This window comes from Arvicola amphibius, chromosome 12, assembly GCF_903992535.2.
Source record: "Arvicola amphibius chromosome 12, mArvAmp1.2, whole genome shotgun sequence".
NCBI classification, from domain to species: Eukaryota; Metazoa; Chordata; class Mammalia; order Rodentia; family Cricetidae; genus Arvicola; species Arvicola amphibius.
Genome location: NC_052058.2, coordinates 51,964,491 through 52,108,669, shown reverse-complemented (window position 1 = coordinate 52,108,669; position 144,179 = coordinate 51,964,491). Strand labels below are relative to the sequence as shown.

Genomic DNA, 144,179 nt, shown 5'->3' with positions numbered 1-144,179 from the left:
ATGAGGTGTCATTCGTATCCAAATCAGGCTTTAGCTGACCAGCTGCCATGGGAAGAGGTAACACAGGGTTGTTCTTTAAGACCTGAGATTGAAGTGGTGAAGTGCTGTCTAATGATGGCATGATTAATACATCCAATCTCCTGATCAAAATGGGGTCCCAAGCTTCCTCTACGGCACCTTATAGCTGTCCATCACCACAACAACACATTTTCCAACCATGCTGTTGTGTGATAAAGCTTTTCCTCTGGAAGATGCTACACCACACATCAGCTCACCTCAGAGAGGGAACCCACAACAGAATAAAGTACAGATACCATCAAAGTCCAACTTGGTCAACAAGTGAGTTTTATTGGGGGTTATTTACAGGAGTATGGGTCAGGGGTTCCTTATAGGAGCAGAGAATAATGCAATGACAGCTGCATCACCAAAGCCCACTCCAGCATGGGTGGACAGCTCACAAAGCTGGGAACAAGAAGCACACTGCCGGGAGGTAGCTCGACAGGGTGGACAGTGCCCCTTCCAATGTAACTATTTTGAGTTGTTTACCTTCCTGCTTAAGGAGGGTCCCCTGTAGGACAGAATATTTCAGTCTTGAGGGAAACTGTTATGACAAACATGTGTTATTCGTGGTGTGAGTAATTCTGAATGTCTGCTTCTTTATCATACTCTGAGCTCCAACGCTACAGAAACTCTCTCTTCCAATCAATGAAGAGACACTAGCATGCTTTTATAATGGGAGTTTCCCACAAGTTTCCCAGGGGTGTGAGATAAGTGGCTTAGCTCTTGTGTCTCTTAAGTAGATGAACCAATACCTACATTCACTTGTGTCTTCTGATTTCAGTGAACCTAAATCCTAGAGGGAGATGCTACAGCGTCCATGTAATCTTTTAGTGCCCCTGATTTAAAAGGGATCTTTCAGCATGCCAAGGTTACATACTGAAGGTACATTTTTAGTTAAAAGCAAGAGCAATTACTCAAAGGGGGAAATTAATATAATGTCTAACCCAGAGGAGGTGGCCAGGAAGATGACAGGAGGAAAAGGTATTGGAATCTGGGGCATAAGAACAAGATGTCACCCAGTAAAGTTAACAGAAACAAATACCCAAGTCAGAAGAGTTAGCAAGTGAAAACTCCAAAGCAAGAGTCAGATTGGCTTGTCTGAGGAGCCAGATGGAAAGATGAATACACTGGAGTTGGTTTTAACCCAAGAGTGGAGATGTAGTCAGCATCCTGGGCCTGTACATCTTGTTGGTCAGATGGGCCTTGGCTTTAAGACTCACAGAACCCATGACAGAGTTTAAATACAAGTGTGACGTGGCTCCGCTCTTGCTTTGGAAAACATCATTCTGTTCCCACAAAGAACTGATAGGGCTGGGGGGAGGGAAAGAGAGACTTTAGTTTGTAGGTTGAATTGAGGCAAGGGAAGTATAAATTACTACAGGATCAGATGAGAGAGAGAGAGAGAGAGTATCGAGAGAGAGAGAGAGAGAGACAGAGACAGAGACAGAGACAGAGACAGAGACAGAGACAGGACAGCAAGAGAGGAGCATGTGACTTCATATCTACTGGGTCATCGTGCAGACAGACTGACTGGTGTGTCTCACAGTAGATACCGTGCTGAAGGGTGTATGTGAAGATCTGCTTTGAGTGTGGCCTTAGATGTATTAGAAGGTTCTAGATAGAAATTGGTGACTCAACAAACTGGGCAGTTAGAGAAGAGTTTAATGGTTGGTTATTTCCATGTATGTCAGCTGTCTGTTCGCTCTGTAATCAAAGGAAGTGAAAAGTGCTAACAAAAGCTGGTCTGCTAGGACATGGGGAAGGGATGGATGGCTGCTCAGTTCCATAGCGGGACTCCAGGAAGCAGATCACCACTGATCATGAAAATATGGAGGGGAAACAGTCAGAGAAATAAATAGTCTAGCCCTGGTCCTCTTTCAAGTGATTCTCGTTAGCTGAACCTTTTGAAAATGGGGAAATTGCTGATGCTTTACAATGGGCCTGGCGTCCCCACTGTTGCAGAGCAAAGGAAAGGGTTGAAGATGGGGAACACTAAAGCATTCTGTGTGGCAGAATATAGTTACTTATTAATATACTTATTTAATAACTGCATTCTCAAGTGAAATGAGGGCAATTAATATGATTTGGTTAACATATTAAGTTGATGGCATTGTCATTAATACAGCAAAGCAAGACAAGAGCTAGAGGTGGTGGTGAATCTTTATAATCCCAGACAGTGGGAGGCTCAGGCAGGATGACTGAAAAGCTGAAGTCAACCCGGGCTACAAAGTGAGACCCTGTCTCAAACAAAGCAAAGAAAATTTGAAAGGAAGACAAAAAATAAAGCTGCGGTAAACAGGCTCACAGCCTGGAGGGGCAGCGAGAGGCTAGAAGTCACTGGAATGAGCCTTCTGTGGTAAAATTCAGAGTTTTAGCCATAAAGCCCAAAGTCAGAGCACCCAGCCAGTCCTTTACGGTTTGAATGATTGAAAGAAGGCATTTCAAGAATGAGGTGTATGTGGTGGGAACCAGTACATTTGGACAGGCCGACAACCACTGTGCAAACTGAGCACATTCGCTCAACCGCACATCTCAGTATCTGTAATACAGTGGTGCTCGTACCAGCCGCTCCAGACAGACAGAAACCAGGACTCCTCAAGCCAGCCCTGAAGAGAGTCGTTTCCAAAGCCAACCTGTGAGGGATTCAAATTCTTGAGCCATTTTTATTACCTATGTGGCCTTGGACCAGTTACTTCCTACCGTCCTTTCCACAGCCCTTCATCTGTGAACGGAAGATGTCTACAAGACGACAATATGCATGGGATCGCGCAAGTTCAAATTACATGACATACACAGCACTATTCGGCACTGCATGGATATTACTTTAGACCGATTCTCAATGAAAAGCTAGTGAAAACAATCTGGAGTTATCTAAGTGTAGAATGCACGTGCAGGCACCTGCATTCAAGTATAATCTCTGCCTAATATGACTACCTACGTTCCATCTTCGCCGTGCATGGAGACTTCAGGTCCCGTTGTTCTCATCTGCGAAAGGAGGCTAATTAAGTGGTCGGTGTATAGACAGCAATGCACACCATGTCCCAGCACACGTTGGACATTAAATGGATGATAATTTTCTCTTTTTCTTTCTTCTCTTTGCTGGCTGCCTTCTTTACTCTCTTTATTGTGTGTGTGTGTGTGTGTGTGTTATGTGTTGGGGGGGCGTTATCCCTCTATAATAGAAAGCAAATTGAACGATAAAGAAAGGAATGTATTTTTGTTATCCATCCTTCCATTTAAATACATTTACTGTTCAATTGCTAAGCATTGTCCTGGGTCTGCAGCTCCTCTGCCCAAGGTAATATTCATTTTCAACAATCCTCTCTAATCAAAATAAGCGCTTACAGCACCCAGAACGGTTGGTAAAGAACAAACACTGGGAACCAGCAGTTCTAACTTGGGCATCCATTCATCTTGGAGTTTGTGCTGAAAAACCAAGCTTGAGGGGTCTGCTTGCCTAGGCCTGTTCTTTGTTTCCTGAACTGTTTCAAGGGACTGAGATGGCTCCAGATGATGCCACGTTCATTCCAGCTGCTGCCCTTTCTTTCTTCTCTAACAGGACCATGCCCTCTGGCCCTCTCCATCACTCACCCTCCATCTACGCCTTCTTTCCACCCTCACTCCGTGGCTGTTAACCACTGACACACAACATGCTGGTTTCTGACGGGATGGCGTAAGCCGAGTTTTTTACCTTCAAAGTATTCTCAGTCTCCAGGGTGATCTTTTAAAGGGAGGATGGCAATCCATTCACCTCAGACTCATCTTTTACATTTTCCTATCCAGTCCACAGCGGTCTCTGTTGCTTCCTTTTGTGGTGAGAACAGGATTAGAAGCCGAGATGCCAGTGCTGCTACACCTGCTGATTGCTGCTGGAATGTCATTCCTTCCAGGCCCTACAGCTTCAGAGCAAAAGTAAGACCTCAAACCATACATAAGCCCTCTTCTGAGAAACCCCACTACCATCTGCACCCATGTTAAGGGGACAGGTCCTAGCGTCTCTCCAGCTCTAATTCACTCCACATGGATCAGGCTCGCCTCCTCTCCTTGGTGGACTCAACCTTAATAGAGAGAAAAGCCGCTTGCATCTCCTGTCTCTCACTTGTTCAGTCCTCAGCCGCACCTGTGGCAAAATCAGAAGTGCTATCCTCACTCTATCCATTTCTAAAGTTACTTTTCTTAACATCTCTCACATCCTTGTTTACTATTGTGGATTGCTACCCACACCATCCATAAACAAAGATGAATTCCTTATCACAATGAGCTTTACTCTGACTACACCATTTGACCTCCAAAAACATTATTTCATGAAATCTCACTTTGTATTACTCAGTTCTCTTATTTTTAACCTTTTTTGTGCATGTACATAATCTGTCTATGTATGTGTGTGTGATGCAGAATCATATGTGTGAGCATTCATGTGTGTGTGTGTGAATATGTGCCGTGATGTGTATACAGAGGTCAAAAGACAGCTTTGGGTGTCCACTCTGTCCTTCCATCTCGCTTGAGCATGGTCTCTGTTGTTCACCTGTGCTGGTCTCTGCATCCGTATTGTGATGTCATGCAGAGCACTTTTCTCAGCCGAAAGCATCCCCTGTGCACCACGGCTTCATTGTTCTCCTCTTCACACCCACAATGAACACCTGTGACCACTGATCCTTTACCTACTCCTAGAGTTTCCTTGTCTCCAGAATTTAATATAATTGGAATCATACATTATGTGGCTTTTGGAAAATACAATATTGGAAGAATCTACTTCTGGGCTTTCTGCTTTCCATTTTACCAGTTTATGCCTATTTTTCTGCCTGTACTGTGCTGTTTGGATTTTTCCAGCAGGAAGGGTTGAGCCCAGGCTGACCCTTGCCTCACCACCTGTTGGCAAGTGCTCTACGGCCTGAGCCACACCTTTGTCCTCCTTTTAAATTCCGAGACAGGAGCTCCCCACCTAGCCCAGTTGGTCCAGAACTTGCAATCCTCCTACGTCAGTCTCTTTGGATATCTGGAATTACAGGTACGCGAGCCACACTTGCCGTAGAACTGACTCGTACTAGGTCCAGTTAAAACAACCTCTGAAAAGCAAGCCAGATCACAAGTGTTCTGCTCCGGGAACTGTCACACTGTGTGTGAACACCCATGTGACCAGCTCTCAGTCCAGCAGTACTAGGACCCCAGATGCTTCTTTGCGCCTCCGTCTGCCATGTCAACCCTCCAAGATTGCCCACGCACTTCACTTCCAGGACCATATGCCAGTTTTTGCCTTTAAAATGGAATCATACTTTGTTTCTGCATTTAGCTTCTTTCCTTCAACATTATGTTCTTAGGAGTCTCCGTACACACAGAACACAGATGACCCTGGATCTCCCGAACGGGAGCTTAGCACCACAACACTGGGTGTTTTCCCAGCTCTCAGCTTTGAGAATAGCACTGCTACAGCTCTGCCAAGCGTGCCTTTTAGCACGAGCGTGTGCATTTCATTTGAGTATACAGAACAGACGACGTTGGCAAGTCATGCACACGTGTATGTGTCACTTCGGTAGTTGCTGCAAACAGAGATTAGGAGAAGTGACTGAACGCAGTCACCTTCAGTGCTCCGTGTGGGTTGGGAATGAGGATTTAGGAAAGCTCCAGGATGACTCTCAAGTTCTGCCACGTTTGAGAGCCACTCTTTTAAGATTTTCCCAGAAAGGCCCATTGGTTGATCTAGAACCACCCCATCCCTGGTCTTATATGGCTTCTCATAGAACTTCTGAAATCCTTATCATCGTTTATTGGTCTTTACAGGTATGGGACCACTGAGCTATTTAAACCTGTTATGCATGCAGGCACACACACACACACACACCACCAAAGGTAATATTAAATGACACTTGCCCTATCACATGGGCTTCCCCTGAAACCTTTATTGACTTGGGGGTACACATGCAATGTAAATTCTCTTCTAAGATAAATGTTCTTGGTAAAGATGTCCTTGGATGCCCTGAGGTTTGTCAGCAGGGACAGACTGGCCCTCAGACAGATTCTGGTAGGGACGAATTTGTTTGTATTATAGTTTAAAAGGACACAGATAGAGGAGTGGATAAGCAATCATTGATCTTTTGAAAGCAGCATTAGTCCGAGCTCTCTGTGGCTTAGCAACTGGCTCTTGCACACGTGAGAGGAGCATCACATGCAGCCTGAGTCCCCTGAGGCTGAAGAGACACAGCTCACAGACCGGAGATGGAAGGTCAGATGCCGCTCAAATGCCATGCAATGAAATTCTATTAAGATGGTTGCATTTCTAGGAAGCACATTCTTGTTCTGTCACAGTTGGCTTCTCTGAAGTAAAGAAAGCAGAGAGGGGAACTCGCCTCTAGCAAGAGGAGAAAGAGAACAGAACAGAAGCCCCCACCTCTAAGCCGCTTCTTCCGAAGCTGTTTGAGGGGGCAACCAAAATTGTTTATTATAGGGAGAAGTGGATATCTGAGCTGGAAAACAGTGCATGTACTGGATGGAATTTTGTAGGATTCCAGAGTACAGCACTAGGGCAAAGCTTCATTATGTCAGTGCAAAAACACACACATGCATTTACATGTGCACGAGCAAATCAAAAGAGAACAGCCTCTTTTGTCCATGTTAGCACCAGCCCACAATGTCCAAAATCATCCTCAGCCTGACCTCATCGCTGCTCCCTCCTGCATTTCTCTTACCCCTCTACCCACTGTGGCATCTTGTCAGCTCTTCATTTTAAGCCTAGGCAAGCTCTAGAGGGTAGTGATTTTGTGCCATTTTTACACCATTCCCCCCAGGAAGAATGCCTTTCTTCTTTCCTCTCATCGCTCCTTTTTAATTATTCAAGCTTTCCTTTTGAAAGCCGGATAAAGCGCTCCCTCCTCCTGGAAGTCTTTACGGTTTCCTGTTTTCTTTTTGGCTCATATTCCTTCATACTTCTAGTTTGTATTTATGTCTTTCTGCCTCGGTTTAGTTAGCATGTTTATATGTTGTTTCATTTATTGTAAGTTAGCTTTTTAGAAGCCAGATTCTGTCTTGTTTGTTTAACATATTTTTCATAGACCTGGACAATGAAATGTTTTGAAAATGGCCAATATTTTCTAACTTGAGTTATCCAAGAATAAACTCAATGGTTTGTGGTCCTATATCAAATATTCTTGTGGATTCCTTGGAGGGAGGGAGGAAAGAGAGAAAGAGAGGGAGAGAGAGAAAGAGAGAGAGAGAGAGAGAGAGAGAGAGAGAGAGAGAGAGAGAGAAATTTAGGCTTTAAAAATGATTTTTCTCAGTTACTCTCATATTCTTGTGCTTGTGACCAGGGATTTCAGCTATGCAACAGGCCCCCTGTAACACACACACACACACACTCATGCACGCACACACAGACAATACAGCAAGACACACATAAGACACACGCAGAGAGAGATACACACACACATACACACTCACATGCTCGCATACACGCGCACACACACACACACACACACACACACACACACACACACACTGATCTCAGCATAGCCCATCACCAAAATCAGCTAGTGACTGAGTGTCAATTTCTGCCTTTTAAAAGAATTGGTTTCATATATGGATGCCCATGGAGAGAGGTGAAGAATTACCAAGGCTGCACAAAGCATGATGGGAAGTGATTGAGGCAATTCGGCTTCCTCACAGCCGGGGAACACAGAGACGAGAATTGATCAAATGTGTTTTAATGGGCTTTAGATTGCTTTTGTCTTGATTAATTCCTGGAGGAAATGGGTTTCCATTTCTAGAAAATAATTATTTTCTCTGCAGCAGCTGCTACAAGCCAGTAACTCACACGTGCAAGGAGTGTCACGTGGGGGGTGACTGGTGCCTCCTTCACTAGCCCCCACAGTCTCAGGTGAGAGGACCGACACCCAAGGATCCCGTGGCCCAAATGCATTCCATTTTAATCCTGAGGAGGCTTCCATGGTAGACAGAAAATTTCCATTGCAGCAGGAAAGGTAATGACAAGAGAGAATTACAGAGGCTGGAGTAATAGTTCCTTGGCTTACTTCCTGGAAGGCATGCCTTAGTGTCTGCTTCTCTTGCACACGAGAAAGATGCTCACAAATGGGTTTCTGTGGGGTCTGTTCATATGCTGAACATCTTCTCATCTGTTGACTGTTGGATTTACATATGCATACTTCCCTTTGTGTTTCTGAATTAAAACTATTATTCATATTATTTTCCCTCCATGAAACCCTCTGGCTTGATTTAATATACAGACATATATGGATTTAAAATATATATACATACATGTTTATGTATTTTATGCAAATGTGTGTGCCTGAGTGTATATGCACATACCACGTGTCTACAGGAGCCAATAGAGATCAGAAGAGGACATCAGAGTCTCTGGAGCTGGAGTTGCAGGCAGTTGTGAGCCACCATATGGATGCTGAAAACTAAAACCAGTTTCTCTACAAGAGTCATAAGCTCTTTTAACCACTAAGCCATCTCCCCAGTGCAATGCCCCTGACACACACACACGATTCTTTTTTTTTTTTTTTTTTTTTTTTTTTTTTTTTTTTTTTTTTTTTTTTTTTTTTTGGTTTTTCGAGACAGAGACAGGGTTTCCCTGTAGTTTCTAGAGCCTGTCCTGGAACTAGCTCTTGTAGACCAGGCTGGCCTCGAACTCAGAGATCCGCCTGCCTCTGCCTCCCGAGTGCTGGGATTAAAGGCATGCGCCACCACCGCCCGGCCACACACGATTCTTAAAGCACTACAAAGTGAACACTGCACCCTGGTATTGCACTGGGCAGATGGAGTAAATCTATATTCTATTTGATTTCTCCAAAACTTTATTAGTCTGCTTAATCCCTAAGAGAAACTGACTGACTGAAGTCCATGCTTCCCAAATTTGAGTGCACCTTGGAATCTGCTGGTGGCTTCCAACCTTATAGTTTTCCATTTAGCAAGCCTCATGTGGGGTATGAAAATTTCTCAAAGGTCCCAAAGGATGCTGTTGTTACTGGAGCGGGCTTTGAGCCCTTGATTCAGGAAGGTTTTGCTGCAGCCCTTAAGTAGCCACGTAGATCTTCCTCCCCTCTGTTGTTCATTTCATGAGCTCTGTAATTCTGAGAATGGTTTTAAATCTTCATTCCTCATCCGGGTGCTGCTTCCCTATACATTTTGGGGCAGGTGGTTTGGACCCTACCCCATCTCACACCAAACTAATCCTATGCTGATTTTTGCACGGTCTCCCAAACACACATAATACTGTTTCCATTGTGTCTAGTGCAGTTCTCCCTTGCTGGAATGTTCCTTCCCACCTATGAAATTGCTTTTGCATCTTTAAAAATTCCAATCACTCCCCTGTCTTTCTGAACCGTTTTGGCCTCCCTCTTCCTCCTCCTCCTGGACCCCATTCCTGTGTAGATGACATTCAGTCAGATGATTTGTCTTCCAGCCATCATAGAAGAGTATCTGTCTCCATCTCTGCCCACCACATATTCTGAATTATTTTATGTCAATCTTTTTACTCCTTTTGCCAAATGTCAGCTCTTTGGAGGAAGAAATGATGTCTTATTGATTTTTGGGGGGAGTAACAACCATCAAGTATCAATATTAATGAACATATAGTGTTTGATAATGTCTGAGGTTTGATACATAGCTTACTCTGCCCTCTTGAAATAAGACAAGAAATATCAGCAAAGGAGACACAATGATTCATGGGCAAGAATATGGAAAAGCAAGTTCATAAGATTAGGGAAAATTCTTTTAAAAACTCCCTGAGAATAATGCCAGTACTTATAGCTATCATATTTATGGCAAAAATTTATAAAGTAGTGGTAACTGTTAATAAAAAACATACTACTTTGGGGTACATTGTGATATCAGGGCATGTTATAAATGGTCTTTAAGGTAGATATGACACTTCGTGAAGTATATCTGTTTTGCTTCAAAGTCACCTTCCTTACAGCACTGATAGAATTCCCAATTATGTGATTGTTGGAATGAGGCTTGTTAAGTGCTTCAACAGAGCGCCTTGTCTTGACTTCCCGAAGCCCATGGAAAGGTGGCACTAAAATAAAATAAAGATGGATAACCTGTAGAGTCATGCAAGATGGGAGACAGGAAAGGGCAATTTGTCTCTTTCCTAGGGCTCTTCAAACACACGTTTAGTGAGATTTAAAAAGAGCATCACCCTCTCTTTGGGAAATGTAGAGCCTCCAAGTATCCTTTTAGTCTGGACAATACCAAAGATGTAAACACATTTAATGAGAAAGAATCTCAAAAATTCCCCTCCACTTGAGGACTGACCCAAGCAGAGAGACTCTAACTTTCTACTCTGGTCCTTGAAGAAAATTGAGCCTCCACGTCAAGCAGCCACTTCACTCGGTGGAGATAACCCAGGATGAGATGGAAGTGGGAGGGAATGGCTGGAGTAGAGCAGGGCTACTAGGCAAACTCCTACACCCAAGCTTGGATCTGCCTCTTCAGTGGCTTCTTAGGACTAAAGCAAGGTTATGGTCTAAAGCTCCCACTGTGACATGACCCTTTATCGCATACACTTTAGCTTACAATTGCATCTACGGAAAAAGACCTTGAGAGCAGACGTTAGACAATAGACTGGAGAGCAGGAAGCATTATGTAAGGAAACAGCTGCGGGAAAGACTCTGGCAGACAGAGAAAAAGGCTCTAAACTCTCTTGGGGCTCAGAACACACCTGTGCCTTCCTCCGGTGTTCTCTAACCCAACTGGAAGACTGGCGAGGATGACTTCATCTTGCCTATTTGATCCAAAGGTACCTATCTGTATCCACAGGCTGGAGAGATAGCTCAGATATCAAAAGTTCACGACCAGGTACCTCCTTTTCTCCTACAATGGGGGGAGATGTTTTATACATTACCCATTTCCTTTCTGACACCCATGTCAACCAAAAAATTCTATAACTTTACCATCCTTCAAGAGGGGGAATGGTAGGAAAGAATAAGGATGTGCCAGTTTCTTTTGATGTGTGTCTATGAGAACAGGTAGATTCACTTGGGTATTCGAATGGAGAAGTAGGTTACCTCTCATTTGGTCCTCCTAATATTGTAGATGTTTTCATGGAAGTATCTAAATAATGGCTGCATTATCCAGGAAACTTCATAAACTCCCTCCTGTGAGAACTTTCCATTAGGCATTAATGTCTATTGGCTTAGGAGATTTCAAACCAGAGTGGCTTTCTAGAAAAGGGTGAGGACTGCACTCTGTTTCCCGTGGACGGTTGTTTCCAAAGTCTTTGCTTTCCTCTTGTTCTCTCCATCTCCGGTGTGGATGACCCTGGAGATACTAAAGGGTGAAAGGGGGCGTGGTATCATTTTCCACTTAGAAGACCTAGAGAATACTGAGCTTTGGCAAACAGCCTCACGAAAGTGTCCCAAATTAGGGGATATTATTGTATCAAGGACTCCGCTGCCCCCAAATATTCCCTATAAAAGCAGAAAACTAATCTTAATCTCTTGTTTTATATCCCTTGGGCACTGGGTTGAGGTTATTTTAAAACTGCTATTTCTAAGTGGCTTTAGCAACCTGTCATTTGCCTTCCTGTTCCTTCCGTTTACTCTTGAGTTTTTTCAAAATATCCCCAAATTCTTGGTGCCTTATTGTTATACTACCCTTGCCCAATGGACTCATCAAAGCTGGGCACAATGGCAGCATCTCTGCAGATGCTCTACTCCATGCTTGCACATAGGAGATGGCATAGCTCAGGATCTTACCACTAATCATGGCAGCTCAAATTAACTGACATTTGAAGCCCCCTTCAAGAATTCAAGAGGTAGTTCAAGATGGCTGTAACTAGGAGCTGCACCCGGGGACCACGCCTGAGCTCTCTGTGCTCAGTGATCAGCTCAGTGGGTACAGATCTGTTGTAAAGGAATAGAAAGGATGGCAGAAGGAAACAAGGCAGGTTAAACGCTGAACCGTTCTCTTCCTTCTCCATTTTTATAAATCAATGAGATCCTTCCAAACAGGGAGACTTTAAAACTTAAGCTTCTGTATGTGGAGCAAAGAACTGAGATACATCTGAAATATCAATGGTTACCAGGGACACCATTCCCAATGCCAGCAGGACCTCTGTGGAAGCTCATTGTCACAGGGATGGTGCTGGTGTAAATTCAGGGGAGGGAAAGGAGCTGGAGAAGTCCTTCTCTGCTAACAGCTAAAGAACATTCTCTTTTCTTTGCCTGAGGCAAGCCAGGAGCATCCGGATCCCTCCCTCCTGCTGCAAGCCTGTTTGTCTCTGACTCACAGGATGATTACCTTTCATTATCCGCTCAGTTTCCATCTCTTGAGGCTGCTGGCTTTAGGTTTACCTCAAGCCTCAGCTCTTATTAAGGGTTTTTGACTAATGCGCAGCGGCACTGAATCATGGGAGATTTTCACACATTCATAATTACTCTTCTGATGTAGGACACATCCACTGTTATCTCCGGATAAGAGGAGTAGAGAGGACAATGTCATTTCGCTCCTTTCTTCTAAGAGATGGAGCAATTTGTAACCTAGATTTTGGAGTATCCTAAGTTCCCTTGAGGCTAAAGAGAGAAGCACAGCCTTGAAAGGCTGAGATGAAGATCAAATGAGATGAAGACAGATATCATATCTGTCTCCAGGGGCCCTCTCTTCCTGTACCTGAGAACAGAAATGCAGGGAAGGATGGGGTTTTTCCACTGGGCTACACCTAGTGATGTGTGTGTGTGTGTGTGTGTGTGTGTGTGTGTACTTTATATGTGTGTGTGTGCATATGTGCGAGCATGTGCATGAATGTGTGTGTGTGTGTGTGTGTGTGTGTGTGTAAAGAACTACAGATATTTGAGTTTATATGAATCTTCTTAGGCTATGACTGAAATTATTGTCGATCAATCATTTTGGTTTTTAATCTGACTTAGATCCATGTTAAGAAGTTGTCTAGCTCTATGTGAGTGTTAACCATGAACCCCAAACATTGGGAAAGAGTAGAACTCTGTTTCTAGAAGTTTTCTTTTTCTTTTTGTGGAAGTGGTAACAATAGAAAGTTAAAAATTTCCCCCTAGACCATAATCAGCTGGGAATGGAAAACAGAAAATAATCTATCCTGATCAATGATCGAGAAGGCCAATGGTGGTATGTATCTACAGCATTCAGCAAGCCTCGCCCACATTGACTGACTGTTTTCCAAATATCTAAATGCAACTGGAAATTTTAGTATATGTAAATGGACATCATGAGTGTGTGGGAAATTCGTATGCTCTTAATAACGTCTACTCAAATGCATGGAAATGTTCGCATTTGAAAATACGGAGGGAAATTACAGCAAAGACAAAGGTGGAAATAAGAGAAAGAGGAGGTGATATGGACTATTTCTGAATTTTTTTGATTTATAAAAATGAGCAAAACTGCACCTGCTGGTGCACACCTGTGATCCCAGCACAGTAGGAGATGAGGCAGGAGGATCCATTGATTAGAAGAGAAAGAGATCATATGGCCAGACAGTAAGCCAGAGGGTAAAGGGGAGCCAGGCCGGTTCTTTACATCAAACAACTCAGTCTTTACCAAAACCAACTCATTCCACGAAACCAACATTAATCCCTTCTGAACACTATGCACCTAATAGCCCAACCACCTTCAGCTAGGCTCTGCCATTTAAAAGGTCCCACCTCAACTTAGTTACCACCACCTGGGGACCAAGTTTCCAGTACGTGAAATCCTGGGAACCACACTGTACCCAAATGGCAATTCTGTCTCTGGCCCTCTCCACTTTCCTGTGAGTGGCTGTAGGCATGCAGAGCAACACACCGGTTGCCGCTCCCTGTCTATTTGGTGTGATGACAAACTTCTTTCCTGTATAACATGTGCTCTGTCAAGGGTGCTAATCAAAACATGTTGATATCAGGATCCTACACAATCTTGTTCAACTGACTATAGAATGGGGATGTGTAATTTTATGGGGATAAATACGAATGGCTTGAACTAAAGAGCACATACTCAGGACTTCCATGTACAGTGAGTAGATCCATTGCTGGGATGAAGTAACAGACTGCAGACAACTAGCTATTTCTACCAGCGATCACCCTCAGCCCTCCCTCCCCAAACCAAACTTGTTCGGTGTCCGGTAAAGCTAATTTGAGCCGAGTTGCTATGGGAACTGAGAAAGGAGCTCCTGGAAATGAAATCATAATTGCTGTCATCTGAAAGGGCAGCAGCTTGCTCCTCCAGTGTGTCCCCATATGTCTACACTAGGCGAGTGTTAGCAAATGGGCGTCAAAAGTCATTTGCACGCAAATTGCTAAGAGGATAACCAGCCGTGTTGGGTGGTGTTCAGCTGAGCTGATTTGTCAAAGGAAAAAAATAGCATTGTTGTTTTTTGAAGTAAGATTCTTTTTGCAAGGTCTAGTTTAGTTGCCTGGGATCGAATCTAAATGTTGTTTCTCACTAGACACAAATCTTAGTGCCCATGAAGGGAAAAAAAAAAATCAAGCCACAAATTCACAGATGTTCAGAAGACAGATTCTGAAACTTGACGGTCACTTGGCGATCACTGGAAATTCCCCCAGGGCTTTGGAAGAGATGGTTAGAGTAGGGCTGGTGATCTCATAATTTCAAGATTCAAAAGCACAATTGAATCAGAATCATTGGCTTGAAACACGTCCTTGGGGGATCAGCAGGTCTTTTGCTACTCAAAGGTATGAGCCGCATATCTGCGGGACTGATGCAGCCTGGGAGCTTGTTATATATAGACTCTCAGCCCCAGCACCAGACTTGCTGAATGAGAACCTACATTTCATTTAATAGGGTTTTCAAATGCTCCATCTGTGCACTGAATTTGAGAAGCAAGGGACAAGAGAAACATCTTAATTTGATAGAAAAGATGACTCAAGTCCAGAGAAGAGAAGTAACTTACCTAAAATACTGATAAAGCTCAGTAATAGAACCCAAAGCTCTACTGTGTCTGAGAGTTGGATTTTTTCCATCAACCCATGGGGCTTCTCAGAGTCAGATTTTCCCCGTCATCCCACGGAGCTTCTCAGAAGGAAGAATTTAAAAGGGTATTCTAAATTTTATGGGAGATTTTCTTGTTTTATGGCACTCCCCAAAACTTCTTTTTCTGACCTCAAATTGTTCTTGGAATTTTGGGGTCCCTTTATGGTTGCCAGGAGATGCAGGGGAAACTGGGGTCCTCCCTTGTGGTTCTTAGTCTTATTAGTAAATAAATCCAAGGACACATGCAAATGAAAGCTCAAAGACAATATTATTAGCTTTTAAAGGAAAAGCCCCCAAAGTAGGCAACCTGTAAATCTCACCAGCTGTCTGAAGAAAGAGAATGGAGATGAGAAGGGGAAAGCCATTTAAGCTGGCACGGAGATGGCATGGCAGACAAGCAGCTTCAAGGTGGGGATGGAGGCTACGCAGAAAGAGGGAAAGTCAAAGCGTCACACAAGGCCTGCTTAGGTTTTGGCCAGGTTGCAGGAAACAGAGAGTGGAGACAGATAGACAGAGAGATGGGGCGGGGAGGGAGGATGTAGACAAGGGCTGTGCCTATCTGATTCAGGTCTCGGAAAGAGGGGTAGGTTTAGTGAACCTGAGGGTGGCTCCCAGGGACTACACTGAGGGGGACAGGAATTCCGGGAAGGAAAAGGATAGTAGCTTATTAAAGGAGAAACTATTCCACTTAACTCTTCAACACGGCTTAGGGTGGGACACCTTCCGAGGGTTTGTCCCTCGCCCAGGGGGTTGAGCTGGCCTAACTGGAATGTAAGAACTCCACCAGCGCAGGTGATTCTGCTCTCTTGACCAGTGCTTCCTTTGCGAGCCCTTATTGCTGCTCTATGCGCTAACAAAATTTGCATGAGTTGCTGACCTTGTTCCAATCAGAACGCCAGACTTCATGTCCATTTGGTGGGTTCCCTATCAGTCTATGAAGTGTCTGGTGAGCGTTCTTTTGAAAACTAAAATATCAAAGGATCTTGGTCCCATCTAACCTCTCCTTGAAGATTAGTGAGTGGCCAGTCCCTACATCAGTGCTACGTACTCCACAACGACATGCTTTTTTAGTTTTGAAAAGCTAGAAGAAAGGCTTTTTCTGGTAGTCAGAAATGTAAAAACTGGGGACAAACAGGGAGTTTAGGGAGGGGCCAGATTATTCACACCGTCTCTGAAATCACAGAGCCGAGCTCTGCATAGGCAGGAGCAGACTGGTCTTCAGGTTTTCCCACACCATCATTTGGTGTGGGTGAATGTGGGTTGTGACTGCTCTCGCCTTTTTCTTAGCCTCTTCCACCTCATCCCAAAGTAATCTGCTTACATCCACTTCCAGGTGCTAGAGATGCCTGCGAAGATATAGTTACTCTCCAAGTCTGGCAAGAGCTTGCCCTTGCCATTCCTCCTTTCTCCATCCCTCTTCCCTCACATCTCTGCCATCACTAGACAACCCAGCCAAACATCACACCAGTCCTTAAAACATGTCATCAGTTCCTAGGTTTTTACTAACCATGGGGTTCTGATCCCTACAATGACAAATCACCCCCACACTTAGCAGTTTTTCACAAGGGCACTTTTATTGTGTCTCACAATTTTTTTGAATAGACCAGGTCTCCAGCTGGGCACCCTCTGCTCTGCATACAAACTGCTGGGGCTCTAGTCCTTGATTGATTGGGACTATTCAAGATAATGCAGTCACATGTCTTAGCAGGAAGACATTGAGGTAAAGCTAATCTTAGTGCGCTCTCTCTCTCTCTCTCTCTCTCGCTCTCTTCCTTTTCTTCTTCCTCTCTTCCTCCCTCCTCCTCTTCCTCTTCCTCTCCCCCTCATCATCCCTTCCAGATGTTCTAAAACAAGATTGCCTTTTGACATGACAGTTTAAGGCTCTCATAATAATAAAATGAAGGTTCTTCCCCCCACACACATACACACGGACACTTTCTTAAAGCATAAATACAATTCTGATCTGGAACAGTGTCACTTTGAACATAATGTATTTGTTAAAATGAGCCAGAGACTGCCCAGAGACCGTCAGTCACAGGATTCTCAAAAAGACCTCTGGGAATAGCCAGTTCCTTCATTTTTCTAATTGTTTCCTATTGCTTGATTCAAAGCTGGGGAGAGTTTATAAGTGGGTTTCAAGAAAGTCTCTTGAATACAGAAATTGTGCTTTTGCATCTGTTTGAGTTTTTATGCAGAGGGACACTTTCCTGGGGAAAAGACCCCCAGATTTCCTTACATTATCTGAGGGATCTGTCGCCCAGAGAATTCTGCATCACAAAAATGAGTCACGGCATATTCTCTATACCATCTGCTCAGTTGCTATGTGTGGCTGTGGGGCTTCGGAAGACATATGGGGTTCATAGTGCGTCTCATTAGCTGGATTTGGAAACTTAAGACTCAAGCAAGAGCCTCAGCTCTGTATACTGCAAGACTCTCTAGTTTTTAAGCACAGTCTTTTAAATAATAAATGCTCTCCATAAGGAATGTAGGCTGATTTCTTCTGAAGTACTTACCTGGGTTCTGATGTAATAAAACGAAGGCATAGCCGTGATTAAACTTCTTCCTATAGCATATTGTGTCGCTCTTCAGTCATCATCGATCTGACTTGATATCTAATTTAATTGGAGTCTGCTAGGTCAGTGGAATGGATGCCAGAATAATATTATTTTACAATAAGAAATCTGAAATTTAAATAATTTATTTCAATAATTTAGAGATATTTCAAGTAAAAACTAGGGCTCAAATCAAATTCTCCTGGTTTGGGCTCCCCAGGGCTTTATAATGAGGAGAAGGAAACACAGCGAGGTGAGGCGAACAGCTAAAGGGATGAGACTAAGGATGCAAGCCCGAAGGCTAGAGGAGCAGGGCAGTGGTCCAGAGCCGAAGGCTAGAGGTGCAGGGCAGTGGTCCAGAGCCGAAGGCTAGAGGAGCAGGGCAGTGGTCCAGAGCCGAAGGCTAGAGGTGCAGGGCAGTGGTCCAGAGCCGAAGGCTAGAGGAGCAGGGCAGTGGTCCAGAGCCGAAGGCTAGAGGTGCAGTGCAGTGGTCCAGAGCCGAAGGCTAGAGGAGCAGGGCAGTGGTCCAGAGCCGAAGGCTAGAGGTGCAGGGCAGTGGTCCAGAGCCGAAGGCTAGAGGTGCAGGGCAGTGGTCCAGAGCCCGCTGGTCATGCTCAAAACCCTGGATTTGACCTCTGGTACCCAGGAAACAAAGCAAAAGATTCTAAGCTGTACCATGTATCAGGATTTAGTTGTGGCTGTTTCTGAACCACAAACTGTAGCTCCCACTCTTGTAACTTTCAGTTTCTAATGCAGCGAATAGCCTGCTCTAGGGACTCTGTCAGTCGTATATGCTAATAGAAACTTCTCTAAGCTCACCATTCTCACTTTTCTAATAATCAGTGATAACCAAGACACTGCAGTTGCTCTGTTCTAACCTTTAGTTTTACCCTCAAAACAGAACCCATCCTAAACCCCTATTGTACACACACACACACACACACACACACACACACACACACCTTAAATGAAGGAAAGGATCAAAGCAGTCAGACTTGCCATCAGTCTCCTCTTACCCATTGTCATTAAAGACATTAGATCAAAGACTTAACTAAGGAAAGGTCAGGAAAGAACAAGCTGAGTGCAGATGTAGCCCATTGGGGAGAGTGCTCACCTAGAGTGGATTCAGCTCTGTGTTAGATTCTGCACAAAACAACCTTGGTGGCACATGCCTGTAAGCATGGTTCTGGGGAGATGAAGACAAAAGGATCAGAACTTTAAAATCACCCCTGGACACTTAGTGAGGTCGAGGTCAGCCTGGGCTACAGGAGACACTGTCTCAGGGGAAAAGAAGAAGTGAATAACATGGATCTTCTAGAGTGGGAAAATGAGTAGATGTGTCCTCCACTTGCCTCTAATCAAGAATAAAAAGCTGACTGCCTCAGAATTTGAGAGTGATACTCAGATCAGATTCTCTGTATCTTAATAATGATGTAACAGAATATATCAAGAGCTAATTTTCTCCAAAACTTCCTCCAAACATGCTTCCTTACCTAGACATCATTTCACTATTAATTTTGCAGAGATGAATTCTCTCTACATGTTCAATGGCCATTTTTTGTTGTTTTCTTTTTTTTTTTTTTTTTTTTTTTTTTTGGTTTTTCGAGACAGGGTTTCTCTGTAGCTTTGGAGCCTGGAACTAGCTCTTGTAGACCAGGCTGGTCTCGAACTCACAGAGATCCGCCTGCCTCTGCTCCCGAGTGCTGGGATTAAAGGCGTGCGCCACCACCGCCCGGCTTTTGTTGTGTTCTTTTACTGCTCATCCAGAACTAGGGCTTGTGCAATCCTTACCTTTGAATTCACAAATTTCATGAAAGGCTTCTTCGGAGCTGGAAGACAGAGACTTTATTAATGAAAAAAAAAAAGGAAGTAAAATGGGCTTAGTGACATGATATCACAGAACTTTCTATTTCAGTCTTGAGGTTATCTGCAGTATTCAAGGTGTGCTTTGGTGGCAATTATTGTATCTGGACCCTTGAAAGGCCCAGCCTCCTATGAGATTTTTTTTCGAAAGTATTTATCATTTGCATTGGGAAAGGTTAATGTATTTCTTTCAAATACAACCTCCTGTTTATGCAAGAGCACGTCTGTCCTATTAGCCCCACCAGAGCTCTGGCCCAAGCTTGTACTTGGAAAACGGTGGTCTCAGGTAGACATGGTTCCAGAAAATACTTTGTAAGCTGCCAAAGAAAAGAGGCAATTAAATGGACCTATCCATCTGCAACACCTGTGAATCATGACAATTCCCAGCATGGCAAGATATAAATAATAGTCCAAGAAGAGGCACTCACAAGTTTGTGGCAACCATCAACATCTGATTGCACTTAAGGCCCACTCGACAGGACAGAATTATGCCTGTACTGGAAACCTACCCAGCTTCCTGGAGCTAGTGAAGTCATGGACCTCAAATAGGAATCTCCTACCGCCACGTTGCGTGACCAGCGTAATTCCTTATTACACTTGAAATCTTATCTTTAGAGCACAGGCAGGTGTAGCCACCACCCTCATCAAAGCAACTTTTCTACAGCAAATAGAGACCACCACAGAAAACCACAAGACTACTTCTAACCACCCCGTCAGCCTTCCTCACAGGTTGCTACTAAAGTTCAAGGGCAGAGAGTGGGGACAGGGTAAGCAAGGATATACTTTTGAAGGATCACACTTAGCCTTTAGTAAAAAAACAATGTCTCCCACTATCTATCAGCGGACTCTAGTAAAAATTTAAGTCCTGATGAGGAGCAGAAGGAGGGAGAACAAGAGAAAGAAAGTCAGGAACATGAGGGGTGCATTCACCCATGGAGACGGTGGGACAGAACTAATGGGAGTTCACCAACTCCAGTTGGAATGGGACTGATGGAACATGAGACTAAACCAGACTCTCTGAATGTGGCCGACGGTGGAGGAGGACTGAGAAGCCAAGGACAAAGGTGCTGGGCTTTTATTCTTCTGCATGGACGGGCTCTGTGGGAGCCTTGTCAGCTTGGTTGATCACCTTCCTGGACCTGGGGGGAATTGGGAGGACCTTGGTCTTAACATAGAGTAGGCAACCCCAATGGCTCCTTGGCCTGGAGAGGGAGGGAGGGGGAGGTTGGGTGGAGGAGAGGGGAGGGGAGGGAAGTGGAAGGAGGAGGGGAGGAGATGGAAATTTTTAAATATAAAAAAATAAACCATAAAAAAAAGAAACATTACCTCCAAAAAAAAAAAAAAAGAATGTGAGTGTGTTAGTGTGGCTCTGAGACCCACTCACTTGACAAAGTAGGAAATGACAGTTCAGGGGTGTCCAACGTTTTGACACTGAGATAAGATATTGTCATCAACAAATATTTTTGACTGTATTTATAGCTACCCTGGGGTGAATGCAGGTCTTAGCTTGGACAAACCTAGTGATCATTTTATACCTAAAATAACTGATCCAAAGTAGAGTCCTTGGTGCTTTGACTCCTAGTTCCATGCTGAATCCACCTCTCTATGCCTCTCTCTTTCTGGCTGGACAACCTATTACTGGAGAGTGCTACCCATATGTTCAAGTGTGTAGGACCATTCGCTGGATCATGGGAAACCTGTCAGTGGTCATGCCTTCAAAAGAAAAGTGATTCCCACTCTCTAAGCAACTACCAAATGCTAATAGCTCTCCAGTAATAGGTTGGGCCTGGAGGTTGTCTACCCTAGCTACACTTCAAGTTTCGGTGGCTTGATCCTGCACAGGTCTCATGCAGGTAAACATAGAAAACCAGGCTGTGAGTTTGTTAGAGCCATAGCCATGCAGTGTTTAGAAGACAACATTTCCTAGCTCAGCCGCTTCCCCATCCTCTGGCTCTTGCATTCTCTTTACCCCTTCTTCCACAAAGTCCCAGAGCCTTAGGAGTGTGGGAGGGTATTGATACAGCTGTTTTGTTTAGGAATGAGCCCTTAGGCTTCTATTCTCAGCATTTTGTCCAGTTATTCTCTCCATTGACTGTTGCCCATTCTCTGACCATAGTGGAGAGCAGCCAGGGTCTATGTATTCACAGAAAAGTATTTAGAGCACAACTTGACAGCATGACAGTTTATCAAAGTAACAGTAGCAGGCTCTACCCTGTAGGGTGAAAAACATATTTGGATAGTTTTTCCCCAATAAGGGCAAAAATCAAGATTGAGTTTTCATAAAATACTTGAAATTGCTTAGAGAAAGATGTCATGTCAATAGATTTTGTATATTTTAGTTTAAACTAGAACTTGTGTAGGAAAACCCAGAGTCTACATTTTCTCTGGGTATTTTAATCTCCAAGGCTTCCTGAGTGTGTGGGGGAATTGTCTGCTTCCAGGCTCAGTGATGTCAGTTATCATTACCATGGTAACAACAAGGGCAATAAGTTGGGTCACAGCAGCTAAAAGAAAGGTGAAATCTATTTGGAAATTATTGAAGTCCATAGCCTTTAAGATTGAAATCTATTGCTCCTTAAAACCCCACCACAATACCTGAGGATAATCTGAAATCAGATTAAATCAAGATATATCACCAAAAGAATGTAGGATAAAAAACTCCTAAAGGAATGCAAATACAAAATTGAGATACATTATCTTTCTGGTACATTTGCTCTTAGGTGAGTCACCAGGACATAATACCTCCAAAGCTAAAAAAGACAAAGACTGATTTTTATTCACTCAATGAATAAACCTGATTTAAATGGGTCTCAAACCTCCATTTTTATTTAAAAAAATAAAAGCAGCTATATTCATTTGAATGTAAAAACATTGGCCTATTGTGTTTTCTTTCTGTGACTTTATGAATTTCATAATTATTAAATATTAAATTTGGAAGACATTTTCTAACATGACATTATAGATTTAACAAAACTATAGTGTTAGTATGATATGACCATGGTCCTCACATTCACAAAGACCTGGGAGAGATAAGAATTCAAATATATTGATTCATAATTTTCTGTCTTTTCTATTGTACCGGAGTACTTTTGTGAAGAATCACGCTGTGTTTCAACAAAACTCTTGTAGCCGTTGGTGGAGGGAAAGTGTTCCAGCATCACCTCCAGCTGTCCCACATCCAGGAAAGCTAAGGAGTGACAAGCGAGTGATGAGTGGGTGCTGGCACGTCTCAGAAGCCTCTGCCATGGCTTTTGACCGGAGGGAATCTGCCATTCTTGGCTTCTCCCACTCGATGATCTGCTTACACTCCGAGATTTTTTTTTAATGCATCTTCTAACTCCTGTTGCATGGGGACTCTTTGTGCAACCCATTTCCCTTCGCTAAAGCCTTTCTAAATGTTTCCTCTCTTTTAACAACTCCTTTTCAAACAACTTGTCAAAGAGAAATACCAGCGGAAGAAAGTTCTGCCAGCTGGAGATGTGGCTCAGTGGTAGAGTAAACTTGCTTAGTACATACGAAACCATGGATTTACCCCCCAGCACCACAGCTGAGTGGACGAGATGGGTCCCTCTGATCAGCAGTAGCTGTGGCCTCACACTCTTTGCAGGTTTCTCCGCTGCAGAGTCCCAGTGATGCATATATACTCTGGAAACAAGAGGGCTCTGAGGGAATAGAAGAGCCCTAGAAACTTCCTTCTTGATGTTGTCTAAATCTTAAACCTCAGTTTAGTTGACAGATCCACCAGGGGCTCTCTGGAAGCTTCCATTCCTCCCAAGATTAACTGAATGGAATGAGAATCGAAGCAAGCAAAGAATGGGTCCTTCATGCCCCGTCTTCTCTGGCCTGAGTTCAGAGTGTGTTCGCTTTTGGCATATTTCCATCTAGGACTGATTCCAACTTCTCTGGCCTTCCTGCCCACAGTCCTGTGTTTGTTAGTCCATTGCCACCACCCCTCCCGTCTTTCCATCCCATAACCATTGGACTCTTCTTCATCCAGGCTGATTTTTCATGCATCTCGCCTTGGCTAAAGCACTGACATTTTTCTCCACCAGTTTGATCAAATCTCATTTCCTCAGGACACACCCCTCCTCATACCTCTTCTCGCCCCTCTCCTCTCAACTCAAACTTGTCAACTGCTCTTCCTTCCCACTTGACACACGGTTATTCACATCTATGTTCTTGGTCCCCCTTCCAGCAGGAGCATGTCCCCCTCGTGCCCACTCCCTGGTCTTAACCACTCTCTTAGCTGTGTACTCTCATCTTCCCTGAGGGGAGGTTCTATACTGCTCCTGGACCCAGACACATTCAGATCAAGGTGGATGACATTCGGCAGTCGTTTTCCACCCCTCCATCCTCCACCAAATACAAGCAGCTGGCTCAAATCTTGGCCAGTAGGATCTGCCTAGATCCTGCATCTTCACACCCGCTCCACTGACTGTATCTTAGAGCTGACCTCCTGCCTTGGTCCTTGCTCTTAGCATCTAACTCAGCTATCCTGCTGACAAAGTGAGCCTCCCTCATGCTCCCCGCTTCATGAACTTCAGCCAATAGCTGGGGCTCTGTGGACTATGGACTAATCTCCAGGGCAACCCCAGCCTACAGACTCCCACCTATCTCAGTAGACTAAAAGTTATTTGATTCTCACACTAATTAGCTTCCCTCCATTGTGTTTACTTATTTCACATCTATTTTGTGTGTTCTGAAATTTTCACTTGTTTGATCATTATCTTATTAGTTCACATACCTATTTGTCTACATGGGGGTTTTATTGTATCTTCTTTTCCAACATTATTTGGTTTAAACTTCACAATAACTCTAGTCAGAATGTATTTCTCTTTCCGTTTTTCATATGAAGAAATTGAGTCTTAAAGAGATTAGTACCCAAAGTCTTAAAGAGATAAGTACCATTGTATTTCACATAGCTTGAAATACAATGATCTTTCCAAACTTGACCTAAAATTCACCTCTTGTAGAAGACTTCCCACTTAATCCTTGAATTTTTGACTCATAGGCTCAGTTTATGCAGCAGTCTCAGATATACAGGCTTTTGTTCCTCCACTCTGCGTCTCAACACCTGAAGACCCTCAAGGATAAGTATTTTTTTAAAAAGAGAATTGTGCTGCTACTTCACAGCATAGGGAAGAGATGTCCTAGAAGATGGTGCTAACTGGCTCATCCTACCTTCATGTGCCCTAAGCATGAGTGAGAGGCAGCATGATACACTCTGAAGAAACTTGGATGAACTTTCCAGATGGCTTTTCTCATCTGTGATTCAAGCTTCATTATTAAACGGGCACAGTAATGCTCAAATCCCTGTCGCCTCACGCTGACAGAGGGTACCCCAGCAGAACAACGCCCACCACTGTTGACTTATCACAGTTTGTGGGAGGACAGTGCTGCATGGCTCATGACAAGGGACATGGTTGACCCTCATCACAAAGCTTTACAGTAATCAGACATAAGGAAGAGGAACGGACTCTATAGCAATCTGTAACAATGAAGCCTGCCTGCACTTCACTCACTGAGAGAGGACAGGATTATTTTTCAAGCCCAGACTGCCACAGTCTCTCATACCACACAACTACCTCCTGCAAACTCCAGACCGAAGAGGCAGGCGGGCGTAAGGCATTCGATTTCTTAGGCCAGAGAGATGGCTCAGCAGGGAAAGGTGCTTGCTGCCTAACCTGACCAGCCCAAGTTTACCCCTTAGGACCCACATGGGAGAAGAAGAGAGCCAACACCCAATAGTTGCCCTCTGATCTCCACATGTATGCCCACACACATGCACGAACAAACACACACACACAAACACACACGGATCTACAATATAAATTAAGTAATAAATATAATAAATAAATAAATGTAGTTTTAAAAAGTTTATGTTTCTATTTCTAAAGATAGACACTTACCTTCACATTCCCTAACTGACAATACCTCTTTGAGAAGCCCCAACTGTACCTCAGCCTAATGCCTCTTGGCGGAGCAGCTGCAATATTTTGCAGCCCCTTAAAGGATTTTTGTTGTACCAAATGTGTCTTTCCATTTTCCTTCTTTTCCTCGAGGCATAGGAATTACACAGACACTAGATGAGTGCCTGTGGGCATCGGTGATCTACAATAATTCAAACACACAATGATAAGGTTTAATTTTAGACTCTCCCAGGGTAGGATATATTCCAGGAGCCCAAAGTGTTTCCAGTCTGGTTTCTGGGTCCAAAGCTTCCTGCTAATTAGCGAGGTTGGCTTAAAGGTCGCCCACAGCAGCCACCCTCTTCCTCTAGAATGGCAAAAGAATGGAAGTAGAGAAAATCATTCCAGTCATAGTTTTCATTTGGCCTAACAATCTTCTATAGGTCTCTCTGGCTGGTCCATAACAAGGTGTCGCATTTGCTGACATTGCCAGAGACAAAGAAAACCTGATTCTTAATTGCAAAATGAAGTGTTGGTTCCCTGCGAAGGGGCAGGCAGGATATTTACAACAAAATGTTCTCTTTACCTTCATCTCTGTCTCCAGAATTCTATTTCTGGTCCTCATGACCTTTGTAAAAAGGTTTCTCCACGGAACCAAGGACAGCAGTGACTTCCGTGTCATGCTACAATCATAAGCCAGACAATAAGACTGGCAGCATCTGTAGTCACACAGAAAAAAAAAAACAATATAAACGAACTGCTTGCATCTAGAGAATGTCTTGGGAAAGAGAAGACAAACACAAGGAAACGATGCTCCATTTCAATACCCACAAGGAGCTGACCAAGGTAAGCATCCTTGGGAAGTGTCGGTCTTTGACAATGAATCATTGAATGTGTGGGGTTCGGCTCCCATGGTGTTCTCAGAACTGTGTGTATTAGGAAGTATGAAAACGAAAAGGGAACCCCTCCCAATCTCCGCCTTCCCAGATTGTACCATGTGATCAAGGAAGAAAGAGAAAAAGCACACTAGCAGGCATTTTAAAACATCATTGCATTATCCACAAATCGTTTGGGAACACAGAAGCAAGAGCAATCCACTTCCCTGGGGTTGGCTGGTAGAAGAATCAAACAGGATTTTGGAGAAGAGGTTCCAGAGCTTCATATCGAATCATGAATGTAAACTGACTTCCAGAATAGGATAACATGGAGGGGAGGGCAGTTCAAACTAAAGAAGCCGGTGAATGGACAGAGGCAGTTGTAAGCGTACATACATGAGAGTAACGTGATCTTTGGGAAGGTTTTGTAGCGCCAGCTTTGCATTTTAGAAAGGGGATTCTGATTGGAGCATAGGAAAAGAGGCAAGAAGAAGCATCCACACAAGGGTTTACTTGTTTGGAAACTACTTAAACCTGAAGAAAATAAGAGCTTGGCCAGGAACAATGGCATGGAGGTGAAATGATGGAGTCTGTCTTATGTGGGTGCTGGGTTTGTAATTCTGTTATCAAAATGAACATTTTGAGTTGGTGAATACATTAGCTTCCACGCTCCAATGTCAATTATTCCCAAGCCCAGGGAGGTTCCCAGAGAAATTATCTAATGATGATGTTTTTTAGGGTAGAGATCTGAAGATAGTGAAACAAGAAACAAAGCAAAGGAAGGGGGGACCTCAGAGCATAGGACATTCCCACATGAGCAGCCAGCCTGTGTACACAGCTGCCTAAGGCAGAATAGGACACCATGAAAGCAGAACCATCAGAAAAGGATGTGGCATCTCCATCTCCAGATCATTGCCTAACATTTAAAAACACAAAGATTAAAAATCTGTCTTTTTTATTTTTTTTAATCTTTGAATGTGTGTGCATGTGTACTTGGGCATGCAAGTGCATGGATCCATGTGTGCACATATGAAGGCAAGAGGTCAACATTGGATGTTTTCCCTATCCCTTTCCCACTTTGTATCTGAGACAAGGTCTCTCAATGAACCAAGAGCAAACCAATTAGGTTAAACTAGCTGGCCACTGAGCCCCAGGCCTGTCTCTGCCTCTATACCCCAAAGTCCATGTTGGGATACAGGCACATACTCCTACATCTGGCTCTTTAATGCTAGGGATGCTAGGGAATAGAACCCAGGTCCTCAGGCTTCTACCAGGAGCACAGTACCCAAGTCCTATTAGGCTGTCCTCTCCTTAAAAGCATTATCTTTACTTGCCAATCCAAATTCCTCTCTTCCCGTTCATTCTTGAATTCCATCTCCAGTCCATAGCAGTCACTGTCAAATTCATATACATTCCTGTTTCTAAACCCAGTAATTAGGTCTCATCTTTATTTCTGACCTATCTACAGTGTTTATACAGTTGGCAGTGTCTCCTTCTCTATACTTCCTTCACGTGGCTCTTAAGACCTCTTCAGTCTTAGTCTTTCTTGTATTTTGCTAGCTCCTCCCACTTAGTCTCCTCTGGTAGTTCCTCCTTTTCTTCCTTATCTTCATATTGGAGTGGCCCACAGATCAGACTGTGACCATCTTTTCTAAATACGCTGACTTTTTGTTGGCATGCTCTTCAAATTTTGATGGTGCGGATTCTATTGATGGGTGCCCATGCTGCTATCATAATTTAGCTGCTCTGAACATCGCTGCTATAAACACTGATGTAAAAGTGTCTCTGGGATGAACTGATTTGGAGTCTTTTCTAGGAATTCCCAGGAGCTGGATATACTACTTTCTTGATGATCATCATCAGTCATTTGGCTTTTTCTTCATGTGTTGAATATTTGTAAATGTATACCTTTCAGGCCTTCAATCCAGACTCAGCCATGAGTTGTAGGCTCAGTGATCCAGTTTCCCACTCAGCATTTACCTTTATATAAGTGATTATCTCAACTATTAGCCACAAATTTTCTAAGCTTCTTTGTAACATGAGCAGGGCTGGCTTGCTTGTTGGGGTTTCTGTCCCTCCCAGTACCCCACAGCCAGCAAGCCCCAAAGAAAATCACACAGAGATCTCTATAAACTGATTATAAAACTGATTGGCCCATTAGCTCAGGCTACTTATTAGCTCTTATAGCTTATGTTAGCCTGTTATTTTTATCTATGTTAGCCACACGGCTCAGTACCTTTCACAGCTGGGCAGGTTATATCTTGCTTCTCTGTGGTCTGGGCAGGAAATGTGGAGGGAGCTTCCTGCTTCCCAGAATACTCCTGTTCTCATAGCCCTGCCTCTACTTCCTGTCTGGTTGACCCACCTATACTTCCTATCTGGCCAATCAGCATTTATTTAAAACATGATTGAAAGAATACAGACAATTCTCCCACACCACTTCTTTTCCTGAACTTGTTTAACTCTCAGTTCTTCCATCTGCTCAGTAAGGTTTCCTGGGGCTGTCTTTCGTTTCTCTTACATATTTCATATCTAATGTAGCATCAAATTCTGGCAGTTCTACCACCACACTCTAAACAGAATCTCATCACTGCTCAGCAGGCCCTTACTACCATCCTCTTCTTGGTCTTCCCCATTTGTCTCCTAGATTACTACCCGTTATACATTGAATTGTATTTCCTCTGTCTCTCACTGACCATAAAATTATGCTAAAACCTATGCTCCTGTCCCTAAGAATGGGATGTGACTCAGGAATAAGGGCCGTTGAAGATATAATCAAAGTATGATTGTTTCTATAAGATTTCAGCTCAGTATGAGTGACATGCTCATGAGAGAGACCCATTTGGTCACAAAGATAGACACACACAGATGAAGGATGAACACAGAGGAAAGATGATAGCAGGAAACCCAGGAGGGGGCAATTATATAAAAATAGGCCAAGGCACCAGAGATGTTAGCACAAGCTAAGGAACAGCTAGAGTCATCAGACCTGGTAGATTCAAAGAAAGATCCTTCCTCAGAGGCTTTGGGATCACATGGCGTGACCATCAGCTTGATTAGAGTTATTATTTATATAAATAATTTATAAATTAGATTCATTATTTCCAGAGCTAAATGTAATTCATCTCTGTTGATTTTGACCATTAAGTTGGTGGTTCTTTGTTTCAGGAGATTGTGGAACTAACAAATGCAACCATCTCTTATCAGATCTCCCTGTTTCTCTTCCTACTTCTAAATTTATTCTCAACAGAACAGAGCCAATAATCACATGGTGTACACTGTAGCCTGCCCTCTTTTCTCAAAACTCCCAAATATCTCTCTATCTCAATCAGAAGATCATCAAGCCCTTAGGCTTTGTTGGTTTATACAGCTCTATATAGCTGTTTTGGACTGTCTGTCAACATCTTTTCCATTTTCTTTTCTCTCCTCCTTGTACTCTGATACAGACACCTTGCTGTGCCTTTGAAGAATAGACATTTCTGTGCTTTAACTGTTTCCCTCCTGGGGAAACATTCTCCTTTCTCCATGTTGCTGATGCTTTTGCTTAGATCTCTCCATCCTAAAATATAGTAGCCTGGCCATCCCACCTGTCCTTCTCCCAACCTCCCTAACCCCAAGAACCTAATCTCTCTAAACCTGGCTTACTTCTGCACTTATCCCATGGTCTTTGTTGTCTTCTAGCAGACACTTCTCCTGTTTATTGCATTTATATATGTTACCTGTCTGTATTCCCTAGAATATCAATTTCAAGAGGCACAGATTCAGTTCATTCATTCACTACTTTATGCTAAACATCCAGATCAGTGGTTCTCAACCTTCCTAATGCTGTGACCCTTTTACTCCAGCTCCTCATGTTGTGCTGACCCCAACTGTAAAACTACTTTGCTACTTCATAACTATAATTGTGCTGTTGTTGTGAATTGTAATATAATTATCTGCTGTGCAGGATATCTAACCTGTGACCCAACACATTGAAAACTGCTGATTTAGATTAATGCATGGCATATAGCCTCTTCCAGTCACAAAGATGCAGCATTCTTCCCCTTCTATTTGACATGACCAGGAGGCAGATTCTACGCTTAAGCTCACCATGGTCTTTTGTACTGAGCTGCAAATGGCACCGGAAATCAAATACTATTGTCAGTAAGGCATAAATGCCTCCAAATTACACAGCACAAGGACCTTCCCAGAAAAGAGGTACTTGGAACCTAGAACATTCAACATGACTTGAGGGTCAGGGGATCAACCTCTCAGGAAATGTGAGTTCAGGACATCCTTTGACAACTATGACCTCTTTAAGTAATATTTAAGATGCAAAAAGTGGAAGAGATTCTCAGTACTGGGAGATTTCAAAGAAGAGTGGCCAATTAAGCAATTCCAGGCTTTGTTTGAGATCACTCCACGTCCCATAAATTGGCAATGTTCCCCCATGTTGGTAACAATCTGTGCTGAAAAATCTAACACAATTACTTCTATCTTCCTGGGCTTTGGAGCAGCTTCTTTAATCAGTTGAAAAGGTTTAAATGGGAGCTAAATATGCTGTTTGTCACGGTGAGACCAGAGCTGAGTTTGATGGAGGTTTTCATTGAGGCCGGTTTATTCAAGCTTTGGGGGTCAGGTGACAAAGGTGGTCAGTTGGGACACTTAGAAACACCAATTGTCAAAGAAATGGGAACAGGAACATCTGAAATCAATATCCCTTGGAAAATAAACTGTGGCTCATTGCGTTCCTATCATAATTTCCCTCTGCTTCTGCTTTACCCAGGAAGCAGTAATGATAGCTGGAAAGCATGCATTTACTCATTCTTGCTCCCCTGGCATTTTGTTTGGCTGTATTTATCCCGCTGCCTTTTCATCTCTCACTGTTAGTAGGACATCTGGATAATAAAAGTCAAGGGAAAACATTTCACTGTGATGTCATTCTCACTGTGTGACCCCAGGAAAGCCAATTCACAGAAAAATGGTAGCTAAGGGGGGTGATGAACTTTGAGACCAACTGAGAGAGACCAAAGACTCTGGTGAAGCAAAACTGGTGTCTTTTCCCTTTCAGCTGGTTTTGGCCAAGTCGACCACATTTGTTTCTATTCAGTTCACATGTAAGGAGTGTCAGCCAGTTTTAGCCACTAGTTTAACTGGGATGGAGAAATTAAGGATAACTATCACAATAGAAAAATATGGATCTTGCCTCAGAATCATTCCCAAACCTAATTCAGCTAATCTTGAGTGACTGGAGTTCTGGAAATTTAATGGGTGATTTTTTAATTCCACCAACTCAGTATTGTAAGAAGCTAATGAAATCATTAATAGAAAAATCCCAGCACAATAAAATCCTCCCGGGTGATGGAGAAATGGCTAAATCGTTAAGTCCTCTTTCGAAGGACCAGAGTTCAGTTCCCAACACCCATGTCAGGGGCTTCATGGCTGCCTGTAACTTCAGTTCCAAGGAGCTGGGCAGTGGTGGCACACACCTTTAATCCCAGCACTTGGGAGGCAGAGGCAGGTGGATCTCTGTGAGTTCAAGACCATTCTGGTTTGCAAAAGCTAGTTCCAGGACAGGCTCCAAAAGCTACAGAGAAACCCTGTCTCGAAAAACCAATAATAATAATAATAATAATAACAACAACAACTTCAGTTCCAAGGGATCCACCTCTGCAAAAACTTGTACACAAGTGCACATACCTACATGTAGACAGACACACAAACTCATAAACAAAAATAATCTTAATAAAATACTTGTTTTGTCTGGTTCTATTTCCCCCTTATGAACTTTCTATTCATCCCTGCCCTATATTCCCATATCTCTCTACACCGTGCATTAGTTACAATGTTCATGAAATTGTCCTATAATTATGTTCTTCTGTCTTCCACTAGTCTGATGCACGAGAGCAACTCAACAGCTATAAAACACCTGGGAGGGCAGCTTTCTACCGTATTGACTGGCTATACTTACTGCCCAGAAAGTTACTGTTCCTGTGAGCTGCTGGGTCGTCATTCACATTGGCAGTTGAGTGTATGTGAAAGGATTATCCTTGATAATCTGGGCAAGCCTCCTTCTATCAGTTGAGAGGTCTGAAGAAAAAAGCTGATGTTTACTAGACGGAGACTTATGCAGGTGGACTGGAATGTATTTTGTAAGGTTCCCACCCAACAGGACTGCTTTATAGATTTAGGATTGGCCAGTAGAACAATTATGTAAGCCTGCTCTTTGAACTAGCCCCTTTATATAGGGATAGATAGATATAGATGTGGACAAGTCATATATAGATAACATCAATATATGTGCTAGAGATAGATTTCATGTAGTTCGATGCTGATTTAAGTTCTAGGTAGAACTTCCAGGTGTGAATTAATCCTGACCAATAAACATCACATAATACATACTGTGTTTCATTGTCTTAGTCCACTTAAGTGCCTGTAACAAAATATAGTACATTCAAAATATAGTATAGTTTTGTTTGGTTGGTTTTTGGTTTTTTTGAGACAGGGCTTTTTTGTTGCTTTGGAGCCTATCCTGGAACTAGTTCTTGTAGATCAGGCTGGCTTCAAACTCACAGAGATCTGCCTGCCTCTGCCTCCAGAGTGCTGAGATTAAAGGTGTGCGCCACCACCTTTTATAAGCAACAGAAATTTTATATCTCCTAGTCCCGGAGTCTGGAAAGCCTAAAATAAAGTGTCAGCATATTCATGGTCCTGATAAGAATCCTTCCTATGGAAACTGACCTTCTCATGTAAATTCTCCTAGTAGGAAGGGTGGCATCTATTAAAGGCTACTTACCCTCTTATGAGGGTTCAATACTCAAGATCTAATTAACTCCTGTGGTGCCCACATCCTGGTATCATCACCTAAGGGATAAGAGTTCAACATATTAATTGAGATGAGAGGGATGTTAGCACAGACATTCGGATCAGAGCACTTATAAGGTTCCTAATTTAAAGCTCCAAGCCTTTATCCTGAGATGGATGTGGTTTTATTTTTCAATATTGCTCAATAAATCTCATTTATTTCTATTTATTCTCAATTCTGCTTAATCTGCATAAGTTGATCTTGTAGAAAAATTAAAACTTTCATAGTCATAATTTCATCACAGTTAAAAGGATTATCATAGGGTGAATGACCTCACCATAGATTGTCTGACCTCAACCACTCCCTGAGCTACAGAATACTTGACTGCCTCAATCTTGCAAAATGAAGAAAATGTGGAAGTCACTGACAAGGTCTGTTACCAGCTTGGGATGGAGCCTGGCCCTGGGAAACAGTTGTAACTGCATCTGTGTGCTGGAACTTGTGGGAAACTTCCCTAGGCAGTTGCTTTGGGAGGGGAAAGCCCTGCTTGAACTCTCACCTCTCACAAGTTGGAGTCCTGGCTGGGTTGGGTTTTAACCTAAGCACACCTTTCCTGTTGTTCCAGTTCAGAGTAGTTGTGGGTTTCTTTTTAACCCCTTTAACAATTCCAGACTGTATTTCAGTTCATGACTTGCTCGTAGCCTTAAGTTTCTTATTGCTTGTCTTCTCTCCAAATTGTGCATTTTATTGTTTATTTCTGCTCCACGTGTTGCCTCTTTCGTTGTAGACCTGCATAAGTGTAATCAGCAATAACCATGCCATTGGCTCAGTGCTATGCAGTCTTGAGATTCCCTCTCCCCAAAAATGAGTCCATTAATGTTTAATTCAGTCTCATGCAAATTCTCAGAACATAACAGAATACAGACTCCTTGGAAAAGTTTCACATGAATGACACCTTAATCCCATTGCAAATAGAGTCCTTATTCCCTCTGAAACCTCATGAGCTGGGCCTGCACTCTCTGCATTATTGGCCATACTTCTGTCTTGTAGGCTCCCTCAAATGCAAACAATTAAGCTCTGCCCAATGCACTCATTGTCTTCTCTCGCCCAAAGTTCCAAACCATTTTACATTCCTCCAAGAAACCTGCCCAGGTTTAACCCCTTCTCTCTGGTCCCAATTTCTGGATTGGTTACTTTTCTGCTGCTGTGATACACTATCCAGACCAAAAGGAAGCAAAAGAGAAAGGGGCTTATTTTGGCTGACAGCACCAGATGATCTGAGTTCATCACGGTAGAGAAGGCAGGGCAGTAGGGGCATGAAGCCAGCCTGGCTTCCAAGAAGTACACTGATCACATTTCATCTAAACACAGGAAGCAGAGAGTAAGAGAACAAGGCTACGAAACTTCAAACCCTCTCCCATCTAAAAAGTTTCCACCTTCTAAGGGTTCCATAACCTTAGACATCACTACCAATTGGGGACCAAGTGTTCAAATACGTGAACCCATGGGGGACGTTTCTTACTCAAATCACAGAGGATGCATAGTTACATTATGTAGGAGGCAGAAATGTTAAGGGCTATGCCATACAGCACATGAGCTGTAGTTGCTAGTAATGCACCACACTATTAAAAATATGAATGAGAGAGTGAATTTTTCCACTGTTCTGTGTCAAAATTATAGTTATGCAATGTAATACATTTGTTAACTAACTTGACTTAACCATTGTGTGGTACATTTCCTTCAAAACATTATGTTCAATATGCAAAAAATGTAGTTATTTTTCAATTAGAGCAAATATAAAATTGTATGTGTACTGTAATGATGTCTATACAAAAAAAATCTCTTCATCTAAGTATACATTTAAAATATCAGAGAGTAAGATAATTGACCTTTGGGAGTTTAAATAGTTCCATTATAATATAATTTTCCCCTTAGTAGCATAAGTGTTATCATTAACATTTAAAAGTTAAAGTGTAATTAGAAATTGTTGATACCATAATCCTCTTCCCATACTAATTACAGCAAAGATTCAAATGCCAGCATGCATCTCCTTGATGAAATATTTTTAGTCTTCAAATATATTAAGCTACATTTAATCTCGGCATCAAAACAATTTATCACACAAAGGAGACACCAATGGGTCTCCTTTTAAACTATAACTTTCTTTCAGAACTAGTAAGTAGCTTGGTTTGGTGGTTCAGAACTAGTAAATGATACTCTCAAGTTTATTTTCTACTCTTCAATGCTGCTGTCTTTTAGGAATTACATTGGTTTCCAAGGTTGTCTTCTCTATAAACTCTATAAATATTGGAGATCAAGTATCATGAATGAAGTAAGTATAAATCCACATCTAATTAGATGCACTAGGAAGGACAGCTGGCCATCTGGCCTGGATTATATCCCTGCGGGTCCTGATGAGTGAGTGCACCACCTCAGGGTTTCACAGAGAGCTTTCTGCATCTCCCTCCATCCATTTGGATCCGTTCCTCCATCTTGTGTCCCTCATGAAGAAGCTGCATGCCAAAAGGAGAGGCACAGCTTTTCAGAGAACTCCATGAATACTCTGATGATCATTTGGGAATGTGTTGACTATTCATGAAAATTTCTTGACTATTAACATTTATGACAATTCCCTGAATAGGCACCTAGTGTGTGCAGATGAAAGAATCATAGAAATTATTTGCTTTGAGTTGTTACCTACTAAATCAAATGTGTATGCTACAGCAAAAGCTGCTGGATGCAAATTTCTGGCAAGAAGCCTAGCAGAGGCCCCTGAGTCTGATTCATCTCCCCAATGGCCCTGTGCTAACTGGTCTGATTCATCGCCTTATGGACCTGTGCTTGCCTGTAGTTGTTAATGATATCTCTACAAATTGGCTCACCACACAACCCTTGCAGCTCTTCTGACCACACACACTACAGTGAGAAAGAGTCTAGCAGGTGCTTAGTAGTCCTTTTCTTCCCCAGGTAGTGCTAATCCAATCAAGAAGTATGTGTCTACAGCTGTCCAAGTCAAAAATAAATCTATTCTTTATCATAAACCGCCTCATTTGTTCCTCTATTTCTAGAAACTTCTAAGATGAATTTCTCAGAAAAAAATATTCCTCTGAAGTGATGACTTCCTGTCATCATAACAAGGGGAAAGGGGCCTTTTGGAAGAAAGAAATGAATCTGGTATATAAAGAATAGAAAGAAATCCAATGGCTGCGTTCCCATCAAAGAGAAAAGAGAGGGAGGTAGGGAAATAGCTCAGTCAGTGAAGAGCTTGCCTTGTAAGTTCGATTCCTAGATGCAACAGTAAGAGAAGTCAAGCACTAAAATCAAGCTTGGAATGAAACCCAGCAGTGGGGAAACTGAGTCCTGAGGAACCCTGAGGTTTGCTGGTGAGCCAGCCTCGCTTAATGGAGAAGCTCCATGTCAATAAGAGACCCTGTCTCGAAGTATAATGTGGGTGTCCTTGAAAAATGATGCCAGAGTGTGATACCTCCATCTGCATGTACAAGCAAACCTTCACTATGTGTGCCCCACATACATACACATCACTCACACACACTAACAGGCACATACATACACAAAAGAGGAAGGAGAAATACTGCCATAATATTTTGTGGGTTCTTTCAGAAGACCTGCTGACATGGTGTGTCCCAAACTATAACACAAAACAGCTCAGTGAACTCATGGGGCCTGAAAAACTTAAGTTTCCATATTTATGTTTTCTCCTGGCCCCTGCCTGGCCCTCTGCCTTTGCTATGTGCTAATACAGCAATTATTCTAAAGGACTTCACTATTTTACATGACTCAGTCAATACGACTCTACTTCTGATTGACGTTCATTATAGATTTTGCATCTACTGTTTTCTTTTCTTATTAGATGTCCATATAGTAATATTTTTCTCCAATTTATGCTCCTTTTTAACCACTGAGTGTTCATACCTGTGTATAGCAATAACCAGTAGATATTTTCTGAGAAATAAAGAATAAGTTTATTTTGTTGATTATTTTTAAAGTGTTTCTATATGTATTTAAATGATTTTCTGGATATTGTTTTAATACTCCGAAGGGTCAAGAGCATCTAGCAGTACATCTCTAAAATTTTTAAACTATAACTTTCTTTCAGAACTAGTAAGTAGCTTGGTTTGGTGGTTCAGAACTAGTAAATGATACTCAAGTTTATTTTCTACTCTTCAACGCTGCTGTCTTTTAGGAATTACATTAGTTTCTTTGGCATAGCTATGATTGAAATGCCTTAGTGAATTGAATAAAGGTGGAAATATTATTCATTTGTGCCCACAGTTCCAGATGGTTCGGTCAACACTCCTTTTGGTCCCATGTTCTTGGGCAGAGCATCAAGGCTGTGGGAGCACTGGGGGAAAAGACTGCTTGCCTCATGCTTAGCAGAGGCAGAGTGTCAGGCAGGGGCCAGAAGAATACCCAAAGACCACCCCAGTTAGGTTCTCCCTCCTCCAGTTTCTAAAACCTGCTAGAATGGTGCCATCACCTGGGCACTAAGCCCTCAACACATCAACCTTCTGAGGAAATACTTCATAGCTATAATCATTACAAGAAATAATAGTCATCTATCACATTCTTAACTACGTGTCTTAAAATTTTGCACTAAAAGTACATCTTGTGATCTCTAAAACTTTATAAATAAAGTAATTCTTCACTGAGTGTTTTCAAGGCAGGAGGCATTGTTCTAAGTACTATAACACATGTTTGTGTATTTAAACTTTCTGAATCTCAAACTTACATTCTCAAATAATCAACTCAAGGTACTATCCTTTTATCATGAAAGTGAAGATTTTAACCTTTGCTCTTCAAAGGCAAACATCTGCCCTTAACTACAGATACTAACCACTACGAATACTAACCAACTTCGGGATCTTCTCAAAGTCCTGTGTGTTTGGCCTCTAAACCCAATCTCTGCATTATGCAGGTGTCCCTGAGCATGACATTTGTGTGGGCGGTGACCTTCTGGCTTTGAATGTATTGCAAAGCATAGGATCAGGAAAGTCTGCTCCCATGACCGTACAGAGACATGCTACAAAATTGTTATGTCTGATGTCTCACACAGGTTCTGTTGTATTTGGGGTAAGAGGTAGTATTCAGGGGAGCACATGAAATTTATCATGGTTTTGATATTGAACCCTAAAATCATTTTAGTTTTAAAGTACAGATGCATGTGTGGGAATGGAAATAATAAAGTTTTTTAAAAAGAAATTTCAAATAAGTGTCTTGCCCATGAGCTACTTCTGCCCTCTCCCCAGGGTTTCCGTTCACATTCCCTGCAGATAAGAGAGCGGAAAAGTTTGGTATGCTCTTTGATCTATTTTAAAGTCTCTGCTATTACGCAGTGACATTTGGCTCTAAGCAAGTCAATTTTTTAAGTAAAAAAGGAGCATTTATGAAAGGGAAATCTCTGCAGGTCAGTTGTTCACAATCAGCACCTTTTCTAAAGCTTTTACCAAGTCACTGTTGTATCAAAGAAACTCTCCATCCATTGTACTCAGAACAGCCTGTTTAAACCTCGAGATTAGTTAGCGACATCTCATGCCAAGGACTTCTCATCCCAGGCTGGGGAGTTAACATCCGCTCTAGCGCTCACATGTACGGGACAATCAGCCACCTGGAACAAGACAACTATTAAGACTCACTGATGGTCCTTCTGGCCAGCGGATCTACATGCATGCTGTAGTGAAGGCTTTTGGGAGGCCTGTGCTATAGCTTCTGAGATGCTAGAAGCAGAACTACATACAATAAAGCCCAGGGACTGAGATATCACATAGGCCTGGTTAAATTCTGTCCCTACTCCCTAAGTTCCTCTTTCAGGTTGTTCAGTACACTCTCAGAAAGACTTGGTATCTTTCTGAGAAATGGCCATAGTGCATCATGAAACAGTTGAAATTACTAAAACAGCCTCTATAATGGACAGCTGAGATCACAATGCAGTCATCAACATCATGTCAGGAAAGCTTCAAGAAGACATCCCTGACAGTCATCCAGCTCTTAGTCGTTCTTTTTTATTTTTAGACAATAGGGGGAAGCCACTTTTTAGTGCACTACCATGTCATGCCACCACCCTGCCCAACACTAGGTAGGAGAGACACAAGGCCGGGAGGGTCAATGCCTAACCCCTGATTTCAGATTTGTCACCTACCGGTCACCTCCCCTAACTCTTTCACTCCTTCTCTTACGTTTGTGTTTCAACCCCAGAACTTCTCTCTAATCAGTTTCCTTTCTTTGACTTTGTGCATGTAACTCACCTCTCCACCCTGGAGCCAATACTAACGTTGATGACCTGTTTTCCTGAAATTGGTCACCTCTGTGTCTCCTCTGTGAAAGCCACATACTTGAGGGACAGGTGGTCAGAATCCACACTCTGGCTCCTAGCAGCTGGGAAATTATCTGTGTTTGATTTCCGCCTTAACTTTACTTATTTATTAATGAAGAGAGCATTGAAATCAAATCAACAGGAAATGGTGTGTGTAAGGTAGCCAGCAGGGACAAAATTGGGTGGGTGGTAAAGGTTGGTTATGCTCACCTTCGTGATCACTGGAGCTCAAATGCAAAACGCTTCTCCTCCACACGCTCCCATTATTACCAGCTGTCTTGGCTAATGTACTGTCTGAGGGTGAGGAAAATCTCCACGGACACTGACATCTTAATTCTAGCTCCTCTACTTACTTTCTTTTGTGACTCTTGATAATTTCTCTTAACCTCATCTTCTTACATCTGTTGAAAAAAAAATCCAAATAACACACAGATGGCATGAAAACTCAAGAGACTGTGTAAGCAGAGCACAGAATGTTAGAAATGTAAAGCCATGGCAAGCCCTTAGTTCGCACCAGGATACTACTGCCTGCAGGGGTTCATTATATCTGTGCAACAACTTGGCCTTTGCAGGAGAGCAGATTTTTGCTTTATCGTTTTCATCACAACTTTTGAGTTTGCCACCCATGAATACTCTGTATTTTAGGTTAGTTTTTAAGCCCTGAAAAAGGATGCACTCCATTGGAGCGGAACTAAGAAAAGGGTGGAGGGTTCTAGAAAGAAAAAGCTTCCAAACAGCCTGGCCTAGGGTGTAAAGACAAACAGGAGAAGGTTACCGTTCCCCTCTAGCGAAAACTCTTCTACCACAGCACATTCCCCCTGCCAACACCCTGCTAAGGATGCAGAGCCCCTCCTCCAAAGCTATCCTTATACAATGCCCAGGCTTTTCAGCTTCCACAGCTGGGGCCTGGATAAATTTAAAAGCTTTGAATTTAGCCTGGCCGTGTTCACCAGAGACCAAAGCATGCGTACTCATGTGCCAAGGGCTAGTAACCATAGAGGTGCTAAAAAGATTCCAGGACAGAGATGATCTAGAACAAAACCCAAAGGCATAAGCCAAAGCCTGGGCTAGGGAGGGATGTTTGCCTGGGAGGGACATGAGTACAACTGGTACGTTGTACAGTTATACAGAAAGAATTCTTCTCTTTTATCAGCATTTCTTGGGCTTAATAAATATCTAAAATGATGTTTTGGTAATAAGAGATTTTTATTTTAAAAAATTACTATGAAATATTTAGTGCCAGATTCCAAGCTAAAAATTAGAAGACCCAAATTCAGAATCCAGTTTCTTTCTCCCTCTGAAGGGATCAGATCTCAGTTTTCCATGGATCTCAAAGTCCTTCTTTATCAAAGGAAAGGATTAGGCTAAATGACTTGAAACTCTTAAGTCCAGTATCATTTATCCAACTGTATCCTAAATCTGGGAGTCCAAAGCTAATGATTACTCTACAGACCAAGTTCACTATGCTTGTTTAAATTACAGCCCAGTTGAATCTGCTTATTACATATCTTCACTGTTTGGTTTTTATGATCTTTTTATTCTGCACAAGTTCAGAAGTGATACCTTGTGCAGTAGCCAGTATTGATGTCAAGTGTCTCTGCTCTGATGTCATCACCAGCAGCATGATACCATATCATGACCTGTGATTAGATTCCATTACTGCTAAGGTTGCCCACAGGATCCTGGCTTGCTGCTGTAATTAATCCACTGCTGGTGCTTCGGGATGCCAATACATGAGATATTTTATGGAAATAGCTTTCAGCTCTTCCTTTGCCATGCCAATCAAACTGAAGGATTGTACAAGGTATTTTTTTATTTTAATGAACTGAATTGCCAGCTGCAACTCTTAGAATCTCTAATCTCCAACCCTAGCTCTCTGCCCTTCAACATAACATGGGCAGTGGTACTTTCCATCTTTAGAGTTCATTTTCATTAACCTCACTTCATGGAAGCCCTTGAGCTCTTCAAAAGACCAGAAATCTCCTCAGTCCCACTCAATCAGTACAACACCTCTAAATCTGAGGGTGGCAACAGTTCAAACTTAAGACGTCTCCTTAGCAGCTACAGAAACATAACCTGGCCTGTAATAACTATTCCCTTCTAGAACTCTAGAACATTATAGCTTTTAAGCATTACTAGATAGGAAAATCAACAAGCCAATTAGCCTGTCACCCCTGTTGCTGTTATTACCCAATTTAACGTGTCTGCCCTAGGCTTCTAATCTCATTAGTACTGAGCAAGTATCCACTGAGATCAAAGAGGACTTTTTCTGATCACTCTAGTTAGCACCCCTTTGAGATCCCATTCTTGATGCCTCCATCCCATGGGCACTAGATAGCATCTCTGTGTCTTTAGATTAAAGTGATATTTATAAGACTCTTCTGGTCCTTTCTACCATACAATATCCACCCACTCACTCCAAATATCTTCCCAGCACGCTGACACAACCACACATGCTCCATGTATAGACCAGCATACACAAGCATGTATTTATGAATTATCTAGTGTGTGACTGCATGGTGTAGCTGCTTCTGCCTGTTATATTCAGTGAATACGACATTCTAGAGTGGTGTGGGATGACTGGGGAAACATGCTTGAGTACAGTATGTTCAAGAACATTTACTGGCAAGGAAGCTGGGACTAAGAAACAGAGGTCAGGAGTTGGAAGGACTTTGTTTGTTGTGAAGATAAGGGTTTGGCTTGGAGCAAAATGTAGCCCAGTGGGGGATACAGGGAAACTATATTCAGGAGACTAATAGTATTTACTGTGACAATATAGTCTTGACATAAAGAAAGCCTGAGCCAGAGACAAGGCAGGCACATGAAGGAGAAACACCATAAGGAACCAAGCGAGGTGGGGAAGAGAAGGGGTTGTAAAGACGTGACCCATTTTTCGCATGATAGTACTTTTTTCTTAAGCCAATTGCCCTTTGGAGCAAACATTGCCACTTGTTCCACTACATCATTTTCATCATCTTCCAGTGAGAAGAATCTTGATTTTTAGCTACACACATAACTACTCAGAAAATAGACCATCTAGCTCCCATTGTCCCTAGGTACAGCCGCACAATGAAGCTCGAACTTATTCAGAGATGAATGGGGCAGCTTCCAGGTGCTGGCTTTCTGTTAGTCAGGCCTTTGTCTTTCTCGCCTGCCTCCTCCAGTGGAATGAAGATTGGCAGAGGTCATCATGGACTATACAGACGAATACTGCCACCTGGGCTTCAGTCTTCCCTAGAGGCTGCTACCCCAGCTCAAACACTTGAGTGGGAGAACAACACTGACTTATTTGACTCGTGATTTTTACCTCAACTTTGGGTAACTAAACCTCTATCCAAATTGATATACCTTCCTAAGTCTTGAGCAGCAAACATTTTGAAAACAATAAAACTTAATTTAAAAATGTGATCCTCCTCAACTTAGGTTAGGGTTATATCTTATCAGGATACAAATGATCTGATAGTGGAAATTGGAAACTGGGGGGTTGTGGCTCCTTAGAAAGGGTGAGGGGTAAGTACAAAAGAAGGAGGAAGGAGCACGAAGGGAAATGGCAGGACGCAAGTGGTCTCATAAGTGAATCGGGAAAGGGTTCTTTTTAGGGATGGGAAGGAAAGTGAATACAGTATGGTTACATCTTGGTTGCAAATATCTTAAATAGAAAATGTTTCTGATACCCCTACCACTCAGATATCTTAGCTCAGTAACCTGTCATATTATAGAATATTGATTGTTTATCATGGTGATCACGTAGAATCCAGTATGGGGACAACAACATTGACAGCCCAGGGAAAGATCAAAATTCAACATACAGTTTCTACTGAATTCTAATTTTTTGCATCATCGCAATGCAGAAAAATTACTAGTCAAATTTTAGTTAGTAGAGTGATGTAGAAGTGTTTCTACCTATCTGCTGTTTCATTGGTTAATTAATAAAGAAACTGTTTGGCCTGATAGGTTAGAACATAGGTGGGTGGAGTAGACAGAACAGGATGCTGGGAGTGAGGCAGATGCCTCAGGCAATTGCCCTGCCTCTCCTCTCTGGGACAGTCGCCATGAAGCCAGCCACCAGGTTAGACATGCTGAATCTTTCCCGGTAAGACACCACTTCGTGGTGCTACACAGATTATTAGAAATGGGTTAATCAAGATGTGAGAATTAGACAATTAGACTAATGGGCCAGGCAGTATTTAAATGAATACAGTTTGTGTATTGTTATTTTGGGGCATAAGCTAGCCATGTGGGAGCCTGGCAGGACGAAAAGGAGGCCTGCCCGCAGCACACCACTACAGTAGAGGACCATTAGTACACATTTTAACACAAAGAGACTGTATACACAGAAGTTGTCTTAAAGGGAGACCATGGCAGTTTCCGGCATCTTGATAAGCTGTAGAGGTAAATGCAGTAAGCAGGGTCTATAAATTTAAATACCAACAAGACTTTATGGTCGTTGGATGCTAGAACTTCAAATAGGAAAGATGATCTTTTTTCCCAACAGAAAGAAGATTCTAGAGCTCTTGAGGACAACCCAAAAAGAGCGAGAGAAGAACAGGTGGAAGACACGCGACTCTACATTGCACAGTGTGATTCTCCTTGAACTTTCGGGAATCTACAAAGGGCAACAAACGCAAGAATGCCCTGAGCAAAGTATATCTCAGCAACCTATTAAGAGACAATGTTTTGAGTGTAGACGAGCAAAGCAGTTGACAACGAAATTGAAAAGAAGCAGAGACTGGAAAGAAATATGAAAGCTGATGTCCCTAAGGATTTACAGAAACCTGGGATAATGGGCTATGGATTTGGTAGTCTGTAAGTAAAAGCTGTTTTGTCTGGGTTCCTCTGGACAGACCATCTCAGTAGAGAACTGGGTCACTGCTGAAGCATAAGTCCTCTTTACTATCACTAATGGATGCTTGAAAAGAGGGTTGACTTGATTCTGAAGGGATGTGACTGTGTAAGGCCTTAAAAGAGACATCTTAGACCCAGATAAAAGGGAAGAAGTGGGCTCGAATGAGCTAATGGAGCGGGTTTCTCAGCCTATATAATAGGCACATTTGAGAAAGAAGGTCACTGTGGCACGGCTGTCCTGCACTTAGAGGCTGTTTAGTGGCACTTCTGGCCTCCACTGACTGGGTGACAACCCCTGCACCCCAGCCATAACAACTGTCTCTAGACACTGTCCGACATCCTGGGGTCGGATAGGACAAAACCATCCCTCAACTGAGAAGCACTACAATATAGATTTGGGGGCCACCATTAGGGTGATGAGCATCCAAACTGAAAGTTAGACTGTTTCATTGGAAGAAAGAAAAGTAACCAAGCTAACTTCTGGAAATTCCCACCATTTGGTTCAGAAAAAGAGTTTGCTGAGAAAGTGAACCCTCTAAGACCTAGAGAATATTCCATAGATTTACTTTATTGTCTAACATTAGTCTAATTAAAGAAGAAAGAACAGATCAATGAAGTGTTAAGGGGATGAAGAAATGTCTTACAAGGACAAAGTACTTGCCACGTAAACATGGGGACCAGAGTTTGCATTCCCAGCACCATTGTGAAAACTCTAGGCAGTCATGCGTTCATCTATAATCCCAGAGCTCAGGAGGTAGAGGGCAGATCTTCATGGGCCAGCTGCTACCTAAGCTAGCTGAATAGGTAAGATCTGAGTACAACATGAAACCCCTGCCTTGATAAAGTCAAAACTGATGTAGGGAGATACCCAAATTTATCTCTAAATTTCACACATGCGTACATGTACTCACAATCGTGTGAACATGTATACATAGATATAAGCATCACCACACACACACACACACACACACACACACACACACACATACACCTCAATATCTCTTCTATTGTGGTTTGAATGTGAACTCTCCCCATGGGCTCAGGTGTCTGAACACTTGGTCCCTAGCTGGTGACACTATCTGGGAAAGCTGTGGAACCTTTGGTTTAGAAGATCGAGTTTTGCTATAGGATTTGAGTCACTGAGGGTGGTTCTTGAAGTTTGATAGCTGGGACCCACTTTCTATCTGCTTTCTGTTTCCTGAGTGTCTTAGAGTTTCTATTGCTGTGATGAAACACCATGACCAAAAAGCAAGTAGGAGAGGAAAAAATATTGGCTTCATCACTGACAAGAGCTTAAACAGGGCAGGAACCTGGAGGCAGAAGCTGATGCAGAGGCCATGGAGGGGTACTGCTTACTGGTCTGCTCTCCTGGCTTGCTCAGCCTGTTTTCTCATAGAACCCAGGATCACCAGCCCAGGGATGGCACCACCCACCATGGGCTGTGCCCTCCCCCATTGATTACCAGTTGAGAAAATGCTTTTACAGCTGGATCTCATGGAGGCATTTCCTCACCTGAGGCTCCTTCCTCTCTGATGTCTCTAGCTTGTGTCAAGTTGACACACAAAACAGAAAAACATGACCTGTCCTTCACATCCCCACTGCCACACCTTCCCTGCCATATATTCACTCAAACTATGAGCTGAAGCAAAACCTTCCTCCCTTAAGTCATAGCCACAAACAAATACTCCTTCCCTCCAATAGAGAGACCATGCCATTAAATGCCAATTGCTTATGTAGCTGCCTCACGTCCAAATGTGTGAGAGACACAGCACGTCAGCCTTACTTACCACTGTAACTCTAGCATCTAACCCCTGCCTGGTGCCTAGAGGATGCTAAAAATATTTGTTGAATGAATGAGTAACAGACAAACTAGCTTAAGAGATTGTTGTAATCACCTTCATCTTAGAGGTAATGATAAAACCTGTCTGTGCTCATGACTATTTCTCGACTTTTAATTGAAGACATAGATCTTATCACCTTTTTATAAGTAAGGAACTTACTCAGAGAGATGCAGTGATTTTCTTCAAAGGACCAAAGTCATATGACTAGGAGATAGCAAGACAATACTCCAGGCCCATGCTCATCTATTCTAAATTCCGTTTCCTTTCCAAGACACTTTGGAGTGTCTTGTTTGTATAACAGCATTTGCGAACTGCATAGTTTTGGGGTGCTGTGATTCTCCAGGAATATGCTTTGAGCAGCACTTTTGTAGATCATCAAAATAGGGGTCCTGGGCCTCTCACTCCTACATCTCCGGGCCAGGTATAGTCCCCACTGCTGAGAATCCAGGTTGTATTATGTTCCTACTCTACTATCTAATATGATTCACATTCCAATTAAAATTCTGCCTGGAAACACAGCTGAGTTCTTCCAGCGCACTCCTCTTCTCCAAACTTGCTCTTAACTGAAAATTGGATTGAAAGGAAGAACAGGAAGTCTCCGTTTTATTGGAAGACTATGTTCTCAAAGGTTATCCAAGCTGTTTTTGTGTGTGCATTTTTTAATTTAGAATTTTTTTACCTTCCCGCTAAAATTATAAAAGCTTATAAGGAGTAAATAGGTTTTCAAGTTAGAGCACAGGTGATAATTTAGCACATAGGCTGCATGAATGTCAATAAAAACACTCTTATCCAGGCTTCCAAACAGTGGCAGAATGTCTTCCTACCAGGGGGAGGGACCCAGACTATTTGGAAACTTCCTACCCCAACATGGTTGGAGAAGCTGAATAAAATCTCAGCACAGCAGCCTGGTGGTGGTGGTGATGCAAGTCTTTATTCCCAGCACTCCGGAGGCAGAGGAAGGTGGATCTCTGAGTTCGCGGCCAGCCTGGTCTACAGAGTGAGTTCCAAGTTAGCCAGGGCAACACAGAGAAACCCTGTCTGGGAAAAAGAAAAAGCTTCAGAGAGAATATACTCTGTATAGAACTGCTCTCAGAGAGAAGTTTGCCACTGACTTCCCTAAGGTCCACAGCACAGTCTCCCAAAAACAGTCTTCATTGCATATTGGTCAGGGCTTCCGGGGTGTGGCCCAGTGATGGAGTGCTTTTCATATTAGGTGCGAAGGCCTTCCAGCAACATTATAAAGAAATAGCAAAGAAATGTGATTGACCATACACCCAGATCACTGCAAGGCATTTCCATGTTTGATTATCTAAGATTACATTTTGTATCAAAATGTATTCTTTTTGTTGGGGGGAAGAAATGTGTGAAAATTTTATATGGATTTATCTTTAGAAGTTATTTTTCCTTGTGGGTCAAAAGACACCCAAAGCATACTAAATTCAAAATAAAAATTAAATCCCTCCTTAAACTCCTAGCACTCTGGGAGTAATTTACTTTCTTAAACCCCTCCCCTTTGCACAACTGCTTCATTATCCTCTTTGCTCAACCCAAATTCTGGAAACTTTGGAATTAATTGTTATTTGCCTCCATCACTTACCCTTCACATCAAAACAATCATAAAGTTTTGTTTTTTACTTCAGCTTCAACATTCCCAACATGGATTGTTATTATTAGCAGCATCCTTGTTTCTTGTCCCGTTCGTTAGAACAGTTTCTTCACTGGTCCATGTTTATTGTAACACCCAGACCTCCTGCAGTATTCTTCTTAACATTTCCTGCTGCTCTAGTTTAGCCTGGGTGATGAGCGCTGGAACCGTGGTTCCTAAGGTCATTGGGTATAGTCCTGACTCATTGCAAGTGACCAGCTTTCAGGTCCTAGGGGCAGGCAACGGGCTACCTATTTGAGCAAAGGTAACGTGGGTGATGAAACTGTTAATGTAGCTGATAGAATGCTTGCCTAGCTTGCACACAGCCTGAGGTTCCATCCCTCACATGGCGCAAACTGAGTGTGGTAGCAAAAGCCTGTAATTCCAGGTACCGTGGAAAAAGAGACAGAAGAATCAGAAGAGTAAATAAATGAATTTAAAACCAAACTGACCTAGAGACTTGCCTGTAAATAAGAAAGCAAAATATATACTTTAAAATCAAGCACACTGCTGCATTCAAATGTAGAATCATCATCTGAATCACTGTCTTAGGGTTTCTATTGCTATGAAGAGACACGGTGACCATGGCAACTCTTATAAAGTAAAATATTTTACTAGGGCTGGCTCACAGTTTCAGACCTTTAGTCCGTTATCTTATCATCATGGCAGGAAGCATGGTGGCATGCAGGCGGACATGGTGCTGGAGAGAGAGTTGAGAGTTCTACATCTTGATTCACAGGTAGCAGAAGACGACTGTGTGGCACACAGAGCATAGCTTGAGCATAAGAGACCTCAAAGCCTGCCCCCACTGTGACACACTTCCTCCAAGAAGTCATATCTACTCTGACAAGGCCTCCTAATAGTGCCACTACCTATGGGCCAGGCATTCAAACACATGAGTATACAAGGGCCACAACTATACAAACCACCACAACTACTATACTCAACTTTTGTAAGACTGTTGAGGAGAACCTAATGAACAAGCAAGTGTGTTATAATCAGGAGCATTTGACTGGCAAGTCCCCAAGAAGACACTATGTAGTACACTACCAGCTCACTATCAAAGTCCTTCTGTGTTCTTTTGTCTAAAGCCTGACTGTTATTTATAATTTCTCCTTTTCCATACTGACCCCTATACGAGGACCCTTCAGACAGGGCTCTTCAGAAGGGACCCCTCAGCCAAGTCTAGGCTCTCAAGCTTATTTCTAAGGTATTTCTTTGACCCTTTCATCCAGCCCAACATGAAGAAAGAGGAAAACAACTATGTGATTTATTTAATTTCACCAGGTCTTATTAAATTAACAATCACTGAACTTCTGAGATATATTTATATTTCTAAAGATGGAAATTTTGATAGCTAAGGAGATCTCGAAAGCTGTGGCCTCTCCCACATTGTGGTGTTTGGGGAGAATATAAACTCATCTATGTAGCTTCACTTTGTTTAGGAATCTGACCTGGAATTAACTGGGTTTTTTTTTTAAGATTATCTTCTGTACCACGATGCTGTGCTATCGCCTGCCTCCTAAGTTTTCAGAAATGGATTCTAGTTTGAACTATACTGTTGGAGCAATTGCTTGTCTATACCAGCTATTCACAGGTCAAATGTCAGCAAATATTTAGTATAAGAAGCTGAATTGAAAAGAAAATGGCAGCCAAAAACTTAACTCAGGTCTATGTCCATGACGCAGTGAAATGTTTTTGCTGCCGTGAGTACCGGAGTTTTCATTATCTTAATCAACATTTGTCATGGGTGCTGTCGCAGGACTCTGGTGCAAACTGGTTTTGAAAATGTCTGGATGATCTGCATGTAATATTCTAGAATTATATACTTCTAAGAAATAAGATATAAGGATACAGCGAGGCCTGTAGCCTGAGCCATGAAGAACAAAGTCTAAGGCTTGCTCTTGAAGTGCCACCATGTAAAACCATTTTTGCTTGTTTTACAATTCCCAGGCTGCCTAATCTCAATTAGGATACTGTCACTGGGTAAAAACACCCAAAAGGACAGAGGCTGCCTCTTGAAGGAGTTTGCAGGACAGCTTTTGTGAGCTCCAGTGTCTGCTCATGGCTCTTCATTTATTTACCACAGTGGATATGGACATCTAATACAGAAGTTTGTCTACATCTTTCATTGTAACCTTGGATGATAGGGATGCAGCTCACTTCAACTCCTTTCTGACCACTAACATCTATCATCTGTGACTGGCCTATAAATATTTCCTAGCCATCCATGCACCCAGTAAAGTCACAGCAACAGTGCTCTAGGGAAGCAGCACCTACCTGAGCAGGCTAGAAGGCTGTATGATTATTAGTCCACAGGGACTGTCTGTGAGGGGACAGTAAAGGAGAAACCAAGTAAGGGAGGGGGAGGAAAAGAGGGGCAGGTGAGAGCAGGGGGTCGAACAAAGCTGGAGAGGAGACCAATGTGGGTAAAGTTTAAGGATAAACGTTCTATATGACCAAGGTACAGAATGCTGCTAAGTTTCACAATGGAGCAAGAATGGGAGTAAGTTACACAAAAGAGACTCTCTATGAGTCTGGTAGGGTATTGGAGCAGACCACACACAAGGCACAGGTTCAACCAGCCATCCCTGATTGGGGAATTTTAATGGCATCTCTGTATACAGTGGCTGTTCCTTCCAAAAGAGGAAGCTTAGACTGTGTGTTTCAAAACACACACACACACACACACACACACACACACACACATACACACACACTACTCTCACACGCAGATCACCAGCAGAGAGCATGCACATGAGTACCTGCCAATCATACACAGAGGTATGAATCCTCCCTGCTTAAGAGCTCTATCAAAACCTTAAACTATCGAATCAAGCCCCTCCACCCTCTCCCTGCCATCCTGCATTCTCCATCCATCATCCACAGCAAGATTTTCATATTCTGAGACAAGCAGGTAAGTAGAGCATGTATTTTCTTAGCTTTTGCAATTATTTCTATATTTCAGCTTGATTAAATAATCACTCTCTCCTTGGCAGCTGCAGGGGCGAGATGGGGACTGTGAACTCATAGTAAGTCCCTCATGCATCTTGCCAATCAAGAAAGTTTAAAATCAGAGCTTCAGGGAGCACCTAGCAGCTTGCTTTTGAGTATTTTTGAAAGATGTGAGACTGAGTTAACCAACCCTCTCTCTTATGAGAGAGAAAGGAAGCTTGATCTTTCTTAGAGGTGTCCTGTGGGCCTCTGAAAACAGTCCATCCATCCAAATGCCCCAGCAAGCTAAGAACAGCACCATGCAGCCCTGTCTGCCACAGGAAAAGACGAGAGTGAGGAGAGGTGAGAGAAGGAGTGGGAGGGAAGCCGGACAGCGGGAAGAAGACAGGATGCATGGGGAAAGGCGTAAACAGATCTATTTATTCCTGTCGGCTCCTAACAGCACATTTGCTTTGCACAGGAGGATGATTCAAGGGAAACTTGGACACTCAAATTTAAATTTTGCTTAAATTGTGATGGCAGCACAGAAAAGTATCTGGAAAATACTGTTTATCATAAATGGCTACAATTGTGAGTACTTCATTCAAACCCAAATATTTGGCATCAAATATTTCAACAATTTTTTAAAAATGTTTGCAGAACTGGGGGTATATCTCAGTGCGAGAGCGTTACAATACTTGTTGATATACAATCTTCTAGGTAAAAAAAAAATCAGATGCAAACATTAACTCCATGTTTTGTAAATACTATATCGGCCTTAATAATAAACACAGCTAAAACTCTTACCATGGGTAAAGCTGAGAGGGTTATTTCTACACACAGGAAAAGAGGAGCATACGAGACTTTGTGTTAGGGTTGTTTCTATCAACTAGCCGCTGGGCACTGTGCAGGATGTCACACGCTGAGGGAAATCCACGAGATGGGGACTTTTTAGTAATCAGTAGCAATGTCTAATTAGGGTGCAGAGGCCTGTGCTTCAGAATGGTCCTGCTGCAAACAGAAGATGAAATGTATCCTGTTGGGAGCAGTGAGACCCCAGATCCTTAATTTCTTGTAATCCCCTGATCTGAGTGCCTACATCTGCTCTGAGCACGAGACCTTCAGGAGTTCTTGATGGCAGGAGAGTGGTTTCTGGTGGGTTTGGCTGGGGCGTGGCTATCTCTATATAATCTACCCCTGAACACAAAAAAGGGGGCATTCTTCAGGAATTGAAGGATGACACATGTCGCTGTCTTTCTGTCTGTGTTTGTGTATTTTAACCTCCAGCCCCTTGCCCGAATCTCGCGAACTGGGTGCCAGCGCATCGAACGCAGACAGAAGTAGAATTGGAAAGCTTATAGGAGTGTAGGAGAAAGAATGAAGGGAAGAGGAAGCAGGTGTCTTTGCTCTGCTAAAGAAGAAAGGAGACTCAGCTTAAGAGCGTCACCTGTTACATTTAGAGGTATAGACACTGATAGAAAATGAGAAGTCATCATAAGAATTGAATAGGAAAATGACATATCATATTTATGTCTTTGTTTAGGCACTTGAGTTGCAGGGTGTGGAAGGCATCTACTTTGAATTCATGAGAAAATCGTTCATGGCAGAAGAATTATTACAGTCTACTTGCTGTTTAATGAGCTACATATAATGTGTTTGCATGTACATGTGTGGGCATATGTAAAATCTATTAAGTTATATAGCACTTAGTAGTTCATTGACAATGAATAATAAAGAGAGCCTTGATGTAGGCAGGTGTAATTATCACCACTTAATAAATAAAAAACTGAAGACTTTAGAGATTAGTGACTTGCTTAACAACACAGAACAATGGGACCTGAGTCAAGCTCAAAACCAGCTCTCTTCACTCTTGGCCTTGTATTTTTCTACAAATTCATACTTTCAACTCAGTAGTGAACCATACTAAATATTCTTAAATCTGGGGTACCAGTAAAGGCCTGGAAAATCACTTTATTTCAGTTCATGCTGCAATTTAGATACGGCTTGTCCCCCAAGGTTTGTGTGTTGTAAAACTGGTGATCAGTGTAGCAATGTTGAGAAGTAGTGGGAACATTAAGAAATGGACTTTAGTGGGAGGTGTCTTGGTCATGGAGGCACCGTATCTTGAAATGATTGTACCTTCTCTAGGGACTGGATCAGTTTCTTCAAAACTCAATTATGCCTGGTAGGAGTGAGTTAGGTCTCACAGGACTGGATTAGTTATAAGAAGTGGTCATTATTGTATTATATTACAAGTGGGACATCCTCCCTTTGTCTCTCATACACAGCGTCCTTCCTCCCATTCTCACTTCCTCTTCCTGCCTCTTGGCCATCACCTGATAGAGAGTGACATGGTCCCTTCCCAGAAGGAGACGTGGGTGTTGGCCCTGAGTTGTTGGGTTTGCCTACCTTCAGTCTGCTAGCTAAAGTCACCTTCATCTCTTTATAATTTACCCAGTGTAATGTTTTGTCAACTACCACACAAATGAACTGCAACATCACAGGAGCCAATGCAAAGGAACATGTGAGATTTCCCGGCTACACAGCAAGAGTAGGGTCTCCACGCTTCCATACTTCCGTGTGTGCTGCTCCTTTGCCTGGAACATCTTCCATCCTAACTCTGTTCTTCCCTCCCTATGTCCCCATGCCACAGTCATCACTTCCTCCGAGACACCTTTTAGATCTCCAGTGCTGGGAATATGCCCTCCCTGTATATTCTAGTACTGCTTAGGGCTCAAGTTTGTCACAGCATATGCACCATGTTGCAAATGGCTGTTTAGGGCTCCTGTCTTGCCCTAGTTACCATGTGAACGCCTAGAGACAGGAAATGTGCCTCTTTACGGATATCCCCTAATCATGGTATAAGCCTTGGCACATCTTAAATATTCAAAAATTATTCTTAGTTTGAATGTTCCGCATAACATTTGCTAGAGGAACTGCATGCAACCGACCAAGGCTAGAAATGAGATCTGCCTCCCACAGAAAGGATCCCTGCACCTTGCACCAATCCTCTCTACTAAGTGCTAATCTCCTGAGTGTGATTCATCACCACAGCAACTGCCTAAGAAGGCTGTGCCCTTCTCTCATGGATCCATAATAAAGATTAGTTTACTTTAAGCAAATGGTGTTTTCTTTCCTCCCTTCTATTTTTTTTTCACTAGCTATTTTTTCCTTCTATTTACTTATCCAGGGGCAGTAAGAAAAAAAATGACTCCAGTTCCTATTTAGATATTTGATATACAGCATGTTTAGATAAGGAGAGTTATAAATTGCCAGCTAGGCACCGTCTGGATACTCAAACTGAGTTCCTTTTATTTTCGATTTCAGTAAAGCAAAGAAAAGGAATGTGGGAGAGGAACGTGCACGCCACATATAGATGGGAAGGTTTAGAACTGTATTGTTTCCAATCCAATGTTTGAGTTCATGATCAGCTTTACACATGGAAAGAAATGTACTGGGCATCACAAAAACTAGCCAATGGCAGCAATCTTCAGAATTTAATGCAGATAGTACTGCTTGAACCCTGGTTCAGACCCAACCACAAACTGGCTATGTGAACCTAAAAGAAGTATAAGGTGCTCTGGGCCTCTGTTTGTCCCTTGTAAAGGGAGTTCAGCATGTGTAAGACTGGAAAAGCCCAAGTTCACTCATTTCTACAAGGAGTTCCTTTAGCATCTCTGTGTGGTTTGCTTTGCACTAAGGGTGAATCCTATGTCCAGTATGCTATCCTGTCTCTGTTGGAGACACATGCTCTCCCTACCTGAAAGTATGTCCATTTTGTTTCCCATATACCTGTTGTGGAGATCTTTGCTTTTTTTCTCCTTCATGAAACTGAATAGTCACATTTCATAAAAACTCTAATTTCATCTGTTTTCAGTGATTTCCCTGTCATGAATAAACCTGCCACGCTCTGAACATTGCCTTCGCCAATGGGTAGATGAGATATTGCTGCTTGAAAGACAATCCCTTGGGTTAATTGTGTTTCTTGGTGCATTAAAGATATTTGAAATATTTGGTACTCAAAATGAATTTCATTTGAGACACTTGATTTTGATGCAGGTGTGGGCAAACACATGAAATTTCGTCTAACTCTGACATTCCAGGTTCCTCCGAATTCCTATTCTCAACTGACAGATCCGCTGCACACACTTCCAGACCTAAGCAGACATCAGGCCTCTCACATGTTTTCCTTCACGCCCAGAGTCATTTCTCACAGATGGTCTTTGCCTCCCATGAGGCATGGGACAGAGCTCAACTTCTCAGCTCTTCCTCTCTCTGTCCTCAGCTGTCAACCTCCAGCCAGCAATTCCCTTGATGCTCTCGGTTACATAGAACTAACCCACGCCCTATGCTTTCTCTGTGCACTCTGAGCTTTCCTAGCTCCCATCACCCAAGCCATTCTTTGCCCCAGGGCCTCTGGCTCTTTTCACAGACAATTAGACGGCATGATGTACACGCTCCAAGGTTAGCTTGCAGTAAATAGCGGAGCTTAGTATCCTCATTTGTTCATATTTTGTTCATTTATTTATGGGTGACTTTGTTGGCCACGTGTGGTTCTAGTTACACTGATGAAAATTAGGGTAGAATAGCTGTAGAATTTGTAGAAACAGTACAAAATGCAAGTTTAGGCTTTTTGAACAAAACAATAATTTCAGGGTAGTACTGGTACACATAATAAGCACAGAGGACAGAGATAAGTGCAAAGATTATACACCAGAGCTCAGGGAAGCCCACTGTCGTGACAAACAAGCAAAAGCAAACTCTAGGCGGTACATTGAGTGCTGTGATGTGGATAAACAGAGGCTGCTGGGGACGTGGGCGTGGTTAAGAATGGAGATGGAGGGTGGAGGGGCGAGAAAATCTTATGGAAGGAAGTAGCACCTAAGTCCACTTGTGTGCCTCAACTGGAGTGGAGAAATGGGGGAGGGGAAGAAAAGAGTAAGAATAAATCAAAACATGAAACAGCCCAATGCAAAAACCGGGGAGGGGGGGGGGAAGGAGCTGAACATTATGTCCAAATTATGCACATCCTTGAAGACTCTCAAATACTTCTGACAATAAATCATGGAAATAAATGCACACATTGGCCTATATACACATCAAAACAAAACTTCACCAAAACACATACGGTTTATTTGCTCTTTCCTAGTAAGTTTATAACCCAGACTATGAATGGCCCTACTTTCAGGATGACCTAAAATGCTACCTTCTTGCCATGTCTCCCCAGTCCTCTCAGATTCAATCCACCCAGATGCCTGGGTGCATTTCTGTAGACACTTAGATTCTGGGGCCTGTGTCGTGCCTTCCATCACTTATGACACTTTCACTTGAAGGCAACCTCAGGTGCTTGGTGTCTATCGGGATCTCTAAAGGCTGCAAGCTGTCCACTGTCTTCCTCAGTCTTCACATCTACCATCCTAGGCCCATGAGCCTTCTCTGTCCTGTCATTTCCCATCAGTTTAACTACCTCATTCTTGCTAATGAGTTCAAGGTGAATCCTTGGTCTCAAATGAACAGAGCTTTTCCCACAGGGTAGGATGGCACATGATACACAGGCACACACGATGGAGGAAATATTCCCTTCCTTTGTGACTTAGGAGCCTATAGCCAAATGGGTTTCCATGATGTAAGATATGCAGAAAAGCCACTGAGTGCTCATCTTGGACCAAATATGAATTATTAATGCTGTAATTGCTAAATAATTCATCAAATTCAGTGTACCTCAAGGATTCTAATTCAAACAAAATACAAAAGTATCAACCCTTCCCCTGGTCTTTCACATCACTTCCTTATTTATTTACTTGAATTTCTTTAGTAAAGTTTTAATACGAACAACCACCAATTTATCCGCTCAGCAATTACCCATGTCATGGATTTTCCTGGGTTTCGAGAGACAAAGGAGTGAACAAAAGAGACAAAGCCAATAATAAATATTTATTGTTCAACAGATTTTGCTAGATAGCCAAAGATATGGAATTGCCCTGTTTCTGTCCTCAATGGGTGAAATAGATGAAAGCAATGTAAGATCCATAGACTCATAAATAGCAAAGAGACATGCAAATCAGAGATGAGAGGGGATGGTTTCAAAGGAAGGACAAAGGAATAGACTGACTTGTGTTATATTCGGCAGACAAATTACAAATCCTTACATAGGGCTTGATTTTGAAAATCTTCACAGAGTACGCAGACACATGCTGGTTAAATTGGGCAGCTGATGAAGGCTTTAGGGTACTGAATTTCCAATAAGCAAGTGAGTCATAAAAACACTCTTTTATGGTCATTTACATTGTAAATGTTGCTTTCCAAAGACAATCTATGGGCTCAATTAAGCAGGAGGGTAATTTGGTAGATAGCTACCTTAAATCTACAAAAACTGAAAACACTGGATTATAAACTACCAGCCCTGTTTTCAGAAAATAACTGATTCATCCATATAAAAAAAACTGAGAGATTGGGGATTTGACACCAGAAAGTACATGAAACTCAGGCTTAATTGGCAAACTAGGTTTGTTATGTGACTCTGCAAGATTAGGTAAGAAGGGAAATATGATGCAGGCCTGCAGTGTTGCAAAAATCTAGAGCATATCATTCATATGAATTTTTTATTTGAGTGACAGCTATAGCACAATGTAAATGGTACCTCTGGGTAAGCAAGTGCATCCTAGTGCAGGAGCCAGCAGTGAGGAGTTCTGAGACCAGCACACTCAATTGAGGAACGGTTCACTGGGAATAGCTTAATGTAAATCTGGAGGCCAGATATACTGAGTAGAGGTGTGTTTTTAATGAGTCAGCGTAAGGGCTATGTGATGTGGGGACCCAACAAATAACAGAAGGGCTGTGTGATGTGGGTCCCCCACAAACAGAAGGTCTGTGTGATGTGGGTCCCCCACAAACAGAAGGGTTCTGTGATGTGGGTCCCCACAAATAACAGAAGGGTTATGTGATGTGGATCCCCACAAATAACAGAAGAGCTGTGTGATGTGGGTACCCCACAAACAGAAGGGCTATGTGATGTGGGTACCCCACAAACAGAAGGGCTGTGTGATGTGGGTCCCCCACAAACAGAAGGGCTATGTGATGTGGATCCCCCACAAACAGAAGGGCTGTGTGATGTGGGTCCCCACAAATAACAGAAGGCTCTTGCAGCTATTGTTTTTAAAAGAGCTGACTGCGTGCCACACACAAATCACAGATACCTACCAAATCCAAAATACCATCTTGGAAACTCAAATCTAGATATCAGGCATCAATCAAGAGCTGTCTGCTCCAAGTATGCAGCTTTAGGTGTGCCCTTTCACAAAATAAAGGAGCTGAAGGAGTTCAACTGCAATCACGACAGAGACGCCCTAAACAAAGGTCTGAGGCAGCGTGCTCGAGAGTCCCATTCCATGCCTCCATTCAGCCTCAACTTTTTTAAAACAAGATATGAACTTGGCAAACTGCTTTCCTTAGCAGATAAGCTGGAGAGGAAGTTAGTGGTCTTTATTACAGGATATGAAGGAAAATTAATTGGACAGTACATAAAAAAATGCTAGCCAGATTTTGTTACAATGTTGCCACTCAAGAAATGTTAGGTATTGTGTGGTCCTTGGTCTTCTAGAAGGCATTTAAATCTACACCTGCACATGTGCTATTTAATCTTGGTTATCTACTTCTTTGAAATCAGAAACACCTGGAGACTAGCAGGGCACCCTTCTGGGGTGTCTGAAGTAGGCTCCCAAGGACCATTGCATCATAAGGACTCTGATCTAATCAATGGACTCGTCATTTGTGGGTTTATAGTTGATGGTATTATTGAGAGGTAGTAAAAGGCTGGATCTAGGTGAAGGAAACAGGTCTCTAGGGGCATGTCTGTGAGGGCTGCATCTCACCCTGGCCTTTTGCTTGTCTTCCCTCTGCTTGCTGTCCGCCATGCTGTGAGCTGTCCTTCTCTCTACCTGGCCATCTCCTTCATGATGGACTGACTGACACCTCTGAAACTGAGAGAGAAACCTTTCTTGTTCTCACAGCTACACAAAAGCAACCAAAGCAACAAGTAAATGTGAGTGTGGATACACATCTGGATGCTTGTGTACATGGAGACCATGTGCACGTTCAAACCCAGAATACCCCCAAGATGCTCAGAAGCAAGCGAGCAATGAGAGCACCGACTACGAAAACAAGTAAGCCTGCCCTCACCCTGGACTTGACATTCCTTACTCCCCATCAGCACCCAGGCTAAATTCCAGTGAATGTTTCTTGCAGTAACGTACTTCACATTATTTTTCCTTTTAAAACACAGTTTTTCTATATTAAATTGCTGGAATGTAGGTCAAGTTCATATAAATTACAAGGTCTCATGGTAACCGCTACTCTGTTTAGGGCTGATGCTAAGGACCACCAAACCAAGGAGTATGGAGTTCACTCCCCACACGCAGTGCAGTCTCAAACACCGCCTGCTGCAATGTTGGAGTCTCTGTAGGTTTGCTGATAGTAGCTTCTCTGCTTAGTACTCAGGAAAGATCAAGATGCATGTTTCTGAAAACTGTGAGCTCAACTCTAGGTAGTTATCCCTGAACAACAATTTTAGTCATGCCTACTATAGAGAAATCTGGCTTTGCTATTTAGTACCACTGAGCCTCATCTTTATTATTAGAAGTTTTCATGTATAGTACTTAAAAAGGCTTTTTAAACTCTGAAATGCTGGATTGCTATTGTTTTTTTAGCTTAATACATTTTAACAGTTCTATAATAGCTTAAGGCATGGTTCTCAACCTGTGGGTCACAACACCCACGGCAAACCCCTATCTTCAAAATAATATTTTCATTACAATTCATAACAGTAGCAAAATTACAATTATGAAGTAGAAATGAAAATAATTTTATGGCTGAGAAGAACAGGAAGAACTGTGTTCAAGGGATCACAACATTAGGAAGGTTGAGAACCACTGGTTTAAAGGCATATGAAGAAAGGAAAACACACACACACACACACACACACACACACACACACCCCAAAAGGAAATTATCAGGCAAGGCAATTCTTTAAAAAGAACAAGAAATATTCAGATTTATTTCTAGTGGGTGAGGTTTGGGCTTCTGGCATGGTACTGTTGCCATTTCAGATTCAATGACCATAAATATTGAAGAAAATGAAACAGAGCAGGAGGATAGAACTGAGCTGGCGCTCGCGGGAGATGGTTTGTGGTCCACCTGGTGAACCTCCAGTTAGAACGGCGCGTGGGCTCACAAGCAACGTCACATTGCGAGTGAGAGAGTTTTCACAGACATTTAAGGTGCAGAAGTCTCCCTCAGAGACACAGAAAGTCAACCAAGTGGAAGGCACTGTTCACAGGCATGACGGATGCTTCTGTGTTCTGGAACCAAAAGAGTAAGAATTTTAAGTCAAGGAAGGAGATAATAAAGGCAAGAATAAGAACCAAATAGAACCCTGCTTAAACCTCTAATGTTAACCCTAGCAATCAGTGAATGTCTCAGGGAAAAAATGTTTGTCTCTTTGGGCCACAAACCACAGAAAAGTTCCATCTTAGGTTTTTCTTAGGTTTTCACTGTTGTGTGTATTCACAACTGCCAACCTAGAAAAAGTGCCTATAAGCAGCCGTATATGAATTACAAGGGTTTCCTCTCTTTCGCTCTCATTCACTTTGACAAGCCCCTTGGCTCGCTGACCCGCTGCAGCCTCAGACCCTCTACCAATATGTTTCGAAATGAAAAGAGGCTTTATCCCCTCGACATTCTGTATGAACTAAAAATAACAGCCACCACCACGCCCATCTTTTCTTAGTCCTCCAACCGCCTCAATTACACAAACTCAAAATAACTATTGGCTTTGACAGTCATTTTGTCACTGTCCCCGGCTGCGTCTGGACGAGAGACCCTTGTGTCTGAGCCACCGAGATTGTGTCCTGTTCATCACAGATACCAAGAAATCTGCTACGGGGAGTCAACTCTGAGGTTCTCTTTACCGAGCCGATAGAGCATATCCTGGGTTTATCCATCAATTTTAAGGCTAAACACCCTTTTTTTAGACATCCTCATGCATACACCAAAGAGCCATGAAGGAGATTTGACCCACAGGGACCAAAATGTAACTGCCTCTTATACAAGATGCATTTGAGTCTTTTTTTTTTTTTAAAGCATATTCCTTCCTGCTTCTGAGTGAATCATAGTTGTTTCAAAGAGAATTTGTCAAGTGGCCCCATAACTATTTTTGTTTGGCGCCTGTACTTGGTTGCTCTCATTATTTGTCTAGGCCATGTTTCTTGGGTGAGCATGTCTTTTTTTAAAATAAATGCCATGGTCGATAGAAATAACAAGAGTCTTTGCAGTCATTTTGATGATGGGTCTCCCACCCCCATTTCCAGTTGTGTGCCTTTGAGAACGCCATTTCATTTATTTCGTGGCCTCAATTCCTCATCTGTAAAAAGAAATAGAAGAAATATCACAGGGTCTTTGAGGAAACACTAAGCTAAAAGGTGAAGTGCTGAAATGCTATGCACTTTTCTGTAATTTAATTTAAAATCTACGTATATGTCCCTAGTCTGCTGAGAGGGAGGAACTTTACCAGTTTGGTGACTTACATCCAACAACTCTCTGTCTGGTTTCTGGGAAAAGGTTGCCTAGAGCTTAGCCATGGGTCTTGTACAGACCAGTGGAGTCAAAGGGAAGAGAAGTGCCCAGCCTGAGCTCTGGGAAGGCTCATATCTGCTGGTTTTGTACTAACTATTGGATCCATTAAGTCCCTGCTAACTTCCCTAGCACTGTTGATTCAGGATTCCTTGTGACTGGTGTCCTCTCTGAATGCTCCAGAGTCGCCTTCTGGTCTTTGTCACTCAATCTCTGGAACCCACATGATGGAGGGCTTTTATTGGTTAATTAATAAACTGCTTGGCCCAATAGGTCAGAACATAGGTAGGTGGAGTAGACAGAACAGGATGATGGGAGAGAGAAGGCAGATGCTTCAGGCAGTCGCCATAGGCAGTCGCCATGCTTCTCCTCTCCGAGATGGACTCAGGTTAAGATCTCTCCTGATAAGCCACCCCTCGTGGTGCTACACAGATTACTAAATATTGGTTAAAGGAAGATGTGAGAATTAACCAATAAGAGGCTGAAACTGATGGGCCAGGCAGTGTTTAAATGAATACAGTTTCCACGTAATTATTTCGGGTGCAAAGCTAGCCAGGTGGCGGTATGCAGCCCCACCGCTCCTTCTACACCCACATAGGCAGCACAACCCACAGACCTGGACCAATGCTCAGCCCACTTCGGGCTGACTTCATTTTTCACACCCATATCATGATGAGCAATGGAGATCCTCCAAGCTTCTCAGGTCCACGACAGTAGACGTGCCACACAGTTGACCGCCTCATGAACACCCATCTCCCTGTCTCCACCAACATGTAGGGCCCTGGGTCCTCTCTGCAATGAATGCTCCACCTACTCACCCTTAGCTTCCTCTGAGGCTTTGCCTCCTTTGTCTCATTCCGCAAACTTCTCCCTATTGGGATAAGTCTTAAATCATGTCAGGCGTGAGAAACGTATCTGACTCATATCACATGTTCTGTTACTTCTTAAAGCCTAGGATTCTGAAACGCTAGGTCTTTCCCTTCTTCCCATGTGCCATTTGTTAGTGTTTAGAATGTAGCTACCCAAATAAGGAAGAATTATGAGACAATTGGAGGTGCTCGGAGAGGAAGAAAATATTTCAGAACTCTACTTTTCCTTGTTACTTTAAAATAATATAGTGATAAGCTCAGTAGCAGTGGCGGACTGTTGTTCACTGCTCACAAAGGCCCCCAGTCAGAGACCATGGATGACTCTGGGTCTTCACAGGAAGTAAGTCAGAAAAATGAAAAATGAAATATGGGGTTCTACGATCAGAAAAACCTTGAAGGATGACTAATTCTCTCTTTGTTTCCAAGATTCTTGCACTAAGAATTCTCCGAAATTCTCTGTGTGGCAGCCCTTTGATTCATTCGAATTGGTAGTATGTAGTGTCTGTATGTGATTTCTTCTTTTTGAGTTAACAAATCTGAAATCCAGGGTGAGGCTGGACCCACTGGTAACACACAGGAGAAGAAATACTGGCTGAAGTGTGCTCCCCAGTAAGACTGAAAAAAACAACTTTCATTCCCACCGCACCTTGGTGATTCTCCCATTCACACACGAGCCACCCCACGCTCTCTAACTGAAGATCCTGAGCAACAGCAAGGAACCTTCTTGTTCCTCTTGCACCATGTGGCCTTTCCTCTGGAGTCAAGTCTTCCCATAACCATCCCCTTGACTCAGTCCCTATCCTCCGTCCCCTGCTTTACCTTGGGGGGCTATCATTAAAATCAGGGACATCGCCCATCCTGACCCATGTTCCTATTGACCCAAGTCAGGGTTCATTCTTAATCCAGAAAATTGACTAAGCTGATGTTCTTCTAGTGCATGGCAGAAAAACCTCAGCTTCAGAATAATTCACTTAACTAATAACCCCAGCTTTGATGTACTGATTTCTAACTCTGCATGTTTTATCTTATTGCATTTCTCAAGAATTCTCTTACTCTGGCCTTTTGTCTATCAAAATAGTCATCACAATAATTTTTGTGACTTGCTTTTAACAGGGACACCTCCTCCCAAGCACGGCTGCACAGCTGATGCCACCCAACTGCCTTCCAGCATGAGGACTCGTGATGCTGTTGGAAGAGGCATGACTTTTGAATGTAAAATAAATCTGAGCTCATATCCTAAATTCTCCACACCCGGCTTCCGTGATCACCGCCAGCTATTTTACCTCCCCAGACTCGCATGTCTTTATCTACAGATGATTGATAATGATATCAACTGCACAATGTTGTTGTGAGGATTTCAGAGTCACATCTGTTCTGGTCTCCTGGCTGCCTGTCATCTGTAATGAAGACAATGTGATGCTTTCAAAACTAGCTGTTTATTGGCAAGAACAGGGCTATAGAATGGGAATCATACCAAAGTCCTCTATTCTAATCCCAGCTCTGCTTTAATTAGCCTGGTAGCTTGGGTAAATGTCTCTTAGAGAAGTGGGTGGTGGATAGGATTTATGTTTCATATTCCTTATGTTTCCCTGCATCCATGGGGCGTGTGGGATGCCTCTCTCCAACTTGCTCGCTCACTTTTGATGGCAGATTTGCATGCCCATATGGCTTCTTTCTCCCTTGCTGAGGAGAAGGGGTCATGATTCTGCTCTGTTGAGGGTGAGAGAGATGACTGAATGAGCCGACTTGCCTACTATCAAGAATATGCTATCAAGAAGTTTGTTTGTTCACAGACACAAAGCATATTATGCTGTATCAGGACATGTCAACGATATCTGCACTTGAACTTTGCCTGACTTGCTCTTTTATCTTATTTTTTCAAATACCCACAACTTGGAAAGGAAACAGAGAAAGAGTTCATCTGGATCTTTCTAGACTTCAAGCCAAGAGTTGTCTCTGGTCATTTCTCATTTGAAACTTGTGATCGGAGGGAAATAATGCCTGCTTCGCACATGGTGGTCTCTGGAGAGTGTTCAGCAAGTGAAGCTTTCCATCCCACATATATTCCATCCCACATTGGCACACAGAGGTGAGCTCGCCACTAGAACTATGTTTTGCTTTACAGCAGAGAATAAAGGAAGGTATGAAGTTTCTCTCCCTACAGTTTCGCATATGCCCCTATCAACAGGGAACTCAAAAGCCAAAGTAGTATGTGCCCTCATGTTAGTTGAACTACTTACAAGTTCCAGTGTCTTAAAAGAACAGACCTTGGGAAAATTTCATCTTGTTATCAGATGTTCTCCTATAAAAGCCCATGAGTTGTGAGATTGACATGAATCTTATTTCTCATCTAAAGAGATAATTCATAGGGACATTATTGACAGCTGAAGAGATAGAAGCTGTGGGTCCCAAGTCATAGTGGTTAAAACTAATAGTAACCAAAGGAAATAAAGTCTAAAGTCACTCCCTTCCTTCCTGCTGATTCTGCTTGGCTCCTGTCATTTGGGGTCATTTCTCCTCCAGCTGCATTCATTCTTCTTACACTGATTTCCATAGCGGTTGTATGAGTTTGCACTCCCACCAGCAGTGAATGACTGTTCACCTTACTCTGCATCCTTCCCAGCATGAGCTGTCATTTATCATTTTGAAGGGTATAAAATGAAAACTCAAAGTAGTTTTGATTTTCATTTCCCTGATGGCTAAAGATGCTGAACATTTATTTTAAGTATTTTTCAGCCATTTGAGATTCCTTTTTTGAAAATTCTGTTTAAGTCTATAACCTATTTTTTAAACTGTTTTGTTTTCTTCATATCTAGTTTTTGGAGTTCTTTATGTATTTTGGATATTAGCCCTCTATTCAATGTGTAGTTGGTTAAAAAAAATCTTTTACCATTCTGTAGGCAGCTGCTTTGTTCAAATGACAGTCTCCTTTACCATGCAGAACTTTCAGCTTCATGAGGTCCTGTTTATTCATTGTTAATCTTAGTGCCTCCATGACTGATGTTCTGTTCAGAAAGTCTTTTTATGTCCCAGTGAGTTCAAAGCTATTCCCCACTTTCTCTTCTATCAGGTTCAGTGTATCTGGATTTATGTTTGAGGTCTTTGATCCATGTGAACTTGAGTTTTGTGCAGGGTGATAAGTATGGATTTATTACATTATTCTACATACAGCTCTCCAGCTTGACCAGCACCATTTACTGAAGATGCTGTTTTTTACCCAGTTTGCATTTCTGGGTTCTTTATAAAAAATCAGGTGTTCATAACTGTATGAATTTACATCTGGGTTTTCAGTTTGATTCTATTGATCGATGAATCTGTTTGTATGCTAATACCATGCTGTTTTTGTTATTATAGTTTTGAAATACAACTTGAACTCAGCAGTTCTTTTATTGTTCAGGATTATTTTAGCTATTCTGCTTGCTGTGTGTGTGTGTGTGTGTGTGTGTGTGTGTCTGTCTGTCTGTGTGTTTATATATGAAGCTGAAAACTGTCCTTTCAAGATCTGTGAAAATTGTGTTGGAATTTTGATAAAGATTGCATTGAATCTGTAGATTGCTTTTAGTAGGATGGTCACGTTTGCTATATCAGTACAATGGCATGGGAGATCTTTCCATCTTCTTATAGTGTCTTCAGTTTCTTTCTTCAGTGTCTTAAAGTTTTTATCATATGAGCTTCATTTGTATGGTTAGAGTTACTCTAATATATTATTTGAGGCTATTGTGAAAGGTGCTGCCTTCCTGGTTTCTTTCTCAGTCAATTTGTCATTTGTATATAGGAAGGCTACTGCTTTTTTGTTTGTTTTGTTTTGGGTTTTGTGATCGTGTGTGTGTGTGTGTGTGTTAACTTTTTATCCTGCTTCTTTGCTGAAAGTGTTTATCAACTGTAGGTTTTGTTTTTAAACATGTACACATATAAGCATCTGTGTGTGAGTGTGAGTACATGAATGTAGATGCCCACCAAGACCAGAAGAGTACACAATATCCCCTAGAACTGGAGTTATAGGCAACTGTGAGCTGCCTGTATTGGGTACTAGAACTCAGGTCCTCTGAAGAAGCAGTACTTGCTCTTAACTCTTGAACCACTACTCCAGCCCCAAGATATGTGCATTAAATTGATTAATTCTTCCTCCTCTGACATTTATTGATTTATTATCTTTTCTTACAGATTTTTTAAATACACAGTATATTTCTGTGTACTGTGCAACAGTACACAGGGTCCACTTACTCCCATGCAACTGTAACTCGGTACCTACTGATCAATCTCTCTGGTTCCATCCATGTTGACACAAATAGCAGCATTTTATTGTTTTGTGACTGAATAGTGGTGTGTGTGTGTGTGTGTGTGTGTGTGTGTACCATAATGTCTTTACTGATAGCCACATCAATTGTTTCTAATTTTTAATTCTTGGGAATTTTTTGTCAGTGAACATGGAATGCAGGTTTCTCTTCTGGTGGTGAGATGCATAGACCATCTTCTCTTTGTCTTGTTTGAGAAATGTCTCTTTTAAGTCGATTACCCAGTTTTAAAAATCAAGCTATTCCTCTCTCTCTTTTTTGATGTTATTGAAGTTTTTTTTTTAAAGCTCTTTCTATTTCCTGGGGATTACGCCATTAGCAGATGTGCGGTTTGCCAGTACTTTCTCCCATCATGTAGGCTGTCTGTTCAATCAGTCAGCTTTTCCCTTCACAGTGCACAAACATTTGAGTTTTACTTGGACACAATCCTTGTTTGTGATTCATTTTGTTTCCTGGCCCTTTGTGTCTTACCCCAAAAAATTCTCACCCATTCTAATTCCCTGAACTATTTCTTTTATGTATTTTCCTCTAGTAGTTATGCAGTTTCAAATAATAGATGCAAGTATTTAAACTGTTCGGAGCTGATGTTTGTACCTAGCAAAAGATGTATCTTTAGTTTCATTCTTCACGTGTGTGGACAGCCAGTATTCACAGGGCCCTTTGTTGTGAAGATGGTCCTTTCTTTGTCGCAGGTCCTTGCACTTGAGTTAGAATCAGCTGGCTGTAGTTACATGGTTCATCTGTGGGTCCTCTGCTGTGATTTATGGAAGCATATTTGCTTATCTGCCAGCACCATGCTAACTTGATGGCTACCGCTTTGCTGGTTTTGCTCTAGATGGTTTTGGCTGTTTGGGTGTTTTTGTGGCTACGTGCAAATTTTATGATTTTTTTTTATAGTTCTGTGAAAATGTTATTGGCATTTTGCCGTGGATTGGAGTGAATCTGCTAAGCAATCATCCCACCACTCAGCTACATCCCCAGATCTCATTAAAACTGTAGATCGTCTTGGGTAGAAGGAACCTTTTATGAATATTGAATCTTCCACTTTGTAAACGGAGGATGTCTTTTTATTTGTTTCTTCTTCTTCAGTTATTTCTTTCACTCGTGCCTTACATTTTCATAAGAACTTTCACCTCACTGGTTAGATTTATTCCTAAGTATTTTTGTGACTGTTGCAAATGAGATTGCTTTCTTGGTTCCTCTTTCAGATAAATTACTGCCAGCAACATTACTGATTTTTATGCTGATTTAATATACTGAAACTTTAATGACTTTATTAATTCCGTCATCTTTCTGTTGAGTCTTTTAGATGGCTGATATGTGAGTTGTGACCTCCTCTCTTCTAGTCTGGGTGCTTTTTATATCTGAATGGCCTGGCTAGGACTTGTAGAAGAATACTGAAGAAAAGTCATTTTTAAAAATTTCCCATCTTCCTTCCATTCGGTGTGGTGTTATTTATGGGGATTTTACATGAAATCGTGTTAAATTCCATTCCTGCATGCATTTGGATGCTCATAAGAATTTTGGCCGGGCGGTGGTGGCACACGCCTTTAATCCCAGCACTCGGGAGGCAGAGGCAGGCGGATCTCTGTGAGTTCGAGGCCAGCCTGGTCTACAAGAGCTAGTTCCAGGACAGGCTCTAAAAAAGCTGCAGAGAAACCCTGTCTCGAAAAACAAAAAAAAAAAAAAAAAAAGAATTTTGCATCATTCTGTTGGTGTGTTGTGTCACACTTATTGTCCTGTATATGCAAAACTTGTGTTAAACCCCCCATGTGTCCAAGAGGTAAATCCCACCTGATCCCAGAGAACAATCTTTTCACTAAATTATTGAATTCAATTTATTGGTATTTTTCTGAGAAATTTTATATCTATTCCCATTCAAGATGCTGACATATTGAATTCTTTTCTTGCATTCTTGTTTGATTTTAGTTTGTGGGTAATGTCAACTCTGTAGATGTATTGGAAGAATGTCTTCCTCTTTATTTTTGTCAGAATAACTCAAGAAGAATCGATATTGATTCTTTAAAATTTTCATAGACTACGGCAGTGAAGTCATCTGGTTCTGGGCTTTGCTTTGATGGAAGTTGTTTTCGTTATGGTTTCAATCTTCTTACTATTGATCCGTAAAGGTTTCTTTATGATTTCGTCCTTCTAATACTGTTTCTGGCATGGATAACTGAACAATAACATGTCTGTTACCCAAGGTTTCCATTGAATACATCTCAGTTGTTTGGGGGAAAGGAAGAATGCTTCTGCTCTGAGTCTCTTCCAGATAATTCTTCCCTTCCATTTCGCAAAGCTCTGTGTGAGTTATTTCTAGATTTAAAATGTTCATCTGCTTCATCCAGATTCTTATTCATAAGCCACCCTATGTCTACATCTTCCCTATGGAGTCTGTTCTTAATGGTGTCTGATAGAGAAACAGAGATATAGAGCAAGAGGATGGGCTATAGCATCAGAATCCTGGATGTGAATGGGACTGTATTATGGTAGTCATTCTTCCTTAAGGAGGCACCTAACTTCTCAGCTTAATTTTTTTTCATATAAAAATGTCACAGTAACACATCAACTTCAACTTGATTCATCAATGTAACAGGAAATCTAAACTAAGAGTAGCTGAGATGACACACATGCCCTAATCCTCATATAGATGTCTAGATAGTCGATTGAGGAGGAGTTCCTTCCACCTTATTGCTCCGCAATACCCGAAAAGCTGTTTTCTTTCTTTTCCTTTCCTCCTTTTGTTTTTGTCTTTTTTATTTTTGAGACAGGGTTTCTCTGCAACTTTGGAGCCTACAGTTTTGTTTGTTAATGTAAGAGGGTCCTTGGCTACCCCCATGCATATGTTATATCTACCTTATAGTTACAGGTAGGAAAGAAAAACCAGAGAAATAAGTGGTCCTATTTATAGAGGCATCATTCAAAAACCAAGAGCAGGGAAGTGGGACAGAGAAAATGTCAAAGAACATTGATGAACTCTTTCCTCCATGACAGAAATCAGAAAAACAGCAAAACTTACAAACCATCTTTCTCATAACTCTGGAAATGAACCATAGGCTTACACAATCCAGGAAACACCTAATCAGAAGAGGCAACAAAAGCTCCAGAAGAACAATAAGCTTCTTGGGATTTTTAACTTGCTCCAGACTCTTCTCCTTCTCTTCAGTTCCATAGTAGTTTTGAAAACTTGCAACCTGGCAGTCACAGGAGGGGGGAGAATAGAGCTATGGCTCCTTTGAAGTCCTAAGTACATAGGATTATCATTATTTGGCTGCCTTGTGTTTCTGTAGAAGGTTCTTCATGAAAGGATGTCAGTATTTAACATGATTCAGATGGATCCATTCAGGTGGGGGCAGGAAGCATTTTTCCTAGGCTCTTTGACTGAACATAATTGTAAGCAATTATTTTCCTCACAGCAATCTCAGACACTGACTAACAATTATACCAATCAACAGACTAACCAAGAAACTCAAAATGGAAAGTTAGGGAATAAGAGCTCAGTGGAGGCTTTGAAAATTTGACATCTTTCTAGGAATATTAAAAAGTCACTTGTATGCTGTACTAGTTTAATAAAATGAAACCATATAAAACCATCCGTATCTTTTTCTTGGTTTGTGAACCACAAAGTTTAATCTGGGCTGTCTTTGTGACTGAGGGTTTAGGCGTATCCACTGGAGCTTGATAGGCTCACCAGTGAGTACACAACTGGGAGGAATGACCTCTCCTTTCCCAGAATCTATCAGTTGCCACCAATCCAGCAGGAGGAGGGGGAGGCTCCTCAGTGCATTCTCCATCCATGCTTAGCTGTTGAGAGCTGATTCTTGTGCAGACCCAGCACATGCAGCAATGGATGTTATTTTGTAAATTCTGTGGCTGTGTTTTGCTCATAAGGTAGGGTTTAGTTACCTATACCTATCTCCAAGTTTATAGATGTCCCCACTCTACTTCTACAGTGTTCTTTGGACCTTAGAGGGTGTTGTCTTGTTCAGGGCTGAGTGTTTAATTGCGAGTTATTCTTAGCATCTTGAGTTGTCATGAGTCTCTGCATTTCATGGCCATTCACTGGAAAGAGGGGCTTCTCTGAGCATAGCTAACAGCAATATCTGTCTATGAATGTAAGGATAGATATTTAGAAGGTAGTTTAACACTGTCAATTTAGCTAAACAACAGTAATAGGTTTACCCCCACTGACCCAGTAGACTTGCATTTTTGGTTTACAGGACAGGCTTGAATTGTCTCCTGTAGAGCAGGCCTCAAATTCAGAGATCTGTTGGTTGCTCCTATAACAGTTGCACCATTATTGCACAAATGTGCACATCTTGCCTAGCAAGTCAGTATCATAGTTTGCAGGGTTCACAGATGGATAAGACTATTGATATTTTTTCTTCCCTATCAGCTTGAATAACACTTCCTGGTACAATTAAAGCTGCCCAGAGAGGAAACATCCAATTTAGCTCTGACTCAACATTTTTATACCTTAAGCCAAAGTGTGTGGTATCTTCAGCCATAGAATCTCATCAATTGTTTCTGGTGAGCAACCAAAAGGAATGGCACAAGCTTGTATTATTTGGGGGTAGGGCCCTCTGTAGTCTTCCCAACTAACAACTCATAAGGAGGCATCCCTAAGTTGGTACTGAAGCTTTTGTTTAATAACCAATAGATTGTATGAACATTTTCTACTCTTGCATGGCCCTTTCAAGCTCTTTTTGTCATCATTGTCATCATCATCATATTATAACTGGGATATAGGATAATATATCTCTATATGGCTCTTTCAAACATCTTTCAGTTTGGACAATTCTTTCTCCCACCCCTTGTGTCCCCATCATCCCTACCCTTCCTTGCTTAAACCTTCATACCCCTAGTATTTCTCATGTCTATTTTCATATTACCTCTGTCCTATTGTCCTCCCTTTCTTAATGTAGCCCCTCTTGATGGGCTCCTTCTGGTTTCCTGACTTCTACAGGTGTTCCACATTGAACATTCAAAATTAGAGATTCTTAACCAGGATCTACATATGAAGGAAAATGTGTGCCATGTTTTCTGTGCCTGGTAACCATCTTTTATATGATTTTTACAGTTCTATCAATTTACATTGAAATTTTATAATTTTGTTTTAGTTTTAGGCTCAGTGGATTAAGAGATCAGACTCACCTTCATTTCAAATGCCATTGCAAGTATAATATCCCTCAGTAACCCAGATTTCCTTCTAAACTTGTAGCACAATTAATAAAAGATCAGAGACAGAAATTGGGGTTCAACCTGAAGGTCAAAAAAAAAAAAAAACCAGTCAGCCACAGGCTCTTACCTCTACCTCAGTATAAAATGACAACCCTGCCTCCAGGATGAGACTGAGTCTGAGAGCTATCTCCTCCCATCTTATATTCCTCTCTATGGTTGGGATTGAAGATGTGCACCACCATTGCCCAGCCTCTATAGCCAGCTAGTGTGGCTACTGGGATTAAAGGTGTGTATAACCATTGCCTAGCCTGTATGATTGACTAGTGTGACTGCTTTGCACTGACCTTCAGGCAAGATTTATTTATTAAAATACAAATGAAATATCACTACATAAACAGCCTATTAATTTGTGTTTCCCCATAATACCCACCCTTTGATTTCAACAATTTTCAGAAAATCAGAGAACTCAATATAATAGTTGACCACAAAAGATGTAGTTCTAGATCAGCTGATTAGAAGGCAAACAAGATAGAATGGGAGTGGCACAGAATTTCCATGCCCTCTGAGAACAGCCCTGCCCTAGCCCTGTGGTGTGTCCCATAATTTAGAGTTTCTAGGAAAGTTTCACTCCACAGATATGTTTGACTAAGTCACTGGCCATTGGTGATCAACAGCCCCTCCCTCCTGCCTGGGGTTTGAGGTGGATGGCTGAAATCTCTACGTTTCTAAACAAGACTTGACTTTTCTAATACCAGCCCCAAGTCTGAAGCTATCTGACAGTCTGACAGCAGACTCCCCTCAGTAGAACAAGTGACATTCCTGACACTCACATCATCTAGGACATTTTAAGGATTTGAGGACTCGGGTCCTGGAAGTCACAAACCCCGCACAACATTCGTTTTATGCTGCAAGGAGATCTTTTGTCAAGAAGATATAAAATATGCCCATACATTCCTAAAAACACAACCCCCAAAGGCAGAGTAAAAAAGAATCGGAATCAAAGAGGAAAACAGACAACTGAACATGATAGGGATTTAACCGTCTCACCTTCAATAACAGGGTCAACAACCAGACAGAAGACCAACAGAGACACAAAAGACGTGAACAGCTATGTAAACCAACAAGACTCGTGCATACCCATGAAGCCAATAGCTCCCCCCAGTAAGCGCACAGCATGCAGACTTCTCAAAGGTATACATAACGAAATCCAGCTGGGTCCCGAGTTAGCCAGTGAAGTAAAAGTGTCAAAAGATGTAAAGAAATTTAAATCAAGTAAGGCATAGTCTTCAGAAGTATGTTTGGGGAATTTATGAGAGGTAAAAAAAAAAATGAAACAACATACTCCTAACTAACCAGTATATCACAGAAGAAATTATAAGGCAATAATCTTCAATGACTTCATACATTATTTTCTCATGCGTATACCTTGGCATTGGGGGACATGGCCAGAACTCTGATGTACTATAGCAGTACCATTGCTCCGAAAAACTATCTAAAAAATGTAGTTTATGTTACTGTTGGAAAGCAAAGCAATAAAAATAGGAAGATGTCTATCAATCAACCCCTGCCATGCAGGAATTTGTGGGGACAAAATACAAAAACATGGAGTCAGAGTTCTGCCGTTTAGAATGCATTTTCCAAAGGTGAGTGAATCACTGCTGTTGCTCATCTGGACAGGCCGGCAGACATTCTAGCTAGTTCCAAGGCTGACTCAACCTCTAGTTGAACAAACAATAAAAAATAGATTGTTGTATTGAAGTCAACATTTCTTGCCAACATTTCAGCCTCAGTTCAAGAACAGGAGCATGTTTCTCCACCAGGCTGATGAGACTCTGGCTTTCTGGGAGCAAAGGACGACAATGGTGGGAATTGGCAAATTACAAAATAACCTTCACAGTCTTTAAGTGCTCTCTCTTTCAGATGACCTTACCTTTTTTTTGGTTTTTTCGAGACAGGGTTTCCCTGTAGTTTCTAGAGCCTGTCCTGGAACTAGCTCTTGTAGACCAGGCTAGCCTCGAACTCAGAGATCCGCCTGCCTCTGCCTCCCGAGTGCTGGGATTAAAGGCTTGTGCCACCACCGCCTGGCTAGATGACCTTACCTTGACTGAACATAGTTCCTCATTGATGTTAAAGAGAAGCAATAACTATAGCTGACATAGGACTGAATGAAAGTCCTCAGCCTTGATTTATAAATTTAGACAGAACATGCATTGTGATACATGCCTATGATCCTAGCACTCGGGAGACAGAGGAGTGAGTTCAAGAGCCTAGCAAGACCCTGTGTCTATATATATTTAAAATTCAGGCAGAGATTTGAAAGTGTGCAGTCTCTTATCTTGGACCTACTCCATAAGTACACAATACCCCTCTCCAAATCTGGCATCTGTGCAGCTCAGCTCCCGGAGGAAGCAAGAAACAGCTTGTGTGACATCAGAGTGTAAAACAATTTCTATATGTTGGAAAATTCAATACCTCACATAGTCCCCTCCAGGGTTTCCCATTAAGGTATCCTTTTAAAGCCCAGCATGTCTCAAAATAACCTTGGCATTTGGCCCAGTTTACTCACCACAGCTGAGAAATTTCTTTCGTATTATATTTTATTGTACAATGTTACATATATTCAAAATATTGCTGGGTTGATCTTGATGATAAAATTGCTTCTTTCTCCCTCCTCCGCTTTTCTTTCTGCTCTTCTCTCCCCCAACCCTCTCCCCACTATATCACAGGAAGGTGTCTTTCTTCATCCTTCTCCACCTTATTTTTATGAGACAGAGTCTCTCACTGAACTCAAAGCTCATTGGTTTGGCTAGACTGGCTGGACAACAAACTCCAGGGATCCACTTGTCTCCCCAGTGCCACCACAGATATATACTTCTTATATATTATATATTAATTATATATTATATATTATAGATGAGTGCCACCATATCTAGCTTTTTTGTAGATGCTGGGGTTCCAACTTTAGAGTCTCAAGCTTGCATGGCAGCCACTTTACCAACTGGACCAACTCCCTAGCCCCCTACTCTTTAAATGACTTCATATAATAATGATGTTCTGGGAGAATCAGCATGTGTAACCTCCAGCTACAGACTCACACCATACTGCATTCTCCCTTTAGAAGTCCAGGATAGGGCAATCCAGAATCCTGGTTTCCCTTTAATCCAGATGCTCACCTAATTCATAGCTATCTTAAAAACTCTGGGAAAACTTGCCTGAGGATATTGTTATGCGATAGAGATGGCAATTCCACAACCAAGGACTCTAAAGATTGACAGTGAACCACCAGGCACTTAGGAGAGGTACCCAATGAGAACATTCTTCCTCAACATCCTCAGAAGAGACAGACTCTGCCAACCCTGACTTCTGAACTCTGAAAAATGAGAATACATTCATTTGTTAAGTCACTGCGCTTATGATACTTTGTTATACTATCCATAGAAAATGAACATAAGCCCATCACTTAAGCTAATGAATAACAAAAAGTGTCTTACACTGACCATGAGACATAATGGGCTCTGCTTACAAACCAAGTCAGTAAATAGCTTGGCTTTATCAATCACCTGGAAGCTATGAAGCTGAGAAAATATCACACAACCTTCAGACCCTCGGTCTTTTCCACGGTAAAGAGGGTATAACAATCCTCTTACCTTATAGGCAGAATTCAGCTGACACTGTTCTAAATACACTGCCCGCATACACTCTGCACTTAAAAAATATTGACTATTTATACTGACTGGGCACATCTTTAGTGATAAGACACTTTCTTGTGTTTAGTTCATCTTTCTTCAGATTCCAAGAGCATTGTATTATTAAATTTTACCACTAGATTGTAAAGCTCACAGATTTAACAAAAAATGTGGGTAGAATTGCATTCTAGATGGTTGGAACCCCACCAGATCCACCTCCCATTTGTGTGACATTGAATACATTTTTAACCCATCCCATATCCCCATTCTCCTAGACCAGATCTTCCATACAATGAACCCACTGAGTTCTTCATAACCATAGGGGTCTTAAAACATCCACGTTAGAGTAATCCAGTGTGAGGAAGACTGACCAGCATTTTTTGTCTTGAAGATAAAGAAAAGGAGCTAGGAGTCAATGAATGGAGTATGCCCCTAGAAGCTGGAAAGGGAGAGCAACCTGGTTCTTTTGGAATTCTGAGGCCTACAGAAAGGAAACTAGTTTCTCATAAGAAATTGTACTATTATAGGACCAGTTTTGCGTTCCTGGATTTCAGATGACAACCGGCAATGTTTAAGCCACTAATTTGATGACAATTTGTTTATAATTTGCTACAGTGCAAAATGATACATGCCTACTCATATCTAATATCTGCACACCATTACAAAGAACTCCCTCCTTTCCTCTCTAACTCTCTCCCCCCTCTCTCTATCTCTATCTACCTTTCTCTCATCCCTCCAATCAAGATTTCAAGGAATAGAAATCCATTTGAACAAATCTGATTAGTTGGCTTCACCATCCTCCATTATCCCAAATTCCACTCATATTCTTAATATGGGACACATATCCTCCACATAAAGTAAATAATCCATTGTACCATCTAAAGATCTGCCCCTCCCCCTCCTGCTGTCTCTCAGGGCCACTCTGGTGACATAAATCTGTGGACCATTTTCTGCTTGCACCACAACACTAGGATGACTCATCGGTCATCGTTTATTTGGTTCCCATAACCAATTAACACAGAACAAGTAGTTTTAAATATTAAACATTTATTTTTAAATGTCTCAACATTCTGAATGCACAAATCAGCAGGATTCACTCTTTTGGAGGCTTTGAGGGACAGTCGTTGCCTTCCTCTCTCCTACTTTGTAGTGGCCATCAATGGTCCTGGGTATCACTCGGCATGTGCATGCAACCCCCCCCCTTTCTGCCTCTCTCTTCAAATCACCTTCTTCTTTGTGTCTCTGTCTTCTCTTCTGTATCTTGTAAAGGACACATGTCATTGGATATAAAACCAACATGGATAATTCAAGACCTGTGCTCCATGTTAGACTTACTACACTACCCAGGAGTCAAAGTCATCCTTGTCTTGCACCTACTGAAGTGGCCATAAGGATGAACAGAACATGTGCATCGCAAGAACAGTGGGTGGCACAGAAGTCCATTTTCACTGCCTCCTTGTGCCCATGCCTATTTATGCCCAATTACCAACATGTAACACGAGGGGCCTGCTTGTTGGGGTTTCTGTCCCACCCGGTACCCCACAGCCGGCAAGCCCCAAAGAAAATCACACAGAGATCTCTATAAGTTACAAAGCTGATTGGCCCATTAGGTCAGGCTATTTATTAGCTCTTGTAGCTTATATTAACCCATTATTCTGATCTATGTTAGTTCTGTACCTTTCTCAGCAGGGCAGCTCACATCTTTCTTCTTCAGAGTCTGGGCAGGAGTGGGAGGAATCAACTTCCTCCTTCCCAGAATTCTCCTTTCTCATTGCATCATTTCTACTTCCTGTCTGGTTTTCCTGCCTATACTTCCTGCCTGGCCAATCAGCGTTTATTTAAAACATGATTGACAGAACACAGACAATTCTCCAGCACCACCAACATACCACTTACATATTAAAGGGCACTGCTTGCTATAAGGTTCCTCCAGAATTATGGTTTGAGAGGTTTGTCAAAAGCATAGCTCATTGTGGAAAATTCTGGCTGCCTGGTAACTTAATATCTTACAGTCAGGTGTCTCATCTGTGCCAGGGCCTAGTAGGCTACCAGGAACTATGTTCAGAAACGACGTCTAATTCCGTGCTATAAATGACTTGAGTATATGCCAGAACCCTAGGCATCTTTGTTGTGGTTTTCTCATCAGAGCTTGATAGAAACCATGCACATATCACAACCGCCTTCTGTGAACACCTGCAGTACTACAGAGTCTGTCACAAGATATGATCCAAATGGAAGGACCGCTTCCTGACGCAATTTGGGTTTGCTGCTGAGACTTTTCCTGCTTCGGGATCCACTGAGAGCTGGCAGCCTTCCACATTGCCTAGTAAATAGGTCAGAGCATATTCTCAGTTATGGAATATTCCATCTTAAAGTTATGAAGACATCTATGGGATTTCAGAATGCTTCTGGCTTCACGGGGGAAGAAGAAAGACACAAATGTTTGCCCTTGTTTAGGAATGACTATCTCACCATATTATTATTATCTCACTATTAGACTCCTAGGACCTCCTCTAATAGGGCAGACTTGAATCTTTGCAGAGTTTATGTCCCATATTCTAGGACGTATCCACGCCCTCGTCATACTTTCTACTTCTTCCTTATCTGATAGGGACAAACTGCCATGGATAGACTCAGTGTGCTGTGCTGTCCAATGCCCAGGTGGTCCTCATCCCTTTAGACTGCATTGCAATTGAAGGTTACACAGCTAACATGCCCGACATGAGGTCCTAAGTACAGTTGTCTCTTCCATATAAACTGGAAATTCTTCTATTTTTACACCAAGGCATTGTTGTCATCTCTGTGGTTGTGTATCGTGAGTACAAAATTATGGCAGTCTGTTCCAGTGTGGCAGATGCTGTACAGCTCTAATGGTCCCCTGGCATCCATTGCAATCCATCGGAACTCTGCAGTACCAGACTGACAAATGTTAATATGATGAAGGTCACCACCCACACATCCCTGATGTCCTCAGAGTGGCAGCCATCCCTTTCCGAATTCAAGGTAGTGGTGTTGTGGGTGGGATACAGGAAATTTCGAAAACTGTCATAGGACCGTGAGCCCTCTTATGTCTTAGCTCTCGTTCCACAGCTTAAAGAACAAATGTGGGAATTTTGCTACAGATATGTCCATTCTAGTAATATATATATGGAAACTATGGTCCCATAGTCTTAGACCAGGATCCCTTTCATAGCAACATCTTCAGGTGCCCCAGTTCTAGGTAGGTAAGGCATAATAAAATCAGCTCTTGTCCTTATACATCTTTCTTTGCCCAGACTCTGCACACAATTCAGGGGATAAAGGGCAGTTTTCATGAAGCCTGACAACCTGAGTTTGATCCCCAAGATCCACAGAGGCAAAGGAGAGAATCAGTTCCCACAAATTATCCTCTGGCTTCTCCACATGGGCTCTGCACACACAGCCATACACATAAAGTTTAAAAGTGTTAATAAAGCTTATGGCATTTTATTATTCTGTGTTATGAATGTTTTTCCTGCATATATGTTTGTGTGCCATGTGAACTCCTGGTACCTGCAGAGGCCAAAAGAGGGTACTGGATCTCCTGGAACTGGAGTTACAGACAGTTTTTCATAAACCACTGTGTGGGTGCTGGGAACCAAATCCAGGTCCTAGGAAAGAGAAGCCAGTGTTCCTTAACCACTAAGCTATCTTTCTATAGTCACTGGCTTTACTTTTGACATTAAGACTTTTTATTTTACTAAACTTTTTTCTTTGGGCAAATTATTTCACTTTTTCTATGTAGCTGTTGATTTTCCTCTTTTACGTAAAGACCAATCAGTGTACCAACCAATGCTTTCTTTGGGAAGTTTTGTGAGTCATTTTTTTTATGTTTAAAGCTGTAAGCCATCTGTAATTCCAATTTTACTTTCACAGGAAGAACAAGACACTCTTTTCCTAAAAATTTTCTGAAATATCCTGCATTCTATTAAACCAGAAAGAAAAGGACCAGATATTCTCTCTAATTTCGCATAATAATTTCTATTAAATTACAAATATAGCCTTTAGGGTAGAAAATTTGCTAAATACAGGAAGGCATAAGAAAGAAAACAAAAAAATCAAAAGTAACACCAGTAAGAGATAATATTACTGTAGATATGATGGGTTATTTTTGACATATCTTTATAACCTTGTCTAAAACTGGAGTCATACAATTATATACAATTGATTTGTAACTTTATTAGTTTATTATCAGTTCAGCAGGTTGTAGAAGTCTGTCACTAAGGAATCTTTGAAAAGCATAGTCTTAAAAGGCTATATAATATTTTACATGCATTAGTATAATGGTAACCATGCCAACAATTTGAGAGTGGATCAATAAAAGAAATTAAGAAACCATGGGCTGGAGAGATGGCTCAGCTGTTAAAGGCCAGGCTCAAAACCAAAACTATAAGAAATCAAAGATTCACACATGTTGAGAATATCTTCAATATCTTCAACTTCCAATATGTAACAGTAATTCCCACTGTATTTAAGAGGACTCACCTCAAACTGGTTTTGATCTCTGCAAGTTTGAGGGATGACAAATGGTTTGTTGTTGGGAGCCTTTTAAATACCACATGATTGTGTCCTTTGCTTTACAGAAGCTGCTCAGCTTCAGGAGGTCCCATTTATTCAATGTTGCCCTTAATGTCTGTGCTGCTGGGGCTATACGTAGGAAGTGGTCTCCTGTGCCCAAATGTTGTAGAGTACTTCCCACTTTCTCCTCTAACAGGTTCAGTGTGTTCAGATTGATATTGAGGTCTTTAATCCATTTGGACTTGAGTTTTGTGCATGGTGATAGACACGGATCTACTTTCATTCTTCTACAGGTTGACATCCAGTTATGCCAGCACCATTTGTTGAAGATGCTTTCTTTCTTCCATTGTGTGCTTTTAGCTCCTTTATCAAAAATCAGGTGTTCATAGATTTGTGGGTTAAGATCTGGGTCTTCTATTCGATTCCATTGGTCGACTTCTCTATTTTTATGCCAATACCAAGCTGTTTTCAATACTGTAGCTCTGTAATAGAGTTTGAAGTCAGGGATGGTAATGCCTCCAGAAGTTCCTTTATTGTATAAGATTGTTTTGGCTATCCTGGGTTTATTGTTCTTCCATATAAAGGTGATTATTGTCCTCTCAAGATCTGTGAAGAATTTTGATGGGATCTTTAAGGGGATTGCATTAAATCTATAGATTGCCTTTGGTAGTATTGCCATTTTTACTATGTTGATCCTCCCAATCCAAGAGCAAGGGAGATCCTTCCATTTTCTGGTGTCCTCTTCAATTTCTTTCTTCAAAGACTTAAAGTTCTTGTCAAATAGGTCTGTCACTTCCTTGGTTAGAGGCAGCCTACTGACTGGGAAAAGATCTTCACCAACCCCGCAACAGACAAAGGCCTGATCTCCAAAATATATAAGGAACTCAAGAGACTAGACTTTAAAATGCTAATTAACCCAATTAAAAAATGGGGCACTGAACTGAACAGAGAATTCTCAACAGAAGAAGTCCGAATGGCCAAAAGACACTTAAGGGCATGCTCAACCTCCTTAGCAATCAGGGAAATGCAAATCAAAACAACGCTGAGACACCATCTTACACTTGTCAGAATGGCTAAAATCAAAAACACCAATGATAGCCTTTGCTGGAGAGGATGTGGAGTAAAGGGTACACTCATCCATTGCTGGTGGGAATGCAAACTTGTGCAACCGCTTTGGAAAGCAGTGTGGAGGTTTCTCAGGAAATTTGGGATCAACCTACCCCAGGACCCAGCAATCCCACTATTGGGAATTTACCCAAGAGATGCCCAATCATATTACAAAAGCATTTGTTCAACTATGTTTATAGCAGCATTATTTGTAATAGCCAGAACGTGGAAACAACCTAGATGCCCTTCAGTGGAAGAATGGATGAAGAAAGTGTGGAATATATACATATTAGAGTACTACTCGGCGGTAAAAAACAATGACATCTTGAATTTTGCATGCAAATGGATGGAAATAGAAACACCATCCTGAGCGAGGTAACCCAGGCCCAAAAAGAGGAACATGGGATGTACTCACTCATAATTGGTTTCTAGCCATAAATAAAGGACATCGAGCCTATAATTCGTAAAAAATCCTAGAGAAGCTATATAAGAAGGTGAACCCAAAGAAAAACATATAGTTATCCTCCTGGTTATTGGAAGTAGACAAGATTGCCGGACAAAAAATGGGAACATGGGGGTGGGGTGGGATGGGGGGATGGGGGGATGGGGAGAGAAAAGGGTGAAGTGGAGGATGGGAAGAGCTTGGGGGAATAGGATGGTTGGGGTATAGGAAGGGTGGATATGGGAATAAGGAATTATATATCTTAGTTAAGGGAGCTATTCTAGGGTTGGCAGAGACTTGACTCTAGAGGGGTTCCCAGGTGTCCAGGAAGACGACCCCAGCTAGTTCCTAGGGCAGCTGAGGAGAGGGTGCCAGAAATGTCCAGATCCTATTGTCATACTCATGAATATCTTGCATATCACCATAGAACCTTCACCTGGCATTGGATGGAGAAAATGACAGAGCCCCACATAGGAGCACCAGACTGAGCTCTCAAGGTCCTGAAGAGGAGCAAAAGGAGGGAGATCATGAACAAGGAATCCAGGACCGCGAGGAGTGCTTTTACCCATTGAGACGGTGGAACAGATCTAACGGGAGACCACCAAGTCCAGTCGGAATGGGACTGATGGAACAGGGGACCAAACCGGACTCTCTGAATGTGGCTGACGGTGGAGGAGGACTGAGAAACCAAGGATAATGGCAATGAACATGAACTCTACAGCATGGACGGGCTCACTGTGAGCCTTGTCAGTTTGGTTGCTCACCTTCCTGGACTTAGGGGGAGCTGGGAGGACCTTGGACTTAACATAGTGAAGGGAACCCTGATGGCTCTTTGTCTTTGGAGAGGGGTGGAGTGGGGGTATGGGTGGAAGGGAGGGGAGGGAATGGGGAGGAGATGGAAATCTTGAATAAAAAAATGAGAAAAAAAAGAAAGAAAAAAAGAAAGAAAAAAGGTGGAAGGAAAGGAAAAAAAATGGTAGTGCCCATTGTGATAGGGTCGGCCCATAGTCCTAGTGCATGGGAGGCAGAAGCAGAAAGACTGAGCACAGTGACAGCCTGAACTACACAGGAAGACCTTGTCTCAACCTAAAATTAAAGAAAAAACTAACTGGACTCAGGGACTATTAACTATATAATTTTTAGTGTGTGTGTGTGTGTGTGTGTGTGTGTGTGAGAGAGAGAGAGAGAGAGAGAGAGAGAGAGAGAGAGAGAGAGAGAGAGAGAGAGAGAACATGAAGTCAAGAAGGAGACAATGGTATGTCTGAGAGAAGTTGGAGGAAGGTACTGGGGTAATAGCAAAAACTTGTTATATACATATATGATATTTTCAAGAGATAAATAAAAATATTATTTGAAGTAAAAATAAATAAATAAATAAATACCACATGATTGCCTGTGTCTCCGGGGTGTCCAAGGATTAAAGAAAAAAAACTTTAAAGTCCTCAAGCCTTCAAAACTTCTAGTTCTGATAATACAAAACCAGTTTCCTGTGTCTACCTGTGAACAGAGAATGCAAAGAAAAATCCCCACACCCATGCAGAGCGCTCCATCCTTTGGGTTATTGTGATCTAAAGAGGATAGGTGTATCTTGGTCCTAGCTGTCTCTTGAGTAGGAGACCAAAGTTTAAATCCTCAAAGTTAGCAGGGGATAATGCAAAGGAGAGGAAAACAGGAAGGAGACAGAGCCTGGGTCTCACTCTTGACTCTTCCTCTCAATGGGCCTGAAGACGTGCAATGACTAGAACATAGGACAGGCTCTAAATCTTGAGATGAGAGACTGTGATAAATGTTTCTTTCAACTTCACACAAACCTAGACATATCTGGGAAGAGATATCTCCACATAAGAACTGTCTCCATTAGACTGAACTGTGAGCAAACCTGTGGGGCATTCTCCTGTTTGATGACAGATGTGGGAGGACACAGCACACTGTGGATGATGCCATCCCTGGGCAGGTGCTCCTGGGATGTATAAGAAGGCAAACTGAGCACGCTATGGAGAACAAGCAATAAGCAGCATTTCTCCAGGTTCTCTGCATCTGTTCCTGACTCCGGATTTCTGCTTTGGGTTCCTGTCTTTCTTTTCATGAGAGATTCTAAACTGTAAGGTGAAATAATCCCTTTTCTTCCCATGTTGCTTTTGGTTGTGGTATGTATCGCAGCAATAGAAAGCAAACTAAGACAGAGATCACTAGGGGAGTGGCCATTTATCAAGAAGCCAGTTATCTCCGCATTTAAATCCGTAAGTGGACACTCATGAGAGGAAGCAGCATCAGGAGGGCATACCTGAGGGCTATTAAACTGTAACTGTCTCCAGGCTTTTCTGATGAGTAATCTTCCCACTGGCTGATTAATGAAGTCACTAAGATCACCAGTTTCATGGCTTTCGTTTATAAACCAAGAGGAAGAAGACTGGATCAGGAAAACATCACATGCGGGCTTTGTGTGTTCATTATTTTACAGGTGAAAGCCTGAAGCTCTAGGAAAAGTTAAAAAAAAAACTGGCACAATTATAAACTGAGAAAATAAGTAACGGGAAGGAAATGCCAATATCTGGTTGCCCCCCAAAGTTCTAGTCTCATTTGAGCAAATGGTTTAATTTCTGTGTTCTTGGCCACCCCACCTTCAATGTGGAAGAAGCAGAATGAATTATGTGTAGTCCACAGCACCTCTCTGGCCCAAGCACATATGAGGGTGTTTGTAAACTTGACTACAGGGATGGCCTTCTGTTTGCAGAGTCATAACAGAAGAAAGTTTGTGGCTCAACATTTAATTTAGCCCCGCAATTACCTATTTATATCCCAGGAAATGAGCATGATCTATAAATAGAGGATAATAAAACCTTACTGTGAAACTTTGTAGATGTAAATTAATACTTGTTACATATGCTCCATCAGTGATCAACTATCCAGTTAAAATTAATCTTATCCAAGAGTTACAGGAAAACTCTTAGAATAGGGAAGTTACTGCAGGGGTCCCTACCTGCCTGTTATCCTCATTCTTTCACCCCTCAGTCCACCCACCTGTGCTTCTCATTGTGGAAATCTCATATATCTAGCAACAAGTGTTTACAGTTGCTTTCTCTTTTTGTAGTCTCTCTCTGTGTGTGTGTGTGTATGTGTGTGTGTGTGTGTGTGTCTGACTGTCTGAATACCTCTGTCTCCTCTCTCTCTCTCTCTCTCTCTCTCTCTCTCTCTCTCTTTTTCTCTCTCTCTCTCTCTTTCTCTCTCTCTCTCTCTCTCTGTGTGTGTGTGTGTGTGTGTCTGACTGTCTGAATACCTCTGTCTCCTCTCTCTCTCTCTCTCTCTCTCTCTCTCTCTGTGTGTGTGTGTGTGTGTGTGTGTGTGTGTGTCTGTCTGTCTGTATCTGTGTCCGTATTTCTGTGTCTGTGCATGTGTCTGTGTGCATGTGTAGATGTTCACATTAGTGGGTAATTTTGGGTGTCTTTATCACTTTCTACTTTGGTTTTTGAGACTGGGACTCTCACTGAACCTGGAGCTCACCAACAGGGCAAGAATAGCCAACCAGCAAGCCCTGATGACCCTCCCATCTCTAACTTCTGCTTCCCTGGTGCTGGGGACGCAGGTGTGCTCCTGAGGTGCTGGGATGCAGGTGTGCTCCTGAGGTGCTGGGATGCAGGTGTGGTCCTAGGGTGCTGGGGATCAAATTCAAATCCTCACGCTCGCACAGCAAGCTCTTTACCAAGTGACTCACCCAGCTCCCAGAATTCATAGTGAATGTTACACACAGAGTCAGCAGATATTTCGACTATTTATCCTCAGCTCGGCCCAGAGAGCACAGCAGCAGGGGGCAGAGGAGGGACACAGGGACAGGGTAAGAAGCTGGGCTCTGCCTTTATGGTGACAACAGCAGTGCACTTAAATCAGCCCCCGGTATGAGAGAAAGGGGGACACTAAGGTCTTCTTTTCTGTAAGGTCATACAAGAAAGCGGGATGGAGAAAACTCTGCAACAGTGGGGAAACTCCTGGCCTTTCTGACCTCGAGGCATGAGATTTAAGTCTGACTCTGCCACTCTCAACCTCAAAACTGAGGCAGATGGCTCACCCTGTGGGCCGTTCATATTCTCAGCTGTAAATTTAGGGTTCTTACACAATGGTTTTTAAGCATCTTTCAAGGATTCCAATATTTGGATCTTAGTCTGTGGATTAAAGGTGATTCTCCTGTAACTGATGAAGAAGTGGGTTTGTTTTCTTTTGTAACTTGATTTTTTACGGGGTATGTATGAGTGCTTTGTCAGCGTGTCTGTGCATCACATGTGTTGGCTGCAGAAGCCAGAAGCAGGTACCAGATCCCCTGGACCTCTAGTTACAGATGACTGTGAGCCTCTATATGGTTGCTGGGAATCGAACCTAGGTCCTCTAAAAGAGCAGCCAGTACTCTTAACCACAGAGCCATCTCTCCAGACCCCTAAAAGAAAAATACTTTCAGGACAAGCTTCAGAAGCAAACTTCCCTTTTTCTGGTATTTGGACTGAATCTTTGCAGGCTGATATTAAATCATTGCTGATATTTCACCCCACCTCCTAACAACCTGTACATATCCCTTCCACCACAACATGGAGACCGCCAGGGGTCTGAAGCCTTTCTTCGTTTCTCACCTCACCGGCTGTTTCCTCTCTTCAGTGAGATAGACATGTGCTTTACGCTGATGTGAGGCAAAGCACTGGGACGATGGGGATGGCAGCGCCTCACCCCTTGCACCTCACAGACCTGGCAGGACTTAAAAGGGTCCTGCGTGCATACAGATTGCAGAAGGGAGTGGTGGTGGGGACAAGGAGAGGAAGACGTTTCCATCGGGCTTTATTCTTGCTCAGTACGTGCCCTGTGGTTAACATTGATAGACATTTCCTTCCGTCAGAACTTTGCATCTAATAGAAGACTCTAATAACTACCATTTTCTCATTATTTTTTTTAATTTCCTTTTCCTCTTACTATCTAAGAGTGAAGTGTTTCTACCTTTGGCTAAAAAGCTGGTGGCTCATCTGCTCAAAATAAACCCCATTTGCTTTTCTCATTTTCCAAAGCAAAGACAAGCATCCCTCCTTGTGCTGGTCTGAATAGGAATGGCCCCCACAGGCTCATATATTTGAATGCTTGCTCATTAGGGAGTGACGCTACTTGAGAGGGATTAAGAGGTGTGGCCTTGTTGGAAGAAGTGTATCACTGAGGGTGAGCTTCGGGGTTTCAAAACCTCAAGCCAGGCCCAGAGTCTCTCTCTTCCTGCTGCCTACAGATCTGGATATTGAACTTTCAGCTACTCTGCCTGCATGCTGCCATGCTCCCTGTCATGAGGATAATCCTCTGAAACCGTGTGTCAGCCCCAATTAAATGCTTTCTTTTGTAAGAGTTGCCACAGTCATGGTGTCTCTTCACAGCAATAGAACACTGACTAAGACTCTCCTTTTGATAAAAGGATTCAGCTGCTCTTTTAATTGCCTAGGCACCATGTGGACTCATCACGGTCCCTGGATTCTGAGAAGTGTAGAAAGAACTAACTCAAAAAAGGCAAGCACTCTACGCCTTAGTTTCTACTGTAAAACAAAATTAGTAGCAGCACCTTACTCCTCCATTTCATTCTGACCACTAAACAAGGTGATCCAACTAATGTCCTTCTAAGAGTCTGCCATATTACATAGTAATTGTGGAGTGTTGGAGGAGGCCCCTAGTGTGCTCCTGGCTGCACAGAAATTAAATAACCACGCAGAAACTGTATTAATTAAATCACTGCTTGGCCAGTTACTTAAGCATATTGTTAGCTAGCTCCTACAACTAAAATTAACCCATCTCCATTGTTTTATATTTTATCATGAGGCTCATGGCCTACTGGCAAGGTTATAGCAAGTCTGTCTCTGGTGGCAGCTCCATGGTTTCTTTCTGACTCCACCTACTTTCTCCCAGCATTCTGATTATTTCCTCCCCCTCCCCACTAACTAAATTCTACCTTACTATAGGCCAAGCCAGTTTCTTTATTAACCAATGGTATGCACAGCACACAGAGGGGAATCCCACATCGGTGGAGAGCATCGATTTCACTGTTCCAGTGGCACCATTTTGAAAGAAGAAGACAGGAAACTGGCAACAATGGTCCATGGGCCTCTTGGCCGACCTGCAGCGTGTGGACAGAAGGCAAGTCACCCTTGAAGAAACAAGCGAGCACTCTCCAGTAAGTAGCTTGTACAATCACTGTCTCCATAACACGTGGTCATAATCAGAGGCCATGTCTCAAACCACTGGCACCCCCAGTCTCTCCTAGACGACACTTGTCTACCTCCCTTTCTCCTGGCAGTCCCTGGGTCTTCCTGCTACCTAAGCCTCTTCTCCTTCCCCGGCCCTGTGGCTTCTGTCACAACTGTGGAAGTGCAGCTGCTGAGGGAAGGGCAGGACTTGGATTCTCTCCCAACATAAACAATTAGGCAAGCATTAACTTTTCTCTTAATGGGCAAAGCAACATTAAGCAGATGGAAGCCCAGACATGGGTCACTCTGCAGAGATCCCAAGCTGTGGCTAGGCTGCAGGCCTCAAATGTGATCTCGAAATTGAAACTTAATTGGCCACTCATGGAATTTATCCAATTAAAAAATACTTGCAATTAAGCATGAAGAAGAAAAGAAGCCTGAGCTTTGGACCCAGAGAAAATAGAACTACATTGAAGATGGCCGCTAAGCCCATACTTAAGAATATATTCAAATAAACACTATCTTCAGTCATACAGTGCTTATGCCCACCACGTGAGAAAGCCTGTCATCGTACCCCACCCAACTCCTCAGGCTGTCCATTACAATCCAGAAACTTCTGTGGAAGAAATAACTCCATAGTGTACCCCGAGAAACACACACACACTCTCTCACACACACACACAGAAAAGGGAGGGGATTAAGGAAACCGATTCTGCTACTAAATAAGCTTCCTTGTGTCCCAGAACACTAAAGTAAGTGGCAGAGCCATGGCTTTGTGGTTATCCTACCTCACCATTCCCCAGGTGAGGGAGATTGGAGGAATAGAATAGGAACTGCTAATGAAGGTACCTTGGAACTATAAGGTATAGATAAGTAGATCTAACTTTGTCTTCGTGGCTGTAGCAATCTGAAACCCAAATTTCACAATATATAACCCTACCCCTAATGTGAGACTAAAACACAAGCTCGGTTGTTACGCAGCACATTAGACTGCTCACCAGTGCAGGTGTGGGGTCAGAATGCACAAGCCACACCTTGACCTGTTGTTTATGAACCATGTGATCTTTGGGAAAGTTGCCTCTCTATAGGTCAGTTTTCCCACTTAGGAGTGAGAAGAGTAATAGTCTTATAGGTTTGGGTTAACATATATAAAATGCTTTCGAACAGAGTCTAATGAATGCTAAGTATTCATGTTAACTGTTACTGTTCTGCCAATATCAACAAATCTGGTTCCAAGCCCCCTTTCCCTGAGAGATCCTCAAAACTGTGTGCTTGGTGGCATTTACAATTAGATCATCCATGGATACTCTCGCAATGCAAACAAAAGATCCATATGCTGATGTCATCCTGGGCATCTCCAGGAGCAGAATCTCAATAATTTGTCTTTTGTGAGTTTGAAAGAGGAGTAGCCATGTGCTGGGTATTTGGAACCCTGCCTCACATGGGACATTGTCCCCTATCCTTTGCCACTTTCCAGATCCACAGATTCATAGCTTTCTCCTTTGCACTTGTATCCCCTGACCACCAACTACCCAGAATGACTAGGCCATTGTCCCATCCCATTTGCCCGTTCGGTCCTAACATGGACAAGAAGAGAGTGGTATTGGTGGGTGTCTGAGCTGGAACAGAACAGCAGCCAGGCTGGCAGCATCAAAGACACTTGGTGGATAACTGCTGGAGGTGGCTTCTGGGAAACAGTGAGTGGCTTTGACTATGTCCCTGCACAGAGGCTGTGATCCTTTGGTGTCCTTGTCCACCAGCATATGAAGCACAGGGCCACAGGAGGAGGCATTGATCTTCTTGACTTTGGTTAGGGTCCACATTTTCACTTTACACTGGGCTAACAACATTAGGCTCTGAGCTCTGACATGTCTTCAGGACAGTTGCCCTTGGCAACACCAATTGCCTTCTCTATAGCTTCATTTCTACCCTGAAGTATGATTAGCTATGATAATCTCAATAAGCCTGTGCCTTTGGATCTATCTGCAACCACCCCATAATAGTAACACGTAAATCTGAAATCACAGGCACTCCATGTGGCTGTAGAGTATTGAAATTCTGAAAGGGGGCCACAGGAATCCATCACTTCAGGGTCCCATGTATTATTAACAACAACAGCAGAGAGAGCCGAGAGACAAAGGCCATCTCTTTTCTCCTACATCTGGAAACAATTAGCAAACTCACTGCTTGGGACAGTTTAATGAAGGGAGTGCCAAGAAAATCAGGCTAAGATCTTATTAATTCAATCAGCTCCACAGAACCTTGGAAAAAATTGTACAGTTGCATCATTTTCTAAGCAGAAAATAAACACAATTAAGGCCAACCATCAGATAATTTCTTTGACCTTAATGTCTAGTGGGCAGCATCAGTACCATCATCAGATTATGGAAAATAAATGACCCAAGATAGTATCTCATTGAATTTCCAGGGCTTTTTAAACGTGTTTAGGATCTCATTGGCCTTAGCACATTAAACATCTCCACCAAAAGATGTCAGTGGACCATCCACCATCCCAATAGGATGGGGCAGATAAAGGGCTTTCTAAGAAACTGCATACTTTACAAAAAGCACCATAATTCAAATGAGCCATCCCATCTCATGCTACCGCTCCTTCCCGAGCTAAAAATTATAATGAATTCTTCTTCCTTTATTTCTTCTCTGTGCTGAGAACTTAAACATCCTTTTTGTTGCTGGTTTTTTGCTTGTTTATAATTTGGTTTTGGGGGTTTTATTTGTTGGCTTTGTTTTGTATTTTGTCTCTCTTCTTTGTCTCAGTTTCTCTGAAGCTGCCCACCCCAGCATGTGGCTAACTCTATGCTAGCTGAACTCCACTTCTCTTCTCTTCTTCCTTCAGTCTCCTCTTTCACACAGCTTGCTTGCCCTAGAATTTTTCTTTCAAACATCTATAAAATTGTCTTTGAGCTTCCATTTGAGTCCATCCTTGAAGTCATTTATTACTGAGACTAAGAACCCCAAGAAAGGTTATAGATTTCCCCAGTATCATACAGCAAACCGGAAAAGCTGCTCCCACCTCCAAATTTTCCATAACAATCACAGCATGATGCATATGAACCCCTTCCCAAAGAGGAATATCTACCACCAGTTTAAAATAATTTTTTCTGAAATTTATTTTATGTACAGGGAGGAATGAATGGGATGAGAATGAGACTTCTCCCAAGGCAAGGCACCCCATAGGTTTCTTTTTGTGTTACATTGCTGATAATGGTGCAAGACACAGAAGGAGGTCAACAGTTCCCCCTTGAAATGACAATATATTAGCCCCTGAGATAACAGGGGTCAGGTCAGCCATAGCTCCAACAGAACTGGACTTTGTGAATTCCATCACAAAACCCTTAGGCTCCACAGGAAAAACTCAGACTGATGGGTCCCTTTGGTTACTCATCTGGAGCATCCTGTGCCCCTGGTATCTGTTAGCCCTGCAGACCCACCCTTCTTAGCTGGATGAGGACAAGAATATGCAGACTAGCCTGTCAAAACTAACCCACACCAAGCAGAGGACTCGCCCACCCCCCTTTGCAGCTTCTTCTACTCTTTCTCCCTGCGCCTATGAGAATGTTAAACACAACACTGATACTGACAGACAGCCCTGACCTCGACAAGCATCATGGGAGACCAAACTCCGGTCATCAGAGACTCCTGCACTGTTCAGAACAGTTGTCCTGGTCACACTGCCATTTGTTTCCAGAAAAATCTCTTGACTTGAATCCATTTCTGGCCCATCAGAGAAAATACACAGACCCACCTCCATTAATCCAAGAATGGATTATTTTTATCACTCCACTGCAATTGTAGAACAGACAGCACTAATCTGATCTAGTCTGTTTAGGAGTAATACTGAAATAGAAACACAAAGGAGCAAGGTCCAGATAAAGTGGGGTGCTTCACCAGTGTGCCCCAAGAACCAAGTGATAACTGTTGGGGATCCTCCTTGAACCCTGAAGGGAATCTATCATCAACAGACTCTTGAGCAAAGCAAATATCTCCTTCCAAGGGTCAGCCTGGCCCTGAGCCCTCCCAAAAAAAAGACTCATCAGGATTTTTAATGACAGAGACATTAGCCTTAGAAAATTGGAAGCCTGTATTTTGTTCCCCCTCCGCACACCCTTGTCATCTAAGGAGCAATAAACTGGAAGTCACAAACACCAGCCTGGGTTGCCACTGCTTGCCTCCCAGGGAAAGCTCCCTACAAGACAGGAAACTCAACTCTTCAACTCTGGAGAGCACTGCTCTTTTAAGGGGTGTGCATGTTTATTACTTCGCCCACAGAGACTACACAGGTAAGATGCATTGCCCAACATTTTTATGCAAAAGAGGTCCAATATTGAGAAAGTCAGAGACGACGCAAATTTAGGCCAGAGACCATTTATATACAGCATTATGATCACTGAAAATTTTCCTATCATGGGAGCATTTTGCTGGAGAGAGAAGTTCCATAGTCCTGGCTCACATAGAACATGGCCCCATACCACAGACATGTCATACAGACACTGGTTAGCGATATACATTTCTGGGCCCACTTCACGGTATTCTTATTCAATTAGTGCAGGCAAGATGTAGGAATCAAAAATTGTGGAAGATATCCCAGGCAATTAAAAATATTTTATTTAATTTATTCTTGTGGGGAATGTTGAGGGAAGCTTGGGGAGGTGTTCTCTCTCCTTCTACCATGTCAGTTCCAGGGAGCAAACTCAGGTCTCATTCTCAGGGGCAGGTGCCTTTATCAGATGGGCCATCCCACTGGCTCATCCAATTTTTGCTTTATTTTATGAGAAAGGATCTCACTTAGCCCAGGCTGGCCTCCAACTCACTATGTAACCCAGGATGATCTTGCAATCTCTTCCACTGCCTGGACCTCCAGATGATGGGATGACAAGCATGCACCGCCACGCCAGGCTCTCCTCCGAAATGTTAACCACCAAGCTGGGTCAGTAACTGATTCCCTCATTAGTCTCTGATAACTCCCTGTTGCTGGTATTAGCAGTCTCTTCAGTGTTTAGCCACTCACCTTTCAAAGGTGTTATAGGAAGACTGTTAAGACTTTACAGGAAGGCTGCTATGGCAACATCTTGGTGCTGAGGCCTGGGTTAAACAGTGGTTCTTCCTGAGTCTGTGGGAGGTGTAGGCTCAGAACCAGAAGATATTTTGTCATGTATCTGCTACTTATTTTTAAATTATATCTTCATTGAGAATGAGAGAGGTGGTTAAGAGTGTCTTGTGCTCTTCCAGAGGACCCAGGTTCAGTTCCCAGAGCCCACATCAGATGGCTCACAAACAACTGTAACTCCTCCACCAAAGGATTCAACACCCTTTGGCCACTGCAGGCACCTGTACACACAATTGTACAGAAACCTATAGAGATATATAAATATTAAATAATTTTTTAAATATCCTTATTGAACAAAGTAAATAAATAGCAGTTTTTACCATTTATTTTTAACCATTTGTTTGGAAAGGGGGGCAGATAGACAGACAGAGATTTGATTTCCACTTGTGAGAACATACAGGATGCCTTCACCTAATGGTTTCATAAATATTTTCAAAGTCATCACATCAATAGGAAGTAACCCTGATCTTTTGAACTACTGGTAGGAACCAAAGACAAACTTACAAGTATACCGGTCAACAGACACAGGGGACAGTCTCACATGGATGTTCAAAGTGGAGACTGAGCAAGTTTTCTCTAGGGAAAGCCTGTGTTTGGCCATCATAGGAAAGGAACCAAAGGGAATGGTATATCTGGTTTGAGCTTTGGTCTCTGTGCATTTGGGGTCTGGGGAGATTGAGGAAGAGAGTGAGACTAGGCACCAGCAGAGAAGAATCCCAGATGCTTGAGGAGTGCAATGTAAACAGCCCCTAAAGAACCTTCCATCATCACGTTCCCCCAGAGGGACTTCTCCAGCACTCCAGCCAGCTGTGTGCTTCTCTGCATTCTCAGCCAGATGTAAGCTGGCCAAGGGGGTGGCCATCTGGACTCAGAGAGCCCATTAGCGCCATAATAGGCAACCAAAGTTTGATTATAAACACCATCCTCTCTCAGACCAGCTGCCTCATGCTTTGAAATTACGCACTTGGGAAGCATCTGGTTTAGGACAGGACTCTCCTCTCCCATGGGCTTCAGAGAGGAGGAGGCTAGGAGTATGTGGCCCAGACAGCACATGGCTTCTGGCAGAAGCTTAGCAGGCTCTATTCATCTCCCACCCTACTCTTTAATCTTAGCATGCCTACCTGTAAGGAGTGTGTGCCTACACGTACACGATTTGGGAGTTATTTTTTCAGGAACACCGCAGATAAAGAAGCTTTCTTTAAAATAGGAGTAGGTAAGAGACTTGAGAACATCAAGGACTGTCAAGTGAAAAGCCATTTAGACTGACAGCAGTAACATCCATAGGCAGCCCAGGCCTTAGTTGTAGAGGTAGGAGGAGGCTGTCAGTTGCACTTGGTCTGGACTGCGGGTGGGCATACATGTCTGTGTCCTGCCTTTCTGTAGATGGTCCAAATAAAACAGGAAACAGGTTGAAAGTCACACATGAACGGGAATACCGAAGAAAACCCACCTTGCTATTCCATAGGAAAGCCAGAATGAGGCTGTTCCTTAACAACCATCCAGAATCTTCTCCTGCCTTCTGTCACACCCCTGCCCATGCATAATTCCTAATTAAAAGGAGCATGCTGTCAATCAGTTATTACAGAGGCATCTGCCCCTTCCATGATCTTTGAGCTGTTGGGGCACCGAGATCGAAGGTGGATTCTTGCCACCTCCCATACAAAGCAGGTATTATCAAGCAGATATTTGAAACTGTAGTGAAACGAATTGATTGGGACACTTCAGCTGATCAAACTTTTCCTTTAATGGGTGGTAGCTGCGCATTAGGCATATTGCCAATAACTTTGTATTGTGAAATCTTTTTTTTTAAGATTTAAGCTCGCATATTCAGCGTCTTGGATCTTAAGACTACCTCTGAGATTCGTGAAGGACAGTTGCTGACCTAAACAAGGTGCTGAGGACCTAAGAAAAGAAAGTGAACTCAGTGGAGAAATAAGGGCGATGACATGGTGGTCCCAGACACAGACCGAGAGGGGAAGAGACATGGATAGGCAAGCCATGCAGAGAAAGTGGGTATTTATTTAGTGAGTTATGGAAGGGAAGGGGAAAGGGGAGAGGGAGGGAGAAGGGAAACAAGGAGAGAGAGAAAGAAAGAGAAACAGAGAGGAGAGGAGAGGAGAGGAGAGGAGAGGAGAGGAGAGGAGAGGAGAGGAGAGGAGAGGAGAGGAGAGGAGAGGCTACCTCCTTGGGAGAGAGATGGAAAGAAAGGAGCTCAGGCTGGAAGCAGAAGGAAGATCTGCTTGCCTTGGTAGACAGGTGAGGGAGTGGGCAGGGCTTGTCTCTTAAAGGGACAGGACAGACCATTACACATAGTATAACATCAAAGTGACAAAAACACACACACATACACAAACACACACACACACAAAGAGGGTAACCCTATAACATTTTTACCAATTTCTACATATAAGTATTAATTATTTATGTTGCAAGGAATCTGTTTGTTGATTCCTGGCTGCTCAGCCCCAGAATAATCACACAGAAACTATATTATTTAAATCACTGCTTGGCCCATTAGCTCTAGCTTCTTATTGGCTAACTCTTATATCTTAATTTAACCTATCTCCATTAATCTGGGTATCACCAGAGATCTAAATTTATAGATAAACTTAAAATCATACCTGTTGGGTCAAACAGGATCTCAGGCATAATCTTTTAGGGACACCAGCATACAAAATTGTGAACATTTTCTAATGGGTCCTCATGAACTGAGTGCATTCCCAATGAGACTTTATGTTCTCTAAAAACCAGGTTAGATCACATTAGTTTAGAATCAACAGTTCATTTTGTAATTTGTTTGGGTTTGTCACCTTCTCAGTCTGTAAAGTCACCTATTCAGCAGGGTACCCGCAGGGAGTGATTGCTTGACCTGTGGTTTGTTTGTTGGATACAGTCTTTCCCTAGTTAAAAAAGCAAAAGAGAAGAGAGACAGCTACAGCCTACATCATATACAATCCTGACACAATGCCTAGAAGATACTAGCATTCATCAATTCCTGTGTCTGATTATTAAGACATTTAAATCTGGAATCTTTTTCTGTCTAAAAAAAAACATAATTTTGAAGACCATACAAAAATACAACTAGGTAACTTGAGGCTTCTTTATTTAAGCAAAGAATACAGATTCCCTGATGTCTAGTCTTTGAAAGATTCACTGTGAGTTTTGGTTATTTATCCCTAATTAGAAAAAGCAAAAATGCCAGCACAGAAACTTTTTTCATCCTGCTTACTCCTTTAGTGTCTAGCAATTGTTGCCCTTAATTCCTGAACATTTGATGTCCCTGGGGGCCAGGTATATGGGCTCCTCCCATAGCATTCCTTCCCACCTCCACTGATTAGCTTCTCTCTTACGTTCTGTCCTCAATTTCTAGAAGCAAGGCCCCATATTGTTGAGGTAACAACACTGCAATACTCATTAGTTTACATTTTTTCTTACCTTATTTTAAAAGTAGGTTTATTTTATTTTCTATATATGCATGTTCTACCTGCACGTATGTCTGTGCACCATGGAGGTCAGAAGAGATCACTAATCCCTTGGGATGAAGTGCTGTGGAAGAATCCATCTGTATGATATGAAAATGTGCTGCTCTCATTGTTAATAAAAAAAATCTGGCTGATAGCTAGGCAAGATTTTCAGGGCAGAGAGAATGCTGGGATGAAAAAGGGTGGAGTCAGAGGAGTTGCAAGAGAGATGCAGAGGAAGCAGGAGATAAAAATATCATGCTAAAAGAAGGGACCACCACATGACAGAGGGTAGATAAGAAATATGGGCTAAATGTAAATATAAGAGTTAAATTAAGAGTTAGTAACAACAAGCCTGAGAGCAGCCGACCATTTATAAATAGCATTAAGCCTCAAATGACTATTTGGGAGTGACTGCTAAGACACAGAAAATGTCCACTTATAACTAAATTTATAGATAACCTGCCATATGGATATTGGGAATTGAACCTGAGTCTTCTGCAAGAGTAATAAGAATAATAAGTAAAAAGTAATAATAATAATAATAATAATAATAATAATAATAATAATAATAATAATAATAATGCTTTTAACCATTCAACCACCTCTCCAGCACCCTAAATTGATTACTTTGAATCATGGGTTCACATTTGATTCAATCGACTATGGTTAAGGCATAGGAAGGTGAAATAAGGTATATGGACCATGGCCAGCTCTGTAGAAGAAGCAAATGCATCTCAGTTAAGACTATATATAACACATTTTTTCATTAAGAGAGAACCATGAATATGATATATTTGGCTAATCTCACCATTGTCTTGCGTTCATTCTAAAAAGTGAAGTCTATGACATTATGTCAAGCTAGCATCATATATAGTGGGTTATTTTGTGCAGTGCAATGATTTGAACTGATTTTTAGGAATATAACAGTAATATAAGACAGTTTAGCCATGGAAGACATAGAAGACACATAAGCAGAATCCAGGAACTCCATTCATTGGGATTTACAGTATTCAGCAAGACAGGTTGGTACCGGGAAGGAGTGAAAAGAGTCCAATACATCAGGGAGCATTCCACATTAGAAAGAGCTTGGTCAGCGCCCCTGGGAGTTCTTAGCTGGATGCAGTTGGCCTATCTACCTTCTTTGTTTACCTGCAATTGCCCATCTGGACAACTCTGGCATTCTAAACCTCCACCACCTAAAGAGAACTTGGTAGCACTCCAGACAGCTGACTCAATAGGAATTGTGGTTCTTGATGACTTATTTCTCAAGCTGGATATGGAACCGAAGTAAGAGAATCTGAGAAAAAAGCCAAACCCTTAGGCAGTAATCATAACAATGACCTACACAGGGAGGGGCTGGTTGTTTCAAAGGTCGATAACGTCCTCCAAGATGGAGGTCAATATTGGGATTGGAACCAAGACGATTTGCATTTGCGGCCTTCACCCAAATGATACACCCATTTGGCTTCTGGTTGCGGCCATCCTGACAGAGGGCACCTGCCCACCCATGGTGCGTGCACTCAGATGGAAGGTGCATTGCCCACCCATCTGCCCAAGGCCCATGGCAACCATCTGGAGTCACTAGAGCATGACCGCTCCAGCTGGAGTGGGTGAGCAAGCCCTCTGCCGAAGAGCCACAGAGTTAAGGAGTCCATGCAGTTCAATAATGAGAATTGGGCTCCACTCTTAACCAGGAGGTCTGAAATCTGTTTCGTACTCTTTTGCAGGAAATATCGAGTCTACATGAATTAAATTGTTTCCACGTATGTATATTTCCCATGTGTCAGGAGCAGGCTAGAGCCTCAAGGATTAATAACACACATTTCTAATTTGAATGAAACATTTCTTTCAAGGAAACAAGCACATCAATGCAGATATTAAAATGATATGCCAAGTATAATGAAAATATGCATACAAATGTTATGGGGACACATATTTGGGGGGAGTGATTATGGCTAAAGAAAGTAAAAATGCCTTATGTTTTGAAGGGACAAAGTTAGTCAGTGAATACTAGAAAGAAAGATGTTCCCGACTGCCTATGCAGCTGCGAGAGCATAGGAAAGAAGGAAATGTCTGGTATATTTGGCAAATGATTAATAAAATGATTTTAGCCAGCACACTGCACACAGACAGAAAGCAGAAATTTAGGGCGCAAGTTGTTAACAGGTCGTAAATGGTTTTCTCTTGGGTAGAAAATATAAAACCATAAAACATGTCTTGTTTTTCCTTTCTTTATCAAGAGAATAACAAGATGATTTCATAAAAACAGAGCATAAATGTCTTCATAAGCTGAATTTGAACCTTCCACTCTGACTCAGTATCTGCACTTTATATGTTTTATCTCATTTCCAACTGTTTACTCTGCCCCCAATTTTCCCCTTCGCATCCTGCTCCACATTTTCTTCCCTCTTCTTCCAGCAAGATAGAAATGAGATGGTGGGCATCAGTAAGACTAGTAAACACCGAGAGAAAACATCAGAGAAGGCCTTTCATACATCCGATAAATGGGCAAGAGTTGGTTTTTCACAAACATTCAGTGACACTAAAATTATTTTCTGACTTCACATACAACCATAAATCACGACGTGTTTTCATTTTCGGCCCAGTCACATGAAAATATCAGTTAATTTGCTTGAAAATTAAAGGCTTTGGAGCTATGGTTCGCCCTTCACAGAGACACAATCTACATGCGTGTATTGCTTTTTGAATGATTTTTTGAGGCAGTTCTGTGTGAAGAAATCTTTTCTTTATGATTTTTATTATTTTAATTTCCACTAGCAAAAGACTATACACATGTAAACAAAAAGATCAGTAATATTTTGGTGACAGGAAAAATGGAAACAAGTCTACCCAGTTACCTTTAAATCTGTTGAATAGGAAGACTTCTTTGGGTTGGTCATCTCACCATCCTGGAAACAAAGCCTTAAGACACCTAGGCTGGTACTGACTAGATTTGGGATGTTGGACAAAGTATTTAGTGTCTGGACACGTCATTACCAATGAAAACTGAGGTCTGTATTTAGATCGCGCTGTCTTTTGAACATTCAGTGACCACAGCCTTCAATGAGGCAGTTTTTACAGTAACTCGTCACAGAGTATACTTTCCTAGACAGTGTCGGTAAAGCCCATTCCAGAAGCTCACCTGCCCACCACTCTTCCGAAGCTCCCTGTTATTCACCAGTCTGACCAGGCTAACAGACTTCCGTAATTTCTTGACCATTCATCAGCTTCCATAAGTAAACTCTATAAATTGCCATGCATAAATTTCCATTTGTGGAGATTATGGTTTTGAAAAGCAAATGAGGGGGAAAGAAGAGTAGAAAGATAAGTGATAGAGAACTAAAGATCTAAAAAGGAGATAATCTGCACTTCACTACGGAAGTTTGCTTTTTCATAATTTCCCCTAATGGTTTATCCAAGCATTGAAAAAGGTCAGAGATTCTTATCTCCCAGGCAAGTGACACATCCATTTATCACACTTGAGCTAACACAAATGCTTTGGGTAGAACTTCAAAAGAACTGGTAGAGTGATTGTTCTAGTCTAGTTTCTTCTTTAAAAATATTTTTTGGTTAAAACCTTTTATGTTAATCCTAGAAATGAGTGATCATGCTAGTCAGGAATTATGGGCAAACTCAAAAGTGATAGGTTTCCTAATGAAATATTAGCTAGTCAGCAGATAGCCAGAGAGCTAGTCTCCTCCAGTTCTTGCTGGAGGGAGATGAACACAGGGTCTTTGCAAACAAATATGACTTCCTGTATTATATAAGTCAGAGGACTTTGATAGGTGGATATTAGTCATTAAATAAATGATAAGCAACCTACAATCCATAGACCCAGAGAGGTTTGCTATAGAGGTGGGGGGGACTAGGGAGAACACTTGGATCTTCCTGGGAGGGAGAATAGAATAGATTTTATGGGTGGATTGAGGCAGGTGGGGATGGGAAGGAGAGGACCAGGTGGGGAACAGAAAGAGAAATAAGATAGAGGGAGAGACATCAGGAATTGAGGGACACCTGAGGGATGATATGGAAACCTACTGCAGTGGAAACTTTCTAAAAAAATATATGAAGGTATAATGAGGTTCCCCTAATAATGGAAGATACAGAGTCCCACCCAACTGGCCATCTTTTGTCATCAAAGAAGGTTTTCAGTAGCCTTCTTTGCATTCAGTTGATTTTTTTGGCTAAGGTGGGGGGTCATATAAAAAACCTCAATCAACTCAGGCTGTTGTTAAGACAATGGGTTACTTTCTGCAAAATGATAGCAGGACCGCACTGTGGAGTAAAACACCCACAGAATTCATGGGGCATGAAGAAATTGAGCTAATAGCTACATGGAGCCTTCACTCTTACATTCTCGTGTCTTTATTGCAGGAATATTCTGTGTGTACTGCAAAAGGAGAAACATAAGCATCAATCCAGTTATTAAACCTTTGACCTCTGTCCTGCCTGTAAAATATGCTTGGGTAGTGGTGGCACAAAGCTTGAAGGAGCAGGCAATCAATGTCTGATTTGACTTAAGGTCCACTCCGTGAGATGTAACCCATAGCTAACACAGTGTGGGTAACCAAGAACCAGAGACTAGATAGCCCAGAGACCTAGGGTAAAACCCAACACCACTGAATCAATAAAATGACTCCTAATGATATTTTGCAGTTTTCATAGATCGATGCCTTATTCAGTCTTCTTCAGATAGGCTTTATCCAGCAGGAGATGGGCATAAATACAAAGACTCACAGCCAGAAATTATGTGGAAAGAGTGAGTCCTTGGAACACACAGCTCTAACTGGGTTGTTTCCATCAAATTCTTCCACTCAGAGTTCAGGGAACCCCACTGAAGAGGATGCAGAAAGAGTGTAAGATCCAAAACGGATGGCTAACACCAGGAGAGCAAGGTCCTGTAAATCAGCTAAGCCGTGCTCATATGAACTCACAGCTGCTGAAGTCGCAAGCACAGGGCCTATTGTGAGTTTGCACCAGGTCCTCTGTGTATGTACTACAGCTTCCAGCTTAGTATTTCATGAGACTCCTGAGTGTGTGAATGAGAAGCTCTCTGATTCTTGGGCCTGCTCTTAGGGCTCTTTTCCTACAGTTGTGTTTTCTTGTCTAGCCTTAATGTGATGTTTATTCTTTATCTTATCATATTTTATTTTGCCATATTTGGTTATTATATTTTAGAAGCCTGGTCATTTCTAATGAGAGACAGAAGGGGAGTGGATCCGGGGAGGAGGGGAGGAGGAACTGAAAGGAGTAGAAGGAGGGGAAATTGTAAGTAGGATATATTGTATGAGAAAAGAATATTTTCCAATAAAAGGGAAAAATAAAAGAAAGAAAACCATGTGTTAAATTTTCCAGATAACTTTTTCTAGCTACTCCCATTAATTCATTTAGCTAGGAGGCACTACCTTCTCCCTTTGAACTCTGCTCCTATATGCCCGAGATGCCACAATTCTCTGATTACAGCACTATGATCCCAGCAATTATTTTAAAAGTCGCCAAGAATTTTAATTAAGAGAGTAACTCTATTTTGAAACAAGTTAAAAATCACCTCCACTAGTTACAAGCTAAATATTTCCTTTACTATGACTTCTTTTGTAAGTCCTGCTATATCAGGTTTCTGTTGTTAAAGCAGCATGAAAAAGAAAAGGGGGCATGAATATTTCTGTGGGTAGGAGGTGGCTTTTTAGCACCTTTAGCTGAATCCATGATTGTTTTTACCTCCTATGCACTCTGTCTGACCCCATCTATGTAGCAGAGACCTGGCGTGAGAGCTGACATCATCGTAATTAATTCACATACACTGCTCGTGTGTTTTCTGAGTACTTATTCTGAGTACTTGATTTGACCTATCACTCAACTCCTAGAGTAAATTCTATGGAATAACAACTCAACAGTTCCCAATTAACAGGTGTTTTCTATGCACCGGGACTAGGCTGAGAACTCCACAGATGATGTAAGACCCAGGTGTTAACACTATTATCTGAAACAGATACTATCATTTTATTTGTAAGAAAACTAAGACTCATGGAATTTAAATAATCCGTGTGGATCACAAAGCCTATCAGTAGTAGAGCTGGAAACTTAATTTCATTCTGTCCAACTCCAAATCTTCTGTTGTTGTTATGATGATGATGATGATTGTTATTATTATTTATTTCAGAGTGTTCTTTTAAACACTGGACTTGGAACTAGGTTGTGATTCATAAAATTCTGAGCTATATAACAGAAAATATCTGCAAGGTGAGAATGAAGATTTTCTTATGAAACTTTTATTTTAGTCTTCCTATTTGTGAGTGTGTATGCACATGCACACAGACTAGAATGTGAGTTAAACTATCTCACAGAGAAATAATTTTGAAAGCCATTCAGTTGTATTTTTTGAATTCTATATTAATCATTGAGGGTAGAGACCCTGTTTTGCTCACTATCATAACTCATGCACATAGTGAATGTTTAAAATATTCCCTGATGTATATGGATAACATGGCTTCATTAACATCAGAAACCCTGTTTCATAGACATAGGGAACGTAGAGGAAATGGCTGAAGCATCACACAGCTCTGGAGATGAAAACTGCAGGAGGGAGTGGAGAGCAAGGCCTTTGATATGGTTCTGTATTTAGAGTCTGGAACTGGGGCCCTGCACAGGACATTGAGAGGTGAAGACAAAGGGTGGCATGGAAAGAAGAATTTGAATAGATATAGGAGAGAGAGAGGAGGAGACTTGGCAGTGAAGGACAATGTCGGTTTGTCCAATCAGTACTTTAACATGATATAAGGCCACACCCTAAGTTATTGACATTTATTGGCTTCTAGGCAAGAAAGGAACAGTTGTTTAAACACTACTGTTATAAAAAAAATTAGCAGTAAAACGACTTCTAATAATATTCTGCTATACTCATAGATCAGTCCCTTACTTGGCCATCATCCAAGAAGCTTCCTCCTGAAGCAGATGGGAACAAGTTAGCACACACAGACATTATGCAGATAGGGAGAGACCTTGGAACACTTAGCCCTAAAGAACATTATCCATCAATCTCTCCCATCAGGGTTTAGGAAAACTTGTAGAAGAGGAGGCAGAAGGCGCATCCTTTGCAAATGTCCTGTGGCTCCCAGATTGGTGTTCTTAAAGAATTCCTGAGTGTGCAAACGAGTTCATTTCTGCATCTGTATTGGTTTCTTGTGCTTTCTCTCATGCTCTCTCTTCCTTCTGTTTGTTTTGTACTATTCCAATGTATTAGTTTTTATTTTATTTTATTTTATTTTATTACTATCCCTTAGAAGCCTGTTCATTTTCTTGTCAGAGTCCAAAAGGGGATGGATCTGAATGTGAGGGAGGTATGGAGAAAATAGGAGGAGTAAGGGGAGGGGAAACTGTAATACGAATATATTGTGTGAGTAAAAGAGCATTTTGCTATAAAAGGGAAAAAAGGTTGTGGCTCTGATAGGTCAAACATTCCCCTGTGAAATGGTACCCCACCTAATAGTATACGGTCAGCATAAACTCAATTTGGTGAATTATTAAAAAAAAAAAAAAAAAAGAACATGAATTGAGAGGGGACGGGAGGTGGGGGTGTTTCTGTAAAGCTTTTTGGAGGAATGTGCAGTGACTATGATAAAAATATACTATAATAAAATCTCAAAAAATAATAAAAATACTGTATTAAAACTCCTTATCTTATATCTTTTTGCGATTTGTATCTTAAAAATTGAACTTGCCATATATGGCTTTTAGTATATTGAGGTAAAGTTCTTTAATAGTTAAATTATAATATATATTCATATATATATGAATAACTTTTATCACACACTTTTCATATATCTGTTGAGATTATCATATTATTTTTATCCTCTATTCAGTAACAGGATGTCACACGGTGATTAATTAAATTATATTAAACCATTTTTTCCTGTAAAGGATAAAATGGGGTTAATTATGGAATGCAATCTTCTTAATATGATATTGCACTTAACTTTCTAGTTTTTCTTAGGATTTTTACAGCCATAGTCATTAAGGACATTGAATGGTAATTTTCAATTCTTCCAGTGTCTTTATCCGGCTTTAGTATGAAGATAATACTGGCCCCTTAAGACTGGAAAGGTTCCTTTTTCTCATTTCTGTGTAAGATTTTAAGAATGTCATTAATTATTCTATAAATGTGTGGTAGAGTTCATCCTCCAGGCCATCTGGTTTAGAGCTTGTCTCTGATAGGAGACTTTTTATTGCTCAGTCTTCTGACTTGTTGTTAGTCATTCAGTCTTTGCGGCTTGTTTGTGGTTAAGAATGTAGCCATTTCTTTAGATATGTCTTGTAACAGCATAGAACAATTCATTGTCGTGAAGTTGCTCACAGTTATACCCAGCACCCTTTGAATTTAAATGCCTTCATATGTAATGCTCTTTCATTTCTGCTTAAGCCTTGTCTATTTTTTCTTACTGTGTCTAAAAGTTGTCAGTTTTTAAAAGTATCTATAAATAACGCCTCATTTGTTGAGATTTTCCTCTCCTTTCTTTACTCTTTATTTCATTTATCTCTCCTCTATTCTGTTAAATTTGTGCCTAGACTTTTCTTCTTTTCTTAGTTTCTTGAGTTGTAACGTTAGCTTGTGTGGAGTTTTCTTTTTGTCTTTTGCTCTGTGTGTGTGTGTGTGTGTGTGTGTGTGTGTGTGTGTGTGTGTGTGTGTGTGTGGTATGTGTCTGTGTCTATCTGTCTATATGTGTTCAATTGGTGATGAAATATACCTCAGACATATTGTGTGATAGCTCTAATATCTGTGTTCAGACTTTGTCCCTTTTAACTTTTAACACAGATGCCAAGGTAGAACCTGGGTTACCATAAATAAATATTTTTTATTGTTTTTTTATTAAAAATTTCTGCCTCCTCCCCACCTCCTCCCAGCCTCCCATTTCCCTCCCTCTCCACCCACTCTCCTCCCTCTCCCTCTCCAGTCTGAAGAGCAGTAAGGGTTCCCTGCCCTGTGGGAAGTCCAAGGTCCTCCCCCCTCCATCCAGGTCTGGGAAGGTGAGCATCCAAACAGGCTAGGCTCCCCCAAAGCCAGTACATACAGTAGGATCAAAATTCAGGTCCATTGTCCTTGGCTTCTCAGCAGCCCTCATTGTCCACCATCTTCAGGGAGTCCGGTTTTATCCCATGTTTTATCAGTCCCAGTCCAGCTGGCCTTGGTGAGCTCAGATTAGATCAGCCCCACCATCTCAGTGGGTGGGTGCACCCCTCGGTCCTGACTTCCTTGCTCATGTTCTCCCTCCTCTGCTCCTCATAAGGACCTTGGGAGCTTATTCCAGTGCTCCATTGTGGGGCTCTGTCTCTATCTCCATCCATTGCCAGATGAAGGTTCTATGGTGATATGCAAAATATACATCATTATGGCTATAGGATCAGGCCATTTCAGGCTCCCTCTCCTCAGCTGCCCAAGGAACAAGCTGGGGATATCTCCCTGAACACCTGGGAACCCCTCTAGAGTCTCTTCTCAACCCTAAAATGGCTTCCTTAATTAAGATATATACTTCCCAGCTCCCATATCCACCCTTCCTTTATCACAACCATCCCATTCCCCCACACTCTCCCCATCCTCTCCTTCACACTTTTCTCTCCCCATTGCCCAAAAGAATTTTGTTCTTGCTGTTAAATTTCATGATTAATCCTTCTTAGTAAGGTATTTTTATTCTGTTGCTATTATATGCAAATTGGAATATCTTTCTCCTGTCACTAGCCAGGAATTATTCAATTGGTTTTTTTTTCCCTACAGATAACACTTCTGATAGAACACAACTTTCAGCAGGCATAAGTCCTTAAGACTATCAAAGGTGTGTGTGATTGATGGAGGAGAGTTATCTGTCTATGTTACTTTCATTGGTTAATTAATAAAAAAAACTGCCTTGGCCCTTTAAGAGACAAAAAATTAGGTAGGTGGAGTAGACAGAACAGAATTGTGGGAACAAGGAAGTAGAGTGGGGGAGACGCTTCAGGCAGTCTCCATAGGGAGTCTCCATGCTTCTCCTCTCTGAGATGGACGCAGGTTAAGAGCTCTCCTGGTAAGCCACACCTCGTGGTGCTACACGGATTACTAAATATGGGTTAAAGAAAGATGTAAGAATTAACCAATAAGAGGCTACAGATAATGGGCCAGGCAGTGTTTAAAAGAATACAGTTTCCGTGTAATTATTTTGGGTGTAAAGCTAGCTGGCGGCAGGGTGGTGGGACGCAGCCCCGCCGCTTCCTTCTACATGTGATTTTATTTTTTATTTGGCTTGCTAGGAGTACGCCCTTGACCTGGCTTCTGCTCTCTCTGCCAATTGTTCTTTGTGTGTGTGTTGGGAAATATTTTCAAACATTCCATGTATCCTGCTCTGATTGCTCTTTTTCAGGTGTACACCTTGTTTGTTCTGATTGTTCCTCTTCTTTGTACATACCCTTCCTGTCCCCTGACTGTGATTCCTACAAGGTGTGTCGGCACTTCTTTTGATTCCTCTGGTTAACTTTTGATTGTTCTGAAATTTTCTTTGCTGTTAATTTTAGTCACAGAGCTCTGAAAACTCCCTTATATGCTTTCCATCAATGCCCTAATTTTTTCAGTAATGCTTTTTGTTTAACCTGTGGATTTTTCTACAAATTATTCCAAAGTTAATTCTTTCAAGCAGGGATGTGGAACTGCTCATCATTCGTACTTATCTATCCTGCATTTTTTCTGCTGGGGCAAAGCCATGGTAGGGAAGAATGCACATTTCTCTTTGTTGTGTTTGTCCAGAACATTGTGTCTTTAACTCAGGTAAAATAAGAAATTTTAATAACCTGCTCTTCCCAAGTTACTGTGTACCCCACATTTGAACTTGGGGAAAGGGGATGACCCATTTTCCTGCTCATTTCCAATAGGAATTGAGTTCTCTTAGTAGTTTCTATAAGAAAGATCTTGGGTCATATCACAGATGGCATAGACTCTTTGTGTTCTTAGAAAGACTTAGATTTTCTTGAATTAATCCTTATCTTTGATTTGATGCTTTTAATAAAATTGGGAAAAACGTAAATAATCATGTATGTGGGGATATATTAAATAATTCTCTCCAGTCACATGGTCAATTGTTAAGGAACAAGTCCAATTCTGGAAGATGAAGATAGCTGGGTATTTTCTTTAAGGTAATCTAACCTTCTACTGCAATGACTCCTAAACTGCTCCTCTATCCATGGCACTCACTCCTGTGCAGGTTAGTGCAGAGTTATTTTCTTAGGAGTGTTTCTGACATTGCTTCAGGGGTGTCTATTTTCCTGACAAATATAACAGTGATTAAGCTCTTTATCTTGTCATTATAAACCATTTCTGAAACTTTCTTTCACTGTGATTCATTTTAATTCCATTGCTGTATCCCAAAATTGATGTAGAAACCAATTCAAAAATGCTATCTTTCTTGGCTATTCTGCTCTAAGGTAGATATTTTGATAGCAAAGTCGAATAAGATATGTTCACTATGCTTGACAAATGTGTAATCAACTATAGATAGTAGATGTTTCTTAAATATTATTTTAATGCATTCACTACCATTTGGAAACATGGAAATATAAATGTGAGAATTTATTCATGCACAGGACTTTTGTTTAAGACAATAACTACAAATCATTTCTAAACCCCATTATTCCCTTTGGTTACCTTCATTCTTGCACCCAAAGACTTCACATCTATTTTTCTTTTTTTTAAATATTTTATTTATTTATTTATTATGTATACAACATTCTTTCCATGTATGCTTGCATGCCAGAAGAGGGCACCAGATCTCATTATAGATAGCTGTGAGCCACCATGTGGTTGCTGGGAATTGAACTCAGGACCTCTGGAAGAACAGTCAGTGCTCTTAACCTCTGAGCCATCTCCCCAGCCCCCACATCTATTTTTCTTAGAAATAATTTATGCTTGCCAAACTACATCTCTTACCTTTGAGCCTCTCTTAAAACTAAGGCAATCTGGTGTGTACCTTCATTGTTCCACAGATAAGCGCTTTGCTGCAGTCATTCCCATTCTCACATTGCTCTACACAGAGAATGCTCTTCTGCTACCTTAAGTGAAAATTGTGTAGCCTTAGACAGAGCAAAGTCTGCCTCCCTCTTGAGATGCATCCTCTCTTGAATTCTGTCATACTATGTGTGGTGCTCTTCTACTGTTCCATGTGTTTCTCGACCCACTTATTGTTCTTTCTTCTCTGCTTTTCCTGAAGGTTAGTTCACTTTTCAGTTCTCATCAGTTGATGTCACCATTAGCATGTATTCCCCGTTCCTGTACTAACCAAATTGTTCATTTCTTACATAACTCACTATTCTGTTTTCTAGTTCTATGTTAACATTTTTCCTTAGCCATCTGGTGTACCTCGGCCCTTTAATACATATGCATATGGAGAACTCACCATAAAATGGCATATTCTAGCAAAGTCACTCTTCTCTAGTTTTTTTGGAAATGCTCAAGATAATTTGAAGCTCATGTAATTAAATTCTATACTCCAAGTGCTGGGATTAAAGGCATGTACCACCACACCCAACTACTCTCTTTTCTTTAAGGACTTTCTCTATCCTTTTTCTATTCTTTCCCAAGTCTACATATATTTTAACACACTGTAATCCATTTAGCTTTTTTATCTGAATCCATCTTTACTGCATATCTCTCATTTTTCTGACCACATGAGTCATTAATTTGCTAAGCAATATGGCTAGAATTAAAGCTGCAGCTTTGGTGGCTGGATCCACCTTGTGAAAGTCTAGCTTCATGGTGGAGGTACTGGTGAGAGCCATGTTTTTTACCAAAACACTGTGGAGTTTATAGGTCCATGCCACCACCAATAAGTATGCTGCCAGGCTGCTCATAAATATCATTTTAGTGGCAGAGTCTCTTAAAAGAACTACATGGTTTTTGCTGCTAAAGCTGAGTCAAGAAACTTCTCTTAAAGGAGTCATGCCTTTTCTCACCTTTAGCAAACAGAGTCCAGCTGAAAAAATGCTTCTACCAAGAAGTCATGTTTAACTCTGTTCTTTTATGTCCAGAATCCCTTCTCAAGCTCTCTCAGGTTTTATGTTGATGTAGTTGCCTCATGTTGGCACTATTTGTACACTGAAGTTTCTGTCCCACCTGGTCCAACAGTCATTCACAAAACACACAAAAACTTATATTAATGATAAACAGGTTGGCCTATTAGCTCAGGCTTATTATTAGCTAGCTCTTACAACTTAATTTAACCCATAATTCTTAAACATAATTTCTATGTTTGGCCACAATGCTTGATACCTCAGTGAGGCAGTCTCATCTTGCTTCCTCTGCATCAGTCTGTTGACTACTGACTGAACCTTTTTCATCCTATAATTTTTCTAGTCTGGTCGCCCCTGAGATGAGGTAGGAACCCAGGTTGAGAGGAGTAGTTAGAACCATGTATGTCACCAGTACCTAGATCTCTGTCTCTATTGGGCCTCTTGCAATCCAGATATCTCTCAGCCACAGTCAGGAAAAGAACACCACAGGGTATTGTGCTGGTCCTAACAACAAGAACTTCACCAGGAAATACTGTTTGATCCTTAGTGTTTCTAGGAATTGTTTATACCTTATTCCCTTCTGAGCTCTCTGGTACCTTCTCACTATCTGTGTCTCCCCCAAAATCTCCCTATGGTAGTCCTAAACCTAGGAGGAGGACGGTTAGAAGTGGATAACAGTGTATGCTCCTGCCACTCTATATTCCTTCCAAAATGTCACTTTTAGAGAGAAGTTTCTGCTTTTGGGCAGATCTGCATGCAGCACACTCCTGCTGATTACAGATTCTCTGCAGCATGCATTGGTTTCCTGTGAAAAGATTTTTCTGGTTATAAGAAGATGTAGGGATTGAGGAGTTGAACCCAGGCATATTTCTGTGCTGTAGGAATAATTAGACCCTTCAATGCTGTTATTTTATTGGCTTCACTAGAGGGTCTACATTCGATTTACCAGGTGGCTCACATTCACCTGGTATCTAATCAAGGCCATGAATATATGTCGTGAACTGAACTGTTACTCAGACATTGATACACTGTTATTATTTCCAAAATACTGTATCCAGACAACTTGAGAAATGTACTGTATTTTCTTGCTCAGCACAGCGTATTTCTCAGTTGATCTTCTAGTAGATTTTAAAATCTAAGAAAAACATCCAGGACCAGGTGCTCTCTGATCCTTCTCCCTTGAACGACCTCAGTTGGAAAGTTATGCTGGTTTGTCCAGTAGAATAGAGCTGGTTGAGGCTCAATAGCTGACATTGCAGGGCCCCCACTATGCCTGTTCCCTAACTGCCTTCAGAAAATCTCCATTCTGAGTTGGAACAAGCCACATCCCAGGATGAGAGCCTCCTGAAGACAGAGCTGCTGCAGCAGGAGGACTAAGTCTCACAGGAAAGTGAGTCGCCATTTCATCCCATCTCCAGAAAATGTGGCATTGGTTGGGGAGCTCGGGACTTTTGACCTTGGCTTTCAGTGTGAATAGGCCCTGATTTTTTTCTAGCCTGGGGCCCAGTGCTTCTTGATCTGACTTCCTTTCCTTCTCACATAGCAGTTCTTGAGAGAACTGAGGAGGTCAAAGAAGTTACATATTCCTTGAACCCTTGGCATTCTACACCCTGAAATGAAGGCCTCCTCCTCAGAAGACACCTCCTTATAGCTGTAAACTCACCAGAGATTCAAATAGCAGCTGACCTTCAGGTGATCTAGCCTCAATCACCACGGGTCTTTTGATAGCATTACTCCTAAGAAGAGAAAGCATCAAAAACGAGCTTGAGATACAGAAAACCTAAGACAGGAATCATTGAGAACACTAACATTCAACATCTAGTGGCTCCTGTGATGGATAAAGCAATATGGCAGGTAGAGATTATTGGTTACCAAGACATTTTCTGACAGTTTAACGATGACAGCTTTGGCAAGTTGACTGAGTTCTTTGCCTTGCCTATGTGGTGGGAAATCTATCATGGAAAATAGGGTTGATGTCAAGCTGCTCCAGAAAGACCACAACCAAAAGCATAATATGTCATTCTCTAGTCTAGTGTTGAAGCTGGCTCCATGTCATTTCTACGTGTTGCTGAAGACAAGGCACTACAGAGATATCGGCAGTCCCTTATTCCTTGGCATAGTCATTTTTTTCTCCGTATGTAAAATGAATGGATAGTCTTCAGTTTCACAGCCTAGACTGAAGGGACTGGCCCTGAAAAAGGATTTATAGAAGACATATGAGTCAATTTTGATGTTTCTGGGCACTCAGATGCTACTCACAGATTTGTTGGGTCTCTAGTAAGCCCACATGGGGTATGTTGGCTGAAAGAATCAAATAGTATCCAAGATATTACAGGATTGGCAGTGGGTGACAATTTGTCAAAAGATCCCCATAGAGTGCATCATTATTCCATTCGTTGTGCATGAGGGGGAAGATCATAATGCCCCACCCCTCAATGGCAGACTATGGGCAGCTAATGTAAGACAGAGTGGCATAAAATTTTTAAAAAGGAAAAATATCAGATAAATAAATTCAACTGCTTTAAAATTTATGACTTTCACTTAGTACATTATAATGGGAAACTATTAAAACAATACACAAACAGTTCAATAAATAAAATGTTATCATTCAGAAAGATATTTTTCTTTAATTTTTTTATTCTTCTTGAGATAGATTGTAACTTGATGTATCAGTGGGTATCAATGGCGAAGCTTCAAAGGACCAAGAATCAAGTGAAGCAGAAACTAGAAATAAAAGTGAGAATTATATGCTTAATCTTGAAGGTGTTAGAATTAACTTAGCAGAAGTCAGTAAGAAACATTGAGAGAACCCCCAGTGTTTAAGAATAAACTTATGTATGTACCACCATAATACAAAATGAGAATTATAATGTGCTCATTGTTGCACCCAAACTTTGATATCATCATGGCTAAGTTTTTCATTCGTATCTAATGAACAACCATGTGTTAAGTCACTAAGACCAAGCAATAGAGTCAATAGGACAGGATCCACTACTCAACCGCCATACGATATAATCCTCCCAAATCAGATGTGTTGATAATGCACAGATTCTATGCAGGTATAATACAGGGAGCTACTGGAACACACAGAAGGAACTTAGAAGTCAATCTTGGGCCAGTACTATAGGATCTATGATGGAGGGGAACAGTTCATAGATAGTCATCCAGAAAAACAGAAGTCGTACCTGAAGACAACTAGGGGTGGAAAAGCACAAGGTGATGGCAAGCTGCAGAGAAAGGAGTGGCAAAAGATGGGGATGAATAACTGGAGAACTTTCTAGCTCATAAGGATGTGTTAGTGCAAGCAAAGGAAATTACATTTATCCTGTGGGAAAAGCAATGGGGTAAGAAAGCAGTAACAATGGTACTGGCAGGGAGCATCTTGAACAGGGATGGCTTTCTAAGTGTTACTGGATGAGTCTGTTTGTTCTGCCCTCAGCCTGAGATGGTGATGATGGCAGAGGTGGGGAAAGTGCTGGGCTAGAAAGCATGGAGGTGCAGAGAGTCTGTGAGATAGAAAAGCCACGGATAATGAAAAATGAGGAATAAGTTCATTTCTCATTAGGAATGTGTTGTGAGAAGGCCACTTGTTGGTGCCTGGCTAGCTCAGTCAGTAGAGCATGAGACTCTTAAGCTCAGGGTTGTGGGTTCGAGCCCCACATTGGGTACCATTTATTGACAGACGTTTCTGTCCCACCTGATCCCACAGCTGTTTAGTCCCAAAAAAGCACACAGAGACTTACATTAATTATAAACTGGTTGGCCTAGTAGCTTGGGCTTTTCTTATTAACTAATTCTAACATCTTAAATTAGCCCATTATTCTTGTCCATGTTAGCCATGTGGCTTGGTTCCTTATATCAGTCAGAGGTTCTCATCTTGCTTGCTCTGTGTCTGGCTTCCTTGTGACGACTGCAGACTGGCTCTTTCCTCTTCCCAGAATTCTTCTGTTCTTGTCACCCCACCTATACTTCCTGCCTGGCTACTGGCCAATCAGCATTTTATTAAAATAATACAAGTGACAGGATAAAAGATCATTGTCCCACAGCAGAAATGTGTATGTTCACATCTCTTGCTTGATCTACTTAAGAAAAAAGCTAATGTAGAAGTTTTCAAACAAGAGGGAAAACGTTATATGTGATTCTCTTAATTTACTTTAGAAATCAATTACTTAATCTAAATTTAACTCTCAATTAGAAAGCATACCTTCTTCTGCTTCTCTGGTTATGTGCTTTACCAACCCAATCTGCCTCTGAAAAAAGTCAAATGTTACTTATAGAATGTTTAAAAGTTGTTATGATAAACATTATAGATATTTGAAAACATGCTTTTAAGTGAGATTTTATTTTATTTTTTTAGTTGCTAAGTATCTTTATTTATTTATTATTGATTTTTTATTGAGCTCTACATTTTTCTCTGCTCCCCTCCCTGCCTCTCCCCTCCCCTTTAACCCTCTTCCAAGGTCCCTATGCTCCCAATTTACTCAGGAGATCTTGTCTTTTAAACTTAATGAGGATTGATTTAAGAAAACAAAACTATATAAATAAAACTCCCACTTATACTTATTTAAAGTTTAGATCAGAGAATATATCTGTGCTACTGAGATCTGAACAAGAATACAATAAATATATATTTACTAAATGTACATTAGTAGACTGTTTTATTGATGCAAATATTAAATTAATATATATTTATACTGAATGCAATATTTTATGAATTGTAGTAAACTTCTATACTAGACATGGACACAGTATACATAAATATATGCAGGCAAAATACTCATATGCACAAAATAAAATTTAAAAATCTTTTATAAATGGCTTTCTAGTTATAGTCATCTAGTTAATTATAAAATGCATAAAAGTACTCAGACTATATTGAAAATGTCACCCATTCCCATACTGCCATTTAAATCTTTATAAGAAACTGAATTATCTTACTAACATCCCAAGCAGATTCTAAAACAGAAATCATAACAGCATATTTTGATGATAATGAAAATGTGACATTCAATGCCCTGATTCCTTTTAGTTGTAAAGATATAGTTCTTTGACTGACAGCTTTAGGGTTTGCAGACAGCACTTTTCATGACATTTCTGTCTGGTAAATGTAACAATTCAGCACCAGAAGAGATTGCCATTAATAAACACTGTATAAAGTGTCCCATTTTTAAAAGGCTCTATGTTTAAAATTATCAATGTAACATTATTTTCCATACAAGCTCTTTTCTGAATTATTTAACTCTTATATGTAATAGGTTTTATTATTTACATATACCTTTTCCATAAGTATTTTCATGGCATAATTTCCTTTTAGTGGCTAGAAAAATGGCTTAGTCATTAAGAGCATATGCTATTCTTGACCAGAGGACCTCAGTTCAGTTCCTAGCACCCATGTTAGGCAACTCATAACCCACCTGTAACTCTAGCTCTATTTTAGACCCTCCTTGGAACCTCAGCGGAAACACACACACACAAACACACACACACACACACACACACACACACACAATGCAGAAAATGGAAAAAAGAAATAGCATTGCCCAAAGTTCTTTATTTTGTCCTGACTTTTGCCTAACAAAAGGCATCCTTTCATTTCTTTTCCTTTCCTATTTTTTAACTCTTCCTCATTCTCCCCACCCCGTTCATTTGATTGCTTGCTTGTGTGTTTTGGTATTGACTGAGTCCAAGAGCTTGTGTGAGCTAAACATGTTCTTTTTCCTCTGAGCATACCATAACCTTGTATGAACAGATCTTATCTATGGATAATTCCTATATTGGGTTTAACAAATATAAATTAATACCACTTTTTTCCTAGTTCTTAAAAAGCACCTGATGGAGTAGTTTCCTGTACCCCAGATATGTTGTGTATTCACCCTACACAATTCCTTTTCTTCCCATCAGTGACTCTACTAACACAAACGCTCAATTAAAATGGTCAGTATTGAAACATGTGATAAGAGCTTTAAGACAGACCCGTCAGAAAGGAAAAGAAATATATATGAAGATTTCATCTTTATGTATTTTAATTTCAAATGCCTTAGAAAATTAGTGTGAACAGTCAGAAACATGAAGATCTAATGTACAACAGGATAATCTGTCAATAAATGAGAAAGTTAGCTACTTGGAAGAAACTGGAAGTGAGACAAGAGAGGAGAATAAAGAGGGATTTCCTCCTCCTCCTTGAGTTGGGATAGAAAACTTTGACCTTGAGCTTTCTGCACACCTTCAAATCTTAAACAAACTAGTAGAAAAGGCCTTGAGACTTAAAAAAGTTAATTCCCAAAACAAGAGGAAGTTTATGAAAATAAAAGTTTACTTCCAGAAATAAGAGGAAAAGAATGAAACACAAAACAAACAATAAAAAGGTGCTTCAACAAGAATTAAACCAAACAGAGGCCTCGTTAAAGAGAGGTAAGTTTGATCATAGATCTTTACCACCACCTTGTGACAGCATACAGGAATGATTATTGGGGGAAAAAACCTCTTCAGGTGTATCCAGTAACTGCAGCAAATACCAGCAGATAATCAAAATCCTCAAGGATATGTACAGATTGATTGGAAACCTCTAGATATAACAGATATGAGATGATTAAAGGAGGCAATGGTGGCATTTGGAATGCATTTGTGAGTCAGATAATAAACAACTGAACTACACAGAAGAGAGTTAAATCACAGACTAGAAGGACTTAAAGACAGCTGTATTAGAAGCTGGTCCTCAATTACAATGACTTACATGATGGAGAGAGAAATCAGTGGCCATGGAACAGCATAATAAGGCTAGAGAAATAAATATACCAAGGGATCATTTGTTAGTTGAGGATCAATTTAGACTGGCATAGGCAATAACAACTTGATGATGCTACTGTTGCAAAATGTCTGTTAGGGGCTTGAAGGGCCTGGGACAGAATGGAGGATCCAGGGAAAAGGACTGTATCTTTAACTAAAACATCCCAAAGTCCTGGTGAGCTTTATACTGACTTTTGGCAAAGATTATCTTCAGCAGCGCAAAGAGCAACAGCAGATCCAGATATAAGAAAGGTGTGACTTGAATCTTTGGCTTTTGTTCCTATTAACATTCAATATTTTCATGTCTATGTGAACTTTTTAAATTTGCTGATAACACTGCTAAATACTGCCCTAGAGTAATGAATGATAGCTACTACCTTACTGTCCCAAGAAGATAGCAAGCTGACATATGGGCAAACAGAATCTTTTCATTCCACCAAGTTATAAATGTCTCAATAATAATTCCACTAGTACCTTACTAGCTTCAACCTCACCTGGAACCAGATTTTCGTAAGAAATCCAAACATTTCCATCCACAAAGCAAATTCACTAAACTCCAAAGCCCACATTCTGACAACAGAACCCATGACATATTTGTGTTCCGAGGTTTTATAATACTCAGCCAGTGTGTGTTGACTTCATAGACTCCTCACTTCCAAATCCAGAATAAGATGATTGCTAGATGGGAGCCATTTTATTCTAAACAGAATAAGAAAGATAAGATGTACAGGAACAACTGTGACTAAAATCACTGAGACCGGATCCCATCCACTGGACCCCAAATGGTACAAGTCCCACTCTGCCCCCAAACCCTTTTATCCCCCTGCCTCACAACCTCAGAGGAATGCTAATATACAAGCTGCAACTACACAGAGAGAACAGAGAGAGAGGGCCAAGAGGGTGAACCAAGAAAGTGAACCAAGATACCAGGCTAAGAGAGCAGGCCAAGAGAGACTTCAGTGGCTCCCTGAGACACAGACAGCACAGAGCAAACCAAGAACAAAGATGTAGACAACCACTTCAAGAATTGGAGCAAGACAGCAAATACACTGCCAACATCAATTGGAGGAAGAGATGGGTAGGAGCCAATTCAAGAATTCATTCAATGACCTAAAAAGAAACATGGTAACACTAGAATGCAGTGGTCATAAAACAGGAAGATTTGATCATCCTAACCCAGAAGAAGCAGAAGGAAATGATTTTAAACATAACTTTATGAGGATGATGAAGACCTTTAAAGAGGAAATGAAAAATTCTCTTAAAGAAATGGAGGAAAAGATAAACAAAAAAATTGGAAGAATACAATACATCTCTCAAGAAAACACAAGAAAAAAAAACAATCAAGTGAATCAAACAGTTCAAGACTTGAAGACTGAAATAGAGCCAATAAAGAAAACATAAACCAAGAGAATTCTGGCTTTAGAAAATCTGAGTAAATGTACAGGATCTACAAAGGCAAAGGATCTATAAACAACAGAATACAAGAGATAGAAGAATCTCAGTTATTGAAGATACTATAGAGGAAATAGATTCATTGGTCAAAGAAAATATTAAATCCAACAAATTCTTAACACAAAATATCCAGGAAATCTGGAACACCATGAAAAGACAAAACCTAAGAATAATGGCGATAGAAGAAGGACAAGAACTCTGACTCAAAGACACAGAAAATATATTCAACAAAACCATAGAATAAAACTTCCCCAGTCTAAAGAAGTATATCCCTATGAAGGTACAAGAAGCTTACAGAACACAAAATTGACTGTTTTTTTCTTAAAAAGTTCCCTCACTGTATAATAATCAAAATGCAAAACATAGAGAATAAAGAAAGAACATTAAGAGCTGCAAAGGAAAAAAGTCAAGTAACATAAAAGGAGACCTCTCAGAATTACACCCGACTTCTCAATGGAAACCATGAAAACCAGAAGGTCCTGGATAGATCTGCTGAAGACACTAAGAGACCACATATGCAAGCCCAGGCTACTATACTCAGAAAAGCTTTTAATCACCATTGATGGAGAAAACAAGATATTCTATGCCAAAACCAGATTTAAGCAATACCAATCCACAAATCCATCCTAACAGAAAGTACTAGAAGGAAAACTCCAACCCAAGGAAGCTAACTGCACCCACAAAAACACAGGCAACGATAACCTCATACCAGAAAACCCCAAAGAAGAGAAACACACAAACACTACCACTGAAAAATAACAGGCATTAACAATCACTGGTCATTAATATCTCTTAATATCAATGGCCTCGATTCACCTATAAAAAGACACAGGCTAGGAGAATGGATACGAAAACAGAATCCATCCTTCTGCTGTATACAAGAAACACACCTTAACCTCAAAGACGGATATTACCTCACAGTAAAGGATTGGGAAAAGATTTTCCAATCAAATGGACCCAAGAAACAAACAAGTGTAGCTATCCTAATATCTAACAAAATAGACTTCAAACTAAAATCAATAAGAAGAGATGGGAAAGAACACTTTCTACTCATCACAGAAACAATCCATCAACATGAAGTCTCAATCCTGAACATCTATGCCCCAAATATAAGAACAGCCACATATGTAAAAGAAACATTACTAAAGTTTAAATCACACATCAAATCCCACATGATAATAGTACTAGGCTTCAACACCACACTCTCCCCAATGGATAGGTCAACCAGACAGAAACTTAACAAAGGAATAAGAGAACTAACTGATGTCATAACTCAAATGGACTTAACAGACATCTTCACAACATTCCACCCAAACACAAAAGAATATACCTTCTTCTCAGCACCTCATGGAACCTTCTGTAAAATTGATCATATACTCAGTAACAAAGCAAACCTCAACAGATACAAAATAATTGGAGTAACCACCTGTATTTTATTAGATCACCATGGTTTAAAGTTAGAATTTAACAACAACACTAATTGCAGAAAGCCTTAAAACTCATGGAAATTGAACAGTCCTCAATTGAACCACCCCTGTGTCAAGGAAGAAAGAACGAAAGAAATTAAAGACTTCCTAGAATTCAACAAAAATGAAGGCACAATGTACCCAAACCTATGGGACACTATGAAAGCAATGGTAAGAGGAAAGTTCATAGCACTAAATGCCTACATAAAGTTAAGAAATCTCACACTAGTGACTTAATAGCAAACCTGAAAGCTCTAAAACAAAAAGAAGCAGACTCACCCAGATGACAGGAATTAATAAAATTGAGGGCTGAAATCAATAAAACAGAAACAAAGGAAACAATACAAAGAATCAATGAAACAAAGAACTGGTTCTTTGAGAAAATCAACAAGATAGACAAGCCCTTATCCAAACTTATGAAAAGGCAGAGAGAGAACATCCAAATTAACAAAATCAGAAATGAAAAGAGGGACATAGCACAGACACTGAGGAAATCCAGAGAATCATTAGGTCATACTTCAAAACCTGTACTCCACAAAATTGGAAAATGTAAAAGAAATGGACAATTTTCTGGATAGATACCACATACCAAAATTAAATCAAGACCATGTGAATAATTTAGACCTTTAACCTGCAAGTAAATAGAAGCAGTCATCAAAAGCCTCCCAACCAAAATAAGCCCAGGGCTGTATGGTTTCAGTGTAGAATTCTACCAGAACTTCCAAGGAGAGTTAATACCTATACTCCTCAAAGTGTTCCACATAATAGAAACAGAAGGAACATTGCCAAACTCTTTATGAGGCTATAGTTCCCCTCACACTGAAACCACACAAAGACTCAAACAAGAAAGAGAATTGCATACCATTCTCACTCATGAACATAGATGCAAAAATACTCAATAAAATACTGGCAAACCAAATCCAAGATGCATCAAAAAATCATCCACCATGATCAAGTTGGCTCCATCCCAGAGGTGCAGAATGACTGAACATAGGGAAACCTATCAATGTCATCCACAATATAAATAAACTGGAAGAAAAACCATATGATCATCTCATTAGATGCTGAGAAAGCATTCGACACAACCCAATACCCATTCATGATAAAGGTTTTGGAGAGATCAGGGATACAAGGAACATATCTAAACATAATAAAAGCAATATACAGCAAGCTGACAGCCAACACCAAATTAAATGGACAGACACTCAAAGTGATCCCACTAAAATCAAGAAAAAGACAAGGCTGTCAAATCTCTCCATAAGTATTCAACATAGTTCTTGAAATTCTGGCTGGAACAATAAGACAACAAAAGGAGATCAAGAAGTTAAACTTTCACTATTTGCAGATGATATGATAGTATACATAAGTGACTGCAAAAACTCTATCAGAGAACTCCCTACAGCTGATAAATACCTTGAGTAATGTGGCATGATACAAGATCAACTCAAAAAAATTAGTAGCCTTCATATATACAAATGATAATGAAGCTGAGAAAGAAATCAAAGAAACATCATCCTGCACAACAGCCACAAAAGACATAAAATATTTTAGGGTAACACTAACCACAGAAGTGAAAGACCTGTTTTACAAGAACTTTAAGTATTTGAAGAAAGAAATTGAAGAAGATATCAGAAAATGGAAAGATCTCCCATGCTCTTGGATAGAAAGATCAGCATAACAAAAATGGCAATCCTACCAAAACTAATCTATATATTCAACACAATCCCCATCAAAATCCCAACACAATTCATCACAGACCTTGAAAGAAAAATACTGAACATCATATAGAAAAACAAAACATCCAGGATAGCCAAAACAATCCTGTACAATAAAGGTACTTCCAGAGGCATCACCATCACCACCCCTGACATCAAGCTCTATTATAGAACTTTAGTAATGAAAACAGCTTGGTATTAGCATAAAAGCAGACATGTTGATCAATGGAATCAAATCAAAGGCCTGGATATTAATCAACACGCCTATGAACACCTGACTTTTGACAAAGAAGCTAAAATTATACAATGGAAAAAAGAAAACATCTTCAACAAATGGTATTGGCATAACATGGATGTCAACATGTAGAAGAATGCAAGTAGATCCATATCTATCCCCATGCACAAAACTCAAGTCCAAATGTATGGAAGACCTCAATATAAATCCTACCACACTGAATCTGACAGAAGAGAAAGTGGGAAGTAGCCTTCAATACATGGGCAAAGGAGACAACTTCCTAAATATAACACACACTAGTAGCACAGACACTGAGAGCAACAATAAATTATTGGGACCTTCTGAAACTGAAAGGCTTCTGTAAAGCAAAGGACACAATCAATAAGATAAAAGGGCAGCCTACTGAATGGGAAAAGATCTTCACCATCCCCACATCAGACAGAGGTCTGATCTCCTGTAACAATGAGGGGGCCAGGCCTGCTTGTTTGGGTTTCTGTCCCGCCTGCTACTCCACAGCCGGCAAGCCCCAAAGAAATAACACAGAGATCTCTATAATTTATAAAGCTGACTGGCCCATTAGCTCTAGCCTCTCACTGGCAAACTCTCACATCTTGATTAACCCATTTTTTTTTATATATGTTAGTCATGTGGCTCAGTACCTTTTTCAGTGGTTGCAGATCACATCCTGCTGCTTCAGTGATCTGGGCAGGAGTGGGAGGAATCAACTTCCTCCTTCCCAGAGTTCTCCTATTCTCATTACATCATTTCCACATCCTGTCTGGCTTTTCTGCCTATACTTTCTGTCTGGCCAATCAGCGTTTTATTTAAAACATGATTGACAGGTTACAGACAATTCTCCTGCAATCTCCAAAATATATAAAGAACTCAAGATATTAGAAATTCCAAATAGTCCAATTGAAAAATGGGGTACATACTTAAACAGAGAATTCTCAACAGAAGAATCTCAAATGGATGAAAGACACTTAAGGAAATGTTCAACATCTTTAGCCATCAGGGAAATGCAAATCATAAATGACTCTGAGTTATCATCTTACATCAGTCAGAATGGCTAAGATCAAAACCACCACCAACAATAGCTTATGCTGGAGAGGATGTGGAGAAAGGGGAACACTCCTCCATTGCTGGTGGGAATGTAAACTTATACAACCACTCTGGAAATCAGTATGGTGGTTTCTCAGAAAATTGGGAATCAACCTACCTTAGGACCCAGTAATACCACTCTTAGGCATATACCTAAAGGATGCTCAATCATACGATGAGGACATTTGTTCATCTACGTTCGTAGCAGCATTATTTGTAATAGCCAGAACCTGAAACGACCTAAATGCCTCAAAACTGAAGAATGGATAAAGAAAATGTGGTTCATTTACACAATGGAGTACTGCTCAATGGTTTTAAAAAATGATATTTTGAAATTTGCATGCAAATGGATGTAACTAGGAAAAATCATCCTGAGTGAGGTAACCCAGACCCAGAAAGATGAACATAGTATGTACACACTCATAAGTGGATACTATCTTTAAAGCAAAGAATAACAAACCTATAGTCAATTATCCTAGACATACATAGATCCACCTGCAAAGGGGAAATAGATAAGATTTCCTGACAAAATTGGAAACATGGGGTGGGAGGAGAAGGGAGGACAAAAGAGGAAGTGGAGGGGAGAGAGGAATGGGGGAGGAGAACTTGAGGTAAAGGGATAGATGTGGTGGAGGAAGGACAGAGATGAGAGCAAGGAAAGAGATATTTTGATTGAGGGAGCCATTATGGAGCTAGCAAAAAAAAAAAAAAACCTGGCACTAAAGAAATTTTCAGGAATCCACAGGATGGTCCCAGCTAATACCCTAAGCAAGGAAGAGAGGGTGTCCAAACTGGCCTTGCCCTGTAGTCAGATGATGACTATCTTTATTTTTATTGATTTTTATTGAGCTTTACATTTTTTCTGCTCCCCTCCCTCCCTTTCCCATTCCCTTCAACCCTCTCCTAAGGTCCCCATGCTCCCAATTTACTCAGGAGATCTTGTCTTTTTCTACTTTCCATGTAGATTAGATCCATGTATGTCTCTCTTAGGGTCCTCATTGCTGTCTAGGTTCTCTGGGATTGTGATTTGTGATCTGGTTTTCTTTGCTTTATGTTTTAAAACCACTTATGAGTGAGTACATGTGATAATTGTCTTTCTGTGTCTGGGTTACCTCATTCAAAATGATGTTTTCTAGCTCCATCCATTTGCCTGCAACATTCAAGATGTCATTATTTTTTTCTGCTTTGTAGTACTCCATTGTGTAAATGTCTCACTGATAATAACTTATGCTGGAGAGGTTGTGAGGTAAAGGGAATACTCCTGCATTGCGGGTAGAAGCACAGTCCCTTTGGATATCGGTGTGGTGATTTCTCAGAAAATTAGGAAACAACTTTCCTCAAGACCCAATAATAAGCCAGAGTCAGAGACCACTAAGGAGGTAGACCTAAGCCAAGATCCCTGTGGGTCTGGGCATGAGTCTAGGATCTCCTAAGAACTAGGCCTGAGTCAGGACCTCTGCCAGTCTGAGCATGAATCTGTGACCTCCAAGTGAGTAGGCAGGAGCCAGAAATCTCTGTGGGGCTAGGAGTGAGTCTGGGACCTCGGAGGGAGTAGGCCTGAACCTGGACCTCTGTGGGTCCAAGCATTGGTCTGGGACATCAAATAGAATAGACAGGAACCTGGAATCTCTGTGGTTCTGAGAGTGAGTCGGGGACTTCTGAGGGAGTAAACCCGAACCAGGTCCTCTGTGGTTCTGGGCACAACCGAGTCAGGGACCTCCAAAGCTGTAGACTGGAATCACAAACTTTTCTGGGTCCAACTCCAACCCAGGGACTTCTGCAGGATGGAATCCAGACCAGGATTTACAGATACAGGTCAAAGTCGGTAACCTAGGCCACATTTGCCCTGAGACGAGAAACCCCACTTTGTGCAACAAATTCCGCAGGAGTGGCTCTGAACAAGCTACCTAGGAAAGAGAGGGCCTGAGGAAACAAGCTCCACCAGGAGCAGAAGCCAGGAGCAAATCCAGTCCTGGAAGTAAACCCAGTTCCCGGACACTGGTGGACCAGAATTGAGGCAGCAACCTGACTCAGATGCAGCAATCTCCACTGGAACAGGAGTGGGACTGAACCAGCTACCTAGGACAGAGAGCGAACAAGCTCCACCCAGAGCAGAAACCAGGAGCAAATCCAGCCCCAGAAGCCAACCCAGTTCCTAGACACTGGTGGATCAGTATTGAGCCAGCGACCAGATCCAGAGGCAGCAATATCCACCGGAACAGGTACAGGGGAGTAACTGCTGAACAAGTGAGCCAGAGCCAGAGACTGCTAAGGGTCCAGAGGTGAATCTGGGACCTTCAAGGGAGCAGACCTAAGCCAGGACCCCGGTGGGTCTGGGTGTGAGTCTAGGACCTCCCAGGAACTAGGCCTGAGCCATGACCTCTGCCAGTCTGGGCATGAGTGAATCTGGGACCTTTTTTTTAAGGTTAATTTATTTATTATTTACACAGTGTTTTGACTGCATGTTTGCTGCAGGCCAGAAGAGGGCACCAGATCTCATTCTAGATGGTTGTGAGTCACCATGTGATTGTTGGGAATTGAACTCAGGACCTCTGGAAGAGCAGCCAGTACTCTTAACCTGTGAGCCATCTCTCCAGCCCCAAGAAAATTAATCTTTAACCTTGTCTCAGGAAGGATTCAGGTCTCTGAATGTATGGTCCACACATCCAGATGAGAGAATTCCCCTTATTTGTAAGCCAAAGGGGCCACAGACTTCACCTTCTGCATACAAGTACAAAAAAAAAACTAAATGGTCTAGTGGGAATGGTACTTCATAGGCAGTATCTATGCAATGCTATAAGAAGAATATTTTATATATCACTGAACCAAATGGGAAAGGTACCAAAAGCCTTAGTAGAAACATAAGGCTAAAGCAGTCTATAAAACTATAAAATCTGGTGTTACGATTACGGTACAAGTTGGGACCCAGGTGGGTCCCATGGCAGGTGAGGACTGCAGGCAGGAGACAGATATGCCATACAGACAAAGCTTGAGTGTGGAGTTTATTGAGAGGAGGATAGAGGAGAGGGAAGGGGAGAGAGAGACAGAGACAGAGAGAGGGGGAGAGGAAAAGACAGGCAGAGAGAGAGGGGAGGGGGATAAAGAGAGACATAAAGCTCCCTCCTCAGAGAAAATGGCCGAAGAAGAGAGAGAGAGTAGGTGGGACTTGTCTCTTAAAAGAACATTTCACACCTACATACAGACTAGGACTCTGGGCTGGCCAGGGGACTGCCTGAATGTATTCTGCCAGATAACAGGGCAGGCCAGGATAATGCCTGATTCCTCACACCTGGTCCTCAGATTTGTCCAACCAGAACTCAAAAACTTGATCTTGCTTTTTCTTGGACAATTTCTTCCAAAGTCCTTATCACTGTTTTGTTCCTTATCCGGCCTCTGAGCCCTTCCTCCTCAACTACCTTTTATCCTTGTTAAGTCAAAAATATTCAAAATCACGTATGAGTCCTTAACAATAGACAGTAAAATTCCCGCACAGGCACAACACTCTTCTTCAAAACGATCCTTTACCCAGACAGGCAGGGACATCTTTGTGTCCCTTGTCATTGGGAGAAACTTAGAGAGAAGTCTGGTTTGGTTTTTGCTTCTGTTTTCCTTTATTTTCCAATTAAGATGAATTTTCAAGTCAGGAGGAGGTGTTGAAAAGACAAAACTTGATGTGACCTTAATAAAAAACTATGTTAGGAAAGCTCAGAACAGATTGTGTAGAAAGGGTCTGAATATTCTAGTATCCTACTGTGTTGTGGATAATGCTTCAGAAAATGTAATACACATCTTATATGTGACGTCATTTTTACTGTTCATTTGTGGCCAATATCATTTAAAAACTATATATTTTTTCCATTAAAGGAGATTATCTTATTTTTAAAAACGAAAAGTACAAGAAGAAAAAAATCAAACTTAAAATAGCTGTTAACTCAAAAAGACCATGTCTTTCTTTGAGTCCCAGAATAATAGAAAAGTATTATGTCCATACTATGATATCAGCCTGCTGAGCCAGATAAGGGACAGATAAGGAAAATGCAATCTCTCTACACATGACCTGAAACTGTAAATTAGTGATCTTACAGATCACTCCTGGAAACCACCCTCTAAAAACCATCTGGAAAACCTAACAACTGATTATTTCTTGAAAAGACAAGCTCTAGTTACTCATTACAAAACAAAAAATAGGTGTTCGTGAAAAGAAGATCATGTGATTTTTACTTAACCTGCCTCTTTCAACTAAACAATCAGTATTTCATCAGATTTAAAACAAGTATCTTATCAGAAATTGGAGTTTTCTCAAAGGAACTAAAGACAATTTTACTAACCTCGGACAGGTCCTTCCTCACACGCTCACAAACAGGCTGAGACTCCAAGGTAAGAAGATATGAGGCATCTCTCAGAGGAGAACTGGGGCTGTGTCCCACAGCAACATGAGGGAACTCTTGAACAGGCAGGGAACTCAGGATAGTTCCCAAAGTTATCTTCTGCTGATTCACCCACATAAGCTTTGTTGTGGAAGCCTCTAGCCTTCCCATTGTCCTGAGAAGATTGCAACAAGGCCATATTCAGTGTCTCGTTTTTCTTCTAAATTACTCTTGTAAATTATGTATGTTAATTATATAACTTATATAATTAATTATGACTTACTTTGCTTTGGAAATGCTATAGGAATAAACATAATGTCTCATTAAATGGTCTTCAAGCTAAAAACATATTAGACTGTACCGAGTATATACAATTATAGACGTAAAATTGTTATAAAAGAAGTACATCTACTTCCAGATGAATTCCTCACTCATAATACAGAAGACGTCTGAGAGAGAGCTGATTATCAGTGAGTCATAACTTCACGGGTAGCACTGATGCCTTCTAGAAAGTTCTACTAACAAGATTCCTAAAGATGACGGCAGAAAATATTTGCACAGCAAAGAGCAAAGTATGTGCAACTGTGAGTATGCTTTAAAAACAGTGAGTTACCTATATGTGAATGTATCAACGTGTCGTGCTGTGCTCCTTAGATGTATACAATTAAAAAGAACTTAAAAAGAGCCAGAAAACCTTGTGGGTTTGGTTTTCAGTTTGGGTTTCAAAACTAGTTTGGGTTTCAAAAAAAATCATCCCTTAAAATTTTTTGTCACCTATTTGCACTCACCATCTATGCACTCTGTCCACAATCTATTGTGGTCTCTTGAATGTAACTGACCCCCATATTCTCATAGGGAGTGGCACTATTATGAGGAGTGATTTTTGGGGGGGTGGGGAGTGGGTATGGCCTTGTTGGAGGAAATGTGTCACTGTGTGACTGGGATTTGAGGTTCCAAATGCTCAGGACACTGCCCAGTGTCTCAGTTGCCATCCTGTTGCCTGCAAGACATGGGAATCTCAGCAACTTCTCCAGCACTATGGCTGACTGCATGCCACCATATCCTGCCATGATGATAATGGACTGAACCTCTGAAACTGTAAGTGAGCCACCCTAAGTAAAGGTTCATTTAAAGGAGTTGCTTTGGTCATGATGGCTCTTCATAGCAGCTAAAACCCTAACTAAGAAAGAAGTTGGGACCAGGGACTGGGTATTTTTATGATAGGCCTGACTATGTTTTTGCTTGCAGTAATATGATCTTTGGGAGTTTGAGTTAGAAAAGCAGTGGAATGCTTTAATCACTGCTTAATATGCCATACTAGGAGGAGTATGGAAGTCAGTGTTACTGAATATGATTTGAAGAACTATAGGGATCAAGAGGGTTCAGGGGAGAAGAATATTAGAATATGGCCTAGAGACTGATCTTGTGGTATTTTGGTAAAGAAAGTGGCTGCATTTTGCTCTTGTACAAAGAGTCTGCTCAAGGCTAAAGTAAAGAGTTTTAGATTAAATCCATTGGCAAAGGAAATCTCAAAAGAGCCTAGTGTAGACTTTTTCCTGTGGTTATTAGTGGTAACTCTAATAAAGGAAAAGAGAAACAAAAAATTAGAAGAAACCAATAAATCCATTAAAGAAAGCCAAGAAAACACACACAGGTGAAGAAAAGAGTTCAAAACTTGAAAATTGAAATAGAGGCAATAAAGAAAACACAAGCTGAGAGATTTCTGGAAATGGAAAATTTGGGTAAATGGAAACTACAGATTCTAGTAAAACCAACAGAATGCAGGAGATGAAAGAGAGAATCTCCGGCCTTGAAGATACAAGAGAGGAAATAGATTCATCAGTGAAAGAAAACATTAAAGTTAACAAAGTCATAAAAAAAAGTCCAGGAAATATGGAACACCATGAAAAGACCAAAACTAAGACTAATAGGAAAAGAAGAAGGAGAAGAATCCCAGCTCAAAGGCACAGATAATATATTCAACAAAACCATGGAAGAAAACTTTCTCAAACTAAGAAAGGAAATGCTTATGAAGAAACTTACAGAACAACAAATAGACTGGACCAAAAAAAGTCTCCTTGCCACATAATAGTCAAAACATTAACATACAGAATAAAGAAAGAATATTAAGAGCTGCAAAGGAAAGAGACCAAGTAACATATAAAGACAAACCTATCAGAATAACACCCAACTTCTCAGTGGAGACTCTGAAAGTCAAAAGGTCCTAGTCAATGTTATGCAGACACTAAGAGACTGTGGATGCCAGCCCAGAATACTATACCAGCAAAATTTTCCATTACCATAGATGGAGAAAACAAGATATTCTATGACAAAACCTGATTTAAGTTATCCACCAATCCAGCCCTACCCAAAGTACTAGAAGGCAATTTCCAACCCAAGGAAGTAAGCTGCACCCACCAAAACACAGGCAATAGATATTCCCACACCAGCAAATCCCAAAGAAGAGAACCACAAGCACACTATCACCACCAACAAAACCAAAAATTAATGGGAATTAGCAATCACTGGTCATCAATATCCCTTAATATCAATGGATTCAATTCACCTATAAAACGACACAGGCTAACAGAGTGAATGTGAAAACAAAACGCATCCCTCTGCTGCATACAAGAAACACACCTCAACTTCAAACACAGACCTTACCTCAGAGTAAAAGGTTGGAAAAAACTTTCCAATCAAATGGACCTAGGAGACAAACTGGTTTAGCTATCCTAATATCTAACAAAATAGACTTCAAACTAAAATTAATCAAAAGAGATGGAGAAGGAAATTTCATATTCATCACAGAAAAAAATCCATCAATGTGAAGTCTCAGTTCTGAACATTCATGCCCGAAATACAATGCCACCCACATTTATAAAAGGTTTTTGACACAGTAGTGAAAATTAGAAGAAAAAAAACTATCTTCAACAAACGGTGCTGGTGTAACTGGATGGCGGATTGTAGAAGAATTCTAATAGATCCGTATCCCTGCATAAAATTTCAGTCCAAGTGGATCAAAGACTTCAACATAAATCCAGTTACACTGAACCTGATAGATGAGAAAGTGGGGGGGGGGGGGGTAGGAGGAGTGGAGGGAGGGAAAAATGGTTGGCATGTAAAATAAATGGAAAATGTTATTTAAATAAAAACAAATAAATAAATAAGCCTGTTTTACTAGAAATCATGCTTTAAAGACCAATGAATAAATTGAATTATTTTCTATTACTGTTTTGACTTACTTTCTTAGTGTATTAGAAAGTGATTTTCTACTTTTAATTTCTTCTGCATAAAGTTGTTTACATTTTTCCATTTCTCTTCTAGTAGAATCTACTTGACTTTTTATCTCAGGGAGATTTGATTCCAAGTTTTTGATTCTGAGTACCATTTGACTCATTCTTGAATCATTGTTGTTCTCTCTTAATTTCTCTAACTTTTTTTCCTCTTCTCTTTGTGTCTAAAAACAAATTAAAAGTAAATGTTTTTAAATACTATAGCCAAAGTGAATACTGTATATACGGTTTCAGAGTTCATGAATATATATACCCATATATATAGTTCATATATATATATGATACAAATATATTTAATACAAATATATTTGATACAATCATATATATGATATAACATGCTAGAGTTTAAAATATTTATCTTCAATTCTAGTTCTATAGAAATGCATTAAATCTGAGTCATAAAATGTAACTGACTCTTCTATTTTTTTAAATATTTATTTATTTATTTATTTATTTATTTATTATGTATACAATATTCTGTCTACATGTATGCCTGCAGGCCAGAAGAGGGCACCAGATCTCATTACAGATGGTTGTGAGCCACCATGTGGTTGCTGGGAATTGAACTCAGGACCTTTGGAAGAGCAAGCGGTGCTCTTAACCACTGAACCATCTCTCCAGCCCTCTATTTTCTTTTTTGCTGAAGAAAATCTAATCTGGAGCTCATGAATGCTGTTTACATTGTCTGCCACTCGGTTATGGCCTCAGCTGAGAACATTCATTTTGGTACTCTACTACCAGATGACTTAAGTGATGGAATCAATCAAAAATTGAAAACTTAAACATTGTAACATAAGAACAAATCTAGGAAATTATGCAGTTCTGTCCTTTTACATACAAACTATCTTTAAACGTCAAATGATTCAAAGCAAAAATAATTATAAAGCATAATGGAAATTGGAATTTTACAGAAAGGAACTTAGGTCATCTGTCTTCCAGAATTTTACAAATCAAATTTCTGTTAAAAAATAAAGTGAGGGAAATGCACAATAGAATTGTTCAAAAATGTAATTTTCAGTAAAAATGAATCTAAGCATGCTACAAGAAATTATCATGTAAAATAAGATTAACTTGTAATGCTTCCATTATCTGTTCCTTCCTAGATCTCTTTTCACACTATTGAACTAATCCTGACTTACCATGGTCTCTTTAATCAGACTTTTGAGGATTAGTACTTCTTTTTCCACATTTTCTTGAGTCTTGTGTGTGTGTTCATAATTATCCTGGTCTGTTTTTATTTTTAACAATTCTTGCTCAGTCGATTGAATGTTTATATCTTGGCGTAGATATCTGCAATGTATTGGGTCCCATGTTTCTTTAAGATAATTGATCTAAATGAAGAAAGTTAGTTTGTAAAAAAGAATTTAGGCTGAAGATAGTCTAATACAAAATCAGTGTGTAATTTTGACATAAACGCAGTTGTAACTTATTAAAAATCTATAGCAGAATATTAGGGAATAACCTGCTGCATTTCTTAGAAGTCACCAGGAATCACAGAACTCTACTCTTTGCACTAAGCATCCACATCACAAACATGCACACTCACTCTTAGGTTTTCTTGCTCTGTAATGGTTTCATGTTTTCTTTCTTTTTTAAAAAGCACAGAGTTTAGTGCCTTATTTAGTCACACTAAACAAATTATATAAGAATTAAGGGATCAAGCCAAGATGGGCAATGATGGCACAAGCCACCTTTAATCCCAGCACTTGGGAGGCAGAGGCAGGCACATCTCTGAGTTTAAGATCAGCCTGGTCTACAGAGTGAGTTCCAGGACAGCCAGGTCTACACAGAGAAACTATATCTTGAAAAAAACAGAAGAAGAAGAAGAAAAAGAAGAAGAAGAAGAAGAAGAAGAAGAAGAAGAAGAGGAAGAGGAGGAGGAAGAGGAGGAGGAGGAAGAAGAGGAAGAAGAAGAAAAGAAGAAGAAGAAGAAGAAGAAGAAGAAGAAGAAGAAGCATAGAAGAAAAGACGAGATGACGACTCCCATCTATGATGGCCTTTCATTTTTCCTCCTCCGGTCAGAGGAATCCGACATACTCCGTCGCCAAAGACGCCGACAGAATCGCCTCAGCCTAAAGAAGAAGAAGAAGAAGAAGAAGAAGAACAACAACAACAACAACAACAACAACAACAACAACAGGAAGGAAGGAAGGAAGGAAGGAAGGAAGGAAGGAAGGAAGGAAGGAAGGAAGGAAGGAAGGGAGGGAGGGAGGGAGGGAGGGAGAAAAAGAATCAAGAGTGCTTTTTGGGTAGAAAATAGCACATTTACTTAAGACAAGATGCATCTGAAAACAAATTTAAGTAAGATTTCTCATCAGTATCCTCTCTAAGACGATCTTTCTGAGTCCCCCAACAGCAAACACAGAAAAGACACATACTAAATGCTGCTTGCTTTTGTCTTTTCCCTTCTAAAGAAGTGGCAGCAGAGGCTAATTTTAAGCTAGATTCTCCAGTTTCCACTTCTGTTCTCTTCTCTGAATTCTATTACTAGAACCAGCACACGGGAAACACAGCTTTAAAAGAACAGACTCCAAAGCAGCCAAAGAGGGCCTATGTTCCAGGGCACACAATCAAATGAAGAACTGGAAGATTCAGCAAACCTGCAGTAAGAAGAGGGTAGAGTTTGACGAAACCTCCTTGACCATGAAGGCTTTGAAAGTAGCTATGTAAGTCTGGAGGCACTTATAACACACCTGCACAGGTAGAATGCAAAGGCTTTCTCCTGTGACAATAGAGGTGTGCTCAGGACTGACATGTTAAGTCACCTAATCCTGGATCAGTTCTGTGGTCTGGAGCATTCTAGTCCCCAGCTACCCTACATCCAACCCTCTGTCTTCCCACTTCACTATCTGCCCCTGCATTCCTCTGACATGGTATGCTCTAACTCACTGTGTTTAATTTAACATTTTAATGACACCCCTTTACTATTTTCAGGGGTACTGGGCAATCCCTAACACAACCTCAAGTGTCCCTGAAAGTAAAACTGTACGATGAAATAGCTAGACTAATCCTGATAACCTTGTATGGATGAACCCCCAGGGCAGGTGCTTTGGTCACAGCCAGGCTCAGTACTCATAGGCTCTCTTACAGATCACATTTCAAGTTGCTGAAGGTTGGCTCATTTCCTGGAATATGGGTATCTTGGATTCCTTTTCACAGGATGTCTGCGGACTTCAGACGTTAGCCTAGACCTACACTGAAAAACGTTACCTGTCAGGAAAATACTATTCCTAGGATCTTTATCCAGAGGACCTGGGTTTTACATTTATTTTGTTGATAATGAAATAAGGTCTTGTTCTAATTGGTGGCAATCCTATTGCCTTGGTCTTCTGGGTGCTTGGATTACAAGTGTACATATCACCATGTGTTAAATACTCTAGGGAGTAATAAATCACCGGAAAAAGAAGGGCTCACTTGACTAGCTCATTAGTACCTTCCTGGAGCTCCTTTCTCTTCCTTCTCCCTTCCTTCTTCCCTTCATTCCTTTCATGTTTCCTTTTTTCTGTTGTTAGCTTTTCCAAGTTAGCTGGCCAAGATAGTTAAGCCATAACTGGAGTCAGTGTCAAATTCACTTTGATAATTCCCTGTGTCTGCAGGTAGGAGTCAAAGGTTACAGTTATTTAGTTCAGCCTCTTCCTCCCAGGTCTCCTGTTCAGACAGTGCAAACCAGTGGGACATGTGACCAACTTGAAAAAGCCATGAAAGGCAAGGCAACGTTTCCAAAATGGGCCTCAAAAACCAGTTCTCCCATTTTGCTGGCATCTGAATTACTTGGAGAACTTGCTAGGAAGGCAGATTCCCAGGAGCCCATTTCGCAGTCCCTGAGTGGTGAAACAGTCAATGCTGGGAAGGAGGGGGAGAAATGAGCAGAAAGAGGAAAGAAAAGAACCACAAATTTACAAGCATGGCTCGTTGAGGGGCTTGCAGATGCTATCAGAAAGAGAGCAGCGTGTGGAGAAAGTTTTCATAAGCCCTACTTTTCCATGAACACCAAGTTAGTCAAACAACAGCCTCCTCAAAGTCCAGAATATTAGGCTAGGCAAACAGGCCGTATACAAGAAAGAATATTTGCCAGGGAGATAAAACAGATGTGCTTAAGCATCATCCTTGTTGGCGTGGCTACTTTGAGAGGGAAAGTAATTTTGCTTATGTGACATAGATTGGTTCTGGTACCCTAGACTAGAGGTGAACTCACTGGGCAGAATTATTATTATTATTATTATTATTATTATTATTATTATCATTATTATCTTCATCATCTTCATCATCATCATCATCATTATTATCATTACTACTACTACTACTACTAATGAACCCTGCCTAACTGCCTTTAATCTAGTCAATGCATGATCTGACTTTTCACAGTCTAGATAAGATACAAACCTGGATTAGCTATTTGAGGGCCTCTTGTAAAAGCAGACCCAGAGGTGTGCACTGACACCTTCTCCCTCACCCAATACAGTCTACAATAGCTGGTGTAACCTCTAAGGGCACTTACATGCAAGCTGACAACCTCAGTGCAATCTCAAAACCCATATAGATGTGGAAAGAGAGAACTGACTCCACAAAGATGTCTTTCAACCTCCACGGAGCATGCATGTATATACACACAAACACACACCATCTACATACACATTAATAATAATAAACAATTTTTTTATTTTCACATACTTAATGGAACTTGGAGTCTTATGTTTCCCCAAATTAAAAGCTTTTAGCTCTTGAAGCTGATTTAAAATTACCTCATGTCTTAGCATTTCAAATGTTCTGCTTTGCATATCTTCATAGAAATGTAATTCTCTATTTTCACACTCATTTAACTTTTTTCTTATTACTTTTAAGACTTTCATAAATCTGTAAGGACAAAGATTAGCATGTGAAATTTTAACTGTAAGCACTTAAATAATATTTGAGCACATAGTAAAGAAAGAAGTTTATAAAGTATCTGCCTGTCTTATTTGGACAATCTAAAATTACTGGAAAGTATTCTAATGAAAATTCATATATACAGGAAACCTCAAAGCCTGCTCTAACAGTGACAAACTTCCTCCAACAAGACCATACCCACTCCAACAAAGCCATACCTCCTAATAATGCCACTTCCTTTGGGGGCCATTTTCTTTCAAACCACTTCATATATATTCTTGGAGAATTTCATATACTGCATTTTTTTATTTTTATGGCATGCCTATGGGTGTTTTTGCTTGCATGTATGTATATGTACCACATGTATGTACCTGGTGCATACAGAGGCCATAAGAGGGTATTAGATCTCCTACGACTGGGATTACAGGTAGTTGTGAGCTGCCATGTGGCTACTAGGAATCAAACCCTGGTCCTCTGGAAAAGTAACAAGTGCCCTTAACACTCAGGCATCTCTTTAGCCCACATATAATGTATCTTAAGCATGTCCTCCCCAAATACTCTACCCCACAACTCCTCCCAGAGCCATCTCTCTCCCCCATGTTATATTCACTTTATATATTTATTTTAGAAGGAACTATTTTGCAGCAGATTTCCTGGTCCTTTGTCTCTTACAATATTTTGACCCCTCTTCCACAATGTTTCCTGAGTCTAAAGTGCAGGGGATCATGCTGTAAATGCAGTAATTGGGGACAGGCACCCCCAAGATTTCTTATCTCGCCGGGCAGTGGTGGTGCACGCCTTTAATCCCAGCACTTGGGAGGCAGAGGCAGGCGGATCTCTGAGTTCAAGGCCAGCCTGGTCTACAAGAGCTAGTTCCAGGACAGGCTCTAGAAACTACAGGGAAACCCTGTCTCGAAAAACAAAAAAAAAAAAAAAAAGATTTCTTATCTCTGCATTTAACAAGTTGTAGCTTATGAGAAAAAAATATGATTAGTTTGACAGATGAACGTGTAACTACACACAGAATTGTTTGGGAAACACAAGTTCATTCTTAGTACTGTACTGGTTACTTTTCTCACACCATGACAAAATATCAGACAAATGCAATGTGTGAAGGGTCATTCTGGCTTACAGTGTTAAGGTAGCACCCTTCCTGATGGGGAAGTCATGGTGACCATAACTGCTCTCTCACCATCGTGATAGGCAGGTCATTTTGTGTTGAGTCAGTAGTTGGGGAAGAGATGAATGCTGGTATTCAACTGAATCTCTTTTTCACTTTTTATTTAGTCCAGAATTCTAGCTCATGAGGCAATGTCACCTATATTCAGGGTAGATCTTTCTTCCTCAGTTAGACACTTCTGGAACACCTTCACAGATGAACCCAGAAATGCATCTCTTAGTTGATTTTAAATCCAGTCAAATTGAAAATGAAGATTATTATAAGTCCATCCCTTGTCAATTGATACCCAAATACAACTTTTTTTCGGTTTTTCAAGCCAGGGTTTCTCTGTGTAACAGCCCTTGTTGTCTTGGAACTCTATCTGGAGACCAGGCTGGCCTCAAACTCGCAGAAGTCTGCCTGCCTCTGTTTCCCAAGAGCTGAGTTTAAAGGCATGTGCCATCACGCCTGACTTCACACTACTCTAAAACCACAGCACTCTGTATCTTGCTCATGGGCATCTCTTAATGCAATAATCTGTAACAATTCTCCAAAATCTGAACAGCTGTAACACTGTTCAAAAGTCAAACATTCAAAGTCTCTTCTGAGTCTCAAGGCAATCTCTTAACTGTAGCTTCTGTAAAATCAAAACCTAAGCTACATAATTCCAATATACAATTATACTAAATAAACATTCATATTCCAAAAGGAAGGGATGAACGCATAGCAAGGAAAGGTCAGAGCAATGTCAGGCTTGAACAGAACAGGCAAAAACCAACACGTCAGCCACCTGCCTGGCTTCTGGGGCTCTTGACATAATTGTCTGATTTCCAAGAGCCTTGAATAGAGACACCCATAGTCCTCATTCTCTTCTGCCTATAGGACATGTAAACCTTCCTCTTAAATGTGCTCCACTATGTCCCTGTAGTTTTCATTGGTGAACATCCCATGGTTCTGATATATCCAACATCCTATGATATCCACTACAGCTTAGGCTTCAACATCAGAGCTTCATGCCGTTACTTCTCAAAATCTTCTGTGTGGAACTTGCCCCTGCCTCATTACCTGACCTCAGAAGCTTCCGAGGCCCCTAGTGAAAACCTTCATGACCCTGTAATTCTTAAGTTTTGCATGCATGAAAAGCCAGCACCATGAGTATGGTGTTGTCCATCTGAGATGTATTCTGACCCTTTCTGCCACAGCTGTAGTGGCTGCTGCATGCCGTGGAATCTAAACTGAGAAAATTCCCTAGGCAATTGTTTTTAGGCAGGGAAGCCCTTCAGAGGCATTATCGGTTTCAGTCTCTCTCATTTCAAATGAATTTGCAGTTTTATGAGCTCGGGCCTTTGATGAGCAGAGTCTCATCCTCGAGGTCCCTTTTCTATGATGCCAATACAAAGAGTGAGTGAGGTTTCTCATTAATTTTGCTAAACTGCTTTTCAGTGACAGATGCTTTCTCCATACTGTCCTCATCTTCAAGATAAACTTACACTACATTCCTCACTGAAATGTACTTTTTCCCACATCATTCTGTTCTGCTGGCTATCTCACTTCTATCCGTCTGTCTGTCTGTCTGTCTGTCTGTCTGTCTGTCTATCATTGTGAACCTAGATAAGAGCAGCAAGCAGGAACTAGGGCACAGTCTGAGAATGCTATAGTGTCTTTAAATTTCTGCTGCCAAACAAATGAGTCCACTACTTTCGAACTATGCCCCACTCAAGTTTTTAGGAAATGGGCACAATGTAGGCAAATTCTTTGCCAGAACGCAAAATGAATGGCTTCTAGTCCAATTCCCAAGAAAGTCATTTTGTTCTCTTCCTAAACTTTGTGACTACATTTCTTTTAGAATCTTTGTTAGCCAACTGCCCCCAGAATGGCCTGACACATCCTGATAACAAGCATGCTAGCCTGCAGCTCCAAATTCTTCTACATTTTCCAAACAAATTGGTTCCAAGGGCTTGAAAACAACGTAAGTTTATCACAACAGCTCTCTTCCTTGATTCCATTTTTCTGTATTACTTTTCTTATTGCTGTGATCAAGTACCTGATTAAAAAAATGACTTCAAGAAGCAATTTGTGGTTATGTTTTCAGAGGTGAAACAGTGCGAAAAATATCTATATTTATTGGCATGCATGTAGGTAACAAGCTAAGGTTTAAGGATATAGAAAGACAGACAGACAGACAGACAGATGATAGATAGATGATAGATAGATAGATAGATAGATAGACAGATGATAGATAGATAGATAGATAGATAGATAGATAGAGATAGATGATGATAGATAGATAGATAGATAGATAGAGATAGATGATAGATAGATAGATAGATAGATAGATAGATAGATAGATAGATAGATAGATAGATAGATAGATAGAATGAACATGGAAAATACTAGTTCAAATGAGTTAACCATTCTATATATTTTATAACTGAAAACAAGAAAGAGACAAAAAAAGTAAATACAATCAATGTAATTGTTCTGGGAAAGAACAGGCAAGACAGAATTTTAGATGTGAGCAGTTTGAAAATTGAGGTAAGGATATTCCCCAAAAAAAGGAAAATATAATGCAAAAAATGCTTTAGATACATAAATTCAAGGTAGAAAAGGAACGGTGCAATGACAGTTACACCAAAAGTATTGTTATTACTAATGTCGAAGCCATTAAAGAATGATAATGATATTTTGGCACTCAAAAACTATTCCACGTTGCCCTGAGTTTCTGAAGTACATTTAAAACATAATAATTTTGTTGTGAAATGGTAGCTACACTATTAATTTCTATTTAGATAGTCAGTAAGCTAAAGCTAAATCAACTGCTGAATGACTAAAATGATCTGAAATATTAAACTCTTACCTATGTAATTCCTTTTCCGATTCTTCCGTTTTCTCCTTCTCTTGTTCCAAAGCACATGCCAGAGATTGCGTCAACTGGATAAGTTTATCTTGTTGTTTCTTTTTGTCTCCAATCTTTGACAAAATATTTATAAGTAGATTTTTTAAATACCTAAGAACTCATCCTTGTTTCTTAAAATAGTACATCTCATGAGTTTATGAGCAATATAGATTAGAAACAATTTATAAAATGACATCTAGAACAGAATTCAAACAGTGACGTCTGTTAAAACAGAATACATTGAGTTACACCTTTGTCATGGAAGTTAAACTAATGGATATATTTGCTAAAGAAGAGGTTTTGAGTATTTGGAAGCTGACAGACGAAAAGACAGGACAACAAAGTAGAATTCTTTACGTATGGGCTGGAGAGATGGCTCAGAGGTTAAGAGCATGGCCTGCTCTTCCAAAGGTCCTGAGTTCAATTCCCAGCAACCACATGGTGGCTCACAACCATCTGTAATGGGGTATGGTGCCCTCTTCTGGCCTGCAGGCATACACACAGACAGAATATTGTATACATAATAAATAAATAAATATTTAAAAAAAGAATTCTTTACGTATGAACACCAGTAAATCCGTAAGCAGCATTCACAGATACCTGACCTGACAGTCACAAACTCCTGTGCTAGTCCTAAGTTTTCTCTTACTATCTGTGCTAGGCCTTAGATGGGGCAATAACTGATGCAGAGCTTCAAGCTCTTAAAGGGACTGCAGGTTTCTAGTTTGGGGTTTGGTTTTAGACAGGCTCAGTATAACTAAGGGTGTGTCATTCGGTGGTTTGAATGGGATTAGTCCTCATAGGCTCATAAAGGCATGCTTAGTCCCCAGCTAGTGCGCTATCTGGGACAGATTAGGAGGTGTGGCCTTAACGGTGTTGTGTCAATGGAGGTGGCCTTTGAGATTCTAGGTGCTCAAGCCTGGCCAGTGTGTCACTGTCTCTTCCTGCTGCTGCCTGGGGATCAAGACGTACAGTTCTCAGCTATTTCTCCAGTACCATGTCTGCCAGTGTGCCACCATGCTCTCTGCCATGATGATAGTGAACTAACCCTCAGAAATTGTAAACAAGTCCTGAGTTAAATGCTTTCTTTAATAAGAAAAATAAATAAATGCCAATAAAATTCTGTAGAGAGTGTTTAGATGGTTGAGTGATTAAGATGTTGTATGGAGCAGGAGAGATACCTGGGAGGTTAAAACACTGAGTACTCTTCCAGAAGACCCAGGCTTGATTTCCAGTACCCACATGGTGACTCACAAGCTTCTGTTAACTATGAATGTGGTGCACCAACATATAAATACATAAATATACATATATATGTATATATAAGCTAAAAACACATAAACACAAAATAAATAAAATTTTGAAAGATGCTATAGAATGTTCATTAATAGTTCTAGATATTCTAAGGTGCTTAAATCATACCTTATGAAGATAACTTCAGAATGTACTTATTTTATTTCTATTACTTTTTTCATTATCACTTGACTTTGGGATGAATAAAATTCTCATTCTTGTATGCACTAGCCCAGGAGTTCCTAATTTTTCTATTTTTCTCTAAGTCTTCTCTATCTTATCTGTTGTGGTGGTTTGAATGAGAATGACCTCTGAAGGCTAATATATTTGAATGTTTGGTCCCCTGTTGGTGGAACCGTTTAAGAATTAGGAGGTGCAGCCTTATGGGAGGAGCGGTGTCACTGGTGGTGGGCTTTGAGGTTTCCAGCCCAGTTTTCTGTTCTCTGCCTGCTGCTTTTGGTTAAATGCCTCAGCACCTTGCCTTCCTGCCTGTTACCTTCATCCCTGCCAGAATGGTTATTGAGTAACCCTCTGAAACTCTAAGCAACCCCCTCACATTTTATCCTTTTATAAATGCCCTTAGTCTGGTGTATTTTCAAACAATTGAAAAGTAACTTAGGCGGTTGTTCTGTGCCTGTTTCCTTAGGACTGAAACATTCCTTCAAGGAGGGAGTAAGAAATTGATAAGATTCAGGAAGTTAACAAAACCTACTAGACTCATAAAGCTCCAAAATTTACAAAAGTCACAAGGTCTCTCCACAATGTTATCAAGGTGTAGACAACTGATGGGGAGAGGAGATTCTGCAGTGGATCTGATTCTAATTTATGCAGTGAGCTCCAGGAATGAAGTTTGAAAGTTATCCCTGTGCTGGCGTTGACTTCTCAATGATGCCTCTAACTTTGAGTCACCAGTATTCCTGTAAGTAACTTCAGTAAGTTCATTGTTTTACCAAGCTACACTTAGAATCATTTGACTGCTATTGGGGACTTATCAGAAGTCACACAATAGCTGAATTAACTTCATCATATTCTAGTTTTCATCAGCCTGTTAAAGACAGGCTCTTACCTACAAATCTGTTTTTAATCACTCACTACAGCTTTTACACTAAAATCTGATTTTCAATCGTATAACTCCAATAAAAAAGTTGAAGGTCATCAAGACCTTTTAAAGGTCTTTATCCTGGGGCTGAAGAGATGGTTCAGCGGTTAAGGGTCCTTGACGCTCTTGCAGAAAACCTAGGTTAATTTCCTACCACCTACATTAAAAGAACATGGGTACTGAGAAATAAACTTAAATCCTCGACAAGTGTCTGAACTGCTGAATTAGCTTTCCAGCCATTGTTATAAGAATTTCTATAAATATATGAATATATGAGAATTCTATTCTGATTAATAAGCATAAATATTATTTTCATTATATACCATTAAATGGCATCCTGAACTATCTCTATCTTCTCTGAGATTGCAGTGTCAAGTCATTGTAAGGATAATGAGCATAAATGAATGAAAAGATTAGATTCTGCACCTTCAATACAAGTGGTACCACATTTCTCTGTAAGGCCCAATTGCACCAAGCAGCCATTTCTACAAACATTTTATATCACCTTTCTTTTATGTCTAGAGAAAAATAAACTTTATTGGGGAAAGTGTTTGCTTAATGAACAAGTACTCGTTCTTAATGAAATACAATTTAGAAGCTATTTGTTTTTAAAACAGTCCTGAAAGACTAGACTGCAAGGGAGATTCTTAACACTACATCAAACAACTACTTAGTATTCTAAGAAAAATAAAACACTAACAGAGCTGTATTTTGTAAAACAGTAACAGAGCCTCAAGCAAAGAACAGCATACCCATGTCCCTCTAGAGTAGTGTTACAACAGGCAAGAGGTAGAAACAGCTCCGATGTCCCTTGGTAGAAGGATGGATAGACAAACACAGAGAGAGATGTGTGCAAAATGTTGGGTTTCAGCTGTCAGAATCTTCTCTAGTCAGACTGTGCTGTACAAATAATTAATTCTATGAATTCAAACAAGTTCTTCTGTTAAGTCAAGATGACTTTGATCATTACACGTATTATCACCACGAACACATAAATAAATGTTATCAAGTAACACTGGGGTAAGATAATTTTTTCTTCATGGTGGCAGAAATGAAAAGTACACTAACTTACCAAATCTTCTCTTAATAGTTGATTCTCAATCTCTTCAATTTCTTCTGCTTGGTTCTTTACTGAGTCTTCTAACTTGAAACACTCAACTTGTAGCCTAAAGACATTTTACATAAGAACTAATTATTCTCAATTCTTAATAATGAAATTTTTAAAAACTGAAATGCAGAAAGATGATAGCATCCAGATTCTTGCCCATGCAAATTATGTACCATAACACTGACTTATATCCCAGCCTTAAATTAGACATTGCATTTAAGATAAAGTGAAAAGTCTCTCTGGCTTAACACGTCTGTGTTTATTACCACAGCTAACATAATCTCCTTACTATACTGCTGATCATATTTATAAACACTTGAGGTATTATACTTGTGGCCTTTTGTCATACTTCCATAGCTGATATTCCACTCTTGAAGAATTCAGGATGCCTTCTCGCTGTCGGTCTTCCTGCAACTGTGCTTCCTGAAACAAAAACAAAAAGAAAACAAAGAAGCCTATGGTAGTCATCCAGAACAATCTTCCCATCGCCTATTTTCATCTAAAATTCTAGCCAAAACAACTGCAACCACTCCTCATTCATCCGTTGTTAGTGGGAGTGTCCATGCCATACAGACTGGGAACAGAACTGTTGGAACAAAAACCTTGTGCCTGTGAAACCTACAATGATACAACCCACTTTCCTGGGGAAAAGTTAATGACCTCTGCTCTACAATAGAATCACATGACCCTTGTTTTTAAATTATATTTTGTCAGATATTCAAATGGAGAAAAATAATAAAACGGGAGGAAACCCAGAAATTCCCTCTGTGAGGAATTTGCTTATATTTCAATACTACCTCAAAGATGATCATTTGAAAAGTTCATGTAGAGGAGTAATCAAAGTAAACCAATGATGATAAAAATTAACATGATATTCTGTGTGGTGATCTGAAAAAAAAATGCCTCCCAAAGGGAGTGATACCATTAGGAGATGTGGCCTTGTTGGAATAGGTGTGATCTTGTTGGAGGAACTGGGTCACTTTGGAGGCAGGCTTTGAGGTCTCATCTGTGCTCAAGTGTCTCAGTTCAAACCCTGTTGCCTGCATAACGTAGCACACTCAGTTCCCTCTCCAAGACCATGACTTCCTGCAAGCCACCGTATCCCACCATGATGATAATGGACAAAACGTCTAAAAATGTAAGCCACCCTAACTGAATGTTTTTCCTTTATAAGAGTTGCTCTGGTCATGGTGTTTCTTCATAGCAATAGAACCACTAACTAAAACAGAAGTTGGTACAAGGGCCTAGAGTATTTTTGTGAAAGATCTGGCCATGCTTTTGTTTAGAGGAAATTCAGAGAAGTTTGGACTTTAGAAGTTTGTGTTAGGGATGCTCTAAGCGGTGCTTAATGGATAATAGCAATAGGAGCACAGTGTAAGCAGAGTTATTCTGTATCCAAGCAGCCACTCCTGAATAACCACTCAGAGATTTAATATTAATTATGAATGCTCAGCTGACAGCTGAGGCTTATTATAAATTAGCTCTTACAATTTAAATTAACCCATCTATATTAGTCTACATTATGCCATGTGGCATTACCCCTCCTTTCATCTTGCAACTCCATTTTCCTCTCTATATTTCACTGGTTATGCCTCTGATTTTGCCATTCTTATTCCCAGCATTCTCTCTCTGCCCTGAAAATCCTGCCTAGCTATTAGCAAATTAGCTTTTTATTAACAATGAGAGCAACATCTTCAGTGTACAGAAGGATTATTCCACACAGGATGGAACGGTTTGAACTATGGAAGGCTGTCTAAAGAGGTTTCAGAGGGGAAGAATTTTTGTGATATTTTGGTGAAGAATGTGGCTGCTTTTACCCTTGACTGAAAACTTTGCCAGAGGTTAAAGTGATGAGTTTTGGATTAATTCCCTTGGCAAAAGAAATCTCAAAACAGTCTAGACTCTGTTGTATGGTTACTAGTGTTAACTCTAATGAAGATATATAATAAAAAGGAGCAAGTTGAGCAAGAAAAAAACTTGAGGAGAAAAGAACACAATAAAATGGAATAGAGCTAAATCTTGTATTCAAGGAGATAAACAGATTAAGAAATGAAATAAAGGGAGTGGTGATTTCAGGGCAAGGTCCCACACAGCCAAGTTTCCAACCTGTGAAAAGGAATTAATGAAAAGCTTATACAAAGCAGTGGTGGTGCGTGTCTTTAATACCAGCTCTCCAGAGACAGAGCCTGGTGGATCTCTGTGAC

The 144,179-nt window shown here is 41.1% G+C and overlaps 1 protein-coding gene across 1 annotated transcript; it reads right to left on the bottom strand.

The window, feature by feature from the left end:
- Positions 1-100,449: 100,449 nt before the first annotated feature.
- Positions 100,450-143,085, bottom strand: LOC119827110 (ankyrin repeat domain-containing protein 26-like). Its single transcript, XM_042054017.1, has 10 exons — positions 143,008-143,085; positions 142,325-142,398; positions 141,940-142,033; positions 138,437-138,549; positions 134,297-134,408; positions 130,694-130,885; positions 129,504-129,718; positions 126,223-126,436; positions 110,803-110,919; positions 100,450-100,509 (listed from the first exon to the last, which is right to left on the bottom strand). The coding sequence occupies exons 1-10, from the start codon at positions 143,083-143,085 to the stop codon at positions 100,450-100,452; spliced, it is 1,269 nt and encodes a 422-aa protein (XP_041909951.1).
- Positions 143,086-144,179: the final 1,094 nt, after the last annotated feature.

Excerpts from the sequence above, each read along its gene's own strand:
- LOC119827110 (XM_042054017.1), bottom strand. The coding sequence starts at position 143,085 with ATGGTGGGATACGGTGGCTTGCAGGAAGTCATGGTCTTGGAGAGGGAA. Across the intron at positions 138,550-141,939 it reads AACTATTAAGAGAAGATTTG|ATTGGAGACAAAAAGAAACA; the intron begins GTAAGTTAGTGT and ends ATTTTGTCAAAG. Across the intron at positions 126,437-129,503 it reads CTTTCTAATACACTAAGAAA|GACAATGGGAAGGCTAGAGG; the intron begins GTAAGTCAAAAC and ends CAATCTTCTCAG.